This window comes from Mesocricetus auratus, unplaced genomic scaffold (genome assembly GCF_017639785.1).
Source record: "Mesocricetus auratus isolate SY011 unplaced genomic scaffold, BCM_Maur_2.0 Super-Scaffold_100008, whole genome shotgun sequence".
Lineage (NCBI taxonomy): Eukaryota > Metazoa > Chordata > Mammalia > Rodentia > Cricetidae > Mesocricetus > Mesocricetus auratus.
This window is the reverse complement of record NW_024429192.1, coordinates 83,690,549-83,834,727: the sequence shown is the minus strand read 5'-3', so window position 1 is coordinate 83,834,727 and position 144,179 is coordinate 83,690,549. Positions and strand designations below refer to the sequence as shown.

The following is a 144,179-nucleotide window of genomic DNA, read 5'->3' as shown; positions in this document are numbered from 1 at the left end:
ACTTGCCTTCATTATTGGAGTCCTCTTGGCACCAAGGCCTGGGGGAGGGTTTTGCTATTTAACTATCTATGCCCATATACACATGAGTTATCATGTAACAACTCTGCTTATAAAGCAAACATTTCTCACAGATTTGGATGTTTGCTAAATTTTGTTTTTGCTTTGAGAAACCCTAGGGGGAAAAAAAGACATTTCACTAGCCAGTGAGACACCTAATATACACGGAAATTATATGACTTGCCTGCGGTCACGGGGGCTGGTTTCCTGACTGCCTAGGTTTCAGGTCTGAATCAATCTGTTGGCAAGGACCATGTTTTAGTCAGTCTCGTGATCCCTGTGTCAGGTCTGCTAGTCCTCCCTACCAACGTGAGACCATCAAGTTTCTTGGTTACTACAAAACACTAGCTGTATTCAATAAGCATTTGTAGAGAGGCAATCTGCTTTCTGTTGTCATTAGGACCCCTGCATCACAGAAAGGACATTTTAAACTTGAATGCAGCAAGTTTAAAATTATAAAACTTATAAGCCGGAAGTGGGCGGGCACAGGGCGAAGAGCATCAGGGTGCCGACCCAGCACCACACCACCCTTTGCCGCCAGTGCGGCACCCTGTCCCTGACCACCGCAGACCTTCTCGGCTGGCGCAGGAGCTTCGGGCGCTTCATCTCTTTTATTCAAACGTCTAGGAAAATGGCCTCCCACTATTCACACTGCTTAGCATATACTGGTTGAGAACTGAAACCGTACAGGAAACCTAGACGCAGCATGTATTGGACACGGTGTGGTGGGAACCTCCAGGCCAGAATCTGGCTTTCCACCTCTGACAACGAAGAGGCCACGTGCGTCAGTTCCCCTGGCCAAGAGTGGCCCTGCAGTCTCCATGGTAGCAGGCTTTGCCAGAGAGACCCAGGATACTCCGGTTCTCAGAGCTGTGTAACAGATGCCACAGTGCTGGACTCCTTGCTTTCATTCTTCTCTGGATGGTGAGAAAACATCTTGTGATGTGACATTGCTTAGACAAATTCAAGCTAATTAGCTTCAGGGCTATTCTTAGTTCTATTTTGATGTTTTTGATGAGCCTGGCCTCTAATACCAGATTATACAAGGATGCGCTCATGCGGCTCCTGTTCCCCGAGACAAGTATGGTTCTGAGGGAAAACTGTCTACTAGCTTATTAACAGCACTCTAACACCTTACCCAATTCTCGATGTAACACTGATTTGGAACAAGGTCTCACAATGTAGAACAGGTTTCCAGAACTCTGTGCATACTGAGATCTTGTTGCAAATCAGTTTCATAATGAGAATTAGGAAAGATGAGTGTTCTTGATATGCAAACAGGTATAGTTTTCTTCCAGTCAGCCTTGAACTCACTGTGTAGACCAGGCTAACCTAAAACACAGATCCGCCTCTTTCTAACTTCCAAGTGCTGGGATTTAAAGGTGTGTGCCACCACACCCTGAGGAGACTGGCATAATATTTCCTAGTTGTCCTCATTACCAAGTCCAGCTTTGCATCCTTACACATGTTCTCCCCGCTCCTCTCTAGACATGCCACTGGGAGAGGACAGCTATACACAGGCATAGATGCAAAACAGCTTCCCCCATCTGTCCATCATCCATCTGTCCATCCATCTATCACCAATCTGTCTCCCAAGATACAAAAATCACAGCTTTTAACATTTTTTTGGAGGAACCGTCTCTGTGTTGATCACAGCTGCTGGCATCTTAGTGATCAATCCTTGTTGGGCTAAATATAGCTGCAGGTGATGATCTATTGACAGCTGCACAGAAGCCACGCTGAAGGCAGTTTCCTGCTCAATTACCCGTGGAAGCCGAAAGAGGTCAAGGGGAGCCCCGCTAGGGAAACTGTCAGTGTCTCTTGCAATCTTTCTGAAATTCCAGACTTGGTGCATCTAATCCTCGTGTCGTCAACACATCAAAGAGACCACAGCTCTGACACTTCCGCGCATTGTCCTGTCTTTCCAGTTTGTCCACCCTTTGTCCCCCTAGAACTTAGGGCTGGAATTTCATAGAATATTCCCTCTTATGCTCCCTAACTCATGTCTACATTCAGCCCAGCAATTGTTTTTCTCATCAGACCACTCAGAGGGAAGTCATTTTCCCTTTGAAAATTATCCCTATTTCATTTTAGTAATTATTATGAAGACAAAAAAGCCCTTTATTACCAACAAGTCATTCATTTTTCACTCCTCAAAACTTTGCCTACTTAAACCCTTAAGAAACGTCCAGTTTAGGGGTCTGTTTTAAAACTTAGCAGATAGCCATAAATCTGCACTTGATTCACCCCAACATGTGTAGAGCAAACTCTAAGGGTCAAGTGGATTAAGAATAATTCTTCAGGGAAAACAAAGGCCCTGAGGTCAGAACCAGGGGAGATACACCCCTGCTCCATCTCCACATCACCCCAAATCATGGTGCTTTGAAATGCATTAAAAGTAAGGCTCCATCTTTCCACAGAAAGTCTCACCAGGACACTATGTCCCCAAACAGTACCCTGGCAGCCATATTTTAATATTCTTTTATTCCTTTTGTACCGGAGTGCACATGTCTACATTTGCTCCATTAGCACTGTAGACCCCTGGTGTGCAGACATGATTTCTGCAAGCTCCAAAGGGATGTCTTTTTAAAAAAATCTCAAGATCAATCAAATGCCTATTCCAACCCAAGCAATCATACTTCCTGGTGAATGTAAAGTGGGCTTCAAGAAAGAGGTCATAGATAAAATATTAAGTGTGTGACACTGAGCCCTCATTTTCAGATAATGTTACTTCAGTGCCCGAGGCTTGTGTGAATAGGTGGTTGGTACTCTAACCAGTGCTGGGCAACAGATACAGCACAGTAGCCGGGAGTCTGTGGCTCTCTGACGAATGGACGACAACATCTGAATAGGAAGTGTGGTCTAGCTGGAGACTAACAAACGGTATACATTTCTTTGCCAAGGCATGTAGGAGGTAAATAGAAAAGAACACGCCAGCAAATTTAGAATTTTGCATCTCTAAATACAAAGCTACTGGCTTCAGGCCAATGGCACAGCTTTGCATGGCTTCTCAAACTAAAACTGCCCAAGAATGAGATGCACAGTTATTAGCACCAAGACCCCATCAAAACATTCATGAGTTCATGGCAAGATAGAGTTCAACTCTGACAACTGATTAATAAGGTGAGCCAGGTGCTACTGCCTGCCATCTGCAGCCTTCCCACAGAACAAAGTTCAGAGTGTTAAGTGCAAGGTTAATCTCCCTGTAGGTATGAGGCAGAGAGGTGAACTATTCTATCAAGGCAGTCAGCCAGGCTCACATGTTGCAGGTCCCAGGTAAAAACCCACAATGACAGTTCCTGCCTCCCTCCCTCCCTCCCTCCCTCCCTCCCTCCCTCCCTTTCTCCCTCCTTCCCTCCCTCTCTCCCTCCCTCCCCTTTCGTTGTTTTATTTTGTTTTTGTGTGTGTGTGTGTGTGTGTGTGTGTGTGTGTGTGTGTGTGTGTGTGTGTGTGTGTGTGTGTGTGTGTGTTTGTGTGACAGGGTTTCTCTGTATAGTCCTAGATGTCCTGGAAGTCACTCTGTAGACCAGGCTGGCCTAGGACTCAGAGATTCACCTGCCTCCACAGTGCTGGAATTAAAGGTGTGTGATACACTGCCTGACTCACACTGACACTTAAAAAAAAAGTCGATCATCTCAAAAATATGGAATTCAGTCCAGAAAGTTAGTGCGCCTTCTAGCATGTGACAGGCAGTTCAGTTTCTACTACAAATGGGCTCAAAGATGGGAAGAAGCAAGGGCAGAAACACACATCAGAGATGTTTGGAGGTGGTGGAGGGGGGTTATGGTGTGGGCAATGATGGGGTGTCTAATGCCTGGAGGCTCAGAAAAGACAGGCTTGGGTGAAGGATGTGACCTTGAGGAATGTATGGACTTTGGGAACAAGGAAAGAGGCATCAAAAGAGTACTGGAGAGCCAGTTGGGTTCCTTCAGGCTTATCTACCTTTTCTCCTTCCTGTTGGAAAGCTAGACGGTAGCAGTTTGAGATGCACACATGCTTTATCCCTCCTGTATGTGCTTTTGGTTAAAACCACTTCCTTAGGAGAGGCCCATAGATGGTAAGAACATTCATGGGGTGATGACAGTGAAAATGATATGGTGCTGGCAAAAAAAAATAGTTGTGTTGATCAAGGGGATAGATCTGAGGACCCCGATGTAAGTCCATACATCTACAGGCAGCCAATTTTTGACAAAGATACCAAAAATATACACAGGAGAAAAGGCAGAATCTCCAAGGAGTGCTGGGGAAAGTGTCAACAATGAAAGCAGATCCTTATTCCTAAGCTGCACAAAAGTCAACTCCAGATGGTTGGAGGAGTTCAACAGAGGCTGGACTCCCAGGCAGGGATGGAGGAAAAGGTAGAGGCTGTACTTCAACTGCAAGCATCAGTAAGACACAAGAAAGAGAAAGCATTGACAAATAGGATCTCATAAAACCAAACAACTAGGCTGGGTAGTGAAGGCATACACCTTTAATCTCAGCACTCAAGAGGCAGAGGCAGGCAGATCTCTGTGAGTTCAATGTCATCCTGGTCTGCTAAGAGAGTTCCAGGACAGTCAGGGCTGATACACAGAGAGACCCTGTCTTGAGGATGGAAGGGGAAGCAGTTTCTGAACAACTGAAACTAGTGAGCAGACAGCAGCCCCAACAGTGGGAGGGCGTCTTCACCAGCTATCAGTTAATAGAAGAGTAGTGTCCAAACTGCAGCAAGAACGCAAATGACTGAACATTAGGAAAACAGCTTCTAGAGGGTGGGCTGCAGAACTGAACAGAAAATTCTTGAAAGGAGGAATGCAAATGTCCAGGAAATACTTCTTAATGAGCCAGGGTTTGGTGGCCCATGCCTCTAATCACAGAACTCAGCAGGTAGAGGTAAGTGGAGCTCCGTGAGTTCAAAGCCAACCTGATCTATGGAGCGAGTTCTAGGACAGCCAGGGCTATCAGGGAAAAAAGTGCTCATCATTCTTAGCTATTAAGGAAATGCAGATTAAAATGTCTTGAAGATTCTGTCTCCCCTAGTCAGAATGGCTATCAAGAAGAACACAAACGACAACAAACATCAAATTCTGGTGAGGATGAGCAAATGGGGAATTGGTGGGAGTGCAAACAAGAGAAGCCACCTTGAAAAGCAGCCTTAGGTTTTCCCTGCTCCCAAAACAGAACAAGGCAAACAACCTTGAAGTAGGATGGCTGTGTGGCCCAGCTGTTCCATTCCTGAGCAAACACCAGAAGGACTTCGTATCCTGCGTCAGAGATATGTGTTTATCCGTGTGCACTGTGGATTGTCCTATAGACAAGATGTGGTTATCAAACTCAGAAACTCACAGCAGTTCTCGTTACCTACACAAGACTTAAAGATCAATTCAGCCAAATTTGACATGGAGCTGCTGTCCATGCCCCACTCCTGTTGAACAGTGATTGTCAGCCAATGACTGTTGTGGGAGACAGTATCATTCTACTTTAAGGGTATGGCCATAAGTTTTCCATGCTCCAGTGGGTGACTGCATACCTATGTACATATAAGAAGCACTAATTCAACTTGGTGGATTATCAAAAAAGAAAAGAAGAAGAGACATAAAGTTGGGATGGAGACAAGGGGGGGATGAGTGGTGGTTATGATTGTATCTCATTGAATACATGGGTGAAATCCTCAAAGAATAAAAACAAAGAGAGAGAAAGAGAGACAGAGAGAGATACAGAGAGAGAGAGAGAAAGGACCCTGGACTGTGGGAACAGGGCTGTGCTGTCACTGTGGACCCCTGGGGTGCTCCAGGGCCTGTGAACAGTGAACAGCATGGTCACATGCTCAGAGGCTTCAAATGAAGAAGTGTTCATATCATGTACGCTTTCACTTTGGCCTAATTTTTAGGCTATGGATGCTTTCTTTCATTGACAGATAGCACTTCAAACACATTTGCACTAAGGTGTTAATGGTTCTCAAGTCTTCTCTTGGTGTTAAGTAAGGTTGCAATCCCTAACATCACATCTTGGTGGGGAAGGAGGAAGAGGAGGTGCAGACACACACACAGAGAGAGAGAGAGAGAGAGAGAGAGAGACAGAGACAGAGACAGAGACAGAGAGAGAGAGATTGTGTACTCATGCTTACAGTAATATCATTCTTCAAATGCCAAAGCAAGCCAGTATATGTAATGGATAGAAACCCATTTACACAATATGGGTTTTATATTCACAGTGGAACTTTGATCGGTTCATTCATAAATTTAGGATGTGCACAATCTGAAACCATCAACAGAAAAATACATTTCAAACCATTTGTGAAAGTGACATTCCCAGAATGGCATTTCAGATGTAATCCAATTATATCCTTTTTAGCCTGATGGAGACTCAATAGGCTGGAGAGCCATGGAATATTACTCAGCCTTTAAAAGTTGGGCATTTTGATACATGCTACAACATTGGTGACTCCCATGTATACTAAATGAAGGAAACAAACCAACCACAGAAAGACAAATACCTCATTGATTCCACTCACAGAGCTACCCAGACAGAGATAGACAGCTTGATGCTTGCCAGGGCATAGGCGTAGAGGAGGAGCCTGCTGTTTCCACTGTCTGTATTGGAAACATCCCCCCAAGGCTCATGGTTCCCAGTGTCACTTTCTGAATTGGGAACATCCCCCCCCCCAAGGCTCATGACTTTGAGCACTTAGTGCCTAAAATTTGGTAACATTGTTTTTAAAAAATTGTCGAAGTTCAAGAGTATGCAGCTTAGTGGGCAGATAGGGTCAGTTTCAATTCCTGCCTTCAGGTTCCCAACTTGAGTCCTGCCCTGGCTTTTCTAAATAAGCCCTTTCCTCCCTCAAGCTGATTTTAATCCTGGTGTTTCTCACAACAGAGAAGTAAACCACAGGTTCTACTCAGAGAGCACGCTGACCCAAGTTCTCTCTGGGCATGGTGGCCAGTGACACAGCCAGCGGAATTCTAGTAGCCCTGTGTCTATACCAGAACATGAAATAGAGAGCCACTATTGTGGGATAATGCTCTTGTTCACTGTAAAGATTTGTCACTTGTATTGGTTCAAAAATATGCTGATTGAGGCATAAAGTATAGGTGGGGCAAAAAGACTGGGAGAATTCTGGGAAAAGAAAAGGCAGAGATGCAGTTGAAAGCCAGATGCAGAGGAAGCAAGATGAGAACAATGTTCTGAGAAAAGTTACCAAGTCACAAGGCTAAACATAGATAAGAACTATGGGTTAATTTAAGTTGTAAGAGTTTGTGAGTAATAAGCCTGAGTAATAGGCCAAACAGTTTACAATTAATACAAGCCTCTGTGTGTTTATTTGGGACTGAATGGCTACAAGACAGATAGAAACCTCCATCTACAAACCACACACAGAGGTCTGACAGGTTGTGTGTACGATGAGAAGCACTTAAGAACATTTGTTTATAAGATTTTTATGAACTTTTCCAACAGTCTACCTCCTAATAAGTTGTTAATAGGCCACACATGAGACCCAGGGTCTTAGCTTCGTTCACATCACTGTGGCTACAACACCCTACAGGAACAATATAGACAAGGAAGGATGGATTTTCTCTCAGTTTCATGGGCCATGGAGGCAGGAGGGTGTGGCAGCAGCTGTTCACATCACAGCTGACCAGGAGGCAGAGGAACCAGCAGGAACAGGTTATAACCTTCAAAGGCCTACTTCTAATGACACACTGCTACTAGCTAATGAATGCCCCTCTTAAAGGCTCTGTAGGCAGAGTTTTCCAGTCCCGGGAGCTGCTTCCAAATTATCCACCACACAGAGGCTTATATTAATTGTAAATGCTTAGCCAATAGCTGAGGCTTATTACTAACCTGATCCTACATTTTAAATTACCCCACATTTCTTATTTACACTCCACCACATGGCGTACCTTAATTAGCATGGCATGTTCATCTTTCTTCTCTGCCTTTCAACTTTCCAACTCTGCCCTTGTTTCTCCCTGAATCCTCAGTTTGATCACCCCGCCTATACTTTTTTGCCAGGCTATTGGTCAATACACTTTTATTAGCCAGTGAGGGTCATACCTATTCATAGTGTACAAAAGGGTTGCTCCACAGCACCTCTAAAAATAGTGGCAACAGCTGGGGAGCAGCAGTTCCAAGCACGAGCCTGCTAAGGACAGGTTAGATTCTAATTCTGACAGTAATACCTCCTTTAATCTCTCAGAGGTCTTAAATGCTCAATGTGGAGACAAGATTTGGAAGACAGGATAGCTTTGGATGTGACCTGACTGGGGCCAAGAGAAAAGAAGAGATGACAGACACACATACAGAAATCTGGGATGGTGGGTGGGGGCATCCACTTGGAGGGAGCCATGGAATGTGCCTGGAAACACATTTATTATAAACAGCATGGGTGAGGAGGTGGGTGTTGGGTTGGGTCTTTGTCAAGGAGCAGTTCCAGGCTACAGAAGGAGGGAGTGTTTGGGGTTGGTGCTTTCCACACATGCTCTCAACATCCATACTTGGACCAAGGGAATACATATTCACTCTAGACTTGATCAGCTTCCCACAGCAAACACAGCAGTCAGTGAAAAGTGATTCATCATTGATGGGGGATGTGCTGTGAACATATGTTTCTCTTACTGGTTGATGAATAAAGCTGTTTCAGCCAATGGACAGGCAGGATGTAGGCAGGAAGGAAGTATAAGCAGAGCTACCAGACTAGAAGAATTCTGGAAAGAGGAATGCAGAGAGTGAGTCAAGAGAAATGCCAAGTAGCAGTTGAGGAAGCAAAAGACCTGGGCATCACTGGTAAGCCAAGACCACATGGAGATACACAGATTCATAGAAATGGGCTAATAATTAAGAGAGAGTTAGTCAGTAAGAAGCCTGAGCCATAGGCCAAACAGTTTATAATCAATATAAGCCTCTGTGTGTTTATTTGGGACTAAACAGCTGCAGGATCAGGCAGGACAGAAACATCCATCTATACATCATTGTCAGCAGATGTTGGCTTCACGTGGATATGTCGTCTAGTTTGCCTTGTGATCATCCTGCCTCAGTGTCCCACCCCAGGTCTGGATTACGGATGGGCATTACCATGCACAGTTCAGTCTTTTATTCCCACCCTCTGTCTTCAGGTTTCTATTGTGATAAAACACCATGACTAAATAAAAGCAATTTGCAGAGGAAGGAGTTTGTTTCATCTTACAACTCTTAAGTCATACTCTGTCATTGAGGAGATTCAGGGCAGGAACCCAAGCAGAGGACATGGAGGAACACTGCTCACTGGCTTGCTCCTTGTGGATCTCTTAGCTTGAGTTTTAAATAACTTAGGTCCACCTGCCCAGGCGTGGCACCACCCACAGTGGGATGGGCCCTTCTATATCCAAATCATTGATCGATATAACGTTGGAGAGACTTGACTACAGACCAGTCTTGTGGAGGTTTTTCCTCAATTGAGGTTCCTCTTCCCAAATGACTCTAGCTTGTGTCAAAAGCTGACAACAAACCAACCAGGACATACTCTCTCCTCTACTTTTCTCCTTCACTCCCTTCTTTCTCCCTTTCCCTTTGAAGAACCCACAAACTGTTCATGTACACTGAATCTTTCCCTCTGCTTTCCTCCTATTGTAAAATTCTGTTTTTTCTTGTCTGAAACAGCCTCAAAGACATCCTCAAAATAACATTCAGTCAAATCCCTGGACTTCCTGTGGTGCAGCAAGTAACACCCACACCAGTCATCATGGGAGCTGGGAGCTCTTTCTCCTTATTCTGGTTGAGTGGTGCATTTTCAAGTCCTTGCTGTTCTCTGTGATGTTTGTGTGGGCTGGTTGCTGCCCTGGCTTGGCCAGTCCCATGTGTCCTCCTTGAGCTCTGGGCACTCACCACCTCCTTCTAATGGTTTCTGCTGCAGCCTCCTGGGAAGATGCTGCCCTGTCTAGTGGACTGCTTCCAGTATCTCCCAAATTGCAAATACTCTGGGACCCTGGATCCCAAATAGCCCTGTGTTAACCCTTGGACCTCCAGCTCTGTGAGGGTTCCACCCACAGATTAAGACTGTTACTATCTTCCTATATTTTATCCTAGTCCTTGGAGCTGCACTAGCCCCAGTTTCTGTGTTGGCTTAGGAATTCAACTGTTTCATTGTTTGTCCCAGTGATCAACCCTTCCGACTTCTGGAAGGTTTCTCTTTGCAAAGTGCTCAGTCTCGGCCTTCAGAAGGAAGAAACACAGATGATCTCTGAACTCCTATGCAAATAGTTCGTTTCAAATATGTGTATATGTGTAAATATATCCAGGTGTACTTGAAAGAGTTCCTTCCATATACTTCCATATATGTGAACCTACCACACACACACACACACACACACACACACACACACACACATTCTCAAATAACAATAAGGGCACCTAGATAATAAATTTTACCATTTGTTCCCTTTAGAATTTTACTTTTTCTATGGTCCAGTATACATTTACTAGTATATATGTACAAACCACAGTTTATAATGGATTCTGGGTGTGATGTAGTCTTTTAATGTATTTAAAGGGCAAATTTTCCTCATATCTCTAACATGACCATTTTTGAATAAAATTTTCAGTGATCATGTTGGAGTAAAAAGGTGTCCAAATCCGTGTGATTTTGTGAGCACACAGGAGGTTATGCTGAAAATGATGAGGAAGGATGCTTCAAAATTCCATAACTAGCAATGGCTGGCAGAAAGATGCGGGGGCTGGGGGAAGGAGTGCTCAGCTGAAATATTTTCACACATCCTGCATCAACCACATCTTTTAAAAATGATACTAGGGTCAGAGAGGTAGCTCGGTGGATTAAGCCGCTTCATGCCAAACAACTACCTGAGTTTGACCCCCGGAATACAAACGGTGGAAGATGAGAACCCACTCCCTCCAGTTTTCCTCTGACCTCCTTGTGTGTGGGGTGTACAATACATTCAATAAATAAATAAGCATCTTAAATAATAAAGATGAAAATGAAACTCTTGGTTATGCTACTATTTGCAGTGACTTTTGTCCTTTGATGTGATGTGTAAAATAATGCCTTCTTGTGAACAAATGGAAGGAGTGATGAAAATTGCTACCAGCAAAGGGATTTATGTGGCTTCATAGAAAACTCATTAAATTAATCTTGGTTCTTGGAGTGATGACCTTTGGAAAGTCGGTCCCAAGAACATACATCACATAGAAGTAACTGTAATTCAAGGCAAAGGGATAAAAGTATAACACACATTACTCACTTGGATAAAACATGAAGAGTTTTTTAGGTATGTGGTGGCAGAGACATTTGAGCGAATCTACCCACACCTTCAGTTAGCACCGACTTGGCTTGTTTAATAATCCCCACACTTGGCAGTGAGAGAGAGGATGCTTAATTACTTTAAAGACCTGGGGAATAGCAGTAAGATCTTTATTAACACAGGCATTTCTGGCTTCCTGTGTTCCTTCCTTTGATAAGCTCATTATTACCTTATTAGGCAAGCATACTTTTCAGAACCGTGGACAGCTCTGCCTTAGCAGATGCTTTTTTTGTTTTTTGATTTTGTTCTTTTGTTTTTTTCTGTCCTCATTCTTCCACTTGCAGAATTTTAGAGGTAAACAGTCATAAAAGGTTAACTCTTCCCAGCTCCACTTGCCAGAAACTTTCAGTATACACAAACCACATGCTGACATGGTAAAAACACAAGTCTCTGTGATGATGTAGTGTAGTCTCAGGAAAGGATCACTTTAAACAAGTGGGTCTAACTAAACTCACTCTACCTTAATACCTGTGTGGATTAGCTTTAGCTTCCTTGTTCTGTAAAATGGGCATTAAGGTGTGAGGTCATAGATAAGGCAGGTGAAGTGCATAGTTCAACTTGAAGCTAAATAAGCAATTCTTGGGGCCCGTAGTGATGGCTATGAGGTATATAAAAAAAAATAGCCGGGCGGTGGTGGCGCACGCCTTTAATCCCAGCACTCAGGAGGCAGAGGCAGGCGGATCTCTGTGAGTTCGAGGCCGGGCTGGATCGACAGCCTCCAAAACAATACAGAGAAACCCTGTCTCGTAAAACCAAAAATAAATAAATAAATAAATAAATAAATAAATAAATAAATAAATAAAATAAAACAAAAATAATCTTTTGTAAGTTAACCAAATAAGAGTTCCATAGATGATGGTGTCTTGACTGATGTTTGATCTGCATGCACCTTGCAGAGAGGCCGCTACTTAGAATCTGAGGGTGATCCCAACACAAGCGAGTTGTGTATTCCATGAGCTCAAGTCCTAACAACAAAGATATTTCACATACGTGCCCTTTGAAAAACAGTAACAGACAGTGGGAATGTCCTTGGTTTCCCTCTCAGATCACACAATTTAAATATTAACTAAACTGTTTTTACCTAACTGGGCCATTTGAACCAAGACTTGGCCACCTTTGCAAGCTAAAGTTTCTAGGCTCTCTAGCAGTTTCTCCCTTTCCATATCCATCACCCACCCATAGATAGTATTGATACCACAGGCGTCCATTTTCCTCCACTTTACATAGGATGCTGTGTGCCCAGTTCTGCACAAGAAGGCAGGCACTTACCTGGCCTTCTGAAGCTCCCACCTGAAAGAAGACAGGCATGAAACAAGCAAGTGTCATGAAATGGGAGTATTAGCTGTAACAACTTTCCTGTTTAGAGAAGTGAAAACTGAGTCTCATAAAACCAGAAGGACTCATGCAAAGTGGAAAGAAGTGGCATCAGAGATCTTGAGCCAGGATGCTGGCACACGCCCTTAACCATAGGTAGGTGAATCTCTGTGAGTTCAAGGCAAGCTTGGTCTATAAAGCAAGTTCCAATCCAGCCAAGGCTATATAGTGAGAACCTGTCTCAAAAAAATCATTTCCATCATAATAGCCAGTGGTTACCCCTGTACTGGATGTAGAATGGCCAAACCATTCCTTCATAAAATGAATTTCTAGAATTTTCTTAGTGCTTAGTTATTCATGTTTGGTCTGTGTATTAGTCAGAGTTCTCTAGAGTAACAGAACTTATAAAATGAGTCTCTCTCCATATACATGTATACACACACATATATGGTATTTATTAGAATGACTTACAGGCTGTGGTCCAGCTAATTCAATGGTGGTTGCCTATGAATGGAAGATCCAAGAATCCAGTAGTTGTTCAGTCCTTGAGGCTGGATGTCTCAGCTGCTCTTGAGTATACACAGGAATCCAGAAGAGGCAGGCTCTACTGCAAGTGAAGGAATGGACTTGCTAGTGGGGCAAGAGCAAGCAGGCAATGAGCAGCAGCTTCCTTCTTCCATGTCCTTAGATAGGCTTCCAGCAGAAGGCGTGGTCCAGATTAGAGGCGAGTCTTCCCACCTCAACAGATCTGGATTACACTACACCGGCCCTCTTTGAAAATTCAGATTAGAAGTGCATCTTCCCGCCTCAAATAAAGCAAAAGTCCATCACAGGTGTGCCCCTCCATTGCTGGGTTTCATTTAATGACAGAAGTTGATAACCAAGAATAGCTATCATCAGGGATGGACACATCAGAATTTTTCTCAAAATATTAACTAACATAGGAAGAGGAAATCCTCTAGGAGGGAGATAAATATACATCATTAAACCCTACACCATCATGCTGGAATACACAAAAGGTTTAAAATACAGAGTATTTTGCTTTGGTTTTGATATCTGAACCACAAGGGGTGAAGAAAGCTTGTTGAGCTTGAGCAAGCAGGCAAGTGAGGACACGTGCACTTGTCACCCTGGTCTGGACTATGGATGTGACACTTTCAACCCCAGGATAATGAACTGTCACCTGGAACTGTAATCCAAGGAAAACTTCCTTCTTGTCAGGGTATTTTATCATGTCAACAAAAGTTAAGCTAGAACACAGAGACACCATGTATTAACAGAGGGAAGAATTCATCAAGAAGATATAATGACTGTACACTGGGGCTTCAAGTTTCATAGAAACAAACACTAATGAATGTGATAGGTTAGATAGGTCCACATACAATAATGATAGGTGATTCCCATACTCCACTTTCATCTCCAAATAGAAACTAAACATTAACAAAGAAAAGACAGAGATGAACAGAGAACCCAACAAACACAGAATACACCTTCTCAGCAACCCAAGGAGCCTTCTCTAAAATAGATTACACTATAGGCCACAAATGAAGTCTTACCAAATGCAAAAGAATCAAAGCAATTTCATATAACTTATCAGACTTCAGTGAAATGAAACTTAAACTACAAAAAATAGAGAGAAGCTTGCTTTGGAGACTGAATACACTCATGACTGACCAGTAGACAGTCATTGAGGAAATTGTGACGAACATTTAAATGTTCCTAAAAGCAAATAAAAAATGAAACTATAACTTAACAGAACCTTTAGGATAGAGTGAAAGCAGTTCTAAGCAAATCAGTTTATAAACTTGAATACTTACTTTTAAAAGTACTAGAACATAGGCCGGGTGTTGGTGGTGCGTGACTTTAATCCCAGCACTTGGGAGGCAGAGGCAGGTGAGTTAGAAGCTGGCCTGGTCTACAAAACAAGTTCCAGGACAGCCAGGGCTATTACACAGAGAAACCTTGTCTCCAAAAAACAAACAAAAAAGAAAGGAAGGAAAAGAAGAGAAATACAGCATGACCAACAGTAGTTTCACTACAGGGATGCAGATTTGGTTTCATATATGCAAATCAAGAAGGGTAATACAGTGCATGGGTAGAAAGCACACAATGGTATCAATCAAAGTAGAAATAGACTTTAACGTAATTCTGCAGCCCTTCATGATAAAAGATCCGTGGGAATTAGGAATGAACATAGCTCAACATAATAAAAGCTACATAGACAGAGTTATAGCCACCATGGTACTGAAAGTGAGGGTGAGCCCTTTCTCCACTCTTACTCAAGATAGCACTAGAGGAATAAGACAAGGGAGGAAGTAAAAGGGATGAAGACAGAACAAGGAAGAAGTCAAATTTGCCTCTTTTTTGCAAACAACATGACCCTGTACTGAAAAGGTTACAAATATTCTAAAGACTCCATCAGATCACCCATAGACCTGATAAGCACATCCAGCAAATTATCAATTCCAAGGATGCAAAAATCAATAACAATTTCTCTGAAAAAGAAATCAGGGGGAAAACTGCTCACAACAGCTCAAGAAAACCACATACACACACACACACACACACACACACACACACACACACACACACACACACACACATCAAACCCACCTAGGAATAAATAACCAAAGATGTGAAAGATTTTTAAAATAAAAATTTAAAGATTTGTTTATTATGCATACAGTGTTCTGCCTGCATGTATGCTGGCATGCCAGAAGAGGGCACCAGATCTCATTACAGATGGTTGTGAGCCACCATGTGGCTGCTGGGAATTGAACTCAGGACCTCTGGAAGAGCAGCCAGTGCTCTTAACCTCTGAGCCATCTCTCTAACTACTAAAATGAAACATTTTTAACATACTAGGATCTTTTCCCATGTTCCTCTATTGACAGGATTAACATTGTAAAAATGACATAGGCAGCCTGTAGATTCAAGGCAATCATTATCAAAATTCCAATGAAGAGACAATCCTGAAACTCATATAAGAATGTCACTGATGAGGAGACCCATCTGCACACTACCTCCCTCAGTGCCTGGGATGTTCTCCTAAGAACCACAAACCAAGCTTCTACTCATGGCTCCAATGCCAGAAATAACCTCAGGACTAGCAGGCACAACAAAGTAAGTTGGGAATTATGCCTAAGCAGTGGCATGGTGAAAAAGGGAGGCACTCTCAAGAAAGCAGGACAAACCCAAGTGTAAGTATGTCCTCCTCAAATGAAGGAAGAGAGTAAGAGGTCCCCAAATGTGAACACAGGTGCCTCACAGGACAGCAAGAAATTGTCTTAGTATCAACCACAGACACCCTGCTGGTGACTGTCAAATTACATCTCAAAGTGTCACTAAGACATTCATTCCTTCTCTCTTTTGACAAGAGGTCTTTGAGGTGGCTCCTGACATGCCCTTGGTGGCATTATAATCTGATAGGATAAAAACAGAAGCCTCCACGGTTGTGCATGCACGTTCCCAGTAGATGGGTTTCTGATGGGATTCCTAGGAACTCACAGGTTTAAGCATGAAGCAGAAGAAAGACTCCAACAATTGTCAACTACACTGAAATTCTTGCTCTACTGCTGGCAAAGGTTTCAAGTAGATCCATGAGTGAAGAGCTTCTCTCTGTGTGTCTCTACCCATACCCCTCAACTTTCCCTGCCTTTCTATGCTTCCCCAGGAGCACAAAGGACCCTGAATCTCAAGGCTGTCATTAGGAGAAAGAGCAATGCTGAAACTATCATAGCACCTGATCTCAAACTATACTAAAGAGCTACAGAAACAAAAACAGCATGGCCCTGGCACAGAGACAGATAAACAGACCAATGTGGCAGGAAAGAAGACAGCAATAAACTCACACAGGGACATCTTTTGACAAAGGTGCTGAAAAACATATGCTGGAGAAAAAAAACAGCCTCTTTAACAAGTGGTTCTGAGAAAGTTGGGTTTCCACGTGTAGAAGTACAAAACATGATCTGTATATCTTACTCTGTATGAAAGCCAATTTAAAATAAAAAACATAAATAACAAACCTTTAATCTGAGATATATAATTATGAACTGTGAATCAATTAAAAGGACTAAGACTAGTCTGTGGTAATTTGCTCTGAGTCTGCAGTTTCCAACTCTTCATAGTCAGTCACGCAGAATCCTTATCACTGGTAGATTTTGTTTGTTTCTGGGAAGCTCAGTTCACAAATCTTGAATTGGCATATTGGAAATTAGTAGTCCTAGCCCACTGGGACCACCCAATAGCCACCTTTTGATCTAAAATTGCTCCTTTGCCGTGTTCACAGGGGCCTGGAGCTGCCAAATTCAGTTCTGGATAGTGATCAGGGTTCAACACCAAGATCAACATTAACAGAAGGGATTTCTATTTGATTTGCTTGAAATCTGGCAGGAACCCCTATGCTCATTGCCATCCAGGGTCACCTCAAACTTGTCCAGTCTTTTCCTGGGAGGGAAAAAAGATGTCTCTTCAAGGGCTTAAGGCAGAGGAGATTATGTGGTCAAGTGAGTGATCCTTGGCCAGGAACTAAGGGTTTGGAGGGTAGAAAGATTGAGCCAACTGCATTCTAATTCTACTGCATGAAGGTAACTCAGAAAACAGATCACAAAGTCCATGCCTCAAGAACTGGCTGAATCTGCATGCTTCCTGACCCTGGCAGACATCCCAGCCGAAACCAGAGGAAGTGTCCAGGCTGCCAGCATCAGAGATTCCAAGGGTCAAGTTCCTCTGAGCCCTTATCATGGAGTTTAAAGTGATGACAACAAGAAGTAGTATTGTTATCGTTCCATCAACTCATTGACCTCCTGGTACCCATCAACTCACTTCAAGGAAGGTGACCATGACTATTTTGGAGAGAGAGAAAAAAACAAAAGCATAGAAAGTTTAAACAATTCCTCATGCTCTCACAACAGCAAAGCTGGGCTTCAAGTTATCTGAAATATAAAATTTCATATCCTGTGCCCGTTCATTCCTAGCCCAGATTTTCATACTAAAATAAACCAAGAAAAATCAATATGAGGAAAAGGAAGTGACCTTTAACAACTGTCTGGTCATAAAGTGGAATGGTGTACTTAGCCTGTCAAGAGCAGAATTTTCAAAGTAAGGCCATGCATTTCATATTCTTTGTTTTTACTTTATTATTTGACAAGCTCAAGGTTGCCTAGAAACAACTAGCAGAAAAAAATGAAAAAACTAATATTACATCTTTTATAAAATACAGAACCTTAATTGAATTTATTACTTGGATAGGAATTCTAATGTCAAAATTCTAGCTTTATGTGACCCTCAGAAAGTTAGCTTATTTCTGTACTGACCAATTGTATTTGAAATGACTTAGTAGGAAGCTAGAGAGATGGTTGAGCAGTTAAGAACACTGGTTGCTCTTCCTGAAGACCTAGGTTCAATTCCCAGCACCCACATGGTGGTTCACAACCATATGTAATTTCAGTTCCAGGAGGTTCAATGCTGTCTTCTGGCCTCCATGGATATTAAGAGCACATGTGGCTCACAAACACACATGTAGGCAAAACACACACACACACACACACACACACATACACACACACCAAATAAAGTTTTTTAAATGGCACTGCAATGCACAAAGTGCCCCAGAGGTCACAATAATGCTGACGAATCATTCTGTTAGATAGCACAGGCGAGGTGTGGCACACCAACACTTTCCTTGATGCACTTGCTTTCTGGTTGGCTAACTGTGCACATGCCGCTTCATTTAGTGCTGTGTACATCCTAACAGACCTATCATGAATTGGAAGTACTGAAAGTTGAGAATGGAGTTAGGATCCCTAGTATCCTGAAAGTTCTAATGTGGCAACACTGTAGGCTTGCTTCTACTCTGATCATATGGTTAGCTGGGATCCTCCTAGCATCAAGGGAGAGAGTCAGCATGCACACTGTAAGCCAGTGACTTGACCCTATTGTTTGAGCCTGTGGTAGCATGACTGAAGTTCAAAATGAAGCTGTGTGCTTCATAAGGTCAGAAAGTGAAGGGGCCAGGCGGTGGTGGCACACGCCTTTGATCCCAGCACTCAGGAGGTAGAGGCAGGCAGACCTCTGTGAGTTCAAGGCCAGCCTGGTCTACAGAGCTAGTTCCAGAACAGTTAGTGCTGTTATAGAGAAACCCTGTCTTGAAAAAACAAGAAAAAAAGTGAAAGGGGAGGAATGGTGTCCCCAGTATTCCCCCAATGGCCTAACTGCACCAAAAGCTGGTGACCAAGCCTCTCATTCATGGTACTTTGAAGGAATGCTGAAATTCCAAACACAGCAATAGCCAATATGTACTGCTCTTATGTATTTATACATTATACATCTATACATCATTATAAAACCAAAAAAGGCCGAGTGGTGGTGGCGCACGCCTTTAATCCCAGCACTCGGGAAGCAGAGGCAGGCGGATCTCTGTGAGTTCAAGGCCAGGCTGGACCAACATCCTCCAAAACAATACAGAGAAACCCTGTCTCGTAAAAACAAAAACAAAAAACAAAACCAAAAAAAATCATAAATCACGCCACAAAAAGCCAGAGGTCAGCTGTATAACAGTCATAAGAAAGGGCAGTGGGTTAATTAAACCCACAGAGGAAATGAGGAGCATGTAAGGTGAAAGCTGAAAGCACTTGGAGGTTAGCAGGAAACTTAAGGTGGATGAATGGACCGAGGACATTGCAAAAAAAGGAAATACACGGGCATGGGTGAGCTGGGGACAGCTGAGGGTTTAGGACAAGCATGCCAATGGGCTGGAGTGTTTCTAAATGAGAGCAGAGGACATGCCTGGAAATTATGTTAGGACAAATCATGGTATACCAGACAGAGTATCTGAAATCCTGACTCCTACACAAGACAGCCCTTGAAAGCTTTGGAAACAGGGGTGCTAATGAGGCTTGTGATGCTACGGAATGACATGCAGAAAAACTCGTTAGGATGCTGTTGTGTCGTGGAGTTGAGAATGCAGCTTGACTTCTAAGGAGAAGGCAATGCGAACACAAAGAGAACGAGAGGTTGAACAAGACACAATGGCTACTGTGATGTTGTATGAAAACCTCATGTGTGATGCCAGTGAAGAAATGGCTGGGCCTCACTTGCTTTTGGAGACACCTGAGACAGACAGTCAAAGAGGTGAGGAAGTAAAAGGTAACCAGCAGGGGCTTGGAAGATGACTCAATGGATGTCACAGTTAGCTTCAGTTGTAGACTTGACATGCCTGGGAAGAGGAACCTCCACTGGGGATTTGCCTCCATCTGATTGGACTGTAGGCATGTCTGTGGGGCATGTTCTTGATGACTCGTTGTTGTAGGAGGGCTCAGCCCACTGAGGGTGGCACAATCCCGGGGTAGGTAGGCCTAGGCTGTAAAGAAGAGGTAGCTAAACATGAGCAGTGAAACACTATACAGAGTCTTCCTCCACAGCCCCTATTTTAGCTCCTGACTTGAGTTCCTGCCCAGGCTTCCCTGGATGATGGACTGCAAACTGTAAACCAAATAAATCACATTCTTCTTCAAGTTGATTTTAGTCAGTGTTGTACCAGAGCAATAGAAAGCAGACTAGAACAGTGGGTAAAACTGTAGATGGAGTTTCTGATCTACCTAGTCCTGTCACCCATCAGTCCTGTCTATATAAGCATTTGCCATGCCATCATGAGTGCCTGAGTTTTCGTCCCAGAACCCACATATAGATGAATGTAGCGGCATGCATGTTGCTGGGAGAGATCATTAGACCTCTTGTAAATATTACCAGCTGTGGAGGACCCTAAATAAGGATAGCATAATAAAAGCCATCTTTATATCCTACTGTATTCTTAGAGACTAACAGTTAAGTTTCTATTTCTCTGTGTCTGCTTATCTTGTTGTACAGCATACTTTCAAGGCTTGCAGTCCAGGCACTCCCAACCCTCTGCCACCTGGTCTGCAGTCCAGACTCCCGCAGTCACAGACTTGTGTTCTTGGAACATATCCTGACACCACCAAGCTCCCTGCTTCAAAGCAACAGCCTCCCCCAACTAAGCCCCCTGCTATGCCAAGCTTCCTGCTTCAACCACTATAGGAATCCTTGTGAGAAAATAAAAAATTGCAGCTTGATCAGAGAGCCTATCTTGCAGTCTGTCTTTGTGTCTCTTGTCCCTTTCATTCCTGGTTCCTGTGGGCTCCACCTTTGTTGTGCTCTGCTGGCCAGGGCACAGGTAATCCCAGTACTCCTACAGTGAGCTTGTAGCAGAGACAGACATACTCAACCAAACTCTCCCAATTCCCAAAGGGAAATTGTCCCAGGAAGAAAATACTTTATTTCGAAGGAAACATTTCATCTGTCTGTCCTCTGTAAAATATTGGAATTGGTGTTGTCATGAGCTGGCTTGAGGAGGACTGAAGATGCTATTCTTGCCACAACCTGTGGGATAATGTAACACAGAAAGTAATTTGGAGATAATCAATTTTCAAGTAGCACTCTGGTGTCTTTCTTTCACACTCCAATGCTAACACCTCCCACTTGATTGTAGTAGTGAAGGAAGTAATTTCCTGAGAACAGACAGCTGCTACCAAACAGCACAGGCTGATTCAGAGGAGCGTGGGTCCCCAGAAACTCATGCTCATGACTATCAGTCTAGAGTCAGGGTAAGTGGGGCAGGGATACCTCCAATCTGTCCCTACACACAGGTGCTCAACATCTTACTCATCTCAACTCCTTTGCCTCTGAAATGCAGTGAATACAGTACTGTTCAATATGAGTGCCAAATAACTTAGTCTAGGTCAATTATGTTAACTCCTCCTGGATCACTAGAGTAGAAGCATCAAGAAGGCAAAGATACTGTTTTGCATACTAACTTAGTGAGGCAGATTCCTTGTCACTGGGCTGGATAGGAAATTGTGCTCCCCCTGCGTGCTGACAACAGATGGTGACTGAGAAGTCATAGTTTTCTTTATGCCTCCTAGTACACAGGGGCTGTTAGAGTGAGTTCAAAGACAATCCTGAGTCACTCATGAATAGCTACACTAAGCTCAGCAACTTTCCCTGTCAGGAGGCTTCCTCCTACCTATCTTATTGCATCTGTGGAGTCATTTTACAATTGTATGTGTATTTTCCACTGTAAAAATATAACTGCTTCTGGGTAACACAGTAGGTAGGCATATCTTCTCTGAGGTCCTTGAACATGTCTATAATTGATGTTTTGAGTTCATTTTCATGGATGTCATCTCACTTGTCTTCCTAAGGAGCATTATCACTGAAGGAATACTAATGTTTGGAGGAGACACATTGTCTTGGTTGTGTGTGTGTGTGTGTGTGTGTGTGACTTGTGTCGTTGCTATGGGACTTGAGTATCTAGAGTTGGAATATTGGTTGGTGTCAGGCAGATCTTTGTGAGTTTGAGGCCAGCCTGGTCTAAAGAATGAGTTAGTTATAGGACATCCAGGACTGTTTCACAGAGAAACCCTGTCTCAAAACAAACAAAGAAACACAAAAACAAAACAAAAAACTGCTGGAGATCATTTTTAATGTGTTTTAAATCCTTGGCCATCAGAGAAACACAAATTAAAACTATTTTTCCAGCCAGGCAGTGGTGGCACAAGCCTTTAATCCCAGCACTCAGGAGGCAGAGGCAGGTGGATCTCTGTGAGTTCAAGACCAGCCTGGTCTACAAGAGCTAGTTCCAGGACAGCCTCCAAAGCCACAGAGAAACACTGCCTTGAAAAAACAAACAAACAAACAAACAAAACAACAACAACAAAAAACTACTTTTCAATTTCATCTTACGCCAGTCAGAATGGCTAAGATCAAGAAAACAAACAATCAAGGTTGTGAGGAAAGAGGAGACCATAGTCATTGCTGATGCAGTGCCAACTGGTGCAACTACTGTGCAAATCAGTGTGGGAATTCCCCCAAAGCTAGAAATAGATCAACCACATGAATCAGCGATACTCTTCTTGGGTGTATACCCAAAGAATATTGTTATGCCCGGATAGTGGAATCCCCCCAAAACCAGCAAGGAGACCAAATCCTATATGTAAAAGCAAAGAACCTTTGTTCAAGTTTGAACTTGGACCCTTCGTGTGTCCAATGCATTGGCATGATTAGAAAGCCTTGAGCTCAGTTGGGATGGGGTTTTTAATCATAGCAGAGTTTGGGGTGAGGAATTTCTAAGGTTCAGGACCCCTGATTGGCTGACATTTCTCTAGGGTGTCTTGGTGAAAGGGGATGTACATTTTCTGGGTTAAGGGACATCTACAATGGTTGTGGACCATTAGATATGTCCTTTGGAACATTAGGTACTTTCCCCTTGGATGCCCATTGGTCCATTCCTGGGTGGTCCCAGTTTGTGGTCCTTTCCTGGAGTCAGGTAAACTGAAGACTAGGGTCTACTTGACACTTGGCATGGCAGCAGTGTATGGAAGTGGGAGGTGTTTGCCAAGTTGCCCTGGGTCCTACAGATGTATTTCCTACTGCTCAGCTATTTGCTCCTCCATGTTCATTGCTTCTCACTTCAAACTAGCCAGAAATGGGAACAGCCTAGACATCCATCAACTGTTGAATGTATAAGAAAAACAGAGCATATACACACAATGCCCTTTTGTTCAAATGAAAAAAACGAAATTTGCAGGTAAAAAGATGGAACTGGAAACAAACAAATCAGCAACAAAACCCCACAAATCACTCAGAGTGAGGTAACCCAGAAAGACAAATTCTACATGTTCTTGCTCATACTTTTTTCTTAGCTTTGACTCTTTAAATTCCTGTGTTTAAGTTGAAGTACCTATAAAAATTAGAAAGAGGCTGCATGGGGGGAGGACTTTTAGGACAGGGAGAATAGAAAATAAAGGTATTGTGGGGGGGTGTAATAATAGGGTAGGAACGGTCAGAAGATGGGGTATAAGAGTTATAAACAAAACTAAAGATGTTACAGTACTGTCCATGGAAACCTACTGGAAGTTTCTGCTGTGGGGAGAGGGGTGGCACAAATGCTCTGCAGCTTACAGGCAGCTGTGAGCCACGTGATGTGAGTGCTGGGAACAGAACTTGTGTCCTCTGGAGGAGCAGCAAGCAGTCTTAGCAGTCAGTAACCTCTCCAACCCATTTTAATGACTGTCATTGTCCTAAACTGACCTACAGACCCCCAGGCACTGGTGTCTCTCCTATAGACATGCTAATACTCTGGAGATTTACTGTTATTGCCCTGTATTACAGGCTCAATCTGGCCAGGGGGTCGAAGAGCAAGAGGCTTTTACTTTCTCTCTCTCTCCCTCTCTCTCTCTCTCTCTGAGTGGAAAGGGCTGTGCTATCAAGAATCATTTATGTGACATGCTTTGTCATCCTTAGAGGATTCCTTCTCTGAATGGCAAAGGAAATAAATGCCATGCTTTCCAGGCTAAGGACCAAACTCAACCACAGTTTGTTTTCCTGTAAGAATAAGAAACTCCAAAACACACTGTTTAGGGTCATCAATACTGTTTCTCTTGTTAGGAATGGATCTACCACCTCTTCCAAAAATGACCACACAATCCAGAATATCTCAGCAAAGCAAAGTTTTACTTCTCCAAAGTCCAGAAGGGTTCAGAATCTGGCAAGCAGGGGCTGGAGAGGTGGTTCAGATCATTGGCTGCTCTTGCACCCACATGGCAGCTCACAACCATCTGTAACTCCAGTTCTGGGGGACCTGACACCCCTTCTGACCTCTGCGGGCATTGGATGCATTGCAGACATACACTCAGGCGCACAGACATACACATAAGATAAAGTTAATAAATAAATATCTAAATCACTCAGCAAAAGCATTCAGCAGGAGTCCCATGGGCTCAAAGGGTCCCATGCCTCTTTCCCAGTGGAGAGTTCAGCCTCCCACTCTTCCATGGTCGACTAATTCCAAACAGTCCTGTTGCTAGGGAGACTGAAGTTTGAATTTCTATTTTTTAATTTCATGAAAATGCTGAGTCAGGGATTCTTGACCAATGGTGACTCCATAGACTTCTTTAAAGACAGAATTCCCTGTTTCATTTAGCTTGACAGAGGGTGAGATTCATATTACACTCCCCACAGCTTTGCAGGTTTTTGTGTTGGTGGAGGGCACTGGCTGTGCTTCCAGAGCTAACCCACGCTCAGAGGCTTTCAGGGCTGTCTCACCCAGTTTGGCACCTACAGGTACCTGAGAACCCAAAGCTGCCTCCCTCCTCCTACCTAATTTCAGAGATCCCCTCGGTGTGCTGTCTGGTTTGGGAAATCTCCCTGACCCTCGAGATTCCTGTCTCTTGATTCAGGAATAAAGAAAGGCAGCGAAAGGACCCAGTAAAATGCAGACATCTTCCCTCTGTGACCCGTGCGTGCTGCATTGGGCTCTCCATATCTCTTCTCTGCCCCTCCTGTACAGGGTGGGGGATGGGGAGGTCATGATCACTGGTTCTAAGGAGGCCTCAGCTGACACTGTCCAGATGACTTTCTTGCTGGGAGCTCTTCGCTCGTCCAGGTGAGCAGCCACTCTAAGTCACTACACTCTTTCTGTGTCTCCAGTTAAGAGACTTAAGAAGCCAGGCAGTGGTGGCACACGCCTTTAATCCCAGCACTCGGGAGGCAGAGGCAGAGGCAGGCAGATCTCTGTTAGTTCAAGACCATCCTGGCCTACAAGAGCTAGTTCCAGGACAGCCTCCAAAGCCACAGAGAAACACTGTCTCTAAAAAGAACCAGAGAGAGAGAGAGAGAGAGAGAGAGAGAGAGAGAGAGAGAGAGAGAGAGAGAGAGAGAGAGAGAGAGACTGAAGAAGCAACCTGGGAATAGCACATGGCTTTGAATCTCAACTTCTGCCCCCAGTGACATAGCTCCAGCAAGGCCACAAACACCTCAATCTACCCAAGAGGCACCACCAACTGGGTACCAAGTTTTAGTGCCCATGCCAGTGGGGGACATCTCATTCAAAGTGCCACAGACATCTTCTAGCAGTGTGATGGGGTTGAGGTGAGGTTCTACTGACCCCCGATCTTCAGGAAAGAAGCCCCTATAATTGCTTTTGCATCACATTCACTAGCCCTGAGAGTTCATATCATCAGCTGTGACAAGATGTCCTTGGGAGCGGTGAACATCTACTTCTCCCGAGCAGTTGGAATGAGCCCTGACTCAGGAAACAGAGCAGAGATGAATCAAATGACCATTGACCTCCCTCTGAGAGTCACTAAGTGCCTTGAAGAGACACATGAAGTCATGACGCAATTTACTGTGTCTTCTGAACATATACTGTGGACGTAAGTCGGAATCGGTTCATTTGAGAATAAAAGTGGAGGTACTCAGCTGTAAAGCATACACACGCTAAGTCCCTACTGTGTGTCATGCATCTATCATATTATCTCGTGTGACCTCACAGGTCCTTGGTCACAGTATGAGAATGTAGTCAGTGAAATAACTGGCCCAGGGCCCTGTAGTTGGTCAGTCATTAAACTGGGAATGCAGTCAGGTCTTTTAAACCCAAGCCAAAGACTGCTAATTAGGTACCAATGGGATGTGCAGAGTTTGGAGACGGTGTGGTCCTTAGGGTAGCAGGGTGGACTGGAAAATTGAATTCCTTCTCTCACCTGTTCTACCCCATTCCATATGACCTGGGGGAGTCCTCTGAGGTTTGGGGTGCTCTGTGAAGCACATTTCATGGGGTATCCTATGTATGTGATTCTGTGGCACTGACCACTAGCTGCATGATGGACTGAGTTCTGGAGAAACACTCCATTTAACAGACATTTGCCACAAAAAAAAAAGAGCAGCCTCTCCCCCTGACAATGAATCCCCTTTAACCACATTATAGCAGAGCAGTAGCGTCTTGACCTGTGACTGGACAGGCACATCTCAGTGTACTGGTGAAGGACCTAAGGTAATCAGGTCCAACGTATCTCGACGTCCCGAGCTCAATAACCAGACAGTTGGATGCAAACCCCAAGAGGTTTATTGTTCACACAGGCACCTGTGGGCACTCCCGCAGCCTTAGCTAGCTGAGCATGCCGGGCTTTAAGACAGTTTTCTTTTTATATACATAATCTTGGCAAGCAATAGGGGTATTGCAAAAATCACGGGCATAATTTAACCTTCCTGGAGAAACCACAAGGTCAAAATTAAGCCTATCTTAACAGTCTGGCAGTTTCATGCGTCAGCACTCTGGACCAGATGTTCTTTTCGACCTTGGGGAATTTTCCACTGGGGCAACCTTCTGAATCTCAAGGGGGGTTTATTGAGATCTTTCACTGGAAGAGTAGGGAAGTTGTTATTCTGGAATGAGACAAACATCCTATCCAAGACTCCATGCTTTTAAGCTTCTTTTACATTCAGCAGCCACTAGAAAACCATGTTAGAGAAGGGATACAAGGTGATTGCTGGTCATATTACAGAGCCCTGCTGGGCAGACAGATGGCTCTCTGATCTCCTGACAGCCTGAGGTCTGGCACCAGCTAGGGGTCTGAGCTGGCTAGCCAGCCCCTTGTCAGCCTGAGGTGTTCGGGTCTAGAACTTACATCTGCCTCCCAGGTGAAGAAATTCCTGTATTTCCAGTTTCATTTCTGGATACATTTGTAAGAATTCTAGAAAAAATATTGGATACAGGTATGGAAATATATAAGATGAATATTATCATACACAGGATAGGGATGTCATAGGTATTTTTATTGGGGAAAATCACTTACATGAGAAACCAATAACCCAGGATCAGCACTCCGCTCCCCAAGACCTGACTGGAACCCCGAGAGACCAATTGCCTCCCCCTTCCCAGGCCTATATCCCACACACCCTATACATACCTGTGGCCATGCCCAGAAGAGCATGGTCAGTGCCACAGGTGCCTAGTAATGAAAAATCTCAATACACCCCCCTTTTTTTGAGACTCAGAAGGTTGCCTCAGTGAAAAATTCCCCAAGGTCCCTTCCCCTGGAAAGGGAACAAGGTCTAATTAAAAAGAATATCAGGTCCAGAGTGCTAACGAAGGAAACTGACAGGCTGTAGAGGTAAGTGTACATCTGACCTTGTGGTTTCTCCAGGGACGATGAGTTATGCCTGCACTTCTGACAATCCCCTATTGCTTGCCCAGGTCTGCACCTGCAGTAGCTCCACTCCTTACAATACCCCTATTACTTTGCTTGCCAAAATTATGTATATAAAAAGAAAACTGTCCTAGGGCCTGGGTGCGTTCAGTTAGCCGAGCTGCTGAATCACCCACAGACGCCTGTGTAAACAATAAAGCCTCTTGCAGATTGCATCCAACTGTCTGGTTATTGAGCCCAGGACCTCGCGAGGCATTCAGCCTGACAACTTCAGGTCTTTCAGTAAGATCTCTCCCTACGCCGGGCGTTGGTGGCGCATGCCTTTAATCCCAGCACTCGGGAGGCAGAGGCAGGTGGATCTCTGTGAGTTCGAGGCCAGCCTGGTCTACAAAGTGAGTTCCAGGACAGCTTCCAAAGCTACAGAGAAACCCTGTCTCGAAAAACCAAAAAATAAAAAAAAAAAAGATCTCTCCCTACAGAAATGTGTGCAGCTTTGGTTCCCAACATGGTTCCATCAGGACCATCAAGCATCCCTCAGCTTCAATCACCCAGGAGGAAAGGCTCTGTCATCATAGTTCAGTTAATGCTGCTCACTGTTATGTTACTCCCAAATGGCAGGGCTTTGAAGAGAGGGTTGACATTCAAAGCATCTTTCTAGATTGCCAGCCACAGTTTCACAAAAATTCAATGTTAACAATGACTTCTTGTGTTGGGGTACCCCAAATTGAGGAGGGGTCCCCAAGATGGATTTGTCACCCCAAGAATCAAGAGTCCACACGCCAATTGATGCAACACGCAAGAGGCTTTAATTAGGCATCTGCAGATGGGCCTCTCGGTCAGCTTTTAGACCGATTGGCCCCGAGGTTCAGTTACAATCAGCTTTTAAAGACAAAAACCACAAGCTTTTGGAAGGGGTCCCTATCTCATGACAGGGGAAGGGGGTACGTGACTCCTGTCCCGGGGAAGTAGATGTCTTCCTGACCTTCATGTTGTAAATTCCTCAAACCTTGGCATGAGTTAATTATCTCTCCCTAAGTAAATGGTGTTATCTCCTTGTTTCCCACTAGTCTTGTTTGCCCATCTCTGACACCCTGGTCAGTTCTTCACAGATGGTCGGCAGCCCGTAATTGGCCTTTTGTGGATTTACAGCCCTTCTGCAACTAAGGTTGCTAAACCATACATTCCATTCTGTGGTATGGCCGGTTCCTGGGATGGGGTCCTTTGTTCACTTCCCAAGTTCTCTAGTGGGGTGCCCTCCCTGTTTAAGCTTATATTTTATTTCTATAAATTCGGGGTCTTTCACTTGGAGACAGGAAGTACCTGAAATTGCCCTAAGAAAAAAAATGGTCAATGATTTTTTTATTCTTACATATTATTGTTTGAAATTTTCAGACATGTGTATGCTGTGTTTTGACCAAGTCTATCCTCCATTCCCTGTTCTCCAATTTCTCCCCTATTCCCACCAAGATTCTCTCCCGATTTTACTAAATTTTTAACTCTTGAATCCACGTGCTGTGTTGTGTAACAGTTTTCTTTAGATTGAAACATTCCATCCTGCAGGGCTCCTTAAGCAGAAAGGTAAACAACTCAAAATAGCTTCAGGAAGTCCCTGAAACTGACTAGATACACTAGGCCTCTCCCTGCCAGAGAAAGGAATCAAAGCTGAGAGAATCTGTCAGTTGAACTGTTAAGTAGATTCTCCCAGCGACCAGAGCTGCAGAGAAGGCTCTGAGACCTGTCCTCTGCCTAGAAGAAACAGAAACCAGCTGTGCTGCCTGGAAGAGATTGGAACCTGTTGAACTGCCTGAACTCTGTGTGGGGTGTGCTCCAGGTTCCCAGCTTTATGAGCTGTCACCCATGCTGGGGTCGGCTTTGGTGACAGAGTGGTCTTTGAGTCATCTCTACTCCTCTAAGTGACCCCTCAATCATTTCCTTAGTGGCCTATTGCTGTGAACAGACTACGTTCGTGACCACAGAAACTCTCAATAAAGTATTTAATTTAGTCTTACTTACTGTTTCAGAGGTTTAGTCCATTGTCATGGTGAGGAGCATGGCAGCATGCAGACAGTCGTGGTGCTGGAGAAGTAGCTTCGAATTAAGATGTGCAGGCAGCAGGAAGAGAGAGCTACTGGGTATGGCATGTGCTTTTGAAACCTCAAAGCCCACCCCCAGTGACACACCTCCGACCAAGCCACACCTTCCAATCCTTTCAAATAGTGCCCCAGATGGGGTTCCCTCCTGACCCTGGGGTAGGCACAGACCCACCCACACACCTGTTTTCACAGAGAGATCCCTTATTAATCGGGGAAGAAAAGTTCAAGTGGCTGCTTTCTGACTCAGGCAGAAAAACAACAGCAAATGACCTTGCAGGTCTAATTTTTAAGAAAGAAATGGGCTAGGATGTGGTGGTATATTTTGATTGGGCATGTTAATTAGGTGAACCAAAGCAGACTTTTGATTGCTGGACTTCATTACTTTGATAGCTGGACCTTGGTAGTCAGCCTCAGGAGGAGGAAGTGGCCAAATAAGGGAACAGACCTTGGGGGCTAGCTTTAGGAATGTAATCTAAGGGTTTTTAGCAAAGCAGAGGGAAGGGGGAGAAGGGCAAGGCCTGCCTGAGCTATGCTCGCCAAGCTCTAGCTGGCTGGAGTCCCTTCACAAATATCCAAATCTATGAGCCTATGGGGGGCATTCTCACTCAAACCACCACACCCATATTCCTGTAAGGAACCCCAATAAAACTAACTGTTTCACCAAGTTGGACTTTGGTAGTCCCCATGCTTTGGTCCATTGTGGGCTCTCCCTCTGGGATGAGTAGAGTCACATGTATTGGGTCTCTCCAGGTAAAATCTGGCCACACAACATGCTACTTAATCGTGGGTAGCCTCTCAGGTGGAGCAGAATTCTTGGAAGAAGCTGACCTTTCCTGGCAGTCTTAGCTAGGGGTGGGGCTTCGTGACTTCCTCCCTCCTCCACGCTGGAATTTTTTCTAGCTTGAGATTGCCCAGGGCTTTCAACTTGCTGTCCGAACTACTGTGAATTCATGTGTGCACTTCTGCTGTGTTTCAAAAACTGTTTCACTATAGTCACCCAAGTCTTTCTGCCCTCTCTTACACTAGCAAGGGGTTATATGTTATACGGATGTCCCATTTATGGCTGAGCACGCCTCAGTCTCTTATTTCCTGCTTGTTGACCAGTCATGGTCTCTGTGTTAATTGCCATCTGCTGCAAAGAGAAGCTTCTCCAAAGAGGTTTGAGACCTGAACAAATCGGTAGGTATGTAGAAGGCAGTTTGATACTATGTCCATTTAGTAAAATGATAGTAGTAAGTTCTTCTTCCCTGAGGCCTATGTCTACCATGCCATGGACTCTTGGCCCAGTTAATGGTGCCAGTCATGAGCCCTGTCTTTTGGAGAGGGATTTAAATTCAATCAGAAAGTGGTTGATTATTCCTGTAACAGTCATGCGGTTACTGCACAACGGGTACAACTTTCCAGACCAGATGTTATTGAACTTGCAGAGTTCACAGCTAGGTAAGATTTCTTCTCTCCCCTGGCAGGGTGCACAGATCTTTCCAGCACTAGGAAAGAAGCTAGTCAGCAGGGACAACATTCCTGGCCAGTACCAACTTGATTTCTCAGGATTTCATGACTAAGTATGCAGTGTCATCAGCAATGGGCACTCACCTTCTAGTTCTGAAGGGTAACTAAGAGAAATAACAATAACCTGTAATATTTAGGAGTCTGTGGGACCCCACCAACCAACAAATCCAAAATAGGTAACCCACCCCTAGCATTGGGCCTTTTACTTGATAGCATGTGGTGTTGTTCTCCACATACCTATTATAGATTAATTCCATTAATTAATGGAAATGTAAAATAGGTTGTACATGTAAAACACATTTTAAGATGCTTCTGCAATAGTAGTTCTCCATATGGGTTTATAGAAATCTTTGTTGTTGTTGTTTGTTTTCCGAGACAAGGTTTCTCTGTGTAGCTCTTACTCTCCTGGAACTTACTCTGTAAACAAGGCTGGCCTTGAACTCACAAGGATCTGCCTGCCTCTGCCTCCCAAGTGCTGGGATTAAAGGTGTTCAGCACCACCGCCCAGCATACAGAAGTCTTTATCCTTTCCATTCTCATTGCTCTACCCTGCCCTCCCATCCTCCACCCTGCTTAATCTTTTTTGCTCCATTATTTCCTACTCTCCTTCATACCTTATGTCTTATCTCCCCTTCCCCTGAAGTTGTCCCTTGGTGCCTTACCACTCTCCTGACTTCTGGGATTCCAATGAGTCCACCAGACCCAAGATAGATGATAATAGGTATTCATTAGGGAAACACCTACACAGGTAAGAGTAAATATCCACCATGGTCTTCCTGCTCCAGAAGATGCATTCTCTGCCCTTCCGATGCTCTTCACAACCCAAGAGAGCATGAGTCAACCCTCCTCTACTTTATAATGGGTCACATCTGCACCTGAAACCACGCCCAAAAGCTGTAGCCACCACTACAAGTTCACTGGCAAGGCAAGATGCCACTACAGGGCACTCTAATTTAAACAAACATATAAAGATTCAAAGCTAGCTTCTCCATACACGAGAAAGTACATGTGATGTTTGTCTTTCTGGGTCTAGGTTACTCATTTAGGATAACATTTTCCAGTTTTATCCGTTTATCTGCAAATGACATCATTTGATTTTTCTTTACAGCTAGATGATATTCCATTGTGTAAATGCACCACATAGTCACTATCCATTCACAAGTTGATGGGCATCTAGGCTGTCTTCATTTCCTAGCTGTCATAAATAGAGTAGCAATGAGCATGGACAAGCAGGGATCTTTGTAGCGGAATTTAGAATCCAAGAGTGGTGTAGCTGGGTCATACAGTAAATTTATTTTCAGCCTTTTGAGGGATCTCCACACCAATTCCCATAGTGGCTGCACTCCCACCAACAGTGAATAGTGGTCCCTTTCTGTCGCACCTGCTGTGCGGCCTGCATCCGAGAATGTAGCGAGGTGGTCGGGATAGATGACACAGAGACCGGTCGGTTGCTTTAAGAAAACTTTATGCTTTCCAAGTCAGCTTAGGAGGAGATTCCAAGTCTGCTTAGGAGAGAGAAGTCTCAGGAGAAGTCTCCCCAAGAAAAAGGAGCTTCCCTTTTTAAGGACTTCTGCCATTCATCTACATACCATTCTTTTCCAGACTTCTCACCCTCCTGGCTGGTGGTTTAATCTCCGGCCCCAGAATCGGGGAGACACCACAGGGGGGACAGGAAGAGGCATCTAGCCGTAGGGGGTGTGAAAGGCATGGTATTTCAGTGAGCAAGCCCTTATCTGAGCCCCATCAAGAGCTTTAGCACTGAATTATTTTCAGTAAACATTACACAGCTGTCTGCTCCCAGGCCAAAGGGGAAGTGGGTTTCTGCTCAAGGTCTGGTGTCCCCACACCTTTCCCCACATCTAGGCCAGCTGTCTTTTATTTTATTTCATCTTATTTTTAATCTTAGTCATTCTGACTGGGGCAAGATGAAATCCCAAAGTAGATTTAATTTGCATTTCTCTGGTGGCTAAGGATAGTGAACATTTTTAAAAAACATTTCTTAGCCATTTGCATGTATCCTTTGAGAAGTTATGTTTTATTCCATGCTCCATTTTTAATTGGATTGTTTATTTTCATGATATCTAGCTTTTGAATTCTTCAAATACTCCAGATACTCACCCTCCTTCAGATGTAGATGGCAAAGATTTTTTCCCCTTCTATAAGCTGTTTTTTCACTCAAACAATGGTGTCCTTGGCTGCACAGAGCTTTCAAGTTCTGTGAGGTCCCATTGTTGAGTTGTTGGTCTTAACATCTATGCTACCTCGTTCCTTGTCAGGAAGTCCTTGCCTGTGCCTGTAGGTTGATGCTCATTCCTTTCTCCTCTGACAAGGTATTGGTCTTTACATTAAGATCCTGGTGGGCCTGCTGTTACCTTCTCACTCATATTTATAGACTCAACTATCTTCATTATGGGACATGTAGAAAGAAGACAAAAGCATCACTACTGTGAATGTAGACCTCTAAGAGCACCTTCTGGGAGGAATCCAAGTCAAGAGATGAAGGACCAAGTTCAAAGCTAACAAGCTCAAGTTGTGCTTTGCAAATTCAGTTAAATCTTCCTGAATGGATGGGCTGTGTGTTAATAGGACCCTGAGAATCAAAGGAAAAAGCTTTGCATAATAATTGGGTGGAGTAGGAATGTGGATTCACTCATCTTTCACAGATTCACCTATCCCTCACTGTGTTTACTGAACATTTACTATGTGTCAGATGATGGTTCTCATGAAAGGTCTGAGTTCAAATTCTGGTGCGGTTCCTGTGAGTGTGCCCTGTGTGTTTTAACAACAACAGCAAATTGATGGGCCCTCCAAAGAAGTATTAGAAGATACAGTAAATGAAAGATGGCAGTCGTGTCACTTTGACTAGCCTGGGGAGAGTGAATGAAGTCCATTCAGAGTCTTCACTCAGCTGTCCTCTGGCTTCCCCATGCATTCCTGGCCCCACAGACGCAGTATGCTAGGCATGTGCCAGTAACAGAAACACACAATAGACACCCCAGGTCTGCCCATCAAGGAGCACACAGCTTAGTAGCAAGCCAGCCAGCCACACATTTCAGTTCTGTTTCAGAGAGTGGCTAGACTTTCAAGTCAACATTTAGGAGAAAATCAAATAGAACCAAAGCCACCCTTGAGGGACAGGGGAATCCCTTGGGAAGCGAGCTGAAAAGTGGCATGCCTGTAAATATCACACAGCCAGCTTCCCGTCAGCATGAGAACAGATGGCAGTCTGTGGCAGAGCACCCACAGAAACACTCGGCTTGGCTTGAGTTTTGAGGTCAGGTTCTCCCAAAAAGACATATTGTGGCTTTAAACACTAGGCAAGATGCTCACAATATGGAGGCTGGGAACGAGACTGTTAAGAGATTCATGCTGCAAGCATATGCTTATTGCGGGGAATGACTGGCACTCACCGTATTCACATTGTTTTTAATCTTGACTTTTCCTTGACTACTTCACAGCTGAATTCATTGGTGCTGAGCATCTGTAGGATAAGACTGGACTGAGAAAAGGACAATAGTGGTTTTAAGCGTTTGCATGGATCAGATGGGACAGGTATTCCTGTACTCGGGAGTCACAGAATACTGAGTGTTACAAAGCTCAGATGGAAAGGTATCCTGGAGTTCGGGAGCCAAGGACTACCACAGGTCACAGTAAACATGGCAGCTTACCCCTGCTTCAGGGAAGGCTTCCCCAGTGCATTGGCTCAGCTCTGGCAGGAAAGGGTTTCCCTGGGTGAAGTTGTTACAGGTCAGCTCTGCTCCTGGGAGAGTGGAGAGCAGAGAGCTGCCAGGGAAGGTTTCCCTGGCAAAAGTGTTACAGCCCTGCTTGCTCTGCTTTGCCCAGGGTCATCTCTGCTCCACAAGAGTGGCTGCCTCTGCCAGGGTAGAAGGAGGTAGCCGGACGGCCACAAGCTGAACTGACACAGGGTTTATATAGGGATTCTTGGTGTGGGGGTGGGAGGGGCAGGGTTTTTCCAGGGTGGGGATTGGTCAGATTTCAATCCCTGTGCTTAGGATGGCTAGATTTCCTGCTCAGGAACCAGTTAGTTTTCTGCACAGGCTTAGGGTCAGATTTGGCTCTGGTTTTAGGGCCAAAGTGTGTTTCTTACACTGGTCCTTTTTTAGTCTTTTGGCTGTAGTTTTGGAGCCAGGGTGTATTTCTTTCACTGACTCCAGGGACACAGTGTGTTTCTTTGGCACTGGTTTCAGGGTCAGGGTGCATTTCTTTGGTTCTGGTTGCAGGATCAAAGTGTGTTTCTTTGGCTGGTCCCTTTTCCCTACAGTGATGCCAGTTGGAAGTGTGATGCTCCTCACAGGACAGAGCTGCTGTACGAACTCCTCAAGGCTCCTGACTTCCCAGAGAATCCAGGAAAAGGGTCTAGGCTTAGACTGTGAAAATGAGAAAGCAAAGGAGTGAGTCCCAGTTTATTTCTCCCTGGGCCTCATTGAAAGACCCTGCAAATGCAGACCTCCTTACCAGCATTGTAAAGAAGAGAGAATTCTAACCATAGCAGGCCACTGCATGCTCCCTGCTCCCTCTTCCTGTAGGATACTCTAGGAAGATTAAGCACTTGGGCTCCTCCTCTAGCCAAGCCAGGAGCACTGAGCACTAGGGCCTGGTACAAAGGCTCCCCACTATGTGGCCAGTTCCATTGTAAACCCAGAGAAGGGCTGGGTCAGTCTCTGTCATTCATTGTTCCTCCCTGAACCTGCATGTGCTGGGCTATTCCAATTTTGGCCTCCCCTGATCTGCCTCCCCTCCTCTTGGGCCCTCCCTGACTAGCTCTTCTCACCCAACATTCCAGCCCCATAGTCTACTGGTTGTTATTTCAGGCTCCACTCTCTGCAAGATGGGGGCACCAGACACGTCGCTTTTCACTCCCATTTTCAACAGACATAGCTGGGCAGCCAGTCTAAACTTTACCAAAGATGAAGATACTTCGAGAATCCAGGGACCAATCAGCTCTCACCATGATGAGTTTGCCCACTGAGGTGACTGTGTAGCCTCTTGGTTGGGCACCAGGGATCTGAAGACACTCTGTAACTGTGGTTCTGGTGCCACGAGCAAGTCCGAGGTATTGGGAAATAAAAGACAAGATGTCTGGCTGTTTGTGTTAAGAGAACTTGTGTGCTTGCCTTTATTGCAAGGGAATGTGTATGTGTGTCTTTATTGCAAGTGCTAAGAGGTCTCTCTATTGTAGAGAGGGAGCAGTCTTATATACAGGCTTTCTGCACAGTGGAAAAACCCCAAGTGGAAGAGATCGTGTTTTCTTCCTGCTAGATGTTGATGTCAGTGGGGCAAGGCCGGGGCAGTAAGCCAGGACTAGAAAACAGGATGCACTTGGACTGGAAAACAGGATGCACTTGTTGGCTGACCAGCGACTCACAAAGACCCTGGATTGCAGTACCGTGCAAGTACCCCGGGGTAGTCTGTGAGGGAAGCTAACTACAGGACAAACAATGATGCCCACTGTTCCAAGGACTTTACTGACTTGTGGGGACACTACTGTCCCAGACAGGAGTGGATGGCCTCATCATTCCTGCTGTGGCCCTTGAGTTTTTACACTGATACCTACCCAGGCAGATTTCCTGACCTTCCCCAGAAGAGAAGCCAGAAGAGCATGCACCTTGTCCCTCTCCTTGAAATAGGGGCAGCCTGATGGAGATGTTCTTCAGTATCTGTGTTTGATGAATAAACACTGTTTGGCCAATAGCCAGGCAGGAAGGCTAGGTGGGGCTACAAGAGGAAGGAGTGAGGAGGGAGAGAGGGAGGCTGCATGAGAGAGACACCGTGTAGCAGAGGAAGGAGTAAGAGGCCCAGACCCTTCTTTGGTAAGATAAGATCCTGTGGAAATACTTAGACTAATAAAAATGGGTTAATAATTAAGAGAGCTAGACGGTAAGATACCCTAGCTATTGGCCAATAGTTTTATAATTAATATAGCACCTGTATGTTTATTTGGGGCTAATTGGCTGTGGGCCCAGGCAGGACAGAAACCTCCATCTTCAGCAGCCTGAACAACCTGCCCAAGGCCTGCTCACTACAGGAGGCCAAGATCATTTCTCTTGATTATTTGTATGTGACTTTGATTTGTCAATGTCTAATGAGAAGATGTGGTTATTATTTAAGGGGCACGCCAACACCATTCTGGTAACTCTCCCTGAGTGGAATTCGCCAATCATTTTCTTTCTGGAAATCCCAAGAGTCAAAACAAAAACAAAACTCAGAACAAGACAGGCACATATGTACACCAGACACAGGCATGTGCACATACATACACAGCTACAGGCATGCACAAAGACCCACACACATACAGACTTATACATATATACACACAGACAGACACTCACATGCACACAGACACACACACAGAAAATAAACATGAATGGAAGAGCTAATAGTATATCAGGGTATTCAAAGTTCTTGGGAAAGTTCTGGAAGCTCCCTGCCCCCAAATGTACCCACCTGACCAGAAGAGACTCTGTAAGTGGAGTTCTTAATTGGTCTAGATAATAAAAACCTGTCACGTCTGCTTCTCGGCCTGTGTCCGAGAACGTGCGGAGGGTGTCGGGGATTGACAACACAGAGACTCGTTCAACAATATAAAGAAAACTTTAAACAGGCTCCAAAAAGGTTCAAGAAAACCTCCTAAGAAAGGCTCCCACCAGAGAAGCTTCTGCTCTCTCCTCTCCCCTGGCTGGTTCTGCTCTGACCCCAGAGGTGGATGTGTGTGTGTTTTGAAGGTGCGGTTAGTCTTTGGACAAGGTCAAGGTCAGGGCGGTTTCCGTGGGAAGGCCTTTTCCAGGAACTTATTGTATCGTTTTTAGTAAACATGTTTTTACTAAACATTGTCTTACAGCTGCCTACTCCCAGGCAGAAGGGGAAGTGGGTCTCTGCTCAAGGTCTGGTGTTCCCACAAAAACCCAGAGTCAGATATAAAGGGATATGCTGAGAGATCAGAGAGAAGGAGAAAGCCACAGCACACCTTACCTCATCAGCAGAGAAGAGATTGATTTCTTGTTTCTCCCGGCTTATATCCTTTTTTTTTCTTTTTTTATTTAAATTAGAAACAAGCTTGCTTCCCATGTCAATCCCAGCTCCCTTTCCCTTCCCTTCTCCCCTCTACCCTGCCAACCCTCCCCAACTCCCCACCCAATTCCCCTACTCCGCTCCCCAGGGAGGATGAGGCTCTCCATGGGGGATCTCCAAAGTCTGTCATATCATCCTGGGCAGGGCCTAGAACCTCCCCCATGTGTCCAGGCTGAGAGAGCATCCCTCCATGTGGAATGGGCTCCCAAAGTCCATTTGTATGCCAGGGATAAATACTGATCTACTACCCCAGGCCCCATTGATTGCTGAGGTTTCCTCACTGACACCCATGTTCAGGGGGTCTGGATCAGTCCCATGCTGGCCTCTCAGCTATCAGTCTGGGGTCTATGAGCTCCCACTTGTTCAGGTCTGCTGTTTCTGTGGATTTCACCAACCTGGTCTTGACCCCTTTGCTCATCACTCCTCCCTCTCTGCAACTGGGTTCCAGGAGTTTAGTTCAGTGTTTAGCTGTGGGTGTCTGCCTCTGTTTCCATCAGCCACTGGATGAAGGCTCTAGGATGCCATATAAGGTAGTTGTCAATCTCATTATTGGGGAAGGGCATTTAAGGTAGCCTCTCAACTATTGCTTAGATTGCCAGTTGGTGTCATTCTTATAGATTTCTAGAAATCACACTAGTGCCAGATCTCTCTTCAAACCTATAATGATTCCCTCTATTATGGTTTCCTGCTCTCCTCTATTCTTCCCCCAACTCAACCCTCCAGCCTACAATCCCACCACCAGAGAGTCTGGGAAACAGGAAGGACCCTAAAAGAGATATGTGTGGTACCCAGGAAAAGGGGAATGGAACAGGATCTCCTGAGTGGCTTAGGAGCATGAGGGAAGGGAGAGGGGGAGAGGGAGCTGGGAGAAAGAGAGGGGGAGAAGAGGAGGGGCGAGGAGGACATGGGGGAGCAGGAAGGTTGATTTGGGGGAAGAATAGAGGAGAGCAGGATGAGAGATCCTTGCTTATATCCTGCTTCTGCCCAGCTACCTCACTCCCTGTCTGTCTGTACAGACTTCCAGACCTCTAGAGTTAGTTAGTGGCAAGTTCCATTCTCTGACACCCAGGCAGGCTTTATTTGTGCAAGAAAGATATCCCTACAAGACTCAACCTTTTCTGAAGAAACAAGAAAGACACAGGGCATTACCTTCCAGTTATGTTCCCAGCCTCCTCTGACACTTCATTCAGCCTTTGTTAAGCATCCTTTGTGGTTTCCAGGACCACCAGCAGCTTGCTTTTGTCTGCTGGGCAGGTAAACATCATGCCATCACAGCAGGTGACACTGGAAGCAGATAGTACTGCCCATATATGTGCTACTTGTACCTGGAGTAAAGTATGGATATGAGTGTCCCCCAGTGGCCCTCCTGTGGGATAGTTGGTCTCCAGAGACATGTAACGAGGTGCTGGGCACTTTACTCGGTGGGGCCCACAGAGAAATATTTAGGTGACTGTGCCCTAAAATGGGATAGTGTGCCCTCAGCCCATTCATCCTGTCTTTGACATCTTGGCCATGAGATGAGGGTTTTCCCCCCACAGGAGAGAGCATGGACTGGAAAAAGCAGTATCAAGATGGACATAAAAGATGCCAGGTGACATAAAATGACCAAGACCTTTCTCTCCTGGAGCTACACAGAAAAGACCTCAACACACAAAGACACAAAGATCTGGAAACCTCAACAGATGTCCCCAGGACTCAAAAGCAAAGGAGTCAAAGGATCATGGACTGGGAGCTCCCAAACTGTGATCCGAACAAGCCTTCTCTCTATAAGTCAGTTATCTCAGGCATTTGTAACAGTAGCAGAAAGCTGATTGTAGTAGCTATTTTTCTTGTCACTTATGACAAAATACCAGATGAAAGGAAATTTAGAAAAGAAAGATTAATTTGGACTACAGTTTAGGGGGATAAAATCCATCGTGGCAGGGAAGGCATGGTGGTGATGATGGCTCTAGCTGAAGCAATCTACAAAATGAACACTGGTACTCTGTTCCCTTCTCCTTCAGTCCTGAACCCCGCTCCATCAGACAATGCCACCCACACTCAGGGTTAATATCTGGAAATGTCCTCTCGAGCTAACAATCAAGATAAACACACTGGGCACTGCACCTGGAAAGGAACACCAAGCAGGTGCTTCAGGCAGAGTGCATGGAGAGATTGTGGCCAAGTTAACACTGAAGGGTAGAAGCTGCTGCTCCAGGCAAAGGTTAGATGCAGCCCAAGACGACGTTCCTCCAGAACTTTTCTCCCAGATTGCACCGTCTGCATAGCTCCTTCCCTGCACACACCCAGCCCATCATACCCATCGCGTACAAGTCAGACCTGGGAAATAAAGCAGGTCTTCCCTGCAAATAAGTAAATCAGGCCAGGAGATGGTGGCACAGGCCTTCAATCCCCGCACTCAGGAGGCAGAGGCAGAGGCAGGAGGATCTCTAAGTTCAAAGCTAGGCTGGTCTACAGATCGAGTTCCAGGATAGCCAGAGCTACACAGAGAAACCCTGTCTTGAAAAACTAAATACACAAATAGATAGATAAATAAATAAATAAATAAATAAATACATGGAAGAGCAATGAGGGCGAAGGGGAAGAAAGAAAGGAGTGAGAAAGGGGGAGGAGGGAAGGAGAGAGATTAAGGATGAAACTTAAAACCTGATTTGTCAGGATGAAATGTAATATTGGGAAATTCTAATGTGGATAATAAAAGGGCATAAGCTTTGAGAAACTGGAGTATTTATAGGTCATACTAAAAGGCATTAAAAAGGAATGATGAAAGTAAAGATAAAAAATTATGAGACAGGGAGATGACCCAATGGTAAATGAATGCCTGCTGTACAAGTCTGAAGCCCTGAGCTTGGTCCCTGGAACACATGTTAAAGGCTGGATGTGTTGGTCTACATCTGAAATCCTACAGGAGCATGAGAGACAGAAGAATGGACTCAAGGACCAGCCAGCCTGGAGCATGATGCCAAATGGCAGAAACAACAGAGATCCTGCTGCAGAATATAAGATACAAGGCAAGACTGACTCCTGAAAGTTGTCCTCTGAATACAAGAGACACGCATGCACATACACAGGCATGCACATACATACACATGCACAGTCATATGCACACCTACACATGCACACTCATGCATAACATACTCATTCACAAGTACACACATTTACATACACAGCAATTAAGAATAAATCATTTTTAAGTGTGTGTGTGTGTGTGCACACGGGCGTGCCTGCATGTGTGTTCATATTCATGGACATGCTTCCATGAGAACAATGCTCAAGGAGGCCAGAGAGGGTGTGGGATCCCATAGAGCTGAAATACAGGGAGCTATGAGCTATCTGACTGGGATCCTCTGGAAGAACAGTACACACTCTAAACGCTGAGCTGCCTCTTTACCTCCCACACATTGTTTAATTTTTTAAAATAGAATTTAAAGGTTTGAGCAAGTGCAGGAGGGAAGTTAAAGCAGTTCAAATGAATGCAATTATGAAACAATGACCGGAAACTACAGCATTGGTAAACTCTAAAGAATTTAAAGATGATAAGCAAAATAAGCAAACATTTATATATAAACTGGTGAAACAGTTCAAATGGTACAGTAAAATGGAGGTTCTCAGGCTAAAGTGACTGACTAAAAAGAGGTCAATCAATTAAAAGCCAGGGGGTGGGAGTTCTTGCAAAGGGTAACTGAGGTCACCCTGCACTGAAGGGTTCCTGGCAAGCATCAATGGGACCTTGACCTGGGGCAGCTTGCCCGGCTCTCTCTGTTCCTTTGAGGCACTGGTGCTGGTGGGATCTGGAGGAGGGGATATCCGGTTCTCATCAAGTGTCAGCTTCCCTCATTCCAGTTCAAGCCACAGAGCAGAAGAGAGCCCATGCTGGGAGTGAGTCTCCTTGTAATGCCCATGGCCCCCAATACAGTGGGAAGACATGATCAAGGAAGGGGTAAAAAGGCAGTCACTATGATAACAAACCAGTCTGTTTTATGTGTGGTCCATACGGGCTGGTCCACACAGACTGGCTCTCACGGAGACGCCACCATTGCCCTGCCAGGTGTGGAGTTGGAGTGTGTCCCTGTACACATGGACATCTGAGGCCTGTGAGCTGTTTTTATCTCCTTTCAGGTTCCGCCACACAGATGCATCTTGTTGGCCTCAGAGTGGCCACCCCTGATGCTTAGCTCTCCTGTTTCCATGGAAACCACATTGGGTCTCTTGTGATTTCCGGCCTATCGTCAATTCTCAAAGGCACTCAGCTTTCCTTGATGCATCGTATATACCCTGTATCCCAAATAAGGAGAAGATGAAATCACAGGCATCAGGCTTTTTTTTTTTCAATGTTACTTTATTTTTGGCTTTTCAAGACAGGGTTCCTCTGTGTAGCCCTGGCTGTCCTGGGACTCGTTCTGTAGACCAGGATGGCCTTGAACTCCCAGAGATCAGCCTGCCCCTGCCTCCCGAGTATTGGGATTAAACGTGTGAGCCACCACTGCCGGCCTAAGACATCTGGTTTTAAATGAGGCACCTATATGGCCTCCCGAGTGAGATACCTCTGTGGCATCTGTGCAGGTGAAGACTTCTGTGGGGATCAAATACAATGACTCCCCCATTCACTAATGGTTTTTAAAAGACGTACAATGCAGCTAAAAAGAGAGAAGATGCTGGATCAATCCCAGAGGCTGTTCAAGTCCTCCTAGAAAGTGCCTCCTGGTGGAGTCTGCCAGGGAGTTAGGAAAATGAACAAAGCAGCCAACTAGGGGAGATGTACTTCAGATGTTGAGACCTGACACTGAGCTAACGGTGGTTCACGATCACCTGTCTCCTTGCCATGGGTTTCTGAAGTCCATGTTCCTCGTTCATACATCAGAGTGCAACAAGACTAATCTTGTCAATGTTTTCCGTGCTCTCTTCTATCAAGCAATACTGACACATGAGGTCACTCAGTGAAGGGCAGCTGTGGGGGTCTGAATACATTTGAATGCTTGCTCCCCAGTTGCTGGAACTGCTTGAGAAGGATCCGGAGGTGTGGTCGTGTTGGGGGAAGTGCGTCCCTGGAGATGGACTTTGGGGTTTCAAAAGCTCACGCCATTCCCAGTTTGCTCCCTCTGCCTCGTGTTTGTGGATCAGATGTTGGCGCCTAGCTACTGCTCCAGCTGTGCCTGCCTGTCTGCTGCCATGCTTCCCACCGTGATGGCCACGGACTCACTGTGAGTTTCTGTGAATGTTTACTTCTAGAAGTTGCCTTGGTTATGGCGTTTTGTCATGGCAATAGAAAAGTAACTAAGACAGCAGCTTTTGACCAAAGTGACTTGAAAGGGGAAGGGGCCGTGTAGACCCGCTGGCAGGACTAGAGGGAGGATGCCGGGCTCAGGAGAAGGGGGTGAGACTAGGATCATGGTTCTCCTGGAGGACAGCCCAGTAACCAGTTTCACCAGCTCAAGAGTCCCCAGTCAGGGATGAGGGAGATTTTGTCCACTGGAGGATACCTGGTACTGTTTGGAGACATTTTTGTTACTGTCACAGAGGAAAGGAGTATGTTGCTGGCATTTAATGGTGCCTTCCAGGAAAGGGAAGACCCTTGATATCCCATAATGCACAAGAGAGCCCCTTTTCAAAGGAACTCAAATGTCATCAGTACTGAGATTGAAGATCCCACACTACTAAGCACATGGCTTAGCTGGTGGTGTTTTACAGGTGCGTTTTCCAGGGTGAAAACATTTGAATCCAGTACTGAAAATGATTTCCCTAGGACCTCAAACCCAAGAGAATGACCCATTCTGATATGAGTGGATGATAAGCAATACCAATAAACATCACAAGTGTTAACTATTCCTAACGTGTTTGGTTCTTTTTTAAAATGAGACTTAAATAGTAAAGATCTAGGTTTACATAAACAGTCCCCCTGAACTCAAAGATTTCACGGAAAAAACGTTAGACGATTGCCCTCTGGTGGACAGAGGGAGCAATGCAAACAATGTCAGGGAAACAGGTGATGCAAGGCAGAAATCCTAACAATTATTCCTCACCTAGAAAGCAAGAAAGCCACCATTATGAGTGGTTTGCTTTCCTTCTAAGGTGCATATGTCGGAGTCCTATCCCCCTGCACTTGCTTTATAACCTTCAGAGGGGTCAAGGCAGATGGGGCCCCAACGCAATGCGAGTGTGATGTCTAAGAGATCTGACACTAAGATATACACCAAGGGAGTGTCTATAAAGGATGCAGCAAGAAGGGGACCTCCTGTAGTCAATGACACCCACCACAGAACGTTTCATTTAAAATCTGTATTTTAATCCAGTCCCCAAGAATCTGTGCTACTTGCTCAAATTATAAAGTGCTTCTTTAACAGAAGACGACACACACACACATATAATGGAGAATTATTAGGCCCTAATGACGAGGAGAATTCTCATATATGCCGTGCTTGCATGGAAGTCCAGGGGCATTATCCTAAGTGTAAACAGAAAGATGAACAGTAACCACTTTGTATGACTTCACTTACCGGCTGGTTCACAGAAGCAGAATGTAGGATGGTGGCGGCTGGGTATAGGGTTGTTTAGAAAAGTGAGAATAACCAGTTAGGGTCATGTTATATATCTTTAATCCCGGCACTTGAGTAGATGAATCACTGTGAGTCTGGGGCCAGCCTGATCTTCAGAGTAAGTTCCAGGACATCCAGGGCTACACAGAGAAACCCTGTCTGTCTGGAAAAAACTGGAAAAGTGTTGCACGATAGATGTCGAAATGATTGCAGAACAGAACTGATCCCATTCAATCGTCACCTGATTTCTCAGTGAATTTTATGCTCCGTTCATCTCAGCATAGCAAATACAACACCGTGTCCTTGTGAGTCTCTCCAGCAGACCCTGACAGTCTGCACCCCTGCAGGGGTGTCTGGGTGAGGCTGATGCCAGTGGCCCCTAAAACCGGCACCATCCCTTTGTCGGTTTGCAACATCTGGAGTCACCGTCCAGCCACAGCCCTGTGCTGTGTTGGCAGCTCCCCAAGGACAAGCCTCTCAGCTGGTTGTGTTTGGACAACAAATACCTCCGTAGGCTCCCTGTGTTTGAGGAATGGCCTGTCTCCTTTAAAGACCCTGCTGTCAGCTCCTCCTCTACCGCCTCATTCACTGGGCTAGTTCCTTAACACAGCAAGAGGAATACTCCCTTGGTACAGGTTAATGTCAGAGCCTTTCACACACAGAAATTTTAAACAACACCATAGTGGGAAAATGGCCCAGAGCAGTAACAACAACAACAACAAAAAATCAGGTTTTTGTTGTTGTGGTGGTGGTGGTGGTGGTGGTGGTGGTAACTGTTGTTTTGTGTTTTTGTTTTGTTTTAGTTTTTTGAGACAGGGTTCCTCTGTGTAGCCTTGGCTGTCCTGGAATTTGCTCGGTAGACCAGACTGGCCCCGAACTCACAGAGATCTGCCTGTCAGAAAATCAGTTAATAAAATAAAATCAGTTCATAAAATAAGAAATAAAAGCAAAAAAAAGGAAGAAAGGAAGAAAGAAAGGAAAGAAGAAAGAAAAGAAATATAGGGGCTGAAAGATGGCTCAGTAATTAAGAGCATTAGCTGCTCTTGGAGAGGGCAAGGGCTTGATCCCCAGCAGCCACAGAATGGCTCACAACCACCTGCTACTCCAGTTCCAAGAGATCTGATACCTTCTTCTTTGAAACCTCCTTAGGCACCAGGCTCACATGTGGTACACAGACACACATACAGGCAAAGCACACACCTACATAAAAATAAATAAATCTTTTTTAAAAACCCATAAATTTAGAAAGACACGGCCCAAGTTAGTGTTGACTTGAGCATAAAGAGAGTGCCTGCCCCTTTTTGTTCAGGTTAGAGAGATAATGGAGTAATAATTTTTTGAGGACATGGGCAGTGTGTATGAGAAGTCGTAGAGATGCATACCATTCCTGTAATTCCCTCCAGCAGGTCATTCTCAGGAAACACGGAATCAGTTTCCAAGGTACTCCTGCCACAATGCTAACAGTGGCAAGGATGCCCTGCACGTCTAAGGAACTCCTAAGCCTATTGTGTGCATGAGCTCTTGAGGGTCACTGTGCATAACGCAGCAGATCAGAACTCTATTTGTACTTACTATTCCGATAGACGTTTGGTGTGAGCGAACCACAGAAGCAGTTTAGTAGGGATCCACAAATGCACAGGTGTACATATACATATGTATATACCTGAGGGGGCATCTAGATTCATCACTTTTGTGGTTATACCTGGGTGGAAAGATTTGGAGTTTTTTTTTTTAATTATATTCTCTGCTGATTGCTTACCTGTATTATTTTCTATGATGATTGTATATTCCTAGAGCATTTATTTTCAGATTTCTGCATTGACTCCTCAAGAAGTGGGTTTTAAAGAAACTGTAGTGATAATGATTACTGTGTGTGCCAGGTTGATCAACAGTGCAGTATGGGATTGCTGGTGGGGGATGGGCTGGAGAGTAAGCTTCAAAGGCAGAAAATGGGTTTAACGTCAAGGTATAAACCCTTCAGAGACACAGAGATCCATGGAGACCAAGTTTTCAGGCACCAAATTCCAATAAATTTGCAAGTGGCATGATGCTCTCAGCAGAAAGGCTCCCCTTAAGCATCTTGTTGTCTGCCATTTCATGGGCAGCAGTGGTGTGTTAGGCCCCACCCTTGGCTGTGCGTATCTGCTCATCAAGGATAACTCTATGAGATGGGGCCATGTGACAAAATGATAACCAGAAGGTGCAGGAGCCAGAATTTCTTTCTTTTTTTTTTTTACATTGCAAATAAATAAATAAACACACACACACACACAGTTTTTTGAAATACATATCTATATGAAGTGGCTAAATTGACCTAATTATCGCACCTCATCTCATTTTTTTAGTGATTGAAGATCTTTATAAACCTGTTATTAATTTCAAGAAAACACTAGGTTGTTACTAATTCCAGTCACTGTGTTACAGGGTAATTTCTTGATTTATTTATCCTGTCTGAGATGTCACATCATCACCAATATCCTCATCCTTCCTTCTTCTCCAGGCTTCCAAGTGTACATGCTCTGGTTTCCATGTGTCAAAGTGATCGTGCAACATCTATCTTCCAGGTGTGGCTCTATCTGCACTTGTCTATTGCCCCTCGGGTTCATCTGTGTTGTCTCAAATGATAGAATTCCCTTCATTTCAAAGACAAAGGCAGGGAGGGTCTCAAAAAAAATCTGTCAACAGCAAAGGTTCTGAACACCCAGTTGTTAAAACAATTCAAGGGACTGAAGAGACAGTCAGTGGGTAAGAGTGCTGGCTGCTCTTGCTAAGAAACCAGGGTTCATTCCCAACACTGAAGTGTTAGTTCACAACTGTCTAAAATTCCAGGTCCTGGGAATCTAACACCCTCTTCTAGCTTCTTCAGGTACCAGACACACGTGTGGTGCACAAAAATACATGTAAGCAAAACACTCATATGCATAAAAATAAAATAAATTTAAAAGAAAAAGAATTCAAAACCAAGCCACATAGTAAATCTGAGGTGTTTCTCACAGCATTCATTCCTGTTGTACTGTGGGACTTTATGACAGACAGCCTTGGTTCCGGACATGCAGCACTAGCTCCATGTATCACCAGCATGGCCTGGAGCTCTTGGCTTTGGCTTGAGACTACTGCAAGTCATGAATCGCAGTGTTTTCTGCTCTTATGATGACTTGATGATGGAAACAAAGACTTCTAATATTTTCTTATCATCATTCCAGAGCAGGTATCAAACTGGTATATCTTTAGGTTGTATCACATTAGAATGTTTGGTTTTCAAACTGCTGACACCAAGAGACTTGGGAGGTGGCCCAGCACTTAAAGCTGAGGCAGAGTTTGGATCCTCAGAAACCACCGAGTGTTGAGTGGCTATGGCCATTGGCCTGAAATTCCAGCACTCGGGTGGAAATGGGGTCTGGCCAACTGGAACAGTCACTGAACAAAGAGTAGGTTCAACTGAGAGACCCGCCTCAGTGAATAACCAGAGGCTGAAGAGGTGGCTCAGAGGTTAAGAGCACACACTGCACTTCCAGAGGACCCAAGTTCACTTCCCAGGATCCATATCGGGTGGGTCACAACCATCTGTAACTCCAGCTCCAGTGTATCCAGGCACCCTGTTTCAGCCTCTACAGGCAAACACACTCATGAAGAGCTCCCCCACCCCTGCCCCGCACACATCCAGAGGGCTTTGATTTCATGTTAGAAATAAACCAGCAAGGTGAGTAAACATTTCTCTGTGGCAGTTTGCCCCCTGGTCAGACAGAGGAAATCTCTTTGGTTCAGGAATATTACAAACAGGTTTTTTATGCTCATAGGGGCTAGGCCAGTGTCCCCAATTTTGCCTGTATGTTAGCTTATTTCGATGCATATTTCAGGGTCCACTTGTGAGAATTCAGAGCAGAAAGTAGGACTGTGGACTCTGAGGGAGTTGACAAGCTTGTTTGGTGTGGCTCTCCAGAATCTGACCCTTGAGAGGGACTGGGCTAGATTATTTTGTCTCCCAAGGGAAAACTGTACATGCTTTTCATAGTGGAGAGTCTGAGAGACCACGGAGTTCTTCAAAGTGTTGTTGAGTTTCTAAGGACAAGCTTCAGAATTCCTCATTCTCCGGTCCAAAGCCAAGACTGCACTGTTCCTTTGATTGGAGGATGCTCTTGTCTCTAGAGGTTACTTCCTGTTCTTGAAGCAGCTGGAAGGTCAAATGTAACAGCCACGCTTTTCAAATACTGCATTCTTGGCATGTTTGGGGATGAACTCCCTGGGACAGGAACATGGTTTCGCCTCATGAGCATAACCTTGATCCAGCCTGTCTCTGCAGATGCCTGGAAACAGCTGTGAACATCTGCTTGACCTGGGGAAACCTAAGATGAACCCATTGTGTCAGGCCAGAAGCCAGCACATGACTCAAAGGCTATTGTGTCTGTATAAGAGATCTCCTATGGGAAGTCAGGCTGTCCTCATCTGTTTTGGTGTCTGGCCTCAGTTTATTTCTTAGAAAAAACAATTTGAACTCTTATGGCTGAGTAATCAAGATAAGCACTGCTCTACACTTACATGTAATACACAAGAATATTCCATATAGAAAATTACACATAATATATATTTTTCTTTTTTTTTCTTTCTGAGACTTCCCTGTGTAGCTTTGGAGCCTGTACTGAAACTAGCTCTTCTGGATCAGGCTGGTCTCGAACTCACAGAGATCTGCCTGCCTCTGCCTCCTGAGTGCTGGGATTAAAGGCATGCGCCATCACTGCCCAGCCATAATATGTATCTCTATCTGCTCTCTCCGATTTTGTTTCTCTCTCTCATCCATAATGTCTGCCATTTATCCATAATTTCTAGTTTCCATCAGGATCATGGCCTCTTTTTCAGTACACCACCTTGACATGATGAGTGAAATACTTCTCACTTTCAAATAGACAGAGGCCCGTGACAATCAGCCTTAGAAGTCATAGTAAGATGCTGGGCAGTGGTGGTGCACACCTTTGATCACAACACTTGGGAGGCAGAGGCAGGCGGATCTCTGTGAATTTGAGGCCAGCCTGGTCTACAGAGTGACTTCCAAGACAACCTCTAAAGCTTCAGAGAAACCCTGTCTCAGAGTCACGCCCCCAAAAGTCACAGTAAAGCAATTTCACTTAGTGTAAATTTCATCTTGTGACACATTCATGAGATATAGAGACATATATTTGATCAACCAGAATGCATCCCATTAACATGGAGTTCAAAGCCTTTGACTGGCTGAGCCAAGGACAGTTGAAGCAATGCTGTGACAACCTAAACATCGGAGCAGAAAGAAGGCAGGGGAAGAGCTTAAATGTCCTTGGAGTCCTTCATGGGAACCATTGTGTCATCAGAATCAGAAATCCCTCAACAGCTGCTTGGGACTACCACTGCCCCAGAAGTCCACTCCCTTGTGAAGCTGAGCCCTTGCTGAGTTTCATGCATGGATTTAAAAGCAAAACAAGGATTCCCTGGTATAAGCGCAGCACACAGATGGAGCCAGATACTCTCTGGCTTTTGAAAGAGCAAAACACATGCAAGGGCCTGTGAGACTATGGGCCCCGAGGAACACAAAGCTCTGTTGGGTCTTTCAGGGGCCCCACTGTCAGTACACAATATTGACACCACCCTAGCTTCCAACAAAAATGGTGCAGCCAAGAGAGACAGAACATTATGACATTCCATCAAAGGCGTCTCTGATCAGAAGAGAGGAACATCATTACCCCAGCTTGTGTCAGGCTCCTGATCTGGGGGACAGCCTCTCCCTTAGTCAGGGCACTGCTCAGCCTGGAAAGCATGTCACCCTTTGGGAGAACCATGCACATAGTTGGTGTCAGGTCCATCAGTCCTACCTATGAGTCATGTTGTGCATCAGATAGTTATTGGTAGTTGCAAATTAAGTGTGGAGTGTTGGTGTGTGTGTATGTGTGTGCGTGTGCTTGTGTATGTGCATGTACAGTGTGCCCAGATTGGGTCAATCATACAGGTCAGTGGCTTAGGCCACCTACATCAGATGTTTCCTCCTTAAATAACTGTCTCAGTGGGACAGACACAGTGGTACCTGAATTCCCTCTACTATGGTGGATTTTTGTTTTTAAATTTAATTTATTCCACAAGTCTGCTGCTCACCTGCAAGTACCAAAGGATATGAACAATAAAAGCTATGGGTAGTTTGGAAGTCCTCGGGACTATGTACAAGACTTGCAGCATGGCTAGCAGGGAAGCCTATGAGGAATGAAAACCCTGTAGAGCTTGCTGGGGGCAGGGTAGGGATACAGAAAGGAAAATATATCAAAGTGGGCTGGAAGATCCAAAATGAACACTTTTCACAGCAGGTGCTGCTGCTATTAAAACAAAGTGAATGCAAATGCAATTGGTCTAAAAAGTAGCTCAAACCTGTCCTGGGACACAAGTGGTTTTTGCCACCACAAAGCATTTGTTGATTTTCTGTGTTTAAGTACTAGACAAAAGAAGGCAGCCGGTGGTGATGTCAATCAAATACCTTCAATCCTAGCACTCAGGAGGCAGAGGCAGGCAGATCTCTGTGAGTTCGAGGCTAGCCTGGCCTACAGAGTGAGTTCCAGGACAAGCTCCAAAGCTACACATGAGAAACTCTGTCTCAAAGCAAAACAAAACAAAACAGGTATACATTCAGTCTCTGCTCACCCTAAGGCTTGCCAAGAGATGCAGAGGTAGAACAGAGAGAACAGGAAAAAATAGAAATCAAAATCAGTGAGATTTTTATAGTACAGTTGGGGACCACCACACCATTCTAGGATGTTTTTCTCAGCCTTCGTCCAGTTCTGTCTAGTCTGGCGATAACTGCCTTTCCGGGTAAACACCTATATACAGTTTTCCCACTGATCTTTCTCTGCAGAACACAGTCAATGCAGGTGACACATTTCTTCCTGTAAAACTAGACTGCTTTGTGCATCCACTGACTTCTAGTGACCTCAGACAACCTGAAACCTCATCATGCTTTCTGGTAAACATTGACCCAACACTGTGTATCTGTCTCAGCTCTTTGGAAAGAAGGGAAGACAAGACCTTCCTCCAAGTTTGAGAAGGTGACTGAAACATCTGTGATGGTTCCTGCTTCCTGGTGACCGGGAGCACAGAACCCTTTGTCATGATCAGTTGATACCTTCTTCAAGGATGGTCTCTCTGGTCCTTTGCTAGATCTGGGTATTTGTTTTGCAGTTTTAATTTCTGGTGTATTCTGTGTCCATCATCAGCTATTGGCAGGAAGTATTCCTACCATCCCAAAAAGTTGCCTTGTAATTTTTGTTGGTACCATGCAGAAGCCTTTCACCTTAGACATAACCTTGCTTGTCTGTGCTCCCAAATACAACATGATATCTTTCCTTACATAGAAGAAATGAATAACCCAGCTAGCCGTGGTCACAATCATCAGATATGAAACGTGGTTCAAGGGAGACTCGACCCTCAAACCACATTTGACTTTTCTTTTTTCAAAGATGTTCAAGATGTTCTCTTTCTTCACTACTGATATAGTCACTGCCTTTCAAGATGATGATATAATATTAAAAGCATTCACAACAAAACCACAAGAGCGGGGCTGGAGAGATGGCTCAGAGGTTAAGAGTGCTGACTGCTTTTCCAGAGGTCCTGAGTTCAATTCCCATCAACCACATGATGGCTCACAATCTACAATGAGATTTGATGCCCTTTTCTGGTGTGCAGATATATATGCCAACAAGACACTGTATACATAATAAATAAATGTATAAAGAGCAATAAACCATCATTACCATGCTATTAGTGTGTCCCTCATAGGTCCACAGACACACAAGAAAGTACAACGAAGGCTGACAAAGGAAGAGGGGGCAAACAGAAAGAGACTAGAAAAAAAAAAGGATGTTTAACCAATTTCACCGCCAAGAGTTCGATTGAAGGTCATTCCATAATGACCTTTTCGCACCTCTAAGGGGACATGGGATGATGAAAACAAATGAATTTCATAGCATTTGGGGATGGCAGGAGGAGTGAGTCACCACCTAATTGGTCCTAGACATAAGACTTAAATCTCGATGGTTCCTTAGCAAATGTCATGAATGTATAATTTACTGCCAGACAGAAACATCAGCAAAGATATTCAAAGATGGTTGGTCCTGCCTCTGGGCATCAGTGGTGTTGACTAACAAACTTGAACATCTGTTGCTAAGATTTCCCATAGGGAATTCTTGGCAACTCTCCTTGGTATATCATCTGCAAAGCCTACATTAAAAGCCTGTTTTCCTAGCTGGGTGGTGGTGCCACACACCTTTAATCTCAGCACTTGGGAGACAGAGGCAGGTGGATCTCTGTGAGTCCAACGTCAACCTGGTCTTCAAGATCTAGTTTCAGGACAGCCAAGGTTACATAGGAAAACCCTGTCTCTGAAAAAAAAAAAAAAACAAACAACCTCCCCCGCAAAAAAACAAAAACAAAAAACAAAACAAAATAAAACAAACAAACCTGCTTTCCTTTCTTTTGAGCATGGTGTCGCCAATGGTTATAATGGTCCTGAAAGGCAGACAGAAACCGTATCTTGGATTCAAAGGCCAGGTAAGGGTTACTCTGTTTGACTAAAGATTTTATGAGGGTACTTTCACTGCCACAGATTAGTGTAAAGTTAGCACCAAACTATGACAAAGTACAAAAATGCCAAGATGAAGCCAGGTGGTGGTGACATCCTTGGGAGACAGAGGCAGGCAGATCTCTCTGTCAAGGCCAGCCTGGTCTACAAATCTAGTTCTAGGACAGGCTCTAAAGCTACACAGAGAAACCCCGTCTCAAAAAAAAAATGCCAAGATGATACTTCAAATCAGTCACATGAGAGCCTAAAAACTGTGATGTGAATAATGGAAATTTCTCAGTATGCCCCTCATCTCCAGGAAGGAGGTAGGAGAGGTCACATGGTATCTGGTGACCCTAGCTATCTTGTTGTGCACTATTAATTCGGCGTTCCTGTTTCTAAAGCTATGGGAAGAGAGAGGTCTAGCTTGTAAGAAAGTCTCTGAATCTATTGGGAGAAGAATAGCAATAAATGTGATGGCTAAGATACGCTGAGGTGTTACTGTGTGCCAGGCACTGCACAAAGAACCCTGGAGACCCACTCGTATTATTCATTGAACAAAACTTTATTTAAACAATCATCTCTACTATCTCTATTTTATAGACACTGAACTTGAAGCTTACAGAAGTAGCCCAGACTGGTGAGATGGCTGAGTGGGTAAGGACACTTTTTGCCAGGCCTAACCATCTGAGTTTGGTCCCTAGGACTGACCCACATGGAGGGGAAAGTGGACTCCTGAAAGTTGTCCCTTCTCCGTTCAAGGTACCTGTTAATGACGATGGTCAAAGTGATTGTACATGTTCACTTGTAAAGTCTTCAGGGCCCTGTGAAAGCAGGCATTGGTTGGGTGGGGTCCCATGAGCAGCTCACATTCCCTGAACCAGGTGTGCAGTCAGAAACTACTAGTAAGTGAAGTGAAATCCAACCTCAGCTTTCTCAAACACACAAGGTCCTCTTAGCTCCTTGGTGACAACTTCACCTTCTCAGAAATCAGGTTTAGATAGGACAGGCTCCATGATCAAGTAAAGGACCTTCAAACATTGCAGAATCTTTGCCTCCCTCTGTCACTGACTGGCCTTGAAGGGAGAGGCGGAGTGGGAAGATTCTGGAGCAGCTGACAATGGCTTCCTCTTTCTTCAAGCAGCCTCGGAGCACTGCACCAGAGAGTGCTCACCTTAACACCAGTCATAGCAAGAAGAGCAGCACTGCAGAGCAGAGCCATGCTGAAGATGGCACCCAACCCACGGGAAAGCGAAACAGCAGTGTGCTCTCAGTAGGCGTAGCCTTCTGCGGCTCGTACCCCATCTTGCATCTCCTACAGGGGGACATCTTCAACTCTCAAAGTTGAAAGGCAAACTGCTGTAGGTACACCAGGGCTTGTGTACATTAGGCAAAAGGTAGGAGAAATGGATGCTCTTATGGACCCTATTTTGAGAAGATTCCTCTACCAGGCTTGACAGTCGGGCTGAGCAGGCCCTCTTTGGGGTTAAAATGGCAAGAGACACCATTCTTTTGTTTTAATCCTCCAATACATTAAAAAGTGAAGATCTCAGAAAAATGGGAATAAACCTACCACAAGACCCAGCAACTCCACTCTTAGGCATATATCCAAAAGATGCCCATTCATACAACAAAGAGGTCTGTTCCACTATGTTCATAGCAGCTTTATTTGTAATTGCCAGAACGTGGAAGCAACCTAGATGTCCCTCACCTGAAGAGTGGATAGAGAAAATGTGGTACATCTACACAATGGAGTACTATTCAGCAGAAAAAAATAATGGAATCATGAGATTCGCAGGCAAATGGATGACACTAGAAGAAACCATCCTGAGTGAGGTAACCCAGTCACAAAAAGAGAAACATGGCATGTACTCTCTCATATATGGATTTTAGACATAGATCTGGGGAGTGCCAGCCTACAATCCTATGGCCAGAGAGTCTGGGAAACAGAAACTTTATTTAGTGGCTGATCGAAGAAGAGGCAGACTCCCTTGGTTAAGTACTGAGCTGAACTCAAGAAAGCCAGTAACAGAGAGGGAGGACTGATGATCAAAGGGATTAAGACTGGGCTGGTTTAACCCCCAGAAACAGCTGACCAGACAAAGGTTAACTCTTGAATCCCAGGCATTAGCCTGGGAAGCCAGCATGGGACTGATCAAGACCCCCTGAATCTGGGTGTCAGTGAAGAGGCCTAGGGAATCTATTGAGCCTTGGGCAGCAGATCAGTACCCATCCCAAGTATACACACGGACTTTGGACTCCAATAGAACAATGTGAGGTGCACTCTCACCCAGAACTCTTGGGAAAGGGTCTAGGCCCTGCCCTATATGAAATGACACACTATGGACACCCCCATGGAGGGCCTCACCCTCCCTGGAGAAATGAGAGGATAACGGGGGGGGAGGGCACGGGAGGAAGGGAGGGAATGGGAGAGGGACCTGGAACTGACTTGTGAAGCAACCTTGATTCTTATCTAAATTTAAACTGGAAAATAAAATTAAAAAAAAAAGATATAAACTCAAAAAAAAAAAGTGAAGATCTCCCAAAAATCAATGAAGACAAACACTGGCATATTTAAGTGTTCACAGTTTTGCAAGCTGACATACCATGCCTTCACAGATACCATGCAGAATCATTATGCCTGTCACAAAGTAACCACTGCACTTGGAGGCACAGTTGTATTCCTAGAGGATGGTTGGTGTGTGGCCTGAGTCTGGAACACAATGGCTGTAGGTGAATCAGCCTTTCCTGAAGGGTGGTCAATACCAAGTGATGGTGTGCCCAAATTCTGAACCCCAAAATCACCAAGAGGTCCATTTCAATGCAAAAGCAAAGAGTCTTTTATTGTTGTTGTTTAACGAACTAAACCCATTAGCTCAGGCCAGCATGGTGAATGGCTGGAGAAAGACCCTGAGAACTTGCCAGGCGGAGATCTTAAAAGGCAGTGTAGGGTGAGTGTCTAGGGGTATGAAACAGTCTCAGGATTGGTGTGCTTCCAGGTTTGGGCGACCCACCCTGTGTTGATTGGTCAACTGGTTGTTATGGCCCATAGGCCCTTCCAGAACAGTTGCTACGTTCTGCTTGCCACTGTTGTACACTGTCTGTAAAGCACACCCAGAGCCGTAAAGCATGGCCCCGGCAGCTAACTTCTGATTGGTTCCTTGCCACGAGGAGGGCATCTGACCTCCTAGTGACCAGGACAGGAGCGGCAAGGTTATGCAAGCACATGTTAGCCTGTCATGGCTGCTAAAATAGGGAATTGGTCACTACAGTGACTGACAGACCCAGTTGGATTAACTTTTGCCTTTTAAAAGTATGTCTAATTATGTATATGTGTATGTGTGATGGAGGTGGACACATGTGGGGATGACCAGAAGAGGATGTCAACTTCCTTGGAGCTCGAGTTACAGTGATTGTGAGCTGTCTGGTGAGGATGCTGAGAATGAACCTTGGCCTTCTGGAGGAGCAGCAAGCCCTCTTAAGCACTAAGTCATCTCTCCAGCCCCCTGAGTTAGCTCTTAAGAGGGGCAAGAAACAGGTCATGACCAGAAGCAGATTCTGGTTAGATCTCAACCAGGAGGCTTTCTCTTCTTGAGCCTTAACAGAGTCCTGATATCGCCCAAGGCTACTTTGACATTCCTTCCTCAAGGGTGAGGAGACTCAGGGCAAGGCCAGATACAAATCTCTCAGCAGGACCTGGATTGCCTTTTGCAGTCTCAGCTGGCTCTTGGGGATGTGGTGGGGTCAATGTCCCCTTAGTCCAGATAGCTTCCTGTCCCTGCTGACCAGCAGGGTAGCTCAATACTCCACCAGGGCCATCTCCCTTCTTAATAGAGATGCAAGGCTTTCTTCAAAACACCTGCTGTTTCCCCCTTATTTAGTGGCTGTTCTTGACCCATGAATGAGCCAATGCCATTCACTATGGAAAGCAATGTCTTGTGAACTCTAGAGGTCTGGTCTCTCTACCTCTGAGAACTGGGGATGTAAATGCTTACGTTTGCTTGAGTGCCTCATCTTTGGATCCCAAGCGCCCTGAGCATTGCTTTCCCAATTTCCCGGGAAAGCTGAGCAGGGAAAAGGTTGGCTCAACACCAGATCTTTTGAGCCACTGCTCAATGAAGGTCACCTGACTGTGTAATTAGCCTTTAGACTCCTGCTTCCTCCTGTCCCTGGGGCTGGTGACTCAATCAAGTGCTTCCAGGTGGAGGGAGACAGTGGGTTCTGTTTAAGGATAAGAGTGCCATTGAAACTTAGGGATGCAGAAGAGACTTTGGCCAGGACTGAAACAAAACATTTCTGAATGGGTCAATGCCAAGTGAGCACGGTAGGATCTTTTCCCAACAGAGGGACAAGGCGGGGATTGTGCGACTCCTAAATAAATAAATGAGCTGAGAAATGAGTGCTGAGAGGGTTCTGCAACTGGAGAGTATGTCTGGAACGCATCGCTGGGAAATAAATGTCACCTTTGTTTTCATGTTGAGTGAGACTTTCATAAACTCTCAGAGGCACGGAATAAACACAGAAGCCCAGAAAGGAAGTGAAGCCCATGCAAACTAAGGCAGCAGGAGACATTTTTAGACATCAGAAAGTCAATTTAAGGGCATGGCTTAATTTTCAACTGGTACATAACATTTGCCAACCAAACCTTCATTAAAAGAGGGACATTTGCAGGGAGTGAGCTGAAGAGGCACCCAGAGTAAAACCTGTTCCCGTCAGCCCCAGTCTGCCTGCTGCTTTCTGTTGGAAAGAGCAGAAGTCGGTTAAAATACCTTGGAAGTTAGAATAGTTACTTGCTTGTGCAACTTGAAAATTCAGAGGTGGATTAGGTTCTAGGATGTGGGTCTATATTGATGCTCCTGGGCATTTAGGCTCACCCTCCCCTGCCAAAATTAGCTTTATTTATCCCAAGATAAGCAGGGGAGACAGCAGGAGGAGGACACAGCCTGCAGCATTGCATAAAGTTTGTAGGATTTTCAATATAAAAAACCATCCATTTGGTCTTCAGTAGAAAGGGATCTGACTTCTGAACAGACTTGGAGCAGAAAGTCCAAGGTTGGCGATCCAGTAGCTTGGGACCTCTGCGGCATGTTACAGAGCATCTGCTGGTGCTGGGAGACAGTGCAGCAAGGAAAGCACTCCCACACGAGCATTCAGACTCCAGCATCCACGCAAGTGCTGCCATCCCTTCCTGCCAGCCACACCTGGGACCAATGGAGATGTGTCTAAAGCTGAGGCAAGTCCTGGAGTGGTGGTGATGGGGTGCTGTGGGTGTCACCTGAAGTCCCCTTTAAAAGGTCTGTTCACCCATGCAGATAAATCCAGGGCTCTGTAGGGACAGTAGCTCCCCCTTGGAAGTGCAGGCCAACCTCTACACCTTGCACTCCACCCTCTCTGCTTCACCAAGGTAAAAATCTGAGCACAGAGCTAACCTGCAGAAACTGCATCAGGTGAGAAAAATACAAGTTTGCGCCCCAGAGTTCTTCCTGCTCAAAGAGCCATCAGCCTGGGAGTTACATTATCCACACTGCATTCCTTCTAAAGTCCTTGGAGGCTGCGAGCCTCTTTCCCAAGCTGGTTTTGAAGGGACCGGACCCTCACCGGACCCCCTGCTTTGGCAGCCTGAGTCTAACAGGCTGCAGAAAAGACCTAGTAAGATGTAGGCCTGTGACGCAGCAACACGTGTTGAACTTCCACCTTGCCCCAGTCACTAGGAAGCCAGATGCCCTCCATGTGGCAAGGAACCAATCAGAAGTTAGCTGGTGGGCTCTGGATGTAGAGAGCTAGCAACCGCCTTAGGAGAGGGCCTCTGAGCATAGCAACCATTCCTGCAGGTGCAGTTCACCAATCCCGAGACTGTTGCAGAGTTCCCACACCCGGATACTCCCCTTGCTCTACTCCAATCAATTCCCTGCTCCAGGTTCCCTCCAGGTTCTTCTCCCTCCACCTGCTGGGTCAGACTGATGGAGGACCTGAATTAATACAGTTAACTCATTAATTAATTAAAGACTCTGCTTTTGCATGAGATCAGGTCTCTTGGTGATTTGGGGGTTCAGAATTTGGGCACAACAGTTTGGTAGCCCAAGGAGAGAGGATGGTGTAGACATCTTGGTCCCGGAAGCCCCTGGAGACAGAAAGCAAGCAAGCAAAAAGGCTCCAAGGAAGTTTTCATTTCTTAGATTCACCTTTTAAAACTCCTCGGCTTGACACACGTGATATGTCCTTGCCTATGAACATGAATACCTAATGTGGAAAGGCAGGTCAGAGTTCACGAACTTCTGGTTCCTGCAGTGCTGGGTCATCTGTCATTGGCAGAGGCCCTACCGGAGAGGAAAGCAGGGGTGTTCTTCAGGGATGGGAGTGTGGAGGAAACTCCTCTTAAGCCAGGTTCTGTATGACGTTGCAGGTTCACTGCTGCATCAGCTTCAAGAGCCAAGAGTCCCATGTTCCTTGTAACCAGTGGGGTCAGCAGCCTAGGAAAGCAGCTGTTTTTGTGTTTTGTTTTTGTTTTGTTTTTCAAGACAGGGTTTTTCTGTATTGCGTTGGAGGCTGTCCTCGAACTCACAGAGATCTGCCTGCCTCTGCCTCCCGAGTGCTGGGATTAAAGGAGTGTGCTACCAACGCCTGGCCTGAAAAGCAGCTGTTTTTCTGTCAAATAAAAACTTTATGGGCTGGAGGGATAGCTCAATGGTGAAGAGTGTAGGCTGCTCTTGCAGAGGACCCGGGATCAGTTCCCAGCACCTACATGGGGAAGGAGGCTCACCACCACCTGTAACTTCCCCTCCTGGGAGATCAGATATCCGCTGCTGGTATAAACAGACATACTACAACAAATAAGCATTAAAAATGTAAATGCAGAAAACAAACCCCACTGAATTAAAAAAGACAACAGGAATTTTTAGTCCATGGAAAGGATTTTTGACCCATCTGGGCAGATGAATGCGCCAACTCCCTGTCCTAGCCATACTCTCACGCTTCCTGGGAAGTTTTCTCACATCACTTCCAAGTTTCTCACATTACTTCTACTCTGCTCTTTATGGTAGAACAATAACGGTTTGTGAACCATGGGAAATGATTCAGGCTGAGTACAATCCGATAGTAACTAAGGGTTCCTCCTTCGAGTCACTCAGGAATTAAACATTTATTTATTTTTTTTGAGGGGGTAGATTCTAAAATGGGACCTGGAATGGAAAAATGGTTATTTTTTCCTTACTTACTAAGATGCCAGAATAAGACAAATTATGGATTATCTGGCACATCACTGGGGTTCATCCTTCTTCAGTGATGCAGAGGGGAGGAGAGTGTGAACACTGCTGACCAAGAATAAAGGAGAAATGCTATGAAGAAATTCAGTCCTAGAGACCTAGCTCTGTCTTTTTTCCCTCCAAAGGCAGTAAAGAGGACCCAATTTCCTAGATGCTGCAAATTGCCATTCATATAGCCACCTATGCGCTAGACATCCTAAGAAATACCTGCAATCCATCTGGTAGTGAAAAGAATAACGTGCATGCACACTCACATGTACATGAACACACGGAAAAAGAGAGAGGAAGGTCACTATTTGTCCTTGTTTGTTTGTTTGTTTTAGAGACAGGGTTTCTCTGTGAAACAGTACTGGCTGACCTGGAACTCTCTTTGTAGAGGAGGCTGGCCTCAAACACTGCCCGGCTACTATTTGCTTATTTAATTTATATTTTTATTACTAATTTACTATAAGTAGATATTTAATCATTCCGCTTCCATCCCTTAAAGAACACACAAAATACGAACACAGAGTTCCCTTTTAATCTTATATATAGTATGCATTTTTAAAATCTGTGTTTAATGGAGAATCATACCATCTATCAGATGGTCTAATGTTTGCAGGCATGCCCAGAAATGTTTGCTGGCTTCAACCATAATGAACACTGTATATGTAAACACACAGATTGTCTGACCAGGATCCAACTCAGGACACCAACACACCCACAAACCTTTAAGGCAGCTTCACCCCTTACCCACAGCATGCTGTCAGAGGCATGGTTCTAAAAGGAGCCACAGGATGTACAGTAGACCGCTGAGTGGTAAAAACCATTGACTCCTTCCTGCTCTAAGGGAAAACTTGCAGTTTTTATCAATGGAGAATGGTGTTCATGACAGCTGTTCATGAAGACCTTTTTATGTTCAGACATTTCCCTTCGGTTCTAATCTTCTGGGAGTGTTTTCCTTTGTATTTAAAACATGAAGGGGTCGGGGTTTGTCAAATGCCTTGTTTTCAACAATGGAGATGAGCAGGCGTTTTCTTTTTTGCTTTGTTCTACTAACACTGCTTTCTTAACATGAAGCTCCTGACGGAGTAGAGAGGGTGAACAGGCAGAACACAGCACACTTCAAGGTCTGTTTGGTACTCAATGTGTGCATGTTAATAACTCAGACCCTCTTGCTACAGTGAGCCTTTTGTTAAAATGCTGCCTGTAATGCTTTACATTTAAAGTCTGCTTTATCCAAGTTAGCATGGCTGTTCTTTGGAATCCACAGGGGATTCCTTCCTAAGCCCCAAGTTCATGGTTACTCAAGTTCCTTATCCTGTGTGGTCCCACCACACCATCTCTGCTGCCTTTAAATACCAAATACAATGTAAATATTACATAAATAGCTATACTGCTCAGGAAATAATGACAAGAAAAGTCTGCACACATTCAGTCCAGACACAATAAACACAGGGCCTGCCAAGAAAGATGGTCCAGCAAGACAGCTGTCAAGCTGAGTGAGTTCAAAGCCCAGGTCCCATGGACAGGATGAGGGAGAAAGCTGTCTCCCACAGTGGTCCTCTGACAAATCCCTCCACCCCCAAAAAATAAAGAAAAATTAAAAGAATTTTCATCTGGATTTTTCCCTTTTAGGGATTGTTTTTCATCTGCTGACTTTCTAGCTCTTAAAGTTTTTTGAGAATCAGCTGGTGTCCTTATTGATGACCCCTTGCATATGGCAGATAACTTCTTTTGGGGGGGAGGTTCCAGACAGGGTTTCTCTGTATTGGAGGTTGACCTGGAACTCACTCTGTAGACCAGGCTGGCCTCGAACTCACAGAGATCCACCTGTCTCTGCCTCCCGAGTGCTGGGATTAAAGGCGTGCGCCACCAACGCCTGGTTGACAGGTAACTTTTTTTTTTAGTTTTACAAGACAGGGTTTCCCCGTGGCTTTGGAGGCTGTCCTGGAACTCACTATAGAGACCAGGCTGGCCTCGAACTCACAGAGATCCGCCTGCCTCTGCCTCCTGGGAGCTGGGATTAAAGGCGTGCGCCACCAACACCCGGCGATAGGTGACTTCTTGATCTATGTATTTTATGCAGATATTTGAGGTAACTCTGTTTGGAAGAGGTCTTCTTGGATGCTTACATTCACATCTCTTATGAAATTTGGCAAGTTTTGAGCTAGTATTTTTTTTTAAACATCTTTGTTACTCCCTCTCTCTCTTCTCTTAGGATGCCCATAATGCATATCTACATTAGGTCCCTTAGGCTCTGTTCACTTTTGTCTTCATTATTTCTGTTTCTTAACCTTTAAAAGGTCAAGGGTTTGAGCTTAAAACTCAACTCTTTCTTCTGCTTGTTCAACTCTACTTTAATTCTGTGCTGGCAGTGTGGCACGTGCCTTTATTCCCCGCTGATCTCTGTGAATTTGAGGCCAGCCTGGTCTACAAAGCAAGTTCCAGGATAGTTTGGGCTGTTACACAGAGAAACCCTGTCTCGAAAAATAAGACAAAAAATTATGTGTTGGATATTTTAATTAATGTACAACTGTGTGTGTGGCGCCTGCTGGAGGCCAGAAGAGGACACTGAATCCCATGGAACTGGAGTTACAGATGGTTGAGTTGCAACATGGATACTGGGAATTGAACCTAGGCCCTCTGGAAAAGCAGTCGGTTTTCTTAACCACTGAATCATTAATCCAGCCCCTCAAATTTACTTTTGAACCTTTCTAGTATATTTGTTATTGTACCTACAAATTCAAGGATTTTTGGCTCCTTCTCATAATTTTTATCTTTGACAGTATGTCCATACACCATTTTCGTACACTGTAAAAGAAGCTGCAATTATCGCTGCATGTGTATGATGTGAATGTAGACTTCATGCCACCATATGTGTATGGAAACCTAACAACTTCTTAGAGTTGGTTCTTCTTCCAGGAATTGAACTCAGGTCCTTTGGCCTGTACAACATGCACTTTTACCCCTACATCTTCTTGGAGTCCTCTGCACATCTGTAGCCATTTGCTTTTGAGTCTGTTTAGTAAACATGGGCCTCAAGTGTATTTTATGTCAATTAATTTATTTCTGTAAGTGGGTCATAATTTCCCGTTTCTTTGTTTGCCTTGCTATATTTGGTAACAACAAACAAATGGACACTAGAGTCTCATATTATAAAATTCTGAAAATTAGATTTTCCTCCTTGTCCAGGGCTTGCTAGTTGGTTGCTGTAAAGTGCCGTTGAGTAAGTAGTCAACCAGAAGTGAAGGCCTCCTGCCTTTCAGGGTTGGTTTTGAGCCAGTGTCTTTCTCTGTACATGTTCTGTTTTTACTGTCAGTAATACAAAAGGCACCAAGACAACGGCATTCGCACCTTTTGCCCAGTACTCAGTGATCTGAGTAATGAGCTCATCAGAACACAGACCCTCCATATTAGAAAGAAAAGGCGCTTCTTGCCATTGTGGATGCAGCAAGCAGCACAAATACTGATTGCTATTCCCTAGCTTACCACCGTATGGATACCTGAAATCAACTGTGGTACAGCAGATAAACCTCTGGGGAAGGGGGAGGGCAGAGGGGAGCTCTGACGGTCCAAAGTAGCCACTTTAGACTTTCTGCCATTACAACTGTTACATAGTACTGCCCTTCCTGTGATGAATAAACATTCATGCTTTATTGATGGGGACTGAGAAGAGTGTGTACCATATACATGGTCCAAAGTAGCCACTTTAGACTTTCTGCCATTACAACTGTTACATAGTACTGCCCTTCCTGTGATGAATAAACATTCATGCTTTATTGATGGGGACTGAGAAGAGTGTGTACCATATACATAGTGCTAGTGCTGTGTTAGCAAATATACCACTCCCAGCAGAGCAACTGCAATTGGGGCTACGACTGGCTTTGTTTATGAGAAGTTGCTATTAGTCAGCCCATCACCACCCGCTCTACCCCTCTGAGAATCACATCATAATGTGCTGGTAACTGGCTGGCCAGAGCATATGTTTTTATTTCTGAGTCTTCCAAAGCAGCTAACGCAGGCCAATTCTACCATTGTGGTATCTCTTTGCTCAAGGGCCCCAGAATCTACATGATGCTGGCATTCATCTCCACATCTGTCTTCTCCCAAACCACACAGGGAGAATCCTAACAAAGATGCCATCTCCTGTCAGCAATGAGCTCTTCACCACCAACTTTGCCAAAGGTCTCGGGAAATAAGTTTTCTTAGCCAGGATTCTGCCTTCTTCCAAAGCTATATGAAGGAACTCCCTGACTACCATTCATCAGCGCTACAAAACAAAACTGGGAGGAGAAGAAAACCAGTAGTACCTGGCTGCACCACTCTACCCTAGGGCTTCCTAAACCTTTTCATTCACCAGAAAATTTACATCTCCCTGGGTATATGGGGATAAAAACAAAAATTAGGTATATAAATCTAGTATTTATTGATAGCACAATTCAAATTTACTTTAAAATAATTCTCTGGTTTATATTTTTGCCATCTGTTACAAACAAAATCAGAATACATACAAATGAGATGGATTATGTATTTTGCATAGAGATGAATCTGGCTGAACACGTGACACTGCTACAGAGGAGTATCAGCATTTTTAGGGGTAATCAATTATTTCTATTTTATAATGGTCAACAAAATCCAAAGATAAACTAATTTGACATATTAAGAAATGACAGTAGGTAAATATTCAAAGTCTTGGCTTTCTATTACTAAACCGTTATGTTTCTGTAAGGGCAGAAAACTCTGTACGTCCAGCAAGAGCCCACAATACAGTGTTGTGAGGTGGTTGGGTCTATTTTCTCCTCTTTTTTAAAAATTTATTTATTTTTTTACATTCCAATTCCAGTTCCTCTCCCTCCTCTCCCTCCCTCCCTCCCCCCATCTGCTCCTCGGAGAGGGTAAGTCCTCCATTAGGAAGTCTACTTGAACAGGCACCTGGTCCTTTCCCATCCTCTTGCAAGGAGCTTTTCCTGCATTCCATTCCTCCCGCCTCCTGGTAAGCCGAAGCTGATCTACAATTATCCCAGGAGCCCAGCTACAGCTGCCCAATCCCAAGCTTCCCAGACTCCAAAACTGCAAACCAACATAAACCCTTTCCTGTGCAAGGTGCCCACTGTCAGGTGGTGGCCTGTTACAGCCAGAGAAAATGAGCAGAGTGAAAGCCCAAGTTACCATAAACCACAGAAAGTAACTGCTTGCTTATTTTTAGCACATTTTGTGTCAATAAAGAAACTGGATTGAGACGACTACTGGACATTATTAAAGCTGATCTGGGGGCCTATTTATCTAGCACGTTTTTAAATCCATAGAGTGAAATACAAATTCATTTTGTACTGACAATAATAGGTGAACACTCCTAACACTTTGTAATAAGACAGTTCACATTGGTCCCCATGTTCACCAATATATATCTGTGGTGACTGGTGCCCAGGCTACTACTTTCTGCCCTCTAATGAGTGGTCACTTGCTCAAGTATGACCACCCAGGCTTACTCCTGAGACTGGGCTGCTGAAGATCAGGGTTCAAATTAGGGCTAAATTCATACTTTCACGCATGGCACAACTTCTCTAAAGTCCATATTCCTCGTCTACAAAGTGGGAAAATGCTTTTGCCATAATAGTTTTGAGAAAATTCTGCATGTACTGCTTAGCACAGGGCCTCGTTCGTGACTACTTTAGGACCTAGCTGAGAAAAAGCTGGTTTAGGAAACTGTGTGTAGATAAATTTTTGTGACCCCAAACACATGAGTTATGAGGATTCTGTACAGATATTTAGGAAAGTTACACAACTCACCAGGGCCTTACAGTCACTGACAGGGCCAGTGCTGCTGGTATTGCTGAACTCAAGGCTCACACCTACTTTGACCTGTCCTGAGAAACACTCTGGACATGCTTATGAGAACACTCCAATCAAGGAGGTGACAACACAAAACTAAGAGAACAGAAAGTCAGAATCAGGGCAAGTTAACTCCAGGAAGGCTGCACAAATGAGCCCACGAGACAGGAATGTGCTAGGTCAACATTTCCTAGGAAACTGAAGGAGTTGGACTGGATAAAGGAAACAACTGTTCGAGGAAGCATTAGGTAATGCTGGCCTTGTTTTCAGTGTTATAGAAGGCCGCTGAATGACTGAAGACAGAAGTGGATACTCACACTGACTCTGTTAGTGTCTGTTTAGAGTCAAGGTCGTGCTGCCTCTGGGTCTCAAGCTCCGGGATCACAGGTGTGCATCACCACATCAGCTCTGCTCATTTAGTCTCCGAGGAACCATCATTAGGTGGATGAAATGGCCAGGGTGAGAGGCAGAGTTAAGTCAGAAAGCTACATGACAGATGGCAGTGGCCAGAGAAGGCATATTTTTAAAAAAAACTGTTTTTTGCGACAGTGTTGCTCTACTTAATAGCCCTGGATGTCCTGGACCTTATTTTGTAGACCAGGATAGCTTTGAACTCATGGAAATCTGCCTGCCTCTGCTTCCCAAGTGCTGGGATTAAAGGCATACACCATCACGCTTGCCTTGGGAAGGCAGCTTTTAAAGTTATTTTACTTGGTAGATTTTGGGGATAGCTGGTGAAGAAAGTTTCACAGCTGAAGATGTTCCTGTCACCTACATCTGAAAGAGTCCCATGTCCTGTGTGGTCACCTCCCAAAACTGCAGGCTTATATTCTTTGATGCCTTTTTTCCCATGGTCAGGATACACACAGTGTGGGCTAATGCTCTCTCTGCCTCCCCTCAGCTAAAGCAGCCAGGCTGCATCAAGGAATGAAGAAGGGGGACCCACACCCACAGACCCATTCCCCTCTGGCACACAAGCTCCCATTCTTCTGCCAGTACATCCAAGCTGAATCTTGACACTGGCGCTGTTTCCGCTCACACAGCAGACTTCAGACATTTCTTATACGAGTCACACTTTTCTCAAGTCTCAAGCATCACTTTCTTGGCATCTTCTAATGCTCCTTCTTAAGACTGACTGCTAGCCTGGAGGTGGTGGCACACACCTTTAATCCTAGCACTCGAGAGGCAGAGGCAGATGATCTCTGTGAGTTTGAGGCCAGCCTGGTCTACAGAGTGAGTGCCAGGACAGGCTCTAAAGCCATACAGAGAAATCCTGTCTCAAAAGCAAACTGACTTCTGACATTTTCCTTGAGTTTTTGACAGTCAGCACTCTTACTTGTACCATGTGGCTCCGTGTTATCTGTCTCCTGCAGCTTCTACAGGAAGCTGGTTCTCTGCCAAGGCCCAACACACACAGCTGTGCTCACATATTGATTGCAGCTACGTAAGAAATGGAAGGAACAACTTAAGTCCTTTCTACAAATATGGAACTTTCCTGAAGTCTGTCAATCATGGGATTTATGCCTTTAATATTAATTTCTGAAATTTCAGACATACACAGAACGCTCACCTTCACTTGGCTTCCAGGGCTGTCATCTGGATTCTCAGGGAATACCTACTCATTAGATCAACCATCTTTGCACTGATCAATTAATTTGTGTGGTGACTAACAAAGTGGGCGAGGATGAGCACACTTGTGTTCTGCAAACTATGCCTCGAGGCACAGAGTGCCCTTTATCATGTTCCGACGGCTTCAGCTGGCATTCATTATCCAACCCTCCTGTCAATTACGAGTGTTGAGATTGATCACAGTTTTCATTTATCCTTTCACGGGGCCTCCACAGCATGCCTTGTTTTACATTTCCCTTTCTTTTTGTTCAATGGTAAGTTGTTGACCACTCCTTGAGGGAGTGGGTGAGAAGACTCATCAACATGACTCAGGGACTGGGAGTCAGTGAGTAGCAGAGCGTGATGCAGACTCGTTTATTAAGGAAGTTAGACCTGCCTTTATACCCCCTCCCAAGGGCCCACTGGCTCAGGTGGCTGACTGTTGTGATTGGTCCTTTTCTCACTGGTGTCTCTGGGAGTAGAGGCAGGCTTGGCTCAGGGAGAAAGTGCCTGCCTGGCATGCTCATGCAGGCTGGCCTGGGCACCTGCAGCTTGGGTAGGCTGGCCAGCAGTTTCTCCTACAGTAAATATATATAAAAATATTTTTAATGGCACCTTCACCATACTATATAGACTTAATCCTTTTTAGACAACTGAAAACAAGAAGGAGGGCTGTGAGCAGCAATTTTAAAGTAGTATCTAAGGTTTGTAAAAAAACAACCTCACTTTTCTGTTACAAATTCCAAACATTCAATACTTTAGTCCCTAAATGCATGATCACCTTTATACCTCCCATGGCTAGTGAGAATGAGAAATTTCATTTTGAAGTAATAAATTTGGTTCAACACCATAATTTTCAAGAACTTCACTTGCAAAGTTCAAGGAAATAGGGATACTGAATTTAGGCCCTGTAGTTGCACGACATAAAAGTGGTAGCAGTGATGACAGCCTCAGGGAATGGGGACACAACTATATTTGAGAAAGTATTCAATCCTGTGTACAGCTCTTCCCATATGAAAACAAACTGAAGTTTCCCTCGTCAATATAGTTCTTTTGAATAGCTTCAGTTTGAGATGCCATTTGACACCCAAAGCAGATTACTACAGTTATGGCAGACACAACCCGAAGGAGGAAGGCTTTGTCAGGTTCACTGTTTAAGATGCATTCTATCACAGTGGGAGGCATGGTGGTAGGAGAGGCTCCTGGCTGTGTCCTAAGGAGTGAGAGCTCAGACCTAGAGCAGAGCCAACTACCCTCAAACATTGAACCTTCACCCTGAAGGTTCCATACCACCACCAATGCAGTACCCCCAGCTAGAAATCAAGTAGGACTCCAACAAGTGGGACATTTCACTTAGACCCTGGCATCTTCTTTTAGTTGCTAGGATTAAGACTGTCCTCTGACATTTCTCTTCTGTTGGAGAGGAAAAGAATACAGAGTGTGCGTGTTACTGCTATGAAATAGTCTATAGAGAAGCAAAGCAGGCACAGGGAAGAGAATGCTGGTGTGCAGAGTACCTTCACCAAGGGCAACAGAGGAGGGCAGGAGGGAGTGAAAGAAGCAACAAAGCAATGCATGGCAGCCTTAAGAACTGCAAGTTGCAGTGGGGCTGGAGTATCAGAAGACAGATAACACAAGAAGGCACCATGATATGTAGGTACTTGTTGGGGACAGTAAGGTCTTTGCTTTTACTGACATGTATTGGAGAGATATGAGCAGAGGACAGACATGGTCTCAGCATTAAAATGTTCATGTGGTCTGTTGTGTTGAGAAGCCTGTGGGAGATGAGGGAGGTAGGATGTAGGTTAATGGAGAAATTATCAGTTAGTCACATGGTCACGAGGCACAAGCCTTCGGTATAGTGTCCTCGTTAAGCTAGGCTGGTCAGTAAGCACAGTATACTCAACGTGATTTCCATGTGTGTATTACTTGGGATAGTTTTATCAGGATTAAATTCTATCTGAGGTCTAGAGGCATCTTTGTTCACACTTCTATCTTTACTACTTTTACTGTGCCAAGCTACAATCACTGCTTTTCTAGATTATCCCCACTGTGCTGCCCAGTGCCCAGGGAGAGGGACATACTGTGAATAGCTAGCCTTGACTTGAATTTCAGAGTTTTACTGAATGCTATCATAAAGCTAAACTATAGACTATATATCTGAAATAGACATACGAGCATGTGAGAAAAGATAATACCTGCATGACATTATCCAGCAGCAAGGTGGATACAATGTGACAGGTCCTGTTCTCAAGAAGCTCCCATTCTATGGGAAACCGACTTGGCCAGTCAGGAGATAAATACTACACAGCAAAATAAAGCTGAGGTATGAGATAGAGAGTTGGCAGGTATGACTATAAGGATGCCACCTGTAACTGACACAAGTACATAAAGAAAAGGGGAGCCCAGAAAGCAAGCAGGCCAAGTATGCCAATCTGGTAGCCACCACCATGTTTTAACACAAGACTGGACAAACTTCCTCAGGGAGTGGGTGATAGGGAAATTCAGGAAATATAAGAACATAGCTCCTGAGCATTCTGGCATTAGTGTGGAGCTTGTTATGATGGCTTTTGGTTCTGGAACTCCAAGGAGGAAAAGGAGATGGGCTGTCAATACAGGAAGTCCCTGTGAATCACAGCAGCAAACTGCTGTGGCTCAGTCTCTTGTTCACTGTGGAACTGAGTGGTCTTGCAGTAGTCTTTTTTAAGTCTTTTTTTTTTAATATTTTTTTTTTTTGCCAGAGTGTACATAACATGTGTGTACTACCTATAGGGGCCAGAAAGGGACATCTGGGACTGTAGTTACACATGGCTGTGATCTGACTTGTGGGTGCTGGGCACTGAACCTGAGTCCTCTAGAAGAGGAACTGCTGAGCCATCTCCTCAGGCCCACAGAATGGTTGTTCTTAACACCTTTCTCAGACTGATATCTTAGAACTAGGGATATTTGTTTAAAAGGAGCTGCATTTCCAATTCACTCGAGTCCTACTGAATTAATCTCTGGAACTAGATCCTGAAGGGAATGTACAGACGGCCCTCATATTCACTCAACTTCCAAGCCACTTAGCAAAGGAGAAACACTACAAGACCAAGTGAAAGGGACATAAGTGTGGTGAGAGGTTAGGGTGGCCAGAGCCACAGCACAGTCCCAGGAGGTTTTAACCCCACGTGCACTCACAGCATAGGAGGGCTAGGGAGGGGAGCCGAGTGATCAAAGGCATGCAGTGTGGGAGTGAACTGGGGTGAGAAAACTCAAAATGCCATTACACAGGTGGTGGTGGTCTTGCTCACCTTTTTTTTTTTTTAAGATTTATTCACTTATTACATATACAGTGTTCTGCCTACATGCCAGAAGAGGACACTAGATTGAATTGCAGATGGCTGTGAGCCACCATGTGGTTGCTGGGAATTGAACTCAGGACCCCTAGAAGAGCAGTCAGTGCTCTTAACCTCTGAGCCATCTCTCCAGCACCCTTGCTCACCTTTAATCCCAGCACCCAGGAGGCAGAAGTAGGTGGATCTCTATGAGTTAGAGACCAACCTGGTCTATAGACTGAGTTCCAGGACAGCCAGGGCTACACAGAGAGACCCTGTCTCGAAAACTAACAAAAAGTTGTAAAAACGCCACCCCTAAAAATTACCCTTACTGTTATGATCAGGCCTACCAATGCAGTGATTCCTCGGTTCCTGAAATGTTCTAGAATGTATTTACAGGAATGGACCCGGGTTTTGAGAAAAGACGTGTTAGCTCTAAGTCCTCACCTCTCACCCTGAGGCAGGAGCAAAGGGTAGGGGAGTGGAGCAGGGCCTCCCTGCACTACAGGCCTAAGCAGCTGCCCAGAGTCCACACCTCAGCCTAAACCACCACTCCACAGCCCAGCCAGAGCACAGACATCACCAATGCATGACAGGAAAGGGCCATGCGGAGGCACATTTTAAAATTATAACAAAAGGCCCTTTGTGAGTGTGAAAAATATAGCTGACTCCATACATTGATTTATGAAAAATAAATTTATTACATAACACCTTGTTTTTAACAATGTTCAATTTTTTATTCAGAATACTTGTGTCATTCATGTAAAATAGTTTGATACAGTACGTTGTATGTTATAGCTTTTTACTTTCCCCTCAAAAATTCTAAGGCTCTCCTACTCCTTCTCCTTTGCTGAAGTAAGGGCACCCCAAAAATGTGCGAACAACTTTTTAAAAAGAAAAGTCAACTGAACAAAGTTTAAAGAGCACTACACTACCCAGCCTTAAATCAGGACAAAAGAAAGTGAACTGGATGCCGTGCCTTTTTAAGGAGGTTACCACTCATGCTTTTTTCATCAGAAAGCATGCTCACAAATCAGCAACACCAACGAGAGAAAAATAAAACACTGTCTGTGACAATCATTTCAGCTTGCTGAACCAAACAGGTTTATATCAATGACAACATATTTAATTACTATCAAATAGCAGCTTTAAGACCAGTCAAGTCATAGGTTGACAATAAAAACAAACCTCTAAGTTGGAAATTAATCTTTGGGAGTTCTGAAACCTGTCAGTAGAAACTATGTAGTTCTTTTGTACTTTCAAAAACAATCCAAGCAATATTCTTGGTCATAAAACACTGATTTCTGTAGAAGATGAATCAACCCATTGATAAGACACTAAAAAGAAAGGTGTACCAAAATAATCTTTTAAAGTCTCAGTTATTTTGTTAACATAATCTGTGTTTCAAGTACCAGTTAACCCTTGCGTCTTGTGTGTACTATTGGTCAGATAACGCTGTTCCACTGAAAGTCACCACACACGAGGACAAATGCTTGCCCTAGCACATTTCACAGCTTCAACTGCTACAGACTGTCACTGAAAACTATGCTTGGTCAGTCTGAACCCTGTCAAGTAAACTATGGAAGTAGCAAACCCACGACACAACTGTGCTAGCACTTTCTTTCAAGTCTAACTCCAAACTTAGGTACAACCTGGAAGCTACCACCCCAATCTGTGACAACTGGTGGAACTTGGCTATTGGACACTGTGAAGATGTGGTTGTACAGTACATTCGCATGGCCCACACCAGGTTCCCGCAGAGAGCTGCAGCCAGCTCCGCAGCATGAGCAACAGTGCACTGACAGACTCCAGCACAGCTCAGTACCGATGTGTCTGATGTGAGTACTGTGGAGGCTGCTGGGAGGTAGCTGAGTATCCCATGCTGCTCTGGGGCTGTGATGTGCTTGGTCCAGGGTTGGGATAAGCAGCATGTGGATTGGAACGCTGGAAAGAAGAATGAGGGAAAACCATGATTCAGGAACTTCTCGAATAGCCTAGCACCATGCCAGCAAGGCTGACAGGGGACTGAAGCGTTGTTCCAAGGAAGCAAAAATGTAAAACTTTCTGCAAGGCACTAGCTTTAGAATTAAAATAATAAAACAAACAAACAACAACAACACAAAAAAACCTCACAACTGGCCCTTATAAAACAAAATGGAACAAGAGCAAATAAAATCCCAGTTCTTTCAATATTAGCTTCTCTTTAGGAAGGTCAAATATAGGACATAAAAGACACCAATTTATATGCTGGGGAGATTTTATCATATCTTGTGACATGAGCATGAGGACCTTAGTCTGGATATCCAGAATCCATGTAAAACCCAGTAGGCATGGCTGCTATTTGTAATCCCAGAACTTGGGAACAGAGATGGGCTCTCCAAGGGAATCTGGCTAGCCAGACAATCAGCATCTGCAAGTTCCAGGTTCAGTGTGAGAAACTGCCTCAGTGGAAGATAACTAATGTCAATTTAGGGCCTCCACACATCCACATACATGCACACTCATGCCCTCACATCCACACGTGTCCAAGTATATAAACACATATACAAACACAAGCACAAAAACCAGACACAGTAAGTCCTTAACAACCTGCACCCAACCATGTAAGGGCACTCACTCTTTAGTGAATGACAGAAGACTGTCAGTGATGATGACAAGAACAAAGAGAAATAACCAGCACCGTCTATGCAGTACTTCTATAGGCAGGCCACCATGTTCAGGCCACACAGTCATTCCAACCTTCCCAAACGTCACATTCTGATCATTGTTCCAACTCTGTGAATGTGGATGCTGTCTATTTTACCTTTCTTATCACATTTAAGACATGGACAGCATCTAAATCTCCTACTCAAGTCTAACCCGAAGAAAGTGCGATGGCTAAGGGTGAAAGCCTTTGCTCTCCATCACTCTTTTATACCACTCAGAATCTACTCATCAAGTTTGGGTCACTGGGTAAATGCTAGACACATCAAGTCTAGGAGGACTTTCCAATTTCATTTTACAGGTGAAAAACACTGAAGCCAAGTGGTGTGTGTGTGTGTGTGTGTGTGTGTGTGTGTGTGTGTGTGTGTGTGTGTGTACACTGAGGGTGATACTTATTCGATTGCTTTCCACTTTATCTGAAGCAAGGTCTCTCATTTGAACCCAGAGCTCACTGACTTGACTAGAATTCTGTCTATGCCATGGGCTACCACGTCATGCAGCACTTGCGTGGATGCCGGAGTCTGAATGCTCGTGTGGGAGTGCTTTCCTTGCTGCACTGTCTCCCAGCACCAGCAGATGCTCTGTAACATGCCGCAGAGGTCCCAAGCTACTGGATTGCCAACCATGGACTTTCGACTCCAAGTCTGTTCAGAAGTCAGATCCCTTTCTACTTGTCTGTCGTCTTCCATACCTGTAATATTCCATGCTGACGTACTTTAACAGGTACACCAAGGCTACTTTCGACCACACTTTGCAACAGATCCTTTAGAAGCCCCAGAACAGCAGGTCAGTATGAGACACTTGTAGTACCTGATAGTCGGAGGTCATGATGAGTCCACCTGAGGTAGTGGTAGGAGGGACAACTCTCACTTTTTTCAGGGGGGGCCCCTGTGCGTGGCTGCTGTCCTGGTTCCCCGGATGGCCAGTTCCATTAGTGTGGTTATTGCCCTGCTGCTGCTGCTGGTTCTTCTCAATTGGTCAAACAGAAAACAGTTCAACTCAGAAGGAGAACCAAAGGTAGCCACACCCAAAGGTCACAGAGGTGGCCACCTCTCAAAGATCACAGAGGTGGCCACAAGGAAGGCACTGCCGACTGTAATTTAATACTTACTTTGTCTCCTTTGTCATCAGGTTCTTCTTCTGTTAAAAATTCTCGTTTGGGGTAAGGGATCTGACAACCGGCAAAAACACTATTCACAAGAGAAAAGAAAAGAGCTGTCTCACACCTCACTGACACTTTCTAAGACAGCACTTGGTCTCCATAGCTACAGATAAAACCACCTTTCATGCAAGTCCAATGCAAAGAATCCTTTAACCGGGGCTGGAGAGATGGCTCAGCGGTTAAGAGCACTGACTGTTCTTCCAGAGGTCCTGAGTTCAATTCCCGGCAACCACATGGTGGCTCACAACCACCTTGAATGAGATCTGGTGTCCTCCGCTGGCATGCAGGCAGAAGACTATATACATAATTAATAAATAAAATATTAAAAAAAATAATCCTTTAACCAAAGGCACTGCAGCAGGTAGTGGGAAGGCCCTTCACTATGTAACCATAATCAATAGTCACCCAACAGGACAGCTCTCATTGGTGCAAACAAAGTATCTACCACTGCTCAGTGTTTATCTGCCCTTCTCCAGTTAGAACAAAGACGGCAAAGAGAACATGAGCTTATTTAGGAACACCAGAACCCGCGTGTGGCCAGTGAGTAGGAGTCACAGCAGAGTGAACCCTTCAGTAGTAAATGGTTGACTGCTGAAAGGAATCCATTTCAGCATTGGCTCTGAAGTACAAAGACCCAAAATGACATACTAAAGCATGAAAGCTCAGGTCCCTCAGAGGCACGGCAACCTCTGAGGAAGAGCACTTAAAGATGCCAGCGTTGGGGAAGTCAGCAAATCCACCACTTACTCTGATGTGGGAAGTGGGTCTTCTAGGAAGTAGGGGTCCTGCATGGCCTGCTCTGAGGTAATTCGCTTTATTGGGTCCATAGTGAGCAACTTCTGAAGCTGAAATCACAAGTCACAGAATTATCAGTGCATACTCCCACAAAAACATTAGTGTACTATCCCTAAGCTTGTATGTCAGTACCCATGAGGGTACACAATTATTACTGCAACAGCACTCACAATCATCTCATGGTGACTACACTTACACCTCCTGACCCTCCCCAGTGCTTTTCCCTTCATTATCCACACAATTTCCAATGACTAAACTTGTATTTCCTATTGCTTTTCTTTTAAGAGGAGAAAGTGTTGTAATATAAACAATGCAGTCAGTTAGGTTTGTATCCAAATTCAGCATAGCTGCGTTTTAATTTAAAAAGCAATCCTCACAGTTATACCAGGTAATCAAGTACTCAAGGGGTGCACGGAGCTAGAAGTCACCTACTCAACTGCTGAGTCCAAACCCTGACTAGAATTTATTGGCTGAGAGCACCTGGCAGGTGAATTCTCCTCTTTGTAACCATATCTGTCCAGAAGGAGACTAAAAATAGTACAAACTACCACAGCTTGTTTTCAGTATTGGGTGCATATATGGTTCAGACTTGTGATGGTTCTTTATAAAGAGAGCACACCGTAAGTGTGAGTAAGGTAGTAAGTACACTGAGCTCATCCTTGCTACACCCAGAGATACCACACTAGTGTGGAAATGCAGCACTTGTGGCCATGTTTGTTCCTAATGTGATATAAGAAGTCCCAAAATGCCCTGGTATTCTGCAGATTCAGTGTGCCACACAAGCGTTGCAAAGATTTTTTTTTTAACTGAGAGCTGAGCCCAAGCCCTGTTCCCACAGCCTGACAGATAGAGAGATAAGCCCTGTTCCCAAAGCCTAACTGTCACCATGTACAAAACTCAAATCCAAATGGACCAAAGACCTCAACATAAATTCATACACAGGGAACCTTACAGAAGACAAAGTGGGAAGTAGCCTTGAATGCACTGACAGAGGAGACCACTTCCTACATATAACACCAATAGCACAGACACTGAGAGCAACAATTAATATATAGGACCTCCTGAAACCAAGAAGCTTCTGTAAAGCAAAGGACATAGTCAACAAGACAAAATGGCAGCCTACAAAATGGGAAGATCTTTACCACCCCCACATGTGACAGAGGCCTGATCTCCAAAATATATAAAGAACTCAAGAAACTAGACATTAAAAGACCAAATAATTCAATTAAAAACCGGGTATAGATTTAAACAGAGAATTCTCAACAGAATAATCTCAAATGGCAAAAAGACTCTTAAGGAACTGCTTAACAACCAACCTTAGTCATCAGGGAAATACAAATTAAAACAACTCTGATCTTACATCTCTCAGAATGGCTAAAATCAAAAACATCACTGACAGCTTATGCTGGAGAGGATGTGGAGAAAGGGGAACACTCCTCCACTGCTGGTGGCAGTGCAAACTTGTACAGCCAGTGTGGAAATCAGTATGACTGTTTTATCAGAAAATTAGGAATCAATCTACCTCAAGACCCTGCAATACCACCTTTGGGCATATACCCAAAGGAGGCACATTCACACCACAAGGACTTGTTCAACTATGTTCATAGCATTATTTGTAATAGCCAGAACCTGGAAACAACCTAGATGTCCCTCAACCGAAGAATGTATAAAGAAAATGTGGTATAGCCTGGCGGTGGTGGCTCATACCTTTTATCCCAACACTTGGGAGGGAGGCAGACAGATCTGTGAGTTCGAGACCAGCCTGGTCTACAAGAGCTAGTTCCAGGACAGCCTCCAAAGTCACAGAGAAACCATGTCTTGAAAAAACAAAAAGAAAAAAAGAAAATGTGGTATATTTATACAATGGAGTACAACTCAGTGGTAAGAAACAATGACATCCTAAAATTTACAGGCAAATGGACAGAACTAGAAAAAAAAATCCTCAATGAGGTAACCACAAAACAGAAAGAAAAATATAGTATGTAGTAACTCCTAAGAGACTACCAGACATAAAACAAAAGATACCCAGCCTACAATCCACAACCCCAGAGAAGGCAGATCCCTCTTCCAGAAACAGATGGAAGCAGATGCAGAGATCTACAACTAATCATTGTGTCAAGCTTCTGGAGTACAAATCTAAGTGAGGGAAGACTGATAATATGAACAGAGGAGTCAAGACCATGATGGGGAAACCCACAGAATCCGCTGACCCGAGCTAGTAAGAGATCAGTGACTTTGCACTGTCAACTGGGGAACCGGAAAAGGAACTAGGCCCTCTGAACACAGGTGACAATGCAGTGGCTTGGACAGTATATGAGGCTACCGGCAGTGGGTCCAAGATCTAACTCTAATGTACAAACTGACTTTGTGGAGTTCATTCTCTATAGAGAAATACCTTGCTTAGCCTAGACACAGGGGGGTAGGGGTGGGGAGGTGCCTTGGTCCTCCCCGAGTCTGATGGGACAGACTTAGTTGACTTCCTAGGGGAGGCCTTACCCTCTCTGAGGAGTGGATGGGAGGAAGGAGGAGAGAGGGAGGAAGAGAGGGGGAACTGGGATTAGAATGTAATAAATAAATAAATTTAAAAAAAAGCCTAACTGAAAGAGAACTGAGCCCTGTTCCAGAGCCCAACAGACAGATGTGAACAGGAACCTAACGACCTGCATTTCCAACAAGTTTCCAGCTGGACTTGGATCGCAAAGTAAAAAATTAATAGATAAATTGAGATTTAGGGAGTGATGACTCATAAAGGATTAAAGGCCATAAAATATTTTTAAATGCAGGGATAGTAAAACTCATTTAATTTAATGATCTTTAATCATTTTCGTGGAGGTATCTTAAAAGAAAAACATCTTTTGGGTTTGTTCTTTAAAATACCAACACTTGGTCAGGTGGTAGTGGTGCACACCTGTGATCCCAGCACGAGGGAGGCAGAGGCAGGTGGATCTCTTGTGAGTTCAAGGCCAGCCTGGTCTATAGAGAAGAGTTCCATGACAGCCAGGGTTACACAGAGAAACCCTGTCTCTAAAGACCAAACAAGCAAAACAAAAAACCCCAACATTTTCAGTGGGATTAAGTAAGAACTTCTGGATGAGATGGAGATTATCAATAATTAAGACAGTTTACCCCAATAAAATCAGACAGAGCTGGGGTACGGCCTGGAAGTAAAGCACACACAGGCACACATGGGGTTCTGGGGTTAAAGCCAAGAATTACAATAAAAAAATTTAAAAAAAAATCAACACATAAGCCACAAGGACAGTCTCTCAGGTGCCACTAGTCTTAGACTGCAGGGAGGCATGGGACTTGGGGACGGGCATGGCAATCCAATAATGCCTTTTCATCTGACAATATTTTGTTAGGATCAATAAGTCTTGGGTCTTGAAGGATTTGACTTAATTTCCCAATTTGGATTCTGTTGCAAATACATTTGAAGAAATTGTTATCATACATCTTCGATGTGGCAACATGGCAAGTTAAGCACTGTCTTGCAAAATATGATGTAACAGCCAAGGATGACAAAGAAGCAAAAATATTGGAGGGAGAAGAAAAAGCATAAGCAGATCAGGAAGAGCTGTTTGCCCTGTGGTTTATAGCTACTATGAAGGAAAGTCAAGGAATCCACATCTAAGAGTATGCTGGAACACATCTTAAAAGAATCTTAGGCCAAGCAAAGATTTCATATGCATTTTTAGTTAAAGCATCACAATGGACAGTCTGCTACAAACGAAGTGAGCAACAGCTGAATCCAAACCCCGCTGGTGTACTGGCTCTTTCAGAGTTTAGCCTGAGTCCGTTTATACAACAAGCATCCCATTCCTCCAGAAAATGGAGTAAGACTGTCAGCAAAGGGCTTTTAAGACTCAATTTGATGAGGTAACTCAAGAGCTAAAATTTTGTAAGCCATTTTGAAGTAGCTGACAGTATAAAACTATAGGTACTGTTCAAGGCGACTATCTAAGGAGGACAAGGACTTGGACATCATTCCCAAAACTGCATGGAAAGACCTCAAGTGCAGAGCTATAAGTAGAACGATGTCTGAGTGGCAGGAGTGCTAAGTGATCACTGGTTTCATTCTGCTGCTGTCTCAGCTTACCAAGTGGAATGCTTTACTATCAGGTTTAACTTTATGCTTTTCCATATACTTGATAAGGCTGCAGTTGGTGTACCTGAAAGAGAAACATCCACATTAGATCAGGGCTGAGTTGTACGTCAGCTGATAGCTCCCCACACACAAGTTTGATCATAATCAATAAGGAACACACATCAAAGACGCTCAAGCATCATAAAATGGCAGCATTAAGCTGATTTTAGACTTCATTCAGTATCCACCCTAGTCTTTTGCGTGTTTTTGTTTTCTGAGGTAGGGTTTCATGTGGCTCAAGCTGGCCTGCAACTCCATGTGGTATGACCCTGAACTTCTGACCCTCCTGCCTCCACATCAGGTACTGAGACTGTAGGTGTGCACCACCACACAGCAATAATAATGACTTGTGACTTTTTCTTTTTCTTTCTCTTGGGACAGGTGTCATGTAACCCAGACCGGTCTCAAGTTCACTACAAAGCTGAGCATGACCTTGAACATGGGAATGCCCGCGTGTGCCACAAGCCCAGTGCTGGGGATCAGACCCAGAACTTCATGCACTACACCAACTGAACCACACCAGTCACGCCAGAGTGGGTACTGATGATGGAATTTAAGACAATTTCATGAATACATCTTAGATAATATTTTTCCCACACAAATTATATCTTAATAATTATTTTGAATAGCATTTGTGCCAAAAGTTTAACTCAGCCTTAACAGTATAAGGTTATATGTATAAATACTGGATTTTGCCTGCCCCTGATCTTATAGCTAAGTAAAGTGAAACACTCACTTTTCCCTAATTAATACTTGCTTTCAATTCTATCAACTTTAAATGGGTAGGCAAGTGGCAACCAGCAAGGTTTTGTATTTTTTTTAGCTGTGGCACTTCCCACTAATACCTGGCTTCTAGAACGTAGTGAATATGGAAAGACATGAACTGATTTTCCCTCATTTCCAGATCAGCTGCTGATGAGAGTCACCTTTCAGTCAAGTTGTTCTCTTACAAAATGAGAACATCATAACAGTATTTATGAGTGAGTAAAATTCGTCAGTAAACCTGAGTGAGTGCTGTGGCATACTGAACATATAATTTTATTATGACTATTCTGGAAAAGTTAAAATCAACAAAGGGTCCATTTTCTTTCCAACTTACGTATTTCTTCTGAAATCTTTCATTAATGTTGAATGTTCGGGCATCTTTTTTATATCTTCCCAATCTTTATCTGTGAAACACATTGATAGATGTTTATGTTGCCTAGGCTCCTAGTCTCAAGAATGCTAACAAAGGCTACCTGACTTGGAGCGCTTTCTAAGAGCCTGGCTCTCACAGGAGTGCTCAGCTGCAGCTACATCCTGAGCTGGAAGGACAACCGTGGCCTTCCAGCTCTACACCCACTCAAGTGTCAGCCTACACTTGTTCTGTTCCACCATAGCCTGCCGGTACCGTTCTGTCACTAAAAGGAAATAAATCACAAATAAATATGTTACTAAACAGTCCTATTTTTCTATTAGTAAGCCCACTTACTTTTCCTCTTTCTTCAAATTTCTTGGTTCCATCAGCAAGCAGTATCTTTAACTGAGAAATCTACGCTCTTTTCTCTGACTGGCTCAGCACATGTTTCTGGACTGCAGCCCTTCACATCCTTAAAGCCCCTCCTCACACTGTCAAGGCAAATGGTGGGACACAGCACAGATACCAGTACCTTGGCTACTCCTAGTATTATTGTTCAAGAGTGTGGGCTATGAAGACAAGAACGATGCTCTAGTTAGTCTGGGGCAGTACAAGTGCTGTGGACACATGCTAGCTAAGCTGCCTTTCTGAAGCTGGCAGTGGCTGTTACCAAGGACCTGCTAGGTGCACAGATTGTACCAGGCAGCTGAGAACACTGGCTATGTAACTTCCACAGACATCACCCAGTGTAAATTAAATATTTACTTGAACTTTAAAATGGAATTTTCTCAACTCCTTATTTGCTCTAGTTTCTCTGCTTTGTCAACTTCTCAAGCTAAAAATCTTAGAGTAACCATTTAGTTTTTCCCTCAATTATACACTTGTTTTAAAAAGTTGTTTATCTGTCCTTAGTATGTCTTTGCGGCTGTGGTACTGTTATATGTGGCTGGTTGTCTGACTTCAGTTAGGTCACTCTCACTGAAATTTTTAATGTTCACAGTCACACTAGCCTTTCTAAAGCAGAGCACAAACTTCTCTGTTTACAACTCAAGGGTCTATTACGGATCCTAGCTGGCTGCTTCCTGGCTTTGCATTAACTGAGCCATCTTAAATCTATGTCAAGAGTCATCCCTGACTATGGCCCTCATTACTCCCAATCAGCCCCGTATCTCCTTCCCATAGGCCTCAGAAATAGTGAACTAAGTTGGATACAAGAAGAAGAAATTCCTCTCTAGCCATTGAGAAATTCCACTCAAGCCATGTCTATTTTGACAACATCCTAACAATGTAAATGCTTAAGACCTCTGTCTTTTTTTTTTTTTTTTAGACAGGGTCTGTCCACTATGTTGCTCACTCTGTCCTGAAATTTGCTATGTAGGCCAAGCTGGCCTTGAACTTACAGAGATACACCTGCTGCTGCCCCTGAAGTGCTGGACTTAATGGTGTTGCCACCATATCAACAGATTTTATTCAAGATAGTAACTGGAGCACAGGAGTACCCCAATGTGTACTGAGTAAATGAAATTCTTACCCCAGTGAGGCCTCCCCCAAACCACTGGGTAATTCCGGGAGAAGGGACATCTGTGTAGTTGCTTTGCCTTTGCTGATGATTAACAACCCTACAAGGACCCGTGGGATGCACGCCTCCAGCTAACTCTTATCAGTCTTAAGCTGTAGTGACCTAAGCAGCAGTCTCAGTAGACCACGATTTCAGTCATGTGCTTGATTAGCCAACATCATTTCACTTATTATTTTTAGTATTATTATTCTGGACCCCTGGGCAATTTTTGGTGGCTAGTGAATTAATGTTCTGTGGTATAACTAGGATCTGGGATACACCTGAGAGATGTTAACATCTATACATTTTCTCTCTGCTGCAAATGTTGACAATAATAATAATGACAAGGATGAGGGAGCAGAAGTGCTGTCTTCCACACAATGTGGATCTGCACAGCACTCTACGTAACCATAACCTTCAGCCTTTGTATTCGGGCAGCAGCTATGACACATGCTGCCAAAAAAAAACCTTCTACTGCTTATTTTAGTTTACACCGGCAGGAACAAGAGGTATCAAGTTAACCTGCTAATTCAGTTATTGTAAATAGCCCATCATTTCAAATACCAAACAACAAAACAAAACAGCAAACCAAAATGAAACAAACAAACAAAAACCTCATCGAATTCAGAAAACTAAGTATTTTAATGCTGATATTTGAATTCTATGAACTTTGTTCTTTCTCTGATTCTTTGAAAAATGAAAGTCATAAAAACTAAGAATCATGTAATACAAGCTTTCATAAGCCAAAAACACAACCTTTCCAAAGCAGATACCAAACAACAGTGATTGAGAACAAACAACAAAAGCAAGTGTGTACCTGCAGGGAATCCCATTACATTGAATATTCTGTCCAGCTGGTCATGGTGGTAAGGGTTACTAGTTTTGATGTCCTCTTGTCGACAGTGAAATATTGGTTCTGACGTTAGTAGTTCTGCAAATATACACCCTATAGCCCAAATATCTTTAAAAGAAAAAGAAAAGAAAAACAAAAACAAAAACAGGAAAGAGAAAATAAAAAGGAAAAAGGAAAGGAAAAAAGAAAAAGGAGGAAAATAAAGTGCTTCTTTCCAAAAGAAAATGCATTTTTAATTTAATGGGGAGTGCTCTTTTTTTTCTCTGTTTCTTGCACATTAACAGTAATCCCTAGGTAAACAAAACCACTAAATACCACAGGACTCTGTAAATATACCCCCCACCCACCAAGCTTTCATCCCTATGATATCTCAGTCACCCAGTGACTTCATAGAAGCCTCTGTTTATTTGCTGGATCTGGGTGAGTTCTAAATGCTTCAGACATGATTGAAGCTACACAGTTTGCATATGGGACATGGGAACCACAAACAAATAAAACTAAAGCAAAACAAACAGAAAATCCACATAACTCTTGAAATTGGGCACTTGCCAGAATACAGGAACATTTTTCATGACACAATAATTTTATCTTGTTTATTTACCTGCTAATTTTTAAATCCCATTAAGTACCATCTATGCTAACACAAACAAGAAAGACATGTATTCTAGTTCACCTCTTTATGCTACAGCAAAGTTAATTAGAACACAGGAAGAAAAAAAAACACAAACCCATCTTCAAAATGGGTATGCATGCTAAAAATTAGCAACAATTATTTACAGTAGACAAATTGCAAAGTGAATTTCCTTCATTCACGAGACATAACACACTGCAAATGTTCAACAAGTGGTTTCTGAGTGACCTACACAAAACCTGGGGCAAACGTCAATAACCACAGAGACAAATTATAAAAATCACTCTTATATTGAAGCTGGATTACTCAGGAATCTGAGAAACTATTACTTAAGCAGGGAATGAGAAAAAAGTGTTAATTATGAGAATTTCTAAACTTCAACACTGGAACATATTTATTAGAATTATGTTTTTTTATATTTTCATATATAACATTCTCATTTCATTATATACAAATTATATTTATATTTTGGAACAACAAGTTAATCTACTAATCTACTTGCATAAGGATTCACAATAATTTTTTCATATCAGAAAGCCAAGCTGGTCAATACTATCACATATAGAAAGTGGGTTTTTTGTTTTTGATTTCTGGAGACAGGGTTTCTCTGTGGCTTTGGAGGCTGTTCTGGAGCTTGCTCTGTAGATCAGGCTAGCCTTGAACTCATAGAGATCCTCCTGCCTCTGCCTCCCAAGTGCTGCCCCCAAGTGCTGGGATTAAAGGTTTGAGCCACCACCGCCCAGCTGAGAAAAAGTTTTATCAAGAAACAGATTGAGCTATTTTGTTTCAGTTTCAGAGGGTACATAGTATAGGAAAGCTAATAATTCTGTGATTATATCTCTCTCTCTCTTTCCCTCTCATATAAGGCTAACCTCTGACCATCTTAACCACTGCCTGGACAAGTGAGCTAAGTAGGGTTAAAACATGGGAAATTTAAAATTCAACTAATAACACATCCAAGACACTGTAATGGCTCTTCTGGTCGGTTACTAAGAACCCTGAAGATGAAGGAGCAGTTTCTCCATGACTGGTTTTCTCTTTTGAAGGAAGAGCATGGTGGGTGGGAGCAATAGCTACTGAATCTTGATAGACCAAACCCTGGTCATTTCTAACTTTCCTGCTTTCATCTGTACCAATTTTCTATCTTTCGCTTTCACAATCTTGATTTAATCACCAATCACGAACTATCAGATGACTGAGTATTTATCCCCTAAAACTTACTAATTCTTTCCAAGAAGGTCTCTCTTTTCCTTGCTCATATGTTTCAAAACATGTCAAATCTAACCCTTCCCTGGGAAAAGCCCACCCACGTCTGGAAACTTCCAGCAGCTATGTGTAGCTAATGAGACTCACAGATGGGGCAGAGGGTCTGTTAAACACTGCAATCAACAGTGCCCGATTCTGATGGGACGAGGAGGAGGAGTGTCACTTCCTTTCCCTGTTCTAGTCGCTCTACTCAGGAGAGAGCCGCACAATCGGTGCATACTCAGCAACCAGAAGAGGAGCACTTGGGCTCAGTTCTACACTTCAGTTCACTGGGGACTAATCACACCTTTCCTTCAGTTTTCTCCCTAACGCCAAACACTCAATTCTCTGTCTCCTAGATGACATGCTCACTAACCCATTATTTTCTCCCTGATTTAATGATGTAGATTGCAGTGCTGTCCAAATGGATGGAATCTGTTTGTAGTAAAGTAAGGGAATGTGACAGTCTATCATTGTGCCCTCTTCTCTCAAGTTTACATAATTTACCAATTCCAGCAGCGGATCCCCTCTGAACAACACCATGAAGCAAGCGTGCATGAGCATATGCTCTAAGAGCTGTCATCATTAACTCCAAGGGCAGTGTAGCTGCTTACACTTTAGCTACCAGCCAGCAAAGTCCAGTGCTAGAAAGAGTTCTCAGCAGGGATCTTTGAATGGTGTGGAAGATCTGAGTACTTCACTGAACAAACTTGTAGGAATGAAATGGTGAAGTAGAAACTAGAACTGAAAGTTTCCTCTATAATCCCTCATTCTTATTTAAAAATACTGAAAACAGCAAGTACATGATTCCTCAGATACCAACAGCTAAGAAAGACACCTCTAGCTCTTTGAGGCAATGTGTTTATAGAAATGAAGTGCTCTCCAAAAGGCATTGTGGCCAAATCAGGCATACATGTCTAGGGATCACTACCACTGAAAAATGGCATTGGCTTTAATTCCACTAATCTGTAACCAAGTCGGTTCCCTTTGCAGACTCCTACTACAGAGGTAAATGTTTCTATATAAAGCCAAGGAACTTTTATAGAGTTAATGGTGATGTAAGCATTTGACTCTAGCTGAATTCTCAATTTCCGAAATAACAATGAAGGACAAGATGGCATGTCTGACTGAACATATGCTCAGGTGTCAGCAATAAGCCTACAATTCCTACGGGGAGCCACTACCACTCTTTTTGCTCAAAAACTGACAAAAATCAACTCTGTGTATAAATTCCTACTTTCCTCTCATAGAGACTGAAAACACTTAAGAGACAAGATCCAGAATTTGCATTCATATTCAAGTTCATACACTAGCTACCTTTTTTTTTTTTTGTAGAGGAGGAAGAGAGAGATAAATACAATTAAGCTGTACTCTCCCAAATTAGATAGGCAATTAAAACTGCTGGACTACAGAATGGGAGACACAGATGAAGCCTCAGGTGCTCAGTGCATGGGGACTAAACTATTTGTACAGAGTCCAAGATTCTACCAAAAGTAACAATGCTTTGAAATATTAAATTCTTTGATAAAAAATATAACTATCATATTAACGGAGAAAGCCATTTTCAATTTGCTTTAAGAGTATTTTCCCAGAAGATTCAAAAGTGTTTAGATATTAGCACATATTCAAAAACAGTTAATAGTTTCAAACTTTTTTCTATTTTTTTCTGGTTTTTAAAAAGTAAACATTTTGGAAATAATTTTAGATTTATATAAAGCTTCAGGTAGAGAGATCTTGCCTATCTGATTTATCTTTATAGTTGTTTTTCCGTAAAATGTGACCTCAGAGCAAGCAGATAAGTGATTAGTGAACATAAAAGTTTTTGCCAAGAAAAGAGTCTCAGTGGATTCAAGATTAACTCAGAAGATGATCCCACCCTTCCATCTGGAGACTACATAGGAACATGGCCAAGAACTTAACAAATAAAAACCCATAGTTTTAGACAAAACAGGTTCACCTGTCAACAGAGACTAGGTATTAGCAGGTGGCAGTAAGATGAGGTCTGTTTGGTGTATTCTAGATAATGTTTGGGCAAAAAAGGTAAGAAGGTGGCCGGGCAGTGGTAGCATATACGCCTTTAATCCCAGCACTCAGGAGGCAGAGGCAGGTGGATCTCTGTGTGTTTGAGGCCAGGCTGGTCTACAGAGTTGAGTACCAGGACAGCTAAAACTCTATTTCAAAAACAAGTAAACAAATAAATATGAAACAACAACAAAAAAATTTGATAATGTGATGGGGGTTCGTTATCCAAGAAGGCATGATCCAGGAAGGTCTCTGTGAGAAGACAGTATTTTGACTGAAGTTACATAGATGCAGTCGACAAGTTTCTGGACCATGCAAGGTAGATGAAAGAGCATGAAAAAGCCCTCAGCCTACAGCATGATGCCTGAGCAGCACGTTGCCCTACAAAACTCTACAGACATGACAAACTGGGAAGGACTGCTGTTTCAACAGCTAGTAGGCCCTCTCCCCACTGTCTACCAATGCCCTCTGCTGTCTGATATACAGTGGTTGGGCCAAAAGCCAGGAGACTCTTAAGTCTGACTGGCCTCAGAACAGACTCCCCTATGCTGGTATCTGGTCTCCCTTGGGTTGATAGCTGACGGCTGGAGAATCTACAAAGCATAATCACCAACCTATGTACCCCACGATCTAGCAGAGTACCCAGGTGGCTTCTGCAACTTAAATACAAACAGAGAAACAGAGAAAATAGGGGTCACCTAAGTAATTAAGTGACACTTAAAACCAGAAGAGAAATGAAGACGCAGATAGCGGTTGGAAAGGAAACACAATTCTTTCCTCAGGTTGCTGGGGAGATGGCTGACATTCAGACTGAGCGTGTTAAGTCACAGCAGCCCACAGATTTTCAAAGCACGAAGAGGGTCCTGTGGAAGAAACCAGCAAGAAGAAGCTTCCCCACTACTTAAGAACATGGATCTAGGCTTCAAGACACTCAAAGAAGCCACAGACAAGAAATGTCCTTCACCAGTGTGGTGACCAAGATGAAGATGCAGAGGCCTGGACTTCTTGCCCCATCTGCAAGTAAAATTGCTTCAAGAAGTGCCACAAGAACATGTTGGTGCACCTGTAGTCTGTCCCTCAGTCCATCCATGTTCCAGCCCCCAATGGACATGCACGCAGGTGAGACACAAAAGCATGGCCCTGAGCAAAACAGTAAACTTCAGTATGCTCAAGGCTTCAGGGTTATGAGCAGTAAGAGGCAGTTTCCAGAAGTTCTGAAAGGACCACAGCTGACTCCCCTGAAAACAGAACAATTATCTTCCAACAGGTAAGAACTAAGGTTTACTGCAGACCACAAACAAGTGCTGCAATCCCCGTATCCAAACACTAGCACAGCTTCTTTCCATAAACCAGCACAAGATGCCACGCAAGAGTCATGGTTGGACAAGGAGCACCCAAGAAAGGCAGAAAAGCATCAGAAGAAAAAGCACAGTGGAAGACACCAAGAGGCTCAACATCCCCTAACAGTATATTCAGGAAGAGAGAAACAGGAAACTCTGAGAAGTCAAAGGACCATATACCTTAGGAATTGTCCAGTGACACCACATATGAACTGAATGCCTGTGTCCCAGAAAAATCACTGTCAAATGTGGAAATGGGAAATGGCATTTGTCTCCAGAAAGAGACAAGCCTAGTGATCCACAGTAATCTGAGAAGGCTGGCCTGAAATTAGATTAACCACACTGCTACCTAAAGGCAAAAGAATATCAGAGCACAACTTGATACTTAAAACTCTAAACCATCAAGTAAATAAAGGTCTTTTCCAGAAATACTATGAATTAGGTAATTTACCTCTAAGATAACCTTCCAAAGACAGCCACATGAGGAGAAAAGAAAAAATACAACCATGGGATGCAGAAGGCACAACAGTCTAGAGGAATAAAAAGGGAAGTGTCTTGGGAGGGTGGTAGAATAGGCCAAGGTTACACATCACAGGAGAAGTGGTTACAAGCCACCCTGTACAACAGAGCAAGCCCAAGGCCATCAATGTAAAAGGGGAGAGCAAAGCACACTAAGAAAACAGTACTTCACAGTAGCACTCACCCCAGTAAGATGAAGCGGAGAAGGACATCAGCCACAGAAAAGTAGCAGGAAAAGGGCTATGGCCGAGTGTTCCACTCACTGTACCAGGGAAGTCAGCTATCAACGTCTGCAGCGACAGCCGGTGGTAGCTAGCAGAGGAACTGAGAAAGCTGCTAGTGCCCTGTCACCACTAACAAGGCTGACAAATGGGGACAGGAGAAAGCAAGAGCACCATGCTCCTAACTTTGAAAAAGTCCTAACTCCTCAAGTTTGCATATTTTAATTTTGGAGGTATCTTTTAGAAGTTAGCATTTCTTTTGGTGGCATAAAGAACATTTGTATGAAGTTCCAGAACTTACAATTTTTAATTTCTTCTTTTCAAATAAAATTAAAATTATCACTCAAAACATTCTGAACTTTTTTTGTAAAGAGAAGTGTGCAATTCTATGCTCCTGGGTGCTAATGCATATATATGTGTGGTGGAATTCTGGACTTTGTTTTTATAATTTGGTCTATTATTTGATTTAAACATGCACAAAAATATTTCTCGTTCACAGAAAAAAACAACCTTAAAGTCCTGTAATTTTAATTAGCCCTACTCACCAATTGCTTTGGTATAATGTCGTGCTCCAAGGAGTAATTCTGGAGCTCGGTACCAGAATGTTACAACCACTGGATCCAAATCTGCTAAAGGCTTCAAAGGTGAATTAAATAATCGGGCAAAGCCCATGTCAGCTGTAACAACAAGAAAACCACATAAGGAAACAGATAGGCCTACTTTACTTATACAGTCTCACTTGCCAGTGTTATTTACCAAGAGTGTACTCAGACCTGGGGCAGAGGATAAAGCACCTCACTGCTTTTACCGACTGAAATGTAACAAAGCTTGAGATCACAGTTTTTTTTTTAATAAACTGTCACTCAGCTCTTGAACTAGGTTCTCTTGCTAGACCCCTGGGAGATCTCTTTCAGAGGGCCACACCTTCGTGGGCAAGACAGGTTGGGACATCAAACTCTACTTCAGCTCTCAGCACTCAGACACAGCTGAGTGGGGCTTTCCATTGTTTGCATCAACAAACCTACTCCCTGCTGTCCTCAGAGCTGACAACACAGCACTTTAATACTATTTCCTCATCTATATGGCCGGAGTTTCACTAACTTGATTTTAAAACACACAGCATTTTTAAGTTGGAATAGGCTTTATTTCATTCAGTCTTATGCTTTTTCACATGAGACAGAAGTTCAAAAGATCACAAACCCAAGCCCCCAAGTTGGCCCCGAAGAGAGTTCATGGCACAAGTACCATGCCATCAAGCTACTTAGGTACAGACTTTGCCCTGCTCCATAATCCGAGACTCTGTCTCTGTATGACATCATATGCAGGGTCACTACACACAAAGACAGGATGACCCCTACTTACCACCCACTGGGAGGGTTCAAGATTTACAACCATTTGGATAAACTTAGTTCTGTTTTAACATATTTTTAATGGAGTAAATTATTCTTTAACTGACAATTATGGATAAGGAAAGCCCAAATTTTGGCAAATAGTAAAAACCTTGAATCAGATTACTAAATGTTTCTTTGAAATGCCAATGCTTGAAGACACAGCATCACCCAAACCTCCCTACAGCCCTTTGGGTGGGTCTAGTCTGTTCTGCATGTCCTGACCTGGCATTTGAATCTGACACTGTGACATCAGATTGAAGAAATCCCTTCAGAAGCTCATCTAAGGCCAAAAGCATTCAGTGCCCCAAGATGAGCACTGACAGCATCAGGTATCAATGGCTCAGGGTACACCAAAGAGCATCATATGTTTTCACAGCTAAGAATCTGCAAAGCCTGTATCATAAAAGAGCACTGAAAAAGTATACTTAAAAGTGGAAAGTGAGCTTTAGGGAACTCACAAAGGAGGGTAAGGGGAGTGAAGAGCAGCTGGTGAGGAGGCGGCACACAGCTACAGGTGCCTCTACTTCAGTGGTTCTCAACCTGTGTGGTTGTGACCCCTTTGTGCATTGAACCCTTTCACGGGGTTGCCTAAGACCACAGGAAAAAACACAGATACATTACAACTCATAACAGTAGCAAAATTACAGTTATGGGGCTGGAGAGATGGCTCAGAGGTTAAGAGTACTGGCTTCTCTTCCAGAGGTCCTGAGTTCAATTCCCAGCATCCACATGGTGGCTCATAACCATCTGTAATGGGATCTGGAGCCCTCTTCTGGCTTGCAGGCATACATGCAGGCAGAAAACTGTATATACAATATAAATAAATAAATCTTTTTTAAAAAATTAGAGTTGGGCTGGAGAGATGGCTCAGAGGTTAAGAGCACTGGCTGCTCTTCCAGAGAGGTCCTGAATTCAATTCCCAGCACCCACATGGTGGCTCACAACCATCCATAATGAGATGTGGTGCTCTCTTCTGGCGGGCAGAACACTGTGTGTGTGTGTATGTGTATGTGTATATGTATATATATATATATATATATATATATATATAAAATCTTTAAAAAAGATTTTAAAAATTACAGTTATGAAGTAGCTGTGAAAGTAATTTTATGGTTGGGATCAACAACCATATTAAAGGGGCACAGTATTAGGAAGGATGAGAACTACTGCTCTATTTGGTATCAAACATTGCAACAGAAATTACTGTTGTGTTCTGACAATTCTGTATCATAATTACACTAATTTATAATTTAATTACATGTATTCTACTCCCAAACCAAACAAACCAAATACATGACTAACACAGCTTAGCAAAATGACAATGAAAGAAGCAACCAGTTGGGGACAATCTGTCCCTACAGGTTGTAACCCTGGAGAGGCCTGATGCAGAATATGCATGACAAGGCCTGCAGGTTGAGAACTGTGCATGCCCAGCCTAGGATGAGCCTCGGTCAGCAACTCAGCTCCTTTGGCTGGAGGATACACACAAGTGTTTGTTCTCCTTAACTTGGTAAGGAGACTGACAGAAGAATCAAAGTGGCTTGGGACAGAGGCTACCACCTCCACAGGCTGTTTAACTAAGGCTGAGAGAGGGCTGCAGAAAGCCTGGGCGGCTTATTTTACAGCTACAGAAGTTCATTCTTTAAGGATCGTCTGATACCTGGGAGGAAGGTTCTTCCGTTTATGTACATTCTTTTGAAATGTTTTTGACATTTGGAACTACGAATATGTGCATATCGATACAGAAAACAATGACACAGCTGCCTACAACAATTTTAAAAGTGTATTGAACTGTGACTTATCAAAGATATAACATACCAATTTTTACTCTTCCTCGCTCAGGACCTTCACCCATAACTAAAATATTAGCAGGTTTCTGTGGAAACAAAAAAAAAATCCTTTCAATAGACAGTAGGAGTTTGCCTTTAAATAGATAAATATGTCAATGTAACATAAATCTACTTAAATAAAAACTTTTACTAAAAAAACTAAAATTAAATAAATGCAGGAAGCCACAGAAGAAACACAGCAGACAGCTGAGGCTCCTAATCAACAGGTCTTCACTGTGGAGCACTGGAAACTTACAATGCTGAGGATCTCTCCTTTTCTCCCTTTTTTGAGACAGGGTCTCAGGATGTAGCCCTAACTAGCCTGGAACTCACTATGTTGACTACGGCTGCCTTGAACTCCCAGTGGTCTGCTGGAGTCTGTCTCCTACTTTTTGTTTGTTTTCCAGTCTTACTCTGCCTAGAACTTGTGATGTACACAGGCTGGCCTTGAACTTGTGGGGGTGACTTTCGCCATGTCCTTCTGAGTGCTGGGATTCTGGCAAGAGCCACGAGGTTGACACATGCTTTCAATTACATAGAATGTTCTAAGAGCTTAAGAAAAAAATTAATCTCCACAGACCATTTAATACAAAGTAGCAAATTAATTACAGGTAAAAATTCACCTGATATTCTTTTTTGGGAAGACATGAGATATTTAATATAAAGAAATCTAACATGGTCTTTTTCTAAACAAGTTGGCACAGTAATAGTAATTTTTCATTAACAACAGTTTTGAGGCTTTTTTGTTTTTAAATAAAAAGGGAGATCAAGTTTAATAATGAGATTTTGCCAAAGTGGAATTTTAGTTTTAAACTCAACACACCAGACTATCACTTACAACCTGTTAAAAGTGGTACCCGATCCTCTGGCATCTGAGGGCTGTCTTCCTCGGGAAGAGAGAAAGCAAGTGAGTGGCATTGGCTTCTCCTTCAAACCTTATCCTGCTAACCTTCCTACTACCGACACAGCTGCAGTTCTGCCAATCTGATAGAGAGAAGTAAACTAGACTGGGGTGCCTCTCAAATATTAACCTAAACTTTAGAAACCAGATTAGAGGGGCTGGACAGGTGGCTCAGCATTGGCTGCTCTTCCAAAGGACCCAGGTTTGATTCCCAGCACCAACATGGCAGCTCAGCTGTCTCTAACCCAGTTCCAGGGGATCTAATACCATCAAACAGGCAAAACTCCAAGGCATATAAATAGATAAAGCATTAAAAAACCAAATTAGAGATTTTGATAAAGGCTGTTTAAAGTGGCAACCACTTCAAGGGCTTCTACAGCCATCACTGGAGATGGCTCCAGGGCAGTTACAACAGTACTCTGTACTACTAACTCACAAACGTAAAATTAGTTCTTTTAAGAAGCCAAAAGAAAAACAAATGCTGCTGCTGAAATGGCAGGCTAAGACATCAGAGGTTACAAATTATTCCTAGTTTCTTAAGATGAGGCAACTCAGCACCAAAGCATAAGACTAGAAGACAGGTGCGGTGGAGAGTCTACTGTCAACACCATCGTCCCTTCCAACAGCATTCAGGCAGAGTTCTTGGATCTGTGTGTCTGCTATCAACATCATCATCACTATATGTTATTTAACAATAAATTCTGAGATCTTTGTCATCATCACATTCTTCACCTGGGGCAGCTGGCCAAGTGCCAAACATGAATTCAGTGATGCTAACAATGTTTCTAGTGAGTTCCTTCAGTGAGCTGATGCTGCCCAGAGGCTGGAACTGTCTCCCCACACTGCAGCCATCACTCAACGCTGGGTCAGTCTCTGTGGAGTCAGTGATTCCATTCAGTGAGGGAAATTCTGGCCTCAACTCACACCACAGGGCATGGCCATGAATGGAATTTTCTTCTTCGGGTTCTAAGCTGCCTGATACATGTCTTCTCCTTAATCTTATTTTGAGTCTCTTCCCACCAAACCCATCTTTCTAAAAGACAAATGTGATTATGTCACCTCCATTACTGGGATCTTTTACAGCAGCATGGTAAACACTATACGAAGACTAGGAGAAACAGAACACAACACAATTCAGACTGTGATTAGAATCAGGTGTTATTTATTGGTTTTAGATAGGATCTCGTGTGTCCTAGGCTGTCCTCAAACTCATTAGATAGCTGAGGATATTATATTTCTAACCCCTGTCCCCACCACATACTAGGTTTATGTGGTAGTGGGCACAGAACCAGGACCCTGTGCACACTGTGCACACTGGGCAAACGCTCTACCAACTGAGTTACATCCCATCCCTAGAACTAGTTTCTGTGAATAAGGATTAGAACAAGAGTGTTAAAGTAATAGAGAACATGGATCATTTTCTCAAAAAATCCTTAAGATAATTCTGTTGCAGATTATTGTTGCTATTGCAACATTCCTGCATGGCTACAGAGATGAATGGCTCTGTAGTTAAGAACACTGGCCTGCAAGTGGGAAGGCTGGGGCTTACACCCTGGCACCAACAAAGCAAGCTGGGATCCTATGTACCTAAACTCTACTCCAACAGGTTGGGGCTTGCTGACTTCTATCTATCTGAGAGCAAGCCCCAGGTTCAGCAAGAGACCCTGCCTCAAAGGAATACACAGAGAATGACAGACAGGGGTACCTGTCTCACTCTCTTTTGGCCTCCTTCAATCATGATCACTCTGTCTCTCTGTCTGTGTCTCTCTTTCTGTCTCTGTCTCTCTCTCTCTGTCTCTCTCTCTCTCTCTCTCTCTCTCACACACACACACACACACACACACACACACACACACACACACACACACACACTTTCATTAACTCCTCCCTGGATTAGATCTGCCCTTGCAATGGTACACATAATACCTTCAAGCTGGTTTCTATTATGTGTAGCTCACCACCACCACCCTGCTCTGTGTATCCTCTCTTCTCTGGGTAGACCATGACCTCTCTAACTTTAACTGCTGTGCCATACATCCAAGGGATTTTTTTCCTGTGTATTATTTGATAAAGATAAACATTTCTTTCTTTCCCTCACTGACAGAAATAATGCAAACATTCTGAATGTAAACAATTCAAGCTATAATGTCACAGACTCTAAGTCTCTTTTATTGCCCCTCCTCTACCCACAACAAATCCTACCAGTTTTTCCAAAGCTACAAGCAGATTAACTCCTTTGCTGTGATGGAGTTAGAGCACATTCCTAACCAACCCTAGAAAATTATGTCCCTATCTGACAAAAGCACAATCATAACTATTCTCCTGTGGATTTAGCAGACCCTTGAAGTCACCAGATGGGAGCACTGACCTAGTCTGGCACCAAGCAAAGGGGAAAACCTCTTTCCTCCCTCCCTCCCTCTCTTCCTAAGAACAAGATCTCACTATATACAGTCTTGGCTGTCCTGGAACTAACTCGCTCTGTAGACCACGCGGCCTTGAAATCCGCCTGTCTCTGCCTCCTGAGTGCTTGGCCAGTTTCTTTTTATTCTAAACTGATCAAGTTTTGAACCTGAGCTTAAGAACAGCTATGGAATAGTTTCTTTTGTCAAGTTCTGGCCTTTTTGTGTTTGTGAGCCAAATTTCTACAATTAATTTTTTAAATTATTTTATGTGTATGAACTGTTTTTTGTTTTTGTTGTTGCTGTTTGGCTTGCATGTATGTATACGTGCATGTCTGCTGTCAGAGAGGTCAGAAGAGGATCTTGGATCCCCTGGAATTGGAGTTATAGGGGCTATAAATCACTATGTGGACACTGGGAATCAAACCCTGGTTCTCTCAAAGAGCAACAAGAGCTATAAACTAATGAATCATCTCTCCAGTTCCTAGTATTACAATTTTCTTTGCCAGGCTACTCCCTATCTGGTTACAATCTAAAACCCGTCTTGGGGCAGAAAGTCCACTTAGCCAAGGTTTTAGTTTTTCTCACAATACTTCTTAAAAAAATTTTTTTTGAGACAGAGGGACTCCCTCTGCTGCCCAGGCTGACCTTGAACTACTGGGCTCATGGGATCCTCAGGCTTAACCTCTCAACTCATGGGACTATGTGTGTGAGCCTTGCAGGATCACTTACTTTTAAAGTGGTTTAGACTTATTTGGACTTGCTATATCTTGTGTGTGTGTGTGTGTGTGTGTGTGTGTGTGTGTGTGTGTGTGTGTGTGTAAAGAGTGAGGGAGAGAGGAAGAGAAAGAAGGAGAGAGAAAACAGTTGTGTTATGACTAGTCTTATCAAACCCTTGGATGTTATTGTTTAGTCAGTACTGAGGAAGTCTCCAAAAGATTTGATAGGTAAATTTACTTCATTACTTAATGCTATACATATTAAGATGATAACCTAGTCTCCAATAAAAGTAGTTTCTTCCCTTTCTGTGTCAGTAGGAGAATCCAGGAGAAGTTTAGTTCCAAAGCCAGGACCTCCTTCCAAGCAGTCCTACACAGAACCACACCTGTGATAAATATTTTCATGGGATGTCTGAGTCACCTTGAAAGGAGATGCAGAACACTGTTGGTGACATTTTGAGGGGCACACACTCCATAGAAACCAATTTCCAATTGACTTTAGATATCCTTACATCACGGTAACAGAACAAGCATCACTGCCCAGTGGGTAATGGCCTAAGGGCGCACTACTGTTTGAAGCTACAGTGCCTTTCTCTTGAAAGCACCGACAACTGTTTTTAATGGAAAGAACATGGTCTTGTTTTACAACCAGATGGTTTCTTTTTTCTACTCTGTGACTCGCCTCCAAACCCTGACCAGTATTTCCCACAGCAGATAACTTGCACGGTAGACATCACCATTCTTGTTCCTGCACATACATCTCCAGGGTAATGTGATGACAGAACAAGACATACATATTAAACATCATGAGCCATTTCTAATTCTTCCTATGAATCTTACCAGTGTCCGCACATGAGTGCATGTACACATGGCTGGCTCATTTTACAGATGGGAAAAATCTAGCTCATTTGGGTGAGGAGTAGAGTTTAATGGTGGAACATGTGTCTACCAAGTGCAAGGTCATGGGTTTGACACTGGGCACATGAAAGCGAACACCAATGCCATAGTGGCTAATCCTTCCCACAATTACACAGTAAGAAGCGGAACCAAGATTTCAAACAAACTCCAGCGCAATACAACCAGGGCTTGATTTTTTTCTCCCTTTGGTGAGATAGATAGATAGATAGATATTTTCCTCCCCAATTCATCCTTCTTCTAGCTTCCTTAACTTTTTTTATCTGTTGTCTCTCCCCAGCTTTTGGTGACCTCTTTAGTCTCAGGTTTCCTCTCTTTAGACAAGTCCCAAGGCTATAAACTGCAATCCTTAACTAACAGGTGACAGTCATATAACAGCATGTATACTGAGGAGAGAAAACCAAGCACACTGGGGAGGTAAAAGGGGGTAATATGGTGACCCTTCAAAAGGTTTTACCAAGAACTAACCATGCAGGCCAGAGACACAGATGTTTAAATAGAAGATACATTCAACATGAAGCTGGGAAACCTTTGCTCTCTATTTGATTATTTCTTATGGACAAACTTGAAAAGACACAAAGATTTGTGTGGCTCTGAGCTTTAACAATGTTAGGTCAGGTGTGAGAAAACTTGATTATCATTGTTTCTGTTGTTGCTATGGGTGTACAGGTTCTTGCTAGCACATTGTGTGGGGTGCATGTGCAGGCCAGAGGACAAACTCAGCTGTCCTTGTTTTTTAGGACAGAATCTCTCATTGGTCTAGAACTCACTAAGTAGGCTAGAGACCTAGTGACCCACCCATGTCCACATCCTTAGGGCTGAGATTACAGGTATGCAGCACACTCCTGGTTTTTGAATTTGGGTGCTGGGAATGGAGTTCTGGTCCTCAAGCCTTAAGATAGTCACTTTACCCTGGCCCGACTTTAAAAAACTATATTGTATCTTTGAAGATCAGGTTTCTTTTGTAAACCTTTAGAAATCTGGACTATATAAAAGTCTAAGGTCTGACAATTGCTAAAAAGTTAGGCAGGGTGGTGCATTTTTTATGCCTTTTGGTAGCACACAAGAACATTTTTATATGCTTTTCAACAGGATAATTCAGACCAATTTTAAATTCCATCAGAAAAACTATTTTATGTAATAAAACTTTTGTAATGAGAAAAGCCTAAAAGTCACGAGAAAAAAGCCTGGGAGCTTATTACTGCATCACAAGTAACCTACAGCTTATGTCAGAGGCAGTGTGAGTCTCAGCAAATTCTTGTGTCTAGTAACAAGAAGCGGAAGAACCCACACACACTGGTCCTGTTTTCGGAACCATTACTGATAATCTACTTTGTTCAAACAATGGGAGCTGTCCCCTAAATTATTCAATAATGTACTCTCACAGGTCATATGAAAAATGGAGAAAAGTTATGTCTGACTTAAATGCAAATATTCATATACTTTTCATCAATTTCAAGATCATTTTCAAGTCTATATAGAGAAAATCGTTAACAGGCATGTCACACAGCTATCTCTCCTGTAATAGGTCCATGTACACATACCCACAGTTTGTGGCTCACTACGTATGTTCAATGTCAATGTTAAGCACATGTAAAGTACTGATCTAGATTTCCAAAGTGTTCTTCACAATCAGTCTGCAGATACAGGAGGAAACTGGCTCCCTGGTCATTTAAGCAAAATCCTGTTAGTACAAGCACAATACTTATAAACTATAACCAATGCAAACCTCATATTAAGTTTGTCTTCACTGTTACCATGTCTGTTTTACCCTTGTCTAAATTGTATAGAACTCATGTTTTACTTGCTACCTAATTAAACAACCTAGAAATTCACAGCATAAATCCATGGAATCCCAAACAAATCCCAGGTAATGATTATACCTAACAATTACAGTCTCTTTCTTCCGAAAAGCTGTTTAAAGAAAATGTTTAGTGCACTCCTGACAATCTTATCTGTCATAAGGTTTTCAAGGCTCATCAGTATTATACATACATCAGAATTTCTCTCCCTTTTAGGCTGGGTAATATTTCATTATATGTACATGCTACATTGTTTTTATGTGCTCATCCACCAATGGACATCCATGTTGCTTCTAATTCTAAATCTTTGCTATTGTGGATAATAGTTCTGAGAAGAAGAATTTACAGGGCTGAGAAAATAGCTTAGTCACAAGAACACAAGTTCAAATCCCAGAACCCACATGAAAAGCTAAATGTGGTGATAGGTGCTATTAATTCCAGCTCTGAGGTGGTAGAAACAGACCCTGGGCTAGCCAAGTCCCAGGCTGATGAGAGACCCAGTTTCAAACAACAATGTTGAGTTCTGGCTTCCATGAGCACCTACATAGAGAGAGACACAGAGACAGTCACACAGACCCCTGCATGCATGCACAGAGTTTTAAAGAAGGCATTTATGGACACCTTTCTGAGACATCTCTTTGCCTTCTTCTGGGTATATATCCAAAAGCAGAATTGCTGTGTTGTGGTAACTCCACATTTAACTGTTTGAGGAAGCGTCACTCTTTTCCACAAGTTACATCATTTTACATTCCCACCCAAAGTACAAAAGGGTTAAACATCCTCTGATATCTACATAAGAAATTCCCACAAGCTCCTCTTCAGTCAATCATGTGGAAAGTATCAACACACCCTCCTGCTATAACCAGGTAATAGGAGAGAAACATAGGAATAACTTATCCCAACAACTTCAGCCAGAGCCTCTGGGAGTTTATTAGTATAGGTGTTTGAGTCAAACATTATTCTAGATATTTCTGTGAACTACAGACTTGGAACGTCTTCTGGGAGGTGGTAGAACCTTCTGGTGAGGCCTAGGGGAAACCCTTGTCATGGCTCACTAGCAGCTCACTCTTCATGGGTTTGGGAGCCCAGTCTCACTGCTCCATCTCTCATTCTCCATCATTGTCACCTAACGCCCAACCAGAGGCCCAAGGCAACGAGTCCTGTCTGTTATGAACTGGAAGCTCCAAAACCGTAAGACAAAATACATGTTTTCTCTTTGTAAGTTAACCATGTCAAGTACTTCATTACAGTGCTACAAGGTCAACGTCCTCTTTCCTGTGAAAAGGTATCTAATCAGATGAGGGCTCTAACAGAAAAAGACTGGCTGTGAGCAACGAAGGATGCGCCAGCAGATGCGTTTCTGTGCCCAACGCTTATCCTATGTCAAACTGGATCTCTAGTTTGCATCCTATCCTACAGATTCAGAATAACTAAGCCTCTAAAATGCATGAACCAATTTCCCAAAATAAACTGCTTTCTTTATGTCCCTATGCCAATACCCTGTGTGCTCTGCTGCTCTAAAAAGCCTAACACGGACAGGGGCAGTAGAGACAGGACTGTAATTGCTACAAACATCCTCACTGACAAGAAGTGGGCAGCAGCAGAGAGGGAGGGAGGGACCAGCATAGGGATAGGCGGGCACAAGCACATATACTTTTGCTTTTTCTCTCTACTTCCTAGCGCCTGGGGATGTTAATATTCTAACATAAAAAGGTTTGGTTTAGATCCATAAGCTACTTCACAAAATAAATACTATCTGTGCTTTCTGCCTATCAGACCATTTTCCTTCAATTCCCAACACTGACAAGAAACTAACAAAACACACCCATGCAAATGCCCTTACCTTGCTCACCCTGAGCCCACAGTGCTGTACATGAACAACTCTACATTTTCTACCACAAACAAGTCTGAGCTATTAGCCTCCGCTGTGTGATTATTAATGGTGACAACACAAACCTTCACTTACCAAGCAGGAGTATTAGTTGTAAAAGCTCAATATGCATCTCAACAAAAGAATGTTTCCACGTTTATTTTTGAGAGCAAATGTAGCCAGGGTGGCCTCAAAATTGTGATTCTCCTGCCTCTGCCTCTTGGGTACTGGGATCACAGACATGCTTAAACCAGCATTTGTATTAATAATAAACCAGATTTAATTAAACAGAAAGTTCAGTAAATCCTTGGCTATTATCAAAAAGGTATTTTCGGATTGTGTGTATTAGTTATCCAACTTACCATTCAGTTTCTTGTGGCAACGCAGAACATTCCACCAACTAACTGGTCAAGTCATAACATTAGGTATCTAATGTGTTTCAGGCATCACTGTCACCATTTATCAACCTTACTTCAAAGGCACAGAAACTATAACGGGACTATGAGTTGTATTTGTTCTGATAAACGTTTTATCTGCATATAATGCCCGAGAATGTGAAGCTAAGCTGTGTGGCTTCTGAACAGAGTCTGAGAGCAAGCACCTTATTACCACACACATCAGCATCATATGTAGCTACTTTGAAGAATTATAGACACCAAATTAAATCCAATTTTAAGTTTTAGCTGATACCAAGTACTTATACTTTTGAAAATGTAGTCTTTCACTCTGAAAGCTAGGTTTGAGAGGTTGATACCTGAACAGTGACCAGCTTTAAGGGAGCCTGCCATGTTAAGTGTTCATACAACAGCTCTAAGACCTATGTGCCTGGGAGACACAGGTCAGCAATGCTTAAGAAGAGCAAGGACACCACAAGAAAACCCAGAGAACCAACTAACTGGGTTAATAGGAGCTCACAGACACTGAACCAACAACAACCAGGGAGCCTACACAGGACTGACCTAGGTCCTCCGCACATGTTACAGTGGTGTAGCTTGGTCTTCTTGGTGGCCTCTGAACAGTGGGAGCAGAAGATGTCTCCAACTCTTCTGCTGGCTTTTAGGACCCTATTCCTCATACTAGATTGCTCTGTCTAGCTTGAATACAAGGGAGGTGCTTAGTCTTACTACAACTTGATATGCCACGTCTTGCTGACATCCATGGGAGACCTGTCCTTTTCTGAATAGAAACAGAGGAGGAGATTGGAGGAGGGTTGCAGAAGAGAGGTGGTAGGGAGGAACTGGGAGGAGAGGAGGGAGGGAAACTGCAGTTGGGATATAAAATAACATTAAAAAGAAAAAAAAAAAAAAAGGACTGATACACCCAACAGAGCACAACAGAGAAATCTCACTTCAAGGAAGGAAGCCACAAGAGGAGGTGCTGCCACATGAAGAACATTCTGGATATACGACTAGCCAGGTAGCGTGATGTATGCAGAAGGGTAATGCAGAGTACCTCGATGTAGAGGGCAGCATCAGTACTGCTCAGCATTGCTAGCAAGCAGTGACAACACTATTAACTCTTGGTACTCATCACTAGTATTTGGACAGCATCTACAGACAGACAATACATTTTTTTGCTGCCTTCTGTTAAGGTGCTTTGGTCTCCCAAACCTTTTTTTTGTTGAGATGGCTTTACTAGAACCTTCTTTCTGCAAGAACCTATTTTTCACTAGCCCAAGACACAAAGAGCATTTCTACATTGCATAAGAGCTCCACCAAAAGAGAGAGGAAACTGGAGTTCCTAGTTTCCTTGTCACTGCTTTTAGTTCATTCTATTGCAAGCAGTCGGTGACAAACTTAAACACTGATTAAGAAAGCTACTCAGAGGCTCATGCCTTTAATCCCAACACTTGTAAGTTCCAGGCCAGCCTGCTCTACAGAGTGAGAAATAAACAAACAAAAAGCCACTTAGAATTTCCTGAATAAATATATATTTTTAAATGAATTACTAACTGGAATTTTCATTCTTTTTAAATCATGAAGAAAGATGGTAGTACAAAACAGACAGAAATTTATCGTCAACTTCGTAAAAAAAAAAAAAAACAAAGATTTATCTATTTTTTCCTGTAAACCCACTGTTTATAAGCACAATATTTCAATTCTATTAGGAAAGGAGCATAAGAAAAAGGATTCAAGCAAACTTCTTTGTTACTGGTCCCGAAGGCGCTGTGGGTATGAAAGTAGGACAAAATGACTCCTGATTAACACTCTGACAGGACTACTTAAGGGTAGAGGAAGCAGAAGCTGACTGGAATCCCTCATCCAAGAGGAGAGACTGAATCAACACCACAGCACAACGGCCCTGGGGCTCCACTTCAGTCTGTGAATTTGTTCTTATGTAACACGTAGTCAGAGACAAAAGTCCTCCCTGTACATGTAGTTGTTTAAAACAAGGGTGCTGATACAAAGCCAACTTCAGTTACCACCTTTACACAGAAAAGAACTTAAAAAAAAAAAAGCACAATTTACCTATGCAACAAGAAAGCAATCCAAGTAATTTAAACCTATGAAGACTTAATGAATAATAATCCATCAGATGGGGTTTTTAAAACAGCTCAAAAGGTAAAGTCCGTGCTGCACATGTATGAGGATCTGACTCCCATCACCCATTCAAACCCAGGTGTGGCTCTAACTATACTGCAGGAAATGGTGGAGACATCAAATATCCTGGGCTTCCTACAGCTTGATGGCCATCTACTCTAGTGGAAACAGTCAGCACTAGGCCCAGTAAGCAGCACTGTCTAAGCTAACAGTGAAGAAGGCTGTAGAAGAGATAGCTGACTGCCACCTCCTGTAAGTGTATCCTACTAACAGCACAAGGACATACACACACACACCACCACATCCCAAGAGCTGTAGACCTACCTACCTATGGCAAAATTTTCTACAGAATGGGAAAAGTACCCACTATAAACACATTTCCTGGTTGAACCCAGCTGTGGATCAACTCACCAAATCCCTGTGCAACACCCAGTTGGCATGGAGATAGTGAATCCCATCTAGGATCTGGTACAACAGTGACTTCACCATTCCCCGAGGTAACTGAACTGGCTTCTTGTTGGCTTTTGAAGCTCTGTGAAACTTAATTATATGCTGAAATAAAGAAATACCACAAGAAGCATTACAAATAAGAACAGCAGTGCTGAGATCACCCAAGATGCCAACAATACTACAAACAGCAGAACCAGCACACACAGGAAGCATGTCCTAATGACCAAGGGGCAGCTCCATTTTTAAGGCATGTGATGACATCTCAGGAAATGAAAGAAGACAGAGAGGCCAGAACTAGGGTGCTCTTCATTTTAAAAAAATTAAAATTAATTACATCTGGGGCACTATGGACCTGTTTATCCAGCAGGAATTTCCAAGAACAGAACCTTTTTTTTTTTTCTGTAAAGATTAATTAAAAAGGGGGAAAGACAAAATTCTGATTGACTGACTGAACAGCACAAGTGTGGTACCAATTTTTGATACTCACAGGTTAAGAAGAGCAAATGGATGTTTCAGTAAAACACACCCAACATATAGAAACTAAAGAAATGATAGCAAATAGATAGCCAGCTCAAGCTGGATACACTTAGAAGCATAAAGGGTCCAGATGAGGAAAGAGCCTACCCTGCAAAGCTTTCTCTGTACAAGTGACTAGACAACTAGAGAGAAATGAAGTACAACTTTATCAATTAAAACACTTCACAAAAAAATGTACATGAAAAGGTTTCTTCCTTTCCAGTTCTCACGCTCACAATGAGCTTCCTTCTCTTGTGTAACACCGCAAATCTGAGGACATCTCAGGTCAGCTATGCCTCCTACACCATTGCACATCATCTCTAACACATACTGCACAGCATGGATTCTTGTGCTTAAAAAAAAATGAGAGCAGAAGTGCAGTGCTTAACATTGGAGGCTAACATTTCACCTGTTACCAGATGTTACACAGAATAGCACACAGAAGGAATAACTAGTAAGTTGAGAACTAAGGAGCTGCATTTCCCAAGAGGGAAAATGTAGTAAAAAATCTACAGTGAGAAGAGAAATATATTCGTTGATGCATACCTGTCAGCATTTGAATAATAACACCAGGCTACCTTAAGTTTCTGCTCAGTTTTATACCTCAGATATTACTTAATAATTTAGAATATGGGGGCTAGAGAGATAGCTCAGAGATTAAGAGCACTGGCTGTTCTTCCAGAAGTCCTGAGTTCAATTCCCAGCAACCACATGGTGGCTCACAACCATCTATAATGAGATCTGGTGCCCTCTTCTGGTGTGCAGACAGAACCGTGTATATGTATAATAAAATCTTTTTAAAAAATTTAGAATATGTAACACATATTATCCTAAAATGTGATATCAAGTCTGTGTTAGTAAGAAAAAAAATCTACTGACTCTCCAAATGTAATAAAAATAGGTTTAAATAAAGTATATTAAAGAACTAGAAACCTTTAAGCTTCCCAGAATAAAAACCAAGGAGGTAAGATAATTAAAGGTGTATTTTTTCAGGTCACACTTCAAATATTACAGTGATTTTTCCAAAAGCAGTACTTAAAAAACCATAAATAAGCAGACAAATAAAAGTCTATAGCATGGGAATTTCTTGTCTACATATTCTTCATATTCCAAGGCTCAAAACTCAAATCACAATACCCAGGCTATAAATCACACCAATGACTAAATTATTTTCAAAACAACTCTTAAATTATAACTTTTGCTGCCTTATGTTAGTCAATCCACATATAATATTCCAATTAAAGTAGAAAAAAATAGTAAAGTAAGTTTTAGGGAAATTATTAATGTTAAAAATATTCATTTGCCTTCAGTATTAGTAAAATAATTAAAAAGGTGACAACAAATTACTTATATATATCAAATTGTATGCAACATAGCTTATATGTAAAATGCCTGCTATATCACACTAAATACAATATATAGCTTTTGTCTGTCTTCAGACACCTCTTTCTTGCTTTCATGTCCTATTTTGTGTGTGTGTGTGTGTGTGTGTGTGTGTGTGTGTGTGTGTGTGTGTGTGTGTGTGTGTGTGTGAATTTAATTAAGGTTGGGTGCACAAACATGGGTGATAGTAAGGCCAATGTTTTTCTTTTGTCGATTTAAGATAAGATGCATATACATTCTTATCAATATAGTATGAGTCTTTCATGGTATTGGCTAAGCCAGTAAACTACAATCACTCATTTGAGAAATCGTCAATACACAATTTGAGTCTAAATATGTAAAAATGCCACAGGCCAGACAAACCTAAGAAACAAACCCACAAGAAACACTACATTATATTTTTGCACTAATCTTGTTCTGTAATGCGGCCCTTATCAGCAACCTTTTTTCCTTATGCGAAAGTATGTCAATCCAAATAGTAAAACACATTGCCAATGAAAATGGAACATATCATATTAAATATCAATTGTGAGTAACTAAGAAATGATTAGTAAGTTTCCCATACTAAGCTCATACAGCTTGTAACAGCTTCAGGACTATTAGGAGACTTTGCTAGCATCAAAGGACAGATGCAGGGACAGTCATTATTAGACCTGTCTATCCTTTTATAGCACCTGTGCTCACCCAACAAGTCCTGCTTCATTTTAAATTCCTTCCCACTACACCATAAAGGAAAATATGTCTTTTCAAAACCTTACGGCAAAATAAGTCACCTTTTAATGAACTCTGTAACTAGGAAACAATGTTCTGAGATGTTCACACTCCTCTTATTTCTTTACTGTCTCTTACAAAGGCCAATGCGCCCGGATCAAAAATACTGGAAGTCTCCCTAGCCTGAAGAACCAAAATGATTCAACATTCAGAACTTTCTGAGATATAACATGTTTCCATGCCATGAAACACTATTTCACATTCAAAATTATTCTAAACATTGTATGACACTTTCTTCAAGCTATATGTATAAGGTAAATATAAAATTAAAGCACAGTGAATTTCAAGTTTAGACATGAGTTCAGCCTCTAAGATGTCTCATAAAATATATACAAATGAATAGCCCCACATCTGAAATACTTCTGCTTCCTAGCATTTTGGTAAGGTAACTCTACCCACTGAACAAAGCCAAAGCTTGCAGGTAAGGTGATTTCTAGTGCAGTGGAAGCTAACTGTTTAGTTACTTCCAAGCTGACTGAAAATAACAGGCCTATCTACCAGCAGTCCACCTTACCCAAAGGTCATGTTCAGCATAGTCAAAGAGAAGCCATACTTTCCGATCAGCATGAGACAGAAACACCTTCTGAAGAGAGATGACGTTTGGGTGCTTAAGCTCTCGAAGTAACTACAAAACAAAGGAGATTCATTCAAAATTTAACACAAAGATGATACTAAAAAAGGAAAAAAAAGAATCACACCAAATTATACATACATGTATATACAGATTATGACATACACGTATATACAGATTATGAGCACGCCCTGCTATCACCATGGCAGACATTTCTATGGCTGCTAGGAACTGAACAAAGGTCTCCAACGATGAATGCTGAAGCAGGAAGACAACAAGACGCCCAGGAGTCCACAGCCAGCTTGGGCAACAAAGCAGGACTCAGTATTATCAGACCCCACCCACCCAGCCACCTGAGCTGCAATTCAAAGGCAACACAAAGTCAGCACTTACTGATATTAAACAATCAATAAACACCCAGAGTGTGATTGCAAAACAGGTGCTTTGTGACAGAAAAACCTGCAGGGAAAAAGATACTGAGAAAAGGTAACAGCAAATCTGCCATTTGTTGCTTGACTGGTGATCTTAACTTTTTATCAAAATTACAATTATAGCCTTCTTTTTCTTCTTTTTGGTTTTACAAGACAGGGTTTCTCTATGTAGCTTTGGAGCATACCCTGGCACTCTCTCTGTAGACCAGGCTGGCATCAAACTCACAGAGATCTGCCTGCCTCTGTTTCTGGAGTGCTGGGTTTAAAGGCGTGCACCAACCACGCCCAGCTTCAATTATAGCCATTTTTAAATCCACAAATTGATGGCATTAAATATATTCAAACCATCACTATTATAAAATTTTTTTAACATTCCAAGCAGAAATACTGTATCAATAATCCAGCTCTGGGTAAACTCTAAGGGTTTCTATAGTAGGCGCCCAGTATTGGTTCTCATAACACTGTGACTTTCTCTTTTGTATTGACAGGCATGTACCTGTACTCCCAGTACCGAGGAGTTAGCAGGAGGAAGGGCAACTTTGGGTATCACTTTTGAGGTGCCATCCCTGTAATTGATTGATTTTTATGTGTATGTATGTGTATCAGTGTGTCTGCTACATGTGCATGTGGCCACTTAGATGAGAAGTGGGAACCAAATCCCAGGAGCTGGAGTTATAAGCAGTTGTGGGCCACCAGATGTGGGTGCTTAGTGATCAAACTCATATCCTCTGGAAGAGCAAGTGTTTAAGCCGGGCGGTGGTTTTAATCCCAGCACTTGGAAGGCTGGCGGATCTCTAAAAATTCGAGACCAGCCTGGTCTACAAGAGCTAGTTCTAGGAGAGCCTCCAAAGCTACAGAGAAACCCTGTCTTCAAAAACAAAAACAAAAAACAAAAAAACAAAAGAAGAGCAAGTGCTTAATCACTGGGTCATCTCCCCAACCCATTTATTTAGTCATCTACCTATCATCCATCCATCTTTGAGAAGATGTCTCATTGGCCTAGAATTTGCCACATAGACAGGCTGACTGGTAAGCAGCAAAGGTCCATCTATTCTCACCTCCTCTTTCATGGGATTACAAGCACTGACATGTATCATTATGCCTTTCTTTTTTTCGTAGATCCTAGGGGTCAAACTTAAGACCTTGAAAGCATTTTAGCTACCCAGCTTCATACTTATCCTTTTTGTGTCTGGCTCATTCACTCAGTATTATCTTCAAGGTCCATCCTTGTTGGAGCATGCAGCATTTTTTTTCTTTTTATAGGAAACATTCCATTGTATAAAGATACACTCCTCAGCTTACAATAGACTTACAGTCTGATAAATCTTAAGTTAAATATAACATCATCAAAATACATTTATTAAGCTAGACATGGCAGTGTATGCCTGTATTCCCAGAGCTTGTCAATGGAGACATCTGGATCCCAGGAACTAAACTGGCTTTTAGTAGAACTTACTTTTTTTTTCATTTGTGGAGAACTGGTTAATCTTTACAAAATAAAAGGTTTAAATGTATCCATACCCACTTTATTCAAAGAAAACAATTATTTTTCCAATTTTACCAGTGGGGGAAATTTTAATTTTCTGAGCATATGTCTACTTTGAATATTTCATTCACTATAAACCTGATTCACCCTAGTTATCATATTTAATTTAAACTTACAAAGTACAAAAAATAATAATATTTAAAAACATACATGACAATATATGCCACTCAGAGTGAAGAGGAAAAACTAGGTAAGAAAACTTCTAATATTTTCAAAAAGACAGTGTTTTCTTTTCTTAAGAAATTATGAATTTGCACATGTGTGTGCAGGTGCATGTCTCTGTATATGGGGTGCATGTGTGTGCACAGGCCAGAGGATAACCTCTGGTGTCATTCTCAGACATTGGAGCTTGCAGTTCTCCAATTACAGTAGATCAGAAGGCCAGGAAGTCCCAGGAAGCCTCATGTCTTCACTTCAGGCACCTAGACTACAAGCATGCCCTGCTATGACCATGGCAGACATTTCTACTTGGAAGCTAAGAACGGAATAAAGATCTTCATGATTGCAAGACCAACTAAACCATCTCCCCGACCCTGACACTCTATTTCTAAAAGAAAAACCAAGATCTAAATGTATACCTTAATCATGGTAACAGCCAAACTGAACCTTAATTATTCCAAATTATTTCAAAATTTAAATTGAAGAATCTTTCTTCAACCAAACTCTTAGAAACTGATTAAAAAAACAGAGACGTTGAGGTTGGAGTGAAGTGCGTTATGAAAACGTTCTAACCATGGACCCATACCATCTATCAGATACTCTCTGGCACGCTGGTAGTGGGCAACTTACACCTACTTGCACAGTAGCCAGTATACTAAGCTAAAGAGATTCCAGCCCATAGGAACTATGAAAATGAACATATAGCTCACAATAAAATGAGACCTTTGCCATGTCCTGGCTTTGGAAGAACCTTTCAAAATTCTCTCTTCCCCTTTTATAAATGCTCCCTGAGGAATGACTGCACCAGATCCAGAACATGTTAATGATACATGTCACAGTCTAGCCTGGGTAGGAGTGACAACAGATCAAAGTGAACAACAGGAATCCTCCTAAAATTTTTATTTGTAATAAATATTATTTAAGAACCAAACTTAGGGCTGGAGAGATGGCTCAGCCGTTAAAGGCTAGGCTCACAACCAAAAATATAAGAACCAAACTTAGCCGGGCGGTGGTGGCGCATGCCTTTTATCCCAGCACTCAGGAGGCAGAGGCAGGCGGATATCTGTGAGTTCGAGACCAGCCTGGTCTACAAGAGCTAGTTCCAGGACAGTCTCCAAAGCCACAGAGAAACCCTGTCTCGAAAAACCAAAACAACAACAACAAAAACCAAAAAACAGCACTCGGGAGGCAGAGGCAGGCGGATCTCTGTGAGTTTGAGGCTAGCCTGGTCTACAGAGCAAGTTCCAGGACAGCCTACAAAGCCACAGAAAAACCCTGTCTCGAAAAAAACAAAAAACAAAACAAATAAACAAACAAAAAACAAAACAAAAAACCCAACAAATTTAACTGGGCAGTGGTGGTATCTTTAATTCCAGCACTTGGGAGGCAGAGACTGGCAGATCTCTGTGAGTTAAATACCAGCCTGGTCTACAGAGTGAGTTCCAGGGCTACACAGAGAAACCCAGTCTCAAAACAAAACAAAACAAAAAGATCCTGCCCAAGCTTAAATGTAGATTACCTTGACAGGTAAATTAAATGAACACTTTGCTGTTTCTTTATGTGTATAAACGCATTTACATTTATTGAGATATAGGTAAGGGCAAGCACAATTACGTTTATCTAAAAAAATATTTTGTAGCTGGGCATGTTGGTATAGGCCTTTAGCCCCTGCACTCAGGAGGCAGTTTTGAGGTCAGTCTGGACTACATAGCAAGTTCCAAGATTTCCAGGGCTACATAGAAACCCTGTCTTTAAATCAATCAATCAATCAATCAATCAAACAAACAAACAAACAAACAAATGTCTTGTCATTTGTTTGGTGAGGGATATATACATAATATATGCTTGATAGTGAGTGTAAAATTTAATGTGAAGCTTCACACTTTCTGTTTTAAATGACAGTCCCAGCTATATGTAAGTTCATTAACTTGTACAGACTTTGGATCTGGCTAATTTTAATGTGATGTTTACATTTAATTGGAACTGAATTTTTAAAAAGTAATAAAGAATAAATGCGTGGTTGAGATGGTTTAGCAGCTTAAAGGCACTCACCACCAACCTGAATTTGATTCCTGGGTTCCACACAATAGAAGGTGAGAACCTAGTCCTGCAAGCTGTCCTCTGACTAATTACACACTCACCATGGAACAAATAAATGCACAAACCACAAGTGCCAAATTCAATGAATTTTTACGTATTAAACCCTTGGGACCAAACCCACATCAAAAAATACCCAAATATTATCAGCACTCTAAAAGCTCCCTTTGTTCCTTCCAGTCATTTTATTCCCCCCAACAGTCATAATCAGCCTAACTTCTTACATCACCATGCTGGATTGAATGAATTTTAGTTTGTTAAGACTGACCTGTGCAAGAAGAAAAGAATTTCATGAACCATCATTGGTGTATAAATATCTTATCTCAAGAGTCAAGAGTGGGGAAAAAATGGGCTGGAGAGATGGCTCAGCTGTTAAGAGTAATTGTCACTTTTCCAGAGGACCCGAGTTCAATTCCCAGCACCCACATGGCAGCTCACAACTGTCTGTAATCCAGTTCAAAGTGATTGGCACCCTCACACAGACAAAACACAAAGACACATAAAATTTAAAAATCATTTAAAAAAAAAGGGGGGGAAAGTCGCTAATTGAAATACACCTAACATGGAGAAATAGAAGCTTAGAAGTTGGAATGAGTGGCTGAACACAATTTGGGAAACAAAGGGATCCAGATGGCTTATGCTCTGTCTGCTGCTTCTCCAAAGTCCACATGATCAACCTGCTAACTGCCCCAACAAACTGGTGTGGGATCGGTTTTGATGTCTCCTGCTTATTCTTCCACTGTTCCATGTTGATGTTAACCGTCACATTCTCTTAGGGGTGCTCAGAGCCACACCTGTGTGAAGTTTACTTATGGAGCTGCTTGCCTCTGCCCTGGGAGTCATTAGTAGCGACAAGTACCCTCTGTCCTTCCACAGTTGCTGTGAGCAAGCAGTCACTGCTACCCACTAACTAGCTAGGCTTATTTGGTGCCTGGAGCACTGTTTGGAGCCTGGATATAGTTGCTGCCATTTCTAGGTCTCTTGTCTGCATGCTGAGGGCTATCTCAAGTGTCTATGGACACTAGGGAACCCTTAGTGCTCTTTAGTGATAGCATTTGTATACTTTCAGAAAAAGCCCCGTGGGATGGTCTGCGTCATCATCTACTGCCACCCACAGTGGCAGGACACAGAGGGAAGGATTCATAAAAGTGAAAGATTCATAAAAAAGTCATATAGAAACCTATACTTTTTAGTTTTATTAGAGTATAATTAATAGTTATAGCCATTTGCCTATGCCCTTTGGGCTTGGGATAAGTAATTAACGGTCAAATTAAATAGGCCAAAACTAATTTTCTATGTTTATTAATGTACATTTCAGTCTCACATTTAAAAGGTTGTGTTCATGATGCTTAGATATGTTAAAATATATAAATATGTACAAATTTATCTATAATAAATACTATCCATGAAAATATAATTTTAAAAAACCTGTGTAATGGAGTGACCTCACTTGAGTGGATTAAGCTCCTCCCAGCCCCAGTGTGGGAGGCCCTACAAAATAATTAAGGCTATTACCTGTTGTGGAATATTACTTCAACTATGTGAAAGTTTGTTACATTGTGTATGCTGCATTAGTTTAATGATGTAAAGATGTGTTGCTTTGCCTGCTTAAGGCAACTTGGTCTAATAAAAAGCTGAATGGCCAATAGCTAGGCAATAGAGGAACAGACAGGGCTGGTGGGCAGGGAGAGAATGAGGGAGAAAGAAAGGGAGATGCCCGGGGCCAGCCATCTGCCAGTCAGCCAGATACCAGCCAGATACAGAGTAGGGTATACAGAAAGAAAGATAAAAAGTCCCAAGGCAAACTATAGACAAAGAAAAACAGGTTAAAATAAGTTATAAGAGCTAGTGGGACAAGCCTATGCTAAGCCTGAGTATTCACAACTAATAATAAGTTTCTGTGTCTTTATTTGAGAGATGGTTGGCGGCCCCAAAAGAAAGCCTGCTACAATTGCCATTGCTCTGGGTTGCTCAAGAGAAATGGCTAGGTCCTATCGCTGAAGATACCATGGAGACAGATGCTTGGCCAACTCTGTTCAACAAGCAGTCTTTCCTTTTCCCATGTATTTCTACCATGACACCAGGCTCACTTATTTCCCCTGTTAAGATTTATGACTCTCTTTTCCCAACAGTATAAAAATACTCAGACACAGAGACCCAAATTTGTGTATCTTCATTTTTCCTACTTTAAAGTCCTGTCAACAAATGGCCATCCTTTGAAGATACATTAGCATGAACCTGTTAAAAGAGTGTGATTATTTAAGGGAACATTTCTAGATTATAGAAGCCATATTTACGTACTGACAGGAAAACTAATGTAATAACACGGGCAGAGACTGTGATATATACCCATGCAAGTCTGATTATAGAGTCAGGAAACATACATTCGGAACCACATTTTTTAAAAACTTTATTGTCATTGTGTGTGTTTCCATCATGGTATGTGTATGTGAAGGTCAGAGGAAGATTAGTGAGAGTTGGTCCTCTCACTCTATCAGGAAGGTTTGGGAACTGAACTCAGGTTATATAGCTTACAGTAAGCACCTTTACCTACAGAGCCATCTCAGTAGCTCAGAGTCACAGTTTACTTCCTTTGGAGTAAAGAGATTCTAATTACTACATGGGAAGCTATGCTTCCAAAAGACAACTGAACAGATAAGGTGATAATAAAACAACAGAATTTCAATTTTATCCCCAGGCGTTGGTGGCGCACGCCTTTAATCCCAGGACTCGGGAGGCAGAGGCAGGCGGATCTCTGTGAGTTCCAGGCCAGCCTGGTCTACAGAGCGAGTTCCAGGACAGCCTCCAAAGCCACAGAGAAACCCTGTCTCGAAAAACCAAAAAAAAAAAAAAAAAAAAAAAAAAAAGAATTTCAATTTTATCTGGTATACATAAAGACATCAAATATCACACCAGCCAAAGAAAACTTTATATTAATAACTGTCATTGACTAGATTTAAGTTAACAATTAAGAATTAGTGATATGTTGATGGAGGTCAATGCAATATGGAATATAATATATTTATATATCAGAATAAGAACTTACACACAAAAGGCTGGGGAGTCAGAAGCGTGGCAGGCTTCCAGAGGAAGAGAGAAGAGGGATTCGTTTCTCTTTCACTTCCTTTTATCTCCACAAGTCCAGAATTCCCTTATCCCCACCCTTAGGGCAGATAGCTTTGTGGGGCTTACCCCTACAGTGATGTTTATTGGGGGAAGGTGTTCATATAAACAACTAAAATTAATTTATCCCAAATAACTAAATGCCACCTTCACTTCTTAAAATTTTTTCTATAAATATTTGTTTAGAAAAACATTTACCAGCTTTCAATTCATATGATGGCAAACCCAGCAGAGACCTGCCAGTTGAGACTTAGAAATCAGCTGATATGGTAATAACAAAAACTTCACTTACTGCTATTTCTCTGCATGCTGACATAGAGATTCCAGTTCCTTCTATTTGTTTTAAAGCGTAGTCTTTATCGTCCTTCCTGCAAAAACAAGGTTATTTTAATATACAGGTAGCTCTATGTTTGCATGCACTTTAATAAAGTACTACATAAAAACAAAACTATGTTTAACACCAATGCCAGACAGGAAAATCTTCTTAGATATGTAGGTCAAGGCAATTACTTGTGGAGGGGTGTTAACAGCACCAGAATGTAAAGCCTTGTCTGGAACTCCCGTTACTTGCTCAGGACAGAGTCAGGGATGGAGCTCCTGACTCCTACAGACAAGTTTTCTTCTAATTATAAAATAAAGCTTTATCTGTAAAATCAGTTTACATGTCAAAGGATCAGAAAAGCCAAGATACAACAGTAAAGCACAAAATGGTTGTAACTTTAAAAACTAAACACATTATAATCATACTCTCATAATGTATAACTTAGGTTACACCCAGGCACCTTTGATAGACATTCTCTTAGCACCTACTTCTAAATAGTATACATCAAGAACTGTCCTAAAAACTGGGCATACACAAGGATTTTACCTATTACCAGTTTCATATATCTGTCATCATAAGTAACTAATCTGCTATAACACAATTCAAGTGCTACAGCAGGCCCAGTGTAAATCCAGGGGTTTTCTGACTTAGTTCAGGGGTGACTCTGATGCAGACCCAAGCAAAGACTTCTCAGAAGACATATCTAACTGGGAGAATGGCTCAGGCTCTGAGGACCTTCATTTTCATGGATATTATTGAGGACCCTGAAGAAGATCAAGAAATAGAAAAGTTGAAGAATATTCCACTTTGATGACTTGTATTATAAGGTCATACCTTAACAGGAAATGTGGGGTGAATACAGTGGGGGACTGAATCAGCCCCTTGTAAAGCTAGCTAAGGTCACTTAAGGCTTTATTCTTTAAGTTATTATTAAATCTTACAGCCGGGAGGTGGTGGCACATGCCTTTAGTCCCAGCACTCAGGAGGCAGAGGCAGGTGGATCTCTGTGAGTTTGAGGCCATTCTGGTCTACAGAGTGAGTTCCAGGACAAGCTCTAAAGCTACACAGAGAAACCCTGTCTCAAAAAACAAAACAAACAAACAAACAAAGGGCAAAGAAAATTTTACATTATTTTTTCTTTTACAACGTATTTCTACCAAATCCTCAGATAAACAAATCTGAATTATTCAATCATGATAGTACTTCCCAGGGTGAAATTGTTTTACAATGGACTTTACAACATACTTCACAGTAAAAGCACCACAGCTCTCATACAATAAGAAATAAATTAAGGATAACTGTACTTTAATATTCACTAAGTCTAAATGGTTTTTCAAAGTCCGAAATAAGTAAAGACATAAAAATAAACACACTGGGATTAGAATAAGTGTACTAGACATATTATATGCAGGGTATTAACTAATAAAACATTATACAATATATTCTGCACTGTCCAAGGTAGGAGATTAACATCTTAGATTTGAGCCCTCCAAAGACAAATAGTGTGACAGGCATGGAAATACTAAATTCAATCAAACACTGGCTCGTTCACCTTCACGTTCTGTTCTAGCTTCACCTTCGTGGCTGTGACAAATTTCATGACCAAGAACAATTAAGAGGATACAACCCATTATTGAACGAAGTCAGAGCAGAAACTCAAGTAGGAATTTGAAGCAAAAACCACGGAGAATCACTGCTTGCTAGCTTACTCAAAGACTTGTGCTTAGCTAGCCTTTTGTTTTTTAGCTTTCTTTCATTAGAGATTTTTTTGTCTGTGTCTGTGAGTATGAGAAAGTGCACGCATGCGCGCACACACACATTCTCTGCCTCCCTCCCTCCCTCCCTCCCTCCCTCCCTCCCTCCCTCCCTCCCTCCCTCTCTCTCTCTCTCATGCCCACAGAGACCAGAAGAAAGCGTCATATTCCTCAAGTGGGAATTATAACAGTTCCACGCATGCTAGGAACTGAACTCGAGTCCTTTAAGAGCAGCAGTGCTTTTATCTGTTGGCATCTCTCCAGAACCTTAGCTAGCTTTCTCATGTATCCCTGAACCACCTACTCAGAGAATGGTGCCACCATCCCCAGCAGGCTGGGCCCTCCTACATTACTATTAAGACAGCCTGCTGCAAACAAGTCCACGTATCAGTCTGATTTGGCTATCCCTTAACTGGGACTCTCTTTTCTTTTGGCTTAGCTTTTTTTTTTTTTTTTTTGAGACAGGATTTCATTTGGCAGCCTTGGTTGATCTAAACTCAATTTATAGACTAAGCTGGTCTCAAACTCACAGAAATCTACTTGCCTCTGCCACCTGAGTGCTGATATTAAAAGTGTGTGTCACCACACCCCACCATCTACACGTGTTTAAAGAAAAGATACTTAAGAGATTAAAAAGATTTACTTACTGGTTTCAATAATGATCCAACATGAGCAGTCAAATTATAAATAAATACTAGCATAGTGTTGTAAGTATAGCTAATCCTTGAACAACATAGGTTTGAGCTTTGAAGGTCTATTAATATGCAATTTTCTTAATACATATGAAAATACGAAAAATGTAGATAAACTATGTAGCCTAGAAACATTACAAAAATTAAGAAAATGTTAGGTATGCCATGAATGCATAAAAATATATGTAGATAATACCTTGTTGTTTACTACTATAAAATAAATACATATATTACAAAAAGTTAAAATTTATACAAACTTAGCAGGGCAGTGGTGGTGCATGCCTTTAATCCCAGCATTCAGAAGGCAGAGGAAGGCAATCTCTAGGCCAGCCTGGTCTACAGAGTGAGTTCCAAGACAGGTTCCAAAACTACACAGAGAAACTCTGCCTCGAAAAACAAAACAACAACAGCAGCAAAAAAGACACTTGAGGACTAGGGAATGGACAAGCTCAGATGGACAAGCCCCTTGCCTTGCAAGCATGAGGACCCGAGTTCCAGCCTCAGAACCCCAGAAGAAAATGCTGGGTTTGACAATGGGTGCTTGTGATCCCCAGGGCTGGAGAGGTAGAGACAGCTTTACTGGCCAGCCAGCTTAGCCTGATTGGTAAGGTGCAGCCAGTGAAAGTGGACAACATCCAGAAAAATGACAACCAAGGTTGTCCTCTGACTGTCAACGAACTACTCAGTGGCCTGCTAATAACCCAGACATTGTCTACTCACAATTCCTCACGTTACCACCCTTAAGGCCTTAACAGAATAACAAACAGTCTTTCATACTTTATGATATTGTAAATTAATTGGGGCCAGGTGCTGGTGGCTCACACTCTTAATCCCAGCACTTGGGAGTAGAGGCAGGCGAATCTCTGTGAGTATGAGGTCAGCTTGGTCTACAGAGCGAGCTCCAGGACAACCTCCAAAGCAATACAGAGAAACTTTGTCTCAAAAAAAACAAAAATAAATAGATAAATAAGAATTAAAAAATAAATTAATTGGGTAATTTGATGGTGGAAGGGGGTTCTACAGTGCAAAACAAATTACCACCTTAGATATTCTCCTAGTATGCCTCCAAGCTCACCCTTATTCAATAAGCAGGCTATAACTAATATGGATGTTGTTTATGAATGTCTGTATTTAAATAAAATCTGACTTTTTGTAAACAAAGGGGGCATGGAGGTAAAAATACAATCCTCACCTCAAAGAAGGGTATGAAACAGTTTATTCTAGAACCAAACATGAGTGAGTGTGTCCTGGGAACAGAGACTTGTGTGACCCTGTGTCAGTCCAACTCCAAATCAGTTCCATGAAGTTTTACATAACCAAACAAATTAAATCATAAACTACGGCACTTTTAAAATACGTTGGTGGAAACATCAGGGAGGTGGGTTATTGCAAAGCTGGGGAATCTCTGCTATAGATACCTGATGCTGTCTGAAGACATTTTTGGGTTTGTAGAAGCCAGGGCAGAGGTGGGCAATAAGTGGCTGGAGACAGAGGGCTAAAGTAGTGTGTTAACTTTGGCATTGGATTTGAAATAATATTCCAACCTCTTCACATCACTGAAGTTCTAATCAAGTTAATACTTGTAGTTACAGCTTTTTTTCTGCAATTTTGTCCAGAGAGAAAAAGATATACTAATAACTGCACATTTGTTAAGACTGAATCCAAACACCTGCCCAGCTTTAGACTGTACCCTATGGAAGTAGAAGCTAACAGGAAGACTGCACAGACAATGAAAATGGTAGGAGACTCAGATCTCAGGGCCTCAACATCCCTGTTATCTGTCCTGTAGACCCCAAACCCAGTGTTTTTGTTTGTTTGTGGAGACAGGCCTCCTGGTTGCTTATACTTTCTTAAACACACTATGGAGCTCAGACTGGCCTCAATCTCTGAGCAGCCCAGTCTCTTCAGTATGGAATTATAGGTTATAAGCCACCATGCCTGACCCACACACATTCTATCTTTATCATTTCCTGAATGCTGAAGGCTGCACGTATTTTCCCAATTATTTTCTTTGATGAGATCTCCCTTGAGGGAGTGAGCAGTTCCTCAGGACAGTTCTGCTCTTAGATTTTCCATAAGCACCCTCCATGTTTTCAGCAAGTCCTAGAGCAGATCCACAATCTCTGGTATCTACTCCAGTGGACCATCAGATGATGCTGTCTGAAAACAGGAATAGGCAGACCCTCACACATGCACTTTTCTACCTTAGCTCAGAGAAGACACAAGGCAATCTGAGAAGGTATATCCCTAGTACATGTAACACATAAGAGATAATCACAAAGAACCTCTGACCATCAGAGGCAGAAGGCTGCCATCATCCCATAATGGGTGGATATTAAAGGGCTCGATACCCAAGTCTCTTTCCTGGGAACTGATCTTTTCTAATTTAAAAGAGAATTCAGCAGCTTCCTTCTCTGAACTTTATCTAATTACCATAAGACTTTCCAGCTACTCATACGTGAGATCTGAACAAAGCCTTGGTCAAAGTTTTGGCATTGTTTCCTGGGAATCAGAGATCAAAAGCATATGACACAGAGGCCAAAAATCACTATCCCTTTCTTGTGAGAAAGTTAGAGTACACCCAACTAACAAGGCTTCTATTGACTTGGTTTCTCTGCAGCTGGTTTACAGGTCTTCAAACTCCAAGGTGATTCGTACTGTACAGTCTTTGCTGCTCAATGAAGAAAACGCTCAGCAAGGAAGTCCCTCTCGTATAATACCCTATGACTTTATCTCTCTTGTATTTCCATTCGTGCTATGTGCCATGGGGCAGCAATAAAGGACTTGTCACAAATCAGCATCCTATGAATAGGAGCCTCAACTGAAGAACTGTCCTGATTGCCTTAATTGATGAGGAAAGACCACGTGTGGGCAACACCTTCTTACAGCAGCCCACATAAAGAAGGACTGTAGCAGAAGGGAGAGCATCTGACTTGCTGTTCCCATGCTTGGCCCTTCCTGTCACAGTGTTGACTGTCCCTGTGGCTGCTGCTGCTGATACTGTCACTGGCTTCAGAACCAGTACTTCCATTGTTGACTAAAGACCTGGTGCTTTCCAGGAACCTTCTGAGGCCAGATTGGAACTGCTGAGGCACCCAACCTTGTGGACTGAGCCAATTACTGGGTTGTCAGCTTTCCCAGTGAGAGACAGCCACTGTGTGTAATAACTCTTAACCCCTGAGACACCAAGCCTCAAGAACCAAAAAACTACTGGGTTCTCAGCCTCAGGAATGAGGCCGCTATTGTTAATATTTTAACTTAAGCTGACTTAATAAATTCTGTACTTTTTTTCATCCCATCAGTTTTGTTCCTCTAGAGAATGTTATTACAGCAAGCTAGTGTCTAATAATTAAATTCAGTACATGGCCCATTAAAATACTGTCCACAAGCTATGTAGGTTTTTATATTTTTAAACAATGGCTTAAAATAAACTCACCTATTCACCCCACATCCCACAAAAAAAGGAGATTACATGTGACCCGTCAAATCTAAATGTTTATTCTCTTTGCTTTCTTCAGGGAAGGTTTGATCCATGCTACTCTTCTATTTCCTAAAAAGGGAGAAACTAGTGCTGATAAACTATGCCCTAAATAGACACAGAAACGCTAGAAAATTCACACTGGGTTGGTTGTTGATAGGCCATAATTTAAAAACCAAGTAAGAGAGCTAAGTCTATTACTTACTGGCAAAATACTTGTCTAGGACAGCCCAGAGCCCGGTCCCTAACATTACAAAAAAAAACAAAAAACAAAAAACAAAAAACAGTTTCTGGTGACCTCAGGGTGGGTCCTTTTTTTTTTTTTTTTTGGCACCAGTGATTTAGAAGTTGAAACTGAAAAAAAAAAGTCAAAATTATATACTCTAGCTGGGCAGTGGTGGCACACGCCTTTGGGAGACACAAGCATTAATCCATGACTAAGATAATAAAGGTTTCTGGAAATTGATGGTGCAGCACTCAGGAGGCAGAGGCAGGCGGATCTCTGTTCAAGGCCAGAATGGTCTACAGAATGAGTTCTAGGACAGCCAGAGCAATATAGAGAAATCCTGCTGGAAAAACAAAAACAAACAAACAAACAAACAAAAAAAGATAATAAAAGTCACTCTGACAAGAGTCCAAATGCCAAGGTTTTTCCCAAAACAATTTGTTTTCATATAACTATCCCTCCCCCCCACCTCATGTGTTTGTAGTATGTCCTGGCTACTATTTTCTTTATTCTTCTGTTAGGCTTAAGTCTTTTGTTGCTGGAACTCTACAGCTCAAACAAGAAATTGTAAAAAACAAAACAAAAAGTCTACTGACATACTGGCCAGGGATATGGGGTGAAGGGCTAGAACTAAAGAGTTTGGGTAGGAAAATTCAGAGTTTGAAAATGGCCTATGTGGCACAGCGAGACCCTGTCTAAACAAAATGGGGAAGGAGGAGGAACCTTTACCCAATTTTGTGTTCCTGGTCTGAAAGGTGGGCCTTCCTTCATGGAAGCTAACTTTGTAACTTAACTCACAAAAAAAAGACCTTACCGAGGACTAGAAAATAATGGATATCTAGAGGTTATTTCTTACTCTTACTGATACTAAAAAACACTATCAGCAGCTCCTGCTACTCTACACTTCCCTGCCATGATCTGCAACCTCAAACTAAACAAACCCTTCCTCCTTCCTCTCTTAAGATGTTTTTGCTAAGCCGGGCGTTGGTGGCGCACGCCTTTAATCCCAGCACTTGGGAGGCAGAGGCAGGCGGATCTCTGTGAGTTCGAGGCCAGCCTGGTCTACAAGAGCTAGTTCCAGGATAGCCTCCAAAACAATACAGAGAAACCCTGTCTCAAAAAACCAAAAAAAAAAAAAAAAGATGTTTTTGCTAGTCTATTTTATTAAAGCAAGAGGAAAGTAAGACAATGTATTTGTTACCCACATGTACTTACCTTTTTATATTATGTATATGATACCCAAGTGGATTATAAATGCTCATATAAATTAAAATTCCTTTTAGATCATAGTGGAACTGGGTTTTAAGGGGGGAAAGTCCCAGCTCCAGCAGCCCTACAGGTTAATGTTGGCCACCTGTCCCAAAATACTAATTAAAAAAGCAAGTAATGGAGAGAAACAAAGAGAAGAGATTGAACGAATGCAGCCATGCTGAGGGAGCAGGTACACAGATCAAATAGCCCTGAGTCCATCTTTAGGATAAAGAGACAGGCTTTGGACTTAAAACTGGGATAAAAGGCAAGAGACATGCACCATTAAGTGCCTTAGCCAAAACATGGTCTTGTTTTATCTTTTTCTCAGTTTGGTTCCACAACATGGTCCAAACTGGTCCCCTCTTGCTCGAAGGGTAAGACTGGCTCCCACGACATGACTATTCCTGCAAATGGCAATCTCTGCCCTCATGCAAAAACTCAAGTAGACATGTAAACAAGTAAAGTAAAAAATGTAAAATAGGATACATCACAGGTCTGGGCTCACCAGTGTTCAAAGGCAAAACACCTACCTACAGGTCTGGCAGAACGTCTTGTGCTTAATTCTGTACTTTAGCTCATTAAGGTCAAATTGGTTCTAGATATAATGATGGTTCCTGACATTTATTATAAAACTGAGTGGGTAGGACCATTCACAAAACACACAAGAGAAAATGTAATTTAAAAAATTTTAATCTGGTTGGGTGGTGGTGGTGGCGCATGCCTTTAGTCCCAGCACTTGGGAGGCAGAGGCAGGAGGATCTCTGTGAGTTGGAGGCCAGCCTGGTCTACAAGAGCTAGTTCCAGGACAGACTCCAAAGCCACAGAGAAACCCTGTTTCAAAAAACCAAAAATAAATAAATAAATATAAAAAATTTTTTGGTCCATACTTCAAATTTTGAAGCACTTGTAGGAGTTGTTTTTTTTTTGTTTTTTTTGTTTTTTTTGTTTTTTTTTTTTTTTTTGGTTTTTTCGAGACAGGGTTTCTCTGTATTGTTTTGGAGCCTGTCCTGGAACTCACTCGGTAGACCAGGCTTGGTCTCAAACTCACAGAGATCCACCTGCCTCTGCCTCCCGAGTGCTGGGATTAAAGGCGTGTGCCACCACCGCCTGGCTGTAGGAGTATTTTCTGCATCCTCCTGGCTACAAAAATACTTATCCTGCGGACAGTTATTGAGATGATTGAGCAGTAGTTGGTTGGAGAGAAGACAGGTGAATAAGGTGGAGAGGCTTTCCTTCATAGCTCCATTCCTTTACCTTCTGAAGCACTGGCTGAGCAAGGTGCAGCCTCCTGGGCCTTGTCACGGAGAAGACTCAGCCCTTTCTGTGGACGACGCAGGCTGCATGGTGCCACTCCTTCTCCGTGCAGCTCACTGATCTGCTGAGCATTCTTGCCAGATGTAATGATAATGCTGGGATTCAGAGATGTGGATCCAATCAGCAACAGACCACCAAACCACAACCATGACCCCTTTTTGGTATACATTTGCCTCTGGGACAAGCTTTACAGTTTCTTTTCAGTTCAGTCACTGAGCTGGTGGTTGTATATAATCCACATTTTGTCACACAACACATCCAAGAGAACAGATTCATTGTTGTGTAAAGACAGGACAACAGTTCAAAAGGACAATGGTAAATGACAGTGGCTTTGATCTTCACCCAGCTCATGGGCACCCGCTTATTAAACTTTTCCACCTTCCCAATCTGCTCCAAATGCCGACTGAATGGCACACGCTGAACTCTTTGGCTACTTCTGCAGTGGTGAGAGGACCCGCTCTGGTGGCCGCTCTCAGCTGGTCACTGTCAGCTTCTGGGGCTGCATGGTGCTCTTCATGTCTGGGGCACTCAGCTCCTCTGTGAAGCTCCTTCACCCAGCACTGCACTGTGCCCTCCTTAGCGGCTCCTGGGCCAGATGAGCCGCTCCTGTTGCCAGGTGTCTCTGCTGGGCTTTGATCCATTTTAAACTAGAATAAGAAAATCGGTTGAGCCAGGTGATAGTGGCGCACGCCTTTAATTCCAGCACTTGGGAGTCAGAGGCAGGAGGATCTCTGTGAGCTTGAGACCACCCTGGTCTACAGATCAAGTTCCAGGACAGTCAAGTCTACACAGAGAGACCCTGTCTCGAAAAACCAAAAAGAAAGGAAAAAGAAAATCAGTTGAATTTTTTTTGTATAATAACAGACCCATAGTTTAAAAGAAATATAAACACTGAATGCCATTAAAAATGTACATTAAGTGACACAAGATAATCACATTAAAAATGTGTTCCAGAATCAAACAACAAATTTAACAATACAAAATCTGCAATTAGTTCTGCACAAGCCAAATGGGTAAGTATCCTATTTTAGACTACTGTCAGGAACCCAGGCACTGGTACACCAGAGTCCACAGCAGCAGCATCCACAAAAGCAGAGGAGGAGGACCCAACTACCCATCAACAATGGAAGAATGAACAAAATGCAGCACACGGTACCCGACAAGAAGGACCTCAAAAGAGTTAAATGGGACAAGAAGACACTAGCCAAACACTACACCATATACTGTTTATATGAAGTTGTTTAGAATAAACAAGTAGACTGGGGGTCACCTAGCTATAGGTTAGGAGGAAAAAGGAGTAACTCAGTCCAAGTCCAGGGATCCCTTTTTGGAGCAGAGGGGAGAGGATGGGGCCAAACACTCGAAAATTAGACCACAGTGATAGCTGCAGCTTTACGACTACATGAAAAGGCATCAAACTGCATACTCTAGGGGTATTAAATCTCAACAACGCTCTAGAGAAGCTTCATGAGCAATATATCTATATATAGCTTCTTGGCAGCATTTCTACAGGTGACATTTTCTCCATGAAACTAAGATTTAGCTACCTACTTAGTACAGTGTGACAAATGCAAAACTATGTTTTAAATACTTTGAACTAGTAGCCAATGTTATGCTACATTCCAAAGGGTGTCTGTCACCCGTAACTGCAGTACACCTTTCATTAAAGAACTATAGGCAGTTGTGGTCCATTCTATTGAGACTGACAAGCATGCTGGAGTCAGTGAGTAGTCACCAATGTGACACAGACAACACTTGTGCTTGCTTACGGTGTGGCAGTGCTGAAACATCAAGCTCTTAAGAGCACCGAGCTAGAAGCCCCATCAAGAGATGGGTGAGGCTTTGGTGTTCATCAACAAGAAAATGGGTAAAGAAAATCCACAACAGGAGGCTGGAGAGATGGTTCAGAGGTTAGGAGCATTGATGGCTCTTGCAGAGGTCCTGAGTTCAATTCCCAGCAACCACATGGTGGCTCACAACCATCCATAATGAGATCTGGTGCCCTCTCCTGGCCTGCATGGATACATGCAGGCAGAATACTGTATACACAATAAATAAATCTTAAAAAAGAAAATCCACAATTCATTCATTTGCAGAAAAATGAAATTAGTACATCTGCACTAAAACAGATGGAACTAGAGATTGTTATGATAAGTGAACAAACAAGCCAGACTCAGAAAGACAACTATCCAAACATTTCATGTTTTCTCCTATGTGGAAAGTAAACAAGGAATGGGGGAGATGAAAGTAAAAGAGGATATGTGAGAAAGAAGAGATATAAAAGAAGAGGCGGGGGTTGGGGGTGTGGAAGAAGGAAACGAAATCTATGTCATGGAAGTAGGTGGGCCTCTTTGTGGAGAAGTGACCAACAAGGAGAGGAGGCACGAAAGAGCAACAGTAGGGCTAAATAAGAGCAAATGATAATTATATTTGTATCAAAATGTCCTGACAAAACCCATTTTTGTTTGCTAACCCAAAGTTTAATTATAAAGACCATCAGAAGTGCCTTAGAAATAGTGAACTTTCTGCTCATCAGGCAGCCAAGCTGTGACACTGACATCTGTGGAGGTAAGAAAGGCCAGCAATAAAACGCAACTAGGAAAGGAGGTAAGAACAAGGTCAAGTCTACAAGCAATATGAGTCAGAAATGTCAGGGTGAACGTAGAGGAAAAGGGAGAAAATGAGCAGGGAAGTCATTACTGGACCATACAATCAGAGTAGAACAAAGCCAAGCAACAGGATAGAGAGATGACCCAAGAGTCAGGGAACTAAAGTCAGAATTAAATAGTGGATGAAGTGGATCACTTAGGTATCCATCATTTATGACAGAAATGAACTAAAGGTAGCAACAGTATGAAGTCAGATTCAGATGTGATGAAAATAAATACAAACTAAGATGTGAAAATAATGAAATGATAGTAAGTTTAGATACCAACATGGCTCTTTCCCCCAAATAGTAATCTAAAACACACAGACCCACACTGGTGTGGGGAAGCAAAGACCAGTATAAAATCTCCACAAGACCCATCATCTCAACAGTCTGACTTCACAACCAGTGTGGTAACAACACAAACAGTATTTTCTACGCACCTACTTTTGAGTGGCTTATTTTTGGGGTTCTGATGTGACTGAAACTGTGCCAAGTTGGAGTGCTTGTCCAGCACGCACTAAATACTGGTTTCATCACCACTGATATAGAATATGTCCTGGTATTATAATCCTATAATTCTAACAGTGGTCAGGATATGTAGGGGACAAGAAGTTTAAGGTCACCAGACTTTCTGTAAGTGTTGACAAAAGGTAAAATAGGTGTAACTTTGTTGATACAACTGAGGGAGGTTTTTTCCTTGATAGATGGATTCTTTGCAGTCTGCCAAAAACATCACTCACACCAACAATTTTCTGTAGTGCTTCAAACACCTGTGGAGTTCCACCTCCACATCCAAGTGTGCTATAGGGAGAGGCAGGTGAGGAGATACGAGTTTAATAGCTAGAGGATGAAAACCCAAATTGCATTTTGATCAGGATAGCACATTAACATTTTATCTGTGAAATAGCTGATGAAACCTGTGTTCTACATGCTCACATAGATGGCTAAACCTACCACAGGACAAGCCTAGACATGCAATACCATTAACAAATGCATGCATTATCTGTTTAAAAAGAAGAAAATATTAAGCATTCAAGTCTACCATTGCATATATATGCTTCTATATACAAGCACACAGGAGACATAGACAATGATTAGAATGAAATTAAACCCAAGATAGAAATGGGGGGGGACAGAATTCCCTGGGCATCTTTCTGTACTGTTTGAACATTTATTAAAAGAATACATTAATTTTTAAAATCCAATTGCATTCAACAGAAAATATATACTGTTCTAAGTATATAGTCTTAGATATGAAATCCCACCTCAACAATATGACACTACACTGGAGAACTAGAGGGGTATTTATTGACATCAACTGCCAATTGAAAAGAGCTAAATTCTGAGGACCACTTAAATGTTTATCATCAGAGAAATAGTTAATTAAGTACATATTTATATGCATACAAAGTAATACTCTGCAATAATAAAAATGACTGAGAACTATATGCTTATGGGAACGGATAATTTTTAAGGATTTACCCTTTTATATATATTTTTTTACATTGTGTGAATTTGTGTGGTGTGTTATGAGTACATATACATGCCCTAGCATGTGCATGGAGGTCAGAGAACAATTAGGAGTCAATTTTCTCTACCACCTGAGCCATCTCACCAGTTTAAGGAAATAATTTTAATGAAAAGACATAAGGTTATATATAGATTTTACTAATCTACACACAAGAGAGGAGGAAGGAGTGGGTGTTAATTTGGAAAGACAACCAAAATTAATTGTCCAACAGCAGAATTAGGGATTTAGTTTCTTTATTTCTGGACATCATTTTTCTTATAAATCAGAAGGGGAAAAAGACTATTCTGTTTGGAGAATGCATTGGTTTTAAATAGTATATGATAAATATATATAAATAAAAGTAATCTACAGGTTTAGCTTTAGTAACAGAACCATAACTGGAAGTAATCACTCTTTTCACTGCTTGACTCTGAATTCAGACCTACCCATGTATTGTATGACTTTCCTGGCAAGTTTCTATTCACTAAAGATCATATAGAAAGGGAAACGCAGATAAAAGGAATAATTCCACCCAAGTCCAGTGAGGCAAACCAATGTGTTTAACTGGGATTACTTACAGGAGCATGGGCAACTTACATGCAACTATACCACAACACAAGTACCTCCCCACAGCAACTGTTCTGTTTTGTTTTGGTTAGTTTGCTTTTTTGAAACAGGTCTCTCTATGTAGCCATGGTTGTCCCAAATTCACCATGTAGATTAGCCTGGCCTCTGCCTCCTGAATGGATGGGATTAAAAGCATGTACCCCTGTAGAGGCTCCCACAGCAATTGTAAGTAATTTATAGCTCCTCAGGGAGGGGAAAGTCTAACCCCTTCCACAAGGGAAAGGTCTTTCTTGTACAGGCTCTGATTTCAAGACTACAATGGCAGATCTCATGCCTGGAAGACATAGTTCTACATTAGAACTCGTCCTTCAGTTCGCACGCGCGCGCGTGCGTGCGTGCGTGCGTGCGTGTGTGTGTGTGTGTGTGTGTGTGTGTGTCGTTCTCCTGCACAATGTCCCCCAGGCCTTGCTGAGGTGACATTATCTTATCCTATTTAGGACTACACATTGGGTCACTATGCCACACCAACAGTCACTTATTCTTGGTATTCTGACCACTGTACCTCTCTCCACACTGGATGGGCTCATGCTACATGGCCTGACCCAGAATCAAGGAGGAAATGGGAACGTGCTCTCTTCTGCTGTACCTGCCACTAGAGTCAACTCCCTGTGTCTGATAAGCCACAAACTGGCATAATACCCAGCACCCTAATACCTCTCCATGACCACACTTGGCTGCTGATATGGAGGAACAGTATCTACTCCTAGAATACTTCTTGCAGGCAGGAAATGTACACAGCACAGTATACCCTGTTCATCCTTATGACAAGCACAACCATTTTTACCTGCATACTGTTCTAGCTCCATACCCATTTATCAGTACACATGATGTTCTGCGGGACCACCTGAAACCAAAGCATATCCGCTCCTGTATCCAACCAAGCCTAAATGTTCTGCACATTAGTAGGGGACCAATAACTCCCCTGACTGAACAGTGCACATGTGCATAAACCTTGGCCACTCCATCAGGAGAGTGGGTGGGCAGCTCCTGACCCAGCACAGCAGACAGAGTAGGGAACATATGTATCTTTCTCTTCCAGCAGCCCAGAAGCACAACACTGGAGTCTGTTGATTTACCCCTAGGAGCTCCAGCTACTCACAAATCTTTCCACATCTGTTTTGAGTGACCTAAGCAGGACCTTTATCTCCTCTCTGCTTGTCAGGGTTAGCATTTTACTGACCCAATTCACTGCCAGGCTAAGCCACACAGATTCTCAGAGATCCTTTCCTTCTTTGTAAAATCATGACCCGCCATGGGCTCACCAAAGCCACAAATGCCCCCTTATGTGTACCAAGGCTCCTGCTTCATTAGCTTCTGCCTGAACTCTAAGGAGAACAGTGTTCTTATTGGGTCCAGGGAACCGGGCACTAAAATACAGCCTCTTTCATACTCAGGTGCTTGCTACCATGTCTCTTCGCTGTTTAAATATTCCCATTGAGGCAAGAAAGAAACACAGGAATTAATAGGGACATGAGAGGAAAGGATCCTGTCAAGCCAGAGTCTCATTAAAGGCTCTTGCCACCTGGGAAGCTGAGTATTCCCACACAGTTAGATTCCTTTCATATACAGACACTTTATGTTAAAACTGTAGTGAGCCAAGGCTAAGTGATGTGACCTTGGGGAGGGTCTCAGCCCTTTCCCCAGACACTGTTTATAACAGTAAAGATAAGCCTCCTCCCAGTATCCCTGGAGGCTACATTTTTACCTTGTTGACTGCAATTATATCAGGTATCCCTCAGGAACCCTCTAAGCCTCACCATAAACCTATATATAAGCACTGTAAAAACAATACGCTATAATTCTCCCTTGAAGGGACCCTACCCACATTTGGATATTCCTGACTTTCTTCTGAACACCTTCTTTTTCCAATCCTTTTACTTAAACCCATACTAACCTATTTTTAAGCAATCTCTAACTTTGCTTCATGCTGGCTACTCCTAAAAATATTTTCAGCATCAAAATCATGAGTACTAGTTTGGTCTAAGCTGAGGGCCCTAAAGCTCTAGGCAAACTCCTTGTTCTGCTGTGTGACAGTGGGAAGCTGTGCCTCCTTTACCTCTACCCCAAAACATGGACACTGCATATTCCAAGTTTTTGGATCCCAGGAGGAGCTGTACAGCAAAATTAATGCACAAATTCTTCCTTAGCCGCTTAAGAAATGGCTTATTGGGGATAAAGAGATAGCTCAGTAGTTAAGAGCACCAGCTGTTCTTCCAGAGGACCTGGGTTCAGTTCCCAGCACCCACGGCAGCTCACAACTGTCTGGAACTCTAGTTCCAGGGGACCTGACACCTATGGCAAAACACCAAAGCACATAAAATAACAGCTGAGACTTAGTTGCATGCCTTCTTTAGAATCCCATCCCATGTATGCTATAGCACTTGCATGAATTTCATGTTCTCAGGTTCACCAGCCATCTGAGATAACACATGCTTGACATCAAGAGGTTTGACACAGAAGCAAAGGACCTCACCTAGATACCTAGATTTCCCTGATTCTCCACATTCATCAGCTTGTCTTTTTTTCCTCCTCCTCCTCCTCCTCCTCCTCCTCCTCCTCCTCCTCCTCCTCCTCCTCCTCCTCCTCCCCCCTCCTCCTCCCCCTCCTCCTCCTCCCCCCTCCTCCTCCTCCTCCCCCCCCTCCTCCTCCTTCAAGACAGGGTTTCTCCGTAGCTTTGGAGGCTGTCCTGGAACTCACTCTGTAGACTGGGTTGGCCTCAAACTTCCTCCTGCCTCTGCCTCCTGAGTGCTGGGATTAAAGATGTGTGCCACCACTGCCCGGCTTATCTGCATGTCTTAATCACTCACAGTAGGGGCTATTATTGCAGCAAGAAGGGACACCACTGTATACCACACAGAGAAGGGACACCACTGTATACCACACAGAGAAGGGACACCACTGTACACCACACAGAGAAGGGACACCACTGTACACCACACAGAGAAGGGACACCACTGTATACCACACAGAGAAGGGACATCACTGTATACCCCCTCAGATGCTCAATCCTCAAACATCTTAGTGTTGGTTGCATGTTTCATCCCTCTAAGCAGAAAAGCAGTGCTCCTCCCAAACTGACCTTGGTTTATATGCAGCTCCTCTAAGCACCAAGAGCTAAAAGACTTTCCCTAAGAAATCTAATTCTGTTCACTCCATGGAAAGCAACAACAAATTAAAGAAAGTATCCTACCCAAGTCTAGTTTGGTAAACTAATCGGTTTATTTAGGGTTATTTACAAAGCAATTTACCTGTAGCTGCTTAAGAGCCTACCCCCAGGGAGGTTCCAGCCATCAGAGTCCTCTCTACCAGGAGGGAATATTAATTGGCCCCATCCAGTGAGAATCTCCAGAGCCCTGTGTTATCACAGCTGTCCTAACTTCAGGCAAGTCATATCTGGAGGACAACACCATGAAAGACCAAAACATCCTGGACAAAACCTAAGATGAAGGTTATTATATACACTTCAGTGTCGAAGTGTACATTTATCCAGGGTAAGCACTTGTCCCACTGTCACTTGAGGGCCCTGCCTCAAGTGTTCCTTAACCCAAAGCCTATGCCCAGATTCTTCTTGGGACACTGAATGCACCTTTCACAGGTATTTCTTCTTGGATGTTTGACAGGTACCTAAAATTCAACATTCATCACCTTTCCCCACAAGCTCTATCCTCTTCCTACTTTGGCTATCCATGCCCACAGCCATGTCCTTGACTCACCTCAATCTTTCTACCAGATCTAATAAATCAATTAGTGCTACTGGTTCTTCTCCCTACTCCCTACCCAAGCCACCATCTCCCTACATCTGGGTTATTCAATTTCCTAACCAGTTTCCTATAGTCATTTTGATTGTATCATCAAACCATCTTTTTAAACTGGTTATTAGTCTCTGCTTAAAAGCCCACAAATGGTTCCCACTGCCCGAGAATAAAGTACGGAGTTCAGAACACAATTTTCCTTTTAAATTATTCTTCTCTCATATATTACATCCTGATCATAGTTCCCCCCACCTCTACCCCAGATCCAACTCCTCCTTGCCCTTCAGAAAAGAGCAGGCCTCCCAGAGATATCAACCAAACATTGCTTATCAAGTTATAAGTCTAGACACATCCCCTCATATTAAGTCTGGATGAGACGACCAAGGAGGAAAAGGATCCCAAAAGCAGGCAAAGGATTCAGAGAGCCCTGGCTCCCACTGTCAGGAGTCCCACAAGAACACCAAGCTACACAACCATAACATACATGAAGAGGACCTAGCCAGGTGATGGTGGCGCACGCCTTTTATCCCAGTACTCAGGAGTTCAAGACCAGGCTGGTCTACAAGAGTTCGTTCCGCAAGAGCCTCCAAATCCACAGAGAAACCCTGTCTCGAAAAACTTAAAAAAAAAAAAAAAAAAAAAAAAAAAAGAGGACCTAGATCAGGCCCATACAGGGTCCTGATTGTTCAGTCTCTGTGAGCCGCTATAAGCCCAGGTTACTTAGTTGTGGGCTGTGTTCTTGTGGTGTTCTTGACCCTCTCTGGCTCCACAATCCTTCCTCCCCTCTTCTGCAGAATTCCTTGAGCTCTGCCTAATGTCTATGGGTCTCTGCATCTGCTACCATCCATCAGTTGCTGGATGAAGCCTCTCTGATGACAATTATGATAGGCTCTGCTTTAGGAATACAGCGCAGGTTCATTAGAAATCATTTCACTGACATTTTATTTTTGGTGGTTGTGTTTGGTTCTGTCTAGGTCTCTGAGTTACACAGATTCTGGCAGAACATGATTTTCAAAAACACACTTATGTCTACAACAACAACCCAATTCATTTATTTTTATTTTATATGCATTGGTGTTTGGCCTTCACATGCCTGTGAGGGGGTGCTGGATTCACAAGAACTTGAGTGACAGACAGTTATAAGTTGCCATGTGGGTGCTAGGAATTGAAACAGGGTTATCTGGAAGAACAACCATCTCTCCACCTTTTTTTAAATGCCTATCTTCCCACTCCTCACTCCTCTGTAGGATTGGCCTTGCGATTCTATCCATTGCTTCACCTTACCAAGCCTTTCCTTCACACTTCTGCACATGCTACTTTAGTGTTGTCCCTAACTCAAATTACCTAAAAAAAAAAAAATCATGTAACAACTTGACTAGTATATATTACTGTGCTCCCTTTCAACCACACTGCAACTTCTCCTATGTGAAGAAATTCCTCTGAGGAAATTCCTCTGAAGAAACTCCTACTGAGGCTGGATGAACGGAAGACTCTGGAAGACTGAGTGACTAAGGCCAGCCTGGGCTATGTGGCAAGACCTTGTTGGAAAGCAGGGCAGGTTGTTGGCAGTGTTGGACGCCTTTAATCCCAGCACTCAGGAGGCAGAGGCAGGCAGATTGTTGTAGACCAGCCTGGTGTACAGAGTGAGTTCCAGGACAGCCAAGGCTGTTGTTACACCGAAAACACTGTCTAACCCTCCATGCCCCAAAGAAGCAAAGAGAAAAGAAGAGAGGAAAGAGCCAGCTAGAAAGAAAGAAACCAGAAGAAAAGAGGGAATGAGGGAAAGAACTAATTCAGGGGCCACAACTGGTGCCATCTGTCTAGCTACACTAACTTTCCAATCCCTACTCCCAAATATTGATACCACTAAAGACTACTCCCCACTAGCCACCGCCCAACCATTAGCATAATTTCTAATTTCCTTTCCGAGTCCCACATGAAATGTCACCCTGAACCCCTAAGAGTAGATTGGATATATCCATGGCAACCTGTAAGTTTACCTTTTTGCAGCTTTACCCTAATGTAATTGACTGTACTCCTCAAAAGTTTGTAAGTTTGTTTCCTAAAGAGTTAAATCACCTGTATCTGACACATGAAAAGAACACAGCCAATAATCGATTTCCTTTAAACAGCTACCAAATACATTATAGGAACCAAATTTACAGAAAGAACTATATATAGACAAAGAGAAACTAAAATGAAATGTCAAATAATTAACTGATGTAATTTTACACTTAAAAATAACTGTCAGTGAGCAAAGTATATCTGGCTCTGTGCTTGACATCTTCCTTGAGATCAGGTAGAAATTTCATTTTTGGAAACAGAGTCATCTGTTAAAGCACTAAGTGAAGCCACTGGTGAAAACAACTATTAGCAAGTGTATCCATCCTGTGACCTGAAACCTCCAAGATTCACTGACTTTTTTGAGAACAGAAGCCTTCAAATCATAAAAATGCTTCACTACCTACTCCCTACCTTCCTCAAACACGACTTGTTTAATAGAAACCACAGTACTGACAAGTTTTCTTTCTATTAAACTCCTTTAGTGCTCTAGAAAGACTATCAATTCAGGTATATGCAACACAGGGTAGAGGCCTCACAGAGTTCCTCTTATAGGAGTAGTTGTTGATTCCAGGGCTATAATAATGTTGCAGATTTTAGAGAAATGTGTAACTGAGTAGTAGTTAACCTAAACAATCATTCACATAGGGAAAGTAAGCCACAAATTCCATGCCAATGTGGGTTCAAAGATCAGTTATAGATCCCTTAGCTTCATTTAAGCAGACTCATTTGTAAACTGTGTTTCAAATCATTAAAGTTCTCAGTGGCTCCATTTCAAAGAACCTGAACAACCCACTTGGATTCCACAGTCTGCCTTTGCCTTTGTTTCTTCCAGCTCTATTCAGGGTATTGATCCAGCCAGCCCAGCAACCTTTGCTTCTTGTGCTATTTTTAGAAGGCACTGCATTTCTACTCTCCTATATAATATGCCTCAAGTTCTTAATTGCAATTACATCCAGTGGTTTGCAAGTATGAATTCCGGGTGTACACACATGCACCTGTCAGCATTTGGCAATGTGCCAGCAGCTAAGAGCAACTGCTGCCCTAGAAGAAATCTATACCCTCTCACCCATAAATACACCAGAAAAACCCAAAGGACATACAAACATTAACTACAGGTACACTGAGGTAGTCACATAATAAACCAATGCAGGACAAACTATATTTTGTGGGGTAATGAGTGAAGAGATGTTGGATTTTCATATTAAGACAAAATAGAATTTCTGAGGCTACACTTTAGAGCCATTTCAGCCAAGAGGGGGGGAAGTTCCAGGTTCAGAGATCAGAGTGGTCTGAACTGACAGAAGCACTTGCATGGATTTAATATTTCAGAATCACTGTGACAGACAGTGGTATGAACACTGCCCTAGACTAAGCCAATTTAATACAGTCTTACACACAAAAACATAGACAATGGTCCTAAACAAGTTACTACAAGATACTTAAAAGCAGTGTTCAGCTGCTTTGGATGACTCAGAAATTCCAATCCCAGGTTTATACCTAAGAGAACTGAAAACACATCCACAGTAACTGAAACATGAATGTTTATAATAACACTATCTGTAACAGCCCCCAAATGGAAACAATTCAAATGTCAACTAATGGATGTGGTATATTCACACAATGCAGTATAACTTAACCCCATGAAAGGCAATAGGAACTACAAGAAAAGATGTGGGATAACTGGTAATGGGCACTTGGCTCCTTTACTGGATGAAGTGTTCTGCAATGGGACAGTGTTGTCAGCTACACAGCCTGAGAACACAGTGAGAAGGTTGAATTGTATAGATTACATCAAGGCAGCTTATGACAGCAGGAGTTCATTTGGAGACCTTAATTTTTTTTTTAATTTGTGTATGCACATGAGTGCATGTGTGCATGCATTCATGCCTCATGTGGAGGTGAAAGGACAACTTGAACGAGTCAGTTATTTCCTTCCCCAGTGGTCTACCGATTCTGGAGATGGAACTTAGGTCAGGATTGCATAGCAAGCACTCTTACCTGCGCAACCATCTCTGGCCCAGTTTGAAACTTCTGATAACTGCTTTGAAGCATACCAAAAAATCATTCACACCAAAAAGTCTTCAAGCATTAAGGTCAAAATAGCAGGTAAGAGGGCTAGAGAGATGGCTCAGAGGTTAAGAGCATTAGTTGCTCTTCCAGAGGTTCTGAGTTCAATTCCCAGCAACCACATGGTGGCTCACAACCATCTGTAATGAGATCCGGTGCCCTCTTCTGGCTTGCATGAATACATGCAGGCAGAAAGCTGTATACACAGAAATAAATAAATCTTAAAAAAAAAAGAGCAAGTAGTGCTCATGCAAAAGGCTCAGCTTCGTTCCCAGCACTCATTTTTACATTCTCACCTACACATATACATGTAACTTAAAAAACAATAAAAATAAATCACAACAATAAGTGAATGTCATCAATTAGACACAGCAGACACTTCTTACGGTGACAGAGTATTATAGTAACTTCTAAGTAATGAGGAGATGGCCAACATCTATCTCAGCTAGTATGAAGGAAAGAACAATAGTAAGTATATTTAATTTCTAGCAGGAGCTAAAGACAGAAAAAAGTAAAGCAAATAGAAATGGATTCAATAATAAAAAGGCACTGCAAAGAAAAGGTATTACCAACCACAGGGAATAAAATGTCACCAATTTGGCATATATCATTCCCACTAACAAATATACCTCATTTCAAATGTTTGTAAATCAGAATTCACAACTAAAAATAATTTATCACAACTATAATAATTTATCATTTTTAAATTATTTCTAATTTCCTAGTTGAAATCCGGTATAGGAGAAATCCAGCCCCTACCTCTTCTCTTTCCACACATCAGAGTGCCAACCAGAGAAATTCCACTGTTTCCCAAACCTCTGACCGGAGAATGAATCTCATCCACCTCAATCTAGTCATCCCTGTTCATCAGAACCCTAGCTCCAGCTCTCTAAGGCCAAGGCAAAGTGGAGCAGTCAGCTGTGTGTGGCAGCTCCATATGCAGAGAAATTCCTACACCAGACCTCCTGTATCTGAGAGGCCACCGGGACTGCATGGTCAACAGTGCTCTGACGGAAAGCTGCTACAAACACACAAATAAGCTGTTTGGTACATTTAGATAAATACAGCTCCACTGACAATATCACAGAGACCTTACCACTGCCAGTACAACACACACAGCAAGGCACAAAAGAAACTAAGTCAGAAAGGCATAGCAAAGAAAAGACCCTCAGGGCTTTGCAGGAAACAATATAAAACACACTTTTCCTATTCCTCTCAGACTGACCTGACAAACTCTTCCCACCTTCCAAGAGTCAACTAAATACTGCCATCTAGAAGAATTTTCCCACCGAGTGGTGGTGGCACATGCCTTTAATCCCAGGACTCGGGAGGCAGAGGCAGAAGGATCTTTGTGAGTTTGAGACCAGCCTGGTCTACAAGAGCTAGTTCCAGGACAGGCTCCAAAACCACAGAGAAACCCTGTCTCGAAAAACCAGTAAGAGTTTCCCCCATAAAATCCCAAAGTAATTCAGAGCTTCCTTCCCTATACTATTTATTAAAGTAGTTATAATTTTTTGACAAGTTTGTTTTTCCAGGAGATACTTCCTCAAATAATGCAATGTTTCATTCACCCTTGCCTTCTCAATGTTTCAGAGTGGCTCGATAGTTCAGTGAATGAGTTTTTCAAATCTTAGAAGTCTCCAAGTAAGAGGTCACATGAAAAGTTTCAAATGACTTTTTTTTTGTTGTTGTTTTGTTTTGTTTTTCGAGACAGGGGAGACAGGGTTTCTCTGTGTAGCTTTGGAGTCTGTCCTGGAACTCACTCTGCAGAGAAGGCTGGTCTCGAACTCACAGAAATCCTCTGCCTCTGTCTCTCCAGTGCTGGAATTAAAGATGTGCACCACTATCAACCAGCCCCCAAATGACTTCTTAACTTGCCAAACCTACAAGTAAGAAGCAAACAAGCTGGGAGATGATGATGAATGCCTTTAATTCCAGCACTCAGGAGGCAGATGAACATGCATGCCGCCCCCCCCCCCCCGCTCTGTCTCTCTCTGTTAGGATGGAGAGAAACTCAGTGGTTAAGGTTACTTGTTGCTCTTACAAAGGACCTGGGTTTGATTCCCAGCACCCACATTATGACTTACAACCATCAACCATTCATAACTTCAACCAATCATATATGTGGTGCTCATTCATATACACAAAATAAAATTAAAAAGCACAAGAGGCTGAAGTAGGAGGCCTGCATAAGTTCAAGACCAGTCTGAGCTTCACACAGAGTTGAGTCCTTAGGCCATATGATCCAGCAAATTCAATTGTATCTAAGGTATCAGTGACAGATAGGGATGCTGTCTGGAGTCTTCATGTTAATTATATGAAGTAAAGTGGTTAAGAGCATGGGCTCCATTGTAGCCCATGCTTTTAGTTCCAGGACTCAGGAGGCACAGGCAGACAGGAACTCTGTAAGTTCCAAGCCAGCTTGATCTACAAACCAAGATCTAGAGCTGTTACAAAGAGAGATCCTTTTGGGTAGGTGGGTGGCAGGGGGCAAAGGCAGACATGGGATGAGCTCCAGAGTATATACACTGCAAGGATATTCTCAGGTCCTAACTGACACCACTACTCACAGGACAAATCTGTTTACCTTTCAATGGCTTAGTTTCCTCATATATGAACTGAGCACAATAGGATTGATTGTTCTTATGAAATTAAATGGATAAGTGTAGAGAGCTTCAGCCAGGACCTAGGGCTTAATTATCCAACAATTTTTGCTATCATTACCTCTATCAACTAATTTCTGAGTTTTCCACAAACATGGCCTGTTTCTCTCTCCCTTTCCTACTGGCCTATTAGCCATAACTATAACAAATTAAGAATACTTTTGTGAGACCAAGTACCATGGTGTCTCAAGTGCCAACTAAATATATAGTAAGACTCTTGTCTTAACAAACAAAAACTAAAAATGAGAGAGAGAGAAAGGGAGGGAGGGAAGGAGGGGAGACTACTTCTGTGTTTCCCCCCAGAAAACTCTTGCTCCAAGTTGATTTTTCTAACTTATACACATAAACACACCCACACACTACCTACCTCAGGGTGTTTCTCTGTAGCCCAGGCTAGCCTAAAACTCTCAATTTTCCTGCCTTAGCCTCCAAAAAGCTGGGATTACAGGCATGCAGCATGAGTTCTGGACAAATTAAAAAAAATTTTTTTTTGGTTTTTTTCAAGACAGGGTTTCTCTGTGGCTTTGGAGGCTGTCCTGGAACTCCCTTGGTAGTCCAGGCTGGTCTCGAACTTACAGAGATCCTCCTGCCTCTGCCTCCCGAGTGCTGGGATTAAAGGCGTGCGCCACCAACGACCAGCATACAAATTAAAATTTTAATTCTATAAATGTACAGTGACTATATTGAGAATGTAAAATCTTTTTTTTAAGATTTATTATTTATTATATATACAGTGTTCTGTCTACATGCCAGAAGAGGGCACCAAATTGAATTGTAGATGGTTGTGAGCCACCATGTGGTTGCTGGGAATTGAACTCAGGACCTCTGGAAGAACAGTCAGTGCTCTCAACCTCTGAGCCATCTCTCCAGCCCCGAGAATGTAAAATCTTAAAACAAATTTTATGCCTTAAGATTTTTCCTTTTTTTTTTTAAGAATTCTTTTTTTTTTTTTAAGATTTGTTGTTTATTTATTACATATACAGTGTTCTGCCTATATGCCAGAAGAGGACACCGGAATGAATTGTAGATGGTTGTGAGCCACCATGTGGTTGCTGGGAATTGAACTCAGGACCCCTGGAAGAGCAGTCAGTGCTCTCAACCTCTGAGCCATCTCTCCAGCCCCGAGAATGTAAAATCTTAAAAACAAATTTTATGCCTTAAGATTTTTCCATTCTTTGAAACTTATATTTGGCTGTCTCAATTCTATAAAAGGAAATAGTACTGACTTAGAAAATGACACTCACACTTGTCCCTTCCTTCCCAACCCCTCCCACACCTGTCCCCCAAGGAGTACTATTTTGGTGGTAAGACACTATCTCATTTATGGCACATTTAATAATGAATTAATTCCAAAGTTGTACTGTGCCCACTTACTTTAACTCTATTAAAATCTGAAATTAGCATGACTATAAAGGGCCCTTTATCTTTGTATACTGCCACGATTAAAAAAAGTATTTCCGTCTGGCGGTGGTGTTGCACGCCTTTTATCCCAGCACTTGGGAGGCAGAGGCAGGTGGGTCTCTGTGAGTTCGAGGCCAGCCTGGTCTACAGATCAAGTTCCAGCACAGCCTCCAAAACAATACAGAGAAACTCTGTCTCGAAAAAACAAAAACAAACAAACAAAAGAAATGCATATTAACACTAGCTATTTTAAAGATATATAATTTCTTTTTAAATTAATCTTAACATCTAGAAGAAAACTTACCATCATATACTTAAAAAACCCACAGTCAAACACATCTGGATATTTTATTAGCCTAACTTGGCAATTTATAAAACCAGAATTGGCTCCTTTCACAGGGATACAAGAATCACTAGCAGTTAATGTACTCCCATATCAAATGTCTTGGGAGTGGAGATGTTTTGACCATGTTTCAAACTATAAGATACTGAGGGATGGAAGATGCTTTAACCCTCTTGAGAAAACTTTGCAGCAAATTCAGATGATTTCTTTAACTATAACTCTAATAAAATGTTGACAAAAACAAATCTAGATAGACAAGAATCAGCAGCAAAGGTTCTGGATGTCACATATTGATACCCATTCTGCTAAAAAGTCCATTTAAAGCCACACACAGCGCCCGGAACATCAGGTTTTCCACCCCTACCTTCTGCCCTGTATCTGCATGGTTTTATTGTTGCACAAAAGCACTGAAATACATTACAGGAAGGTTTAATAAGGAGAAGTGTTTAATAAACTGACACTTCCTTTTCCATTATCCAGACGACTAAAGTATTTATAAACAAGCTCCCTTGGAAAGAACTCCCTGCAACTCTAACGGTTTCACTTTGTAGTACTAACGCAGTTCTGAATATGGGAAAAAAAGTCTTCTAAATCGCTAAATAGCAACTAGTCAAACAAGGGATGCTCAAGGAAAGCTGTTTCCAATAAACCCCCACAATTATGTAATAAGCTATGACAATCTTTCCAGTAATTTCCTAGTGTCAAAGGCAACAGAAATAATACCTATTTGTACAAGAGGAAAACGGGAAATTAATAAATATTTTCTCCCCGACTAACTATTACTTTCCCTTTTGTTAATATTACAATGCAGTCATCTACTGACAAAGGAAAAACTGAGAGCTTCTATTTACTGTAGAAGCAAAATTGAGGGCATTACCAGTCATAGGTTTAATTTTGTTTCTAGGGGAGAATTTTTGAAGCAAAAAGATTATTTAAAGTTCACTGACAGCTGATAAGTTCTGGTTAAAGAGTTTGCACAACACAGCCCCGATTATCTGTCACCTGCCCCCCTCCACCATCCACTCTGCACCAAATCCCCATTGTTCTATATAAAACCTCACAGCTAATGACACCTGAATAACAACTGCTATGGAACTCTCCAGCCCGACACTCACTCGCTGCCTTCCTTCCCCCATCAAATCCAAATGTGGTCAACTGTTCACAATTGATAAGGGAAAAAGATCTCAGCTTCTCTTCCAGATATATATCACTCCAGAGGCGGGTGAGTTAGTCCCCCAAAAGGTTACCGTGATAAATAGACCAAAGAAAAACATACATTTAAAGTGGTATTTTATGACCATTAAAAAAATACTGTACCGAAAACACAAAAAAGGTACACTGCCCATGAGACAGATGGTCCTTCTCCCTCGCGCACACAAGGTTTCTTGTGGATTTGGATTCCTGGGACACCACTTCCTCCCCAAGGCAGGCTGGCCGGGACGGAGGCAGAAGTAGTGGCACCCTGGCCCGCCACCTGCCTCTCAGCCTCGGGGACACCCGCAGCAACAACCACACTCACCCATCTTTCCTCTTCGCCTTGTAGACGTGCCCGTAAGTGCCTCGACCAACTTTGCAGCCCTCGTATTCAAACAGGTCCTCGACCCGCTCCCGTTCGCTGCTCAGCTTCACTTTAAAGTCATAGTCCATTGTCACTGCCTCCGAGGCCGGGGTGCTGGGGTGGGGGGCCGAGGGCCGCGGTGGAGACCGGGCCGCGCGGCAGCCGCAGCCCCCGAGCTACACCCGCCGGCCGCAGCACCAGCCCGCCTCACGCGGCGACGGCAGGAGGCCCCGCGCGGGCTCCGGGGACATCCAGGGGAGCGCCGGGCGGTCCCAGCGGGCGCGCGACAGCCGAGGGACGCGCTGGGGGCGGGGAGCAGCGTCCGCCCTTGTCCCCGCGCTCCCGGGGCGCCGGCTCGCGCGCGGTTGGCCGCGCGTGCTGCTGCGAGCGCGGAGCGGCCACGGCTGGCTCTGCTCCTCGCCCACGCGCGTCCGCGCCTCACCTTCTCCCACACGCGCTCACGCACACTCAGGGTGCCATCAGCCTCGACCGACCAGCGACGCCACACAACAGCCGGTAGCTTCTCCGAGAGAGGAGGAGGGAGGGCCGGCGGGCGGGCGCGGAACACGGCGGCCACTGTCGTAAAAACGTCGCGAAGCCTCGCGCTGACTCCGCCCCACCCGCGAGCGCCTCAGGAGGTGGCAGCCACCCCTTCTGACGCCGGTACGCGAAAGCGCCTCGCTCAGCGCCGGTGCGGAGCTGCTGACAGATTCACCACGTGGACCAACCCAGTCGGTGGCCCGGCCAGAAACTACAAGGCTCAGAATACACGGGTGGCTGCTGTAGTCGCCTCTCCCTCGACTCCGCGAATTCAGAGCGTTGCATGATGGTATTGGTAGTCCATCACTCAACGAGTTTCGGCTGCATGGAGATTTCCCCCCCAAAGCTTTATTTCTCCAATCTAAATTAGCCCATATAAGGTTAGCAAAAGATACTCGTTAGCGAGGGGGTTATTTTGTATTGGAGTCGCTTCTGAACTCCAGAATTTAAACGGTATTATTGCTGCTCTCCCACCCCCAAGCCTCCAGGTTTTTCCTATTACAGCCTCTACCTGTCTCTAAATACTACAATAAACTACGCAGTTGTATTCATGGCTTGCCTTCCTTCACCTGAATGTATTTTTCATGAAGTTCTCGGGGCTTGTGCGTGTTAGGCAAGCATACCATTATATTTCCAGTCAGGTAAAGCTATTTTCTCTCTTTTTTTTTTTTTTTTTTTTTTTTTTTTTTTTGGTTTTTCGAGACAGGGTTTCTCTGTGGCTTTGGAGGCTGTCCTGGAACTCGCTCTGTAGACCAGGCTGGCCTCGAACTCACAGAGATCTGCCTGCCTCTGCCTCCCGAGTGCTGGGATTAAAGG

The 144,179-nt window shown here is 43.0% G+C and overlaps 1 protein-coding gene across 8 annotated transcripts; it reads right to left on the bottom strand.

Annotated features, from left to right (window-relative positions):
* Positions 1–72,105: 72,105 nt before the first annotated feature.
* On the bottom strand, positions 72,106–143,389 carry Cdk8 (cyclin dependent kinase 8). 8 transcript variants are annotated; one of them, XM_040751368.1, is made up of 14 exons: positions 142,785–142,912; positions 124,129–124,835; positions 115,444–115,519; positions 107,739–107,849; positions 104,516–104,656; positions 92,948–93,005; positions 90,284–90,415; positions 83,725–83,868; positions 81,332–81,401; positions 80,185–80,257; positions 76,041–76,138; positions 75,243–75,321; positions 74,942–75,100; positions 72,106–73,372 (listed from the first exon to the last, which is right to left on the bottom strand). In XM_040751368.1, exons 3-14 carry the CDS (start codon positions 115,465–115,467, stop codon positions 73,247–73,249), a joined length of 1,215 nt encoding a protein of 404 aa, XP_040607302.1. In that variant the 5' UTR covers positions 115,468–115,519; positions 124,129–124,835; positions 142,785–142,912; the 3' UTR covers positions 72,106–73,246. The 8 variants fall into 8 exon arrangements, with proteins under 8 accessions (XP_040607302.1, XP_040607299.1, XP_040607296.1 ...); XM_040751365.1 differs by lacking the exon at positions 124,129–124,835 and having other exon boundaries at positions 107,778–107,849; positions 142,785–143,388; XM_040751362.1 differs by lacking the exon at positions 124,129–124,835 and having other exon boundaries at positions 74,942–75,097; positions 142,785–143,387.
* Between the last annotated feature and the right edge of the window lie 790 nt (positions 143,390–144,179).

What these genes read in the sequence shown, in the direction of transcription:
- Cdk8 (XM_040751361.1), bottom strand. Translation starts at nt 142,912, where the DNA reads ATGGACTATGACTTTAAAGTGAAGCTGAGCAGCGAACGGGAGCGGGTC. An exon ending in ATGCTGAACATGACCTTTGG is followed by an intron (nt 104,657 to 107,738) that starts GTAAGGTGGACT and finishes TCTTTATTTCAG; the next exon opens with CATATAATTAAGTTTCACAG. An exon ending in ACATTATACCAAAGCAATTG is followed by an intron (nt 83,869 to 90,283) that starts GTGAGTAGGGCT and finishes TTTCTTTTAAAG; the next exon opens with ATATTTGGGCTATAGGGTGT.